The 144,179-nt window shown below is 43.2% G+C and overlaps 4 protein-coding genes and 1 long non-coding RNA gene across 7 annotated transcripts in view; 2 read left to right on the top strand and 3 right to left on the bottom strand.

Moving 5' to 3' along the window:
* The window catches only part of klhl20 (kelch-like family member 20), a 17,205-nt gene extending 8,283 nt beyond the window's left edge, over positions 1 to 8,922 (bottom strand). Inside the window, exon 1 of the mRNA XM_017472193.3 lies at positions 8,773 to 8,922. The gene's annotated coding sequence lies outside the window, so the exon portion shown is untranslated. The remainder of the gene's footprint in view (positions 1 to 8,772) is intronic.
* A 31,029-nt stretch (positions 8,923 to 39,951) lies between these two features.
* Positions 39,952 to 72,468, top strand: eif2b3 (eukaryotic translation initiation factor 2B, subunit 3 gamma). Its single transcript, XM_017472231.3, has 12 exons — positions 39,952 to 40,223; positions 40,510 to 40,666; positions 47,299 to 47,456; positions 53,030 to 53,189; positions 57,064 to 57,175; positions 63,592 to 63,681; positions 64,826 to 64,953; positions 65,960 to 66,150; positions 66,477 to 66,539; positions 66,682 to 66,830; positions 69,773 to 69,876; positions 72,295 to 72,468. The coding sequence occupies exons 2-12, from the start codon at positions 40,513 to 40,515 to the stop codon at positions 72,345 to 72,347; spliced, it is 1,362 nt and encodes a 453-aa protein (XP_017327720.1). The 5' UTR covers positions 39,952 to 40,223; positions 40,510 to 40,512; the 3' UTR covers positions 72,348 to 72,468.
* Positions 72,469 to 79,336: 6,868 nt separating this feature from the next.
* On the top strand, positions 79,337 to 104,954 carry ptch2 (patched 2). 2 transcript variants are annotated; one of them, XM_017472230.3, is made up of 22 exons: positions 79,337 to 79,988; positions 81,352 to 81,544; positions 90,038 to 90,227; positions 90,345 to 90,414; positions 90,518 to 90,609; positions 92,783 to 92,978; positions 93,069 to 93,190; positions 93,587 to 93,734; positions 94,250 to 94,381; positions 94,541 to 94,696; positions 94,798 to 94,890; positions 95,061 to 95,186; positions 95,917 to 96,035; positions 96,200 to 96,951; positions 97,794 to 97,936; positions 98,043 to 98,223; positions 98,328 to 98,608; positions 99,272 to 99,409; positions 99,525 to 99,667; positions 103,607 to 103,997; positions 104,090 to 104,615; positions 104,756 to 104,954. In XM_017472230.3, the coding sequence occupies exons 1-22, from the start codon at positions 79,773 to 79,775 to the stop codon at positions 104,788 to 104,790; spliced, it is 4,443 nt and encodes a 1,480-aa protein (XP_017327719.2). In that variant the 5' UTR covers positions 79,337 to 79,772; the 3' UTR covers positions 104,791 to 104,954. The 2 variants fall into 2 exon arrangements, with proteins under 2 accessions (XP_017327719.2, XP_047012564.2); XM_047156608.2 differs by lacking the exon at positions 79,337 to 79,988 and adding an exon at positions 80,015 to 81,178 and having other exon boundaries at positions 104,756 to 104,953.
* Positions 104,955 to 118,512: 13,558 nt separating this feature from the next.
* Positions 118,513 to 131,390, bottom strand: kif2c (kinesin family member 2C). 2 transcript variants are annotated; one of them, XM_053681271.1, is made up of 22 exons: positions 131,046 to 131,390; positions 130,561 to 130,655; positions 130,317 to 130,439; positions 127,842 to 127,890; positions 127,713 to 127,745; positions 124,808 to 124,936; positions 123,897 to 124,010; positions 123,646 to 123,743; positions 123,475 to 123,570; positions 123,278 to 123,332; positions 122,891 to 123,053; positions 122,247 to 122,337; positions 122,094 to 122,157; positions 121,914 to 121,999; positions 121,066 to 121,208; positions 120,622 to 120,826; positions 120,245 to 120,355; positions 119,619 to 119,686; positions 119,375 to 119,469; positions 119,147 to 119,217; positions 118,887 to 118,980; positions 118,513 to 118,758 (listed from the first exon to the last, which is right to left on the bottom strand). In XM_053681271.1, exons 1-22 carry the CDS (start codon positions 131,104 to 131,106, stop codon positions 118,694 to 118,696), a joined length of 2,109 nt encoding a protein of 702 aa, XP_053537246.1. In that variant the 5' UTR covers positions 131,107 to 131,390; the 3' UTR covers positions 118,513 to 118,693. The 2 variants fall into 2 exon arrangements, 1 of the variants encoding a protein (XP_053537246.1); XR_008396656.1 differs by lacking the exon at positions 127,713 to 127,745 and having other exon boundaries at positions 119,147 to 119,469; positions 131,046 to 131,388.
* An 8,987-nt stretch (positions 131,391 to 140,377) lies between these two features.
* LOC108268338 (uncharacterized) overlaps positions 140,378 to 144,179 on the bottom strand; it is a 10,777-nt gene continuing 6,975 nt past the window's right edge. Inside the window, exon 2 of the long non-coding RNA XR_001813295.3 lies at positions 140,378 to 143,788. This is a non-coding gene — a long non-coding RNA (uncharacterized LOC108268338). The remainder of the gene's footprint in view (positions 143,789 to 144,179) is intronic.

Genomic DNA, 144,179 nt, shown 5'->3' with positions numbered 1-144,179 from the left:
AACAATGTGGAGTCGACTCCAGAATTATTGGCACTTTTGGTAAAGGTGGGTTTTAAAAAAAAAAAAAAAAGCTACGGGGGAAAGAAAAAACAAACAAACAAAAAAACAACAACATGTGCTTAATTATTAATAATAATAAAAAGAGAACCAACTTTATTTTCCCCACTTTATTATTTAATCTACAGCTAACAAGGAGCTTAGTAGCTGACAATCTTAAGAGTTCCGTTTCGTACAATACAGCCAGGTCCATAAGTATTTGTACAGCGACCGTTTTTGTCATCTTGCCTCTGTACACCAGCACGGCGGATCTGAAGCGAAGTAATCGAGATGTGATTGGAGTGTAGACTTCGACGGTTAATGCAACGTTCAGGAATTACAGCCATTTTGACATGAATTTAACTTTGCAGGGAAAACGCTTGAGCAGTATTTCAGTTTATATAGTTTAGACTTTCATCTTTCCGTCTTCCTACGAGATCGTCCTATGGTATAAAAAGTATCGACATAATCGCACAGCCCTATCCGTGACTGTGATATCGATGTTTTAGGGCTAACAGAATAAAGGATATTGCTTTTTTTAATGAGTAGGCTGGGCAACATGCTGAGAGTGTCCAAATATGTTTTTTCCAGATACACGTCAGAATTATCAACATGGATGCAAGACTGAGTCCAAATCAGTAGATTTCTACAGTACGTTTATCAAATTCATACAACACACACCCTCTCTTGAGTTCTGGAGAGCGGTATAGAACGAGTCGGTGATCAGGAGGTGAAATTGGCCCAAATCTGCGGTCATTGTGCAATGTAAAAAAGCTGGCTGTGCTTTAATTCGTTCCTTGTTTCCTGTCTGATCAAGCCAGGTCTCGGTTAACGACGGACGTTTTGTTGGCCAGCTGATCATTTTATAGCACATACACGAGCATCATAATTCGGAGGTGAAAAGACTTACAATATTTTTTACACGAGCACCACAATGACATTTTTTGGAGTTTAACGTCCGTTTGATTTTCTACCCATTGTACCATCTTGCCTGGGAAAAGAGGAGAAGGATAACAATCCTGACCATCAGTTGTAATACTATCCAGACCTGCAGAGGGAGCCATTATAACTGCATACGGAGAGATGCCTGGAGGAGACTGGGACACAGGGATAATGGTTTATAGGTCTGTCGTGCACATGCAATTGAACTATTAAAAAAATATTTGCCGACAGCGTGGATGGAAGACACCTCTTCTAACAAGTGCAGGGCGTTTCCAGAACCAGTGAAAATCATTCGATTAAAAAAAAACAAACCCAAAACACACACACTGTAATTGTAGCCAGGAATGAAGACCGAGTAGTTTGCTAAAAAGCTCACACCCACAATCTAGTGCGAGACTTTAACCAGATCTTTCCCACATTTCTCTAGAGGTGCAAACAGAACTATAACAAAAATCCCCTTTTAGATGTGCGCCCTCCACACATCTAACCCACCCAAAACACCCTCCCTGACAGTAAGGGTAGAGGGACACCCAGTCGCAGCCATGTTGGACTCGGGTAGCACGGTGACCCTGGCCAGACCAATAATGCTGCCAAAAAGAAGCATCAGGAAAGGAACCGTAACAGTGACACGTGTACGTGGAGATGCACGTGGAGTCCCTGCGGCCGAGGTACACGAGACTATGGTTTTAGTCCCAAGTTTACATTTCTAAAAATCCACACTTTGTGGATTTTATTTTAAATAAATGAAAAAAAAAAAAAATATGGTACTGAAAGTCCCGCCCCCCTTAAAAAAATTCATAAATAAATCGGCTAATCGATTATGAAAAAATCGTTAGTCGCAGCCCTAGTTTCAACATGAATAGAAGTGGACGAACACCGGCTCTCAGACGCTTTCGGTATGAAGCGGCATTGACAGGTTCTAACGGAAACACGAGTCACGATTTATTTTGCCAGAGATTTAATTCAAGCGTGTTTAATAACTGGACAGAACAATATCGAGTAGTGATGGAACGAAGAGCCGAAGAGAAAAAAAATCCGGATGGAAAATGCCTTCATAAAATGCACAGCTTTACAAAATAGTTCACACACCTGTGATGCGTCTCTTCGAAGCCCATCTCACACACCGCCTCCTCTTCAGAAAATCTAAGCATGAATAGCGATACAGATTCAGAAGAACCTCAAATACAATAAACGAAACAGATCAAATCCGAACGATATTGACCTTACGAGCGGTGTAGAAACCTGTAACTCGGACGACGTTCACACGGACAGCAGTAATCTAATTACTGACCTTGTTCTGAATAAGACAATATTCTGATTAAGGCGTTTACATGTCTGTAATGCAACTAAAACTGGAATACTCCAACGTCTTAACTCCATTTGTGTTTAATTCGATCCTATAAATAAGAACTGCGTAGGAGTTCGGCTCTCTGGCTGGTGTCGAGTTCCCGAATAAAACGCCGACACGTGTTCTGTGTCCGTAGGACGTAAAGGGAAGTCTCCCTACAACTCGAACATTTCCCCAAAAAAAATCTCTGCCGCAAAACCAAATCCAGTCCTTAAGTCATGCAGAATTTCCGATGTGGCTTAGGACACAGTACGACTCGCAGTAATCCATAAAAATAAACAAACCTTCACAGCGGAGCAGAAAGCTGGAGGCTTATTTATTTTTTTTTTTTTATTCTGTCCAAAACGGACAAAAGACAGACAAGGTGGAATTTTACCAGAAAGCTGGAAGATGAAAATAGTTCCGTAGGCCCATGCTATTTGTTTTTAAAGTGATTTTCAAACCAGATTACACCGCTTAATGCAATTTGTATGAAAGATTTGGGGGAAATGTGCCAAAGGTTTTGGCAAACTGAATATAACTGCAATATAAATATAATAGAATATAAATATAAGTAGGGAAGGGTGTTCACTTAACGTTGAAGTGAAGCGCTGAAATGATGCTGGTGTATTTCACTTTGGTTAATGGGTTCCTACGTTACCCACAACCCTACGCGACTACCTGCTGGTGGTAGTGGCAGTGAGATTTAGCCCTCACTTCTTCGCTCTAGAGCGATGCGGCGGTGCTTTAAACTCGTTAGTCTGTCCAGCTCAGTGATCGCCATCACGCTCAACATCTCGTACGGTGGAGCAAAACATCACTGCAGAACCGCGAGAGAGAAAGTGCTCAGAGGCTAACAGTGACGGCGGTAACACTTCTGTTTGAAATCACTAACGGGTTTTTTTCTTCCTCATTAACTGCCATTATAACTGTACAAAGTAGTGTGTAATATCCCGGGATGGGTATCGTTAAGGTTTTAATGGTGTTACTACCCTTACCAATACCGCTTATCGATCGTGTATCGGCCATACATACCGATGTATATTTTTCACGCTAACGGCGATCGGCCGATAGTTTAAAAACATGCGATGATCAGGGCCATTTATATCCTGTCAATCAAAAGAGGGCGGGAAAACACATGGGTTTGGTTATATTATATATTATATATTTCCAGTTTGATGCTCAGTGATGAAGTAGAAATGCTTGTGTGTGTGCAGAGTGAATGTGAGACGAACAGGAGGTTTTTAGAATTCAGTCAATGTTAATATGAATTAATAACTTTCAATAAGTTAATAATCTTACTTTAATCTTCAGAATTGAGTTCATGTGTTCATGTTCATTAGAGTAATGTGTTAATGTTTATGAGACCAGTTACTGTGAAACAACTTGCTGAAATGGAGAGAATAAAGATTTTATTCGCATTTCTTTCAGAATTGTGGAATTAATTATTATTCATTTAAAAGAAGGTATAACAGGCAGAGGTATCGGCCGATATCAGCTGAACAATCGGTATCGCCGTGAACAACATGACTTTCAGCATGACTTTAACGAGCAAAAACACGTTGGAACGATGTTGGACATAAACATGGTTTCGATTACATGAACTGCGATAGTGACGTTTAAAGTTCGTTCTCCACTCGTAGAAAACTCCTTCAGGTCAAATCAAGCGCTCCCTAAACGTACAGACCGTCACCATAGAGCGGCGCAGGGATGACGTCGTTTTGTAACGCCAAAACCCGGAAACGAGTTAGCATTTTAGCGCTCGCGCTGCCAGCTTTGCTTCGGGTTTCAGAGCGGGAAATCGTGACACTAACATGTTACTAAACGGGACTACAGACGTTGTCGGGGACATTAAACGTCATCACGTCGAACAGGAAAGACTCTTTGCAGATAAACTGGTTCAGGTCTGCTGTGCACAATTTCCCCCCAAAAACAAAACCTGGATGAAGATTCACCCACAGAGTAAATCCGTGTTATGGAAAAGGTTTTTAAATAAAGTTTGGAGAAGTTGTGGGAAGCCCGGTGATGGTGATGTTGAAGTGGAGCGACCGTGGTGTAGATCGTTTATAGCGTACGGTTAGCTGTTTAGTTCTGGCGATTGTATTTAGGCTTCAAACTTCATAAAAGTTGTTAATTTGTGAAAACGATCTTGATGGACAAAACGTGTTGGTATTGTAAACTTTGTTGCTCACAGGCTTTTGGATTATTGCAAAAAAATAAGTTCTGTGTGAAAATCCTATTGGGTTTTTGTGGAGGAAACCGATGTGATGATAACTTCCGGGTTCCGGTGCAGAGTGACGTCGTCCCTGCACCGCTGTACTGGGTGATCTGTCTGCGTCTCTCCTCCTGCAAACACTGTTATTGACTTTTCGGCATTCGCCTGAATTGTTTTCATTTGGTTGCATAGTGTTATATTTGATGCATATTTTCATTTGGTTGATGGTATTTATATTTTTACTCATCCTATATTTTGGGTATAATTTTATTTATATTTTGCTTCTACGAGATGATGCACTTTAAGGACCAGTCTAATTTGATGTTAAGATTTGTACATTAGCAGGAGTGTAGCACGACATGGAGGTGAAAGCAGCGGTCTGTTTATTTAAATGTGAAAGTGAAATAAAAATATGTCGTCCCTGAAATCAATGAATAATCCTGATAAATCATCGTGATCTCACTATTGATCAAAATAATCGTGATTATCATTTTGACCGTAATCGTGCAGCCTTATTTTACTCTATTCGAACTGCACACTTTGAAAAGTATGAGTCATACACTTTGCATAGATCATCGAGAGAGAGAGAGAAGACAAACACGACCTGAGCCAACAACAGACAAGTATGTGTGGTCCAAATGCACTGCACAGCTGCTTCAATTACCAAATGTCAACACATTTTTCAGCACAAGTGCCAACTGCATCTGAGCAAGCACCGGATCTCCTGATCTGCAGCACGGGTGTTTTGACAAGCTATTTAAAAAAGACGAAAAAGCTGTTTGCACATACCTCACCACCTCAATCCAATTATCACTCATCAATGTGCAAAACATTGAATCTGTATCCACGGTGTTTCTGCCACAAATGTGATTTTACACAATAAACAAATCGATGAGCTGCGAGATCACGGCGCAGACGATCTGAATCTCCCAGATGGATTTCCCAGCCACTGCTCAAAAGAATTTGAGGTATTTAACGTATTGTAAAACCTGACAGGATCACGCAGATAGTCGGCTTGGCTGCTGTGAGGATGCGCGTATCCACAGAGTATTACGCAGGGCTTGACGATGAGCATCGTCATGTGGTCGCCCTTCGGACAAGTAAGCGTGTGGTTTCGATTGGGGTGTAAATGCAATTATTTAGAAGCGATATACTCTCATCTGTGGTTCATCAGCTCATAACGCCTTACTCGAGTCAACTTACACTGGGTAGCGATGTAGCTAGCTAGCCACCTCTCGCCTAGCGTACGACACCTACCAACCACAGAGGGTGAAGACCAGCACATGCTTCCTCTGAGACGCATGAATGTTGGTCTCCATCGCGTGGCATCTTCGGTCACCGTGTCATCAGGCGAACTCTGTGCGACCAAGTCTGTGATTGGTTGCTGCAAATGAAAAGCGCCCGAGCTGATTCATTCCGGCTGTGCATCCGAAATCGCGTACCGTCGCAGTACATACCGCATTCGATTCAGCACCTACTGCTCGGCCGTTGATACGGTTACATACTCATCAGTATACAGTCATGTGAAAACCCCAATGGAAATTGTTGGCTTTTTTGGACATATTTGGACACGCAAACATTTGATCCTCTTTGAAACAGTGCCTATTAATACAGTTGATAGACTATCAACTGACATAAAATCGACATTTTGTAGTAATTTTCACAATTTAAATGAACAAAAAAAGGTCAGTCACACAGACATCCATAAAATTTGGATCAGGACTTCAAGATCGGGTTCCAGTGATTAGAACCTGCTGAGGGAGTGCAGGTGGATCGTGTCTTATTTATACCCCTCTCATATCTAGTGTCTGGTGTTCCCTTTGTTAGTGAGGTGTGTGGTGTCATCATGTCAAGATCTAAAGAGCTCTGTAAGGCCTTCAGAAAAAAAGGTTGTGGATGCCTGTGAGTCTGGCGAGGGATTTAAAAACATCTCCCAAATGATCTGAAATACATCATTCCACTGTCAGGAAAACCACCTACAAATGTTGCACATTTCAAACTGCCGATCTCTCCAGGACTGTCCGTCCCGGCAAATCCAGCACGAGAGCAGACCGTCCGATGCAAAAAGAAGCATCCCAGAACCTCAAAATTTCATCACAGGATCTGCTAGTAAGTCCTGCAACCGTTGGTGTCAAAGTGCACGCTTCGAGAACCTGAAAGAGGTTGCACAAATTTGACCTACATGGGTGGGGAATGTGCCAGGAAAAAGCCTTTCTTTCTGAAGAAGAACATCAGAGTAAGACTACACTTTGCCAATGAGCATACAGGAAAAGACCAGGCCTTTTGGAATAATGTGTTTAGGACAGCCGAATCAAAGATAGAGCTGTTTGGTCACAGTAACAGCGGACATGTTTGGCGGTGACCAAAGACAGCTTTTCAGGAGAAGCACCTCATACCGACTGTGAAGCACGGTGGAGGAAATGTTATGGTTCAGGGTTGCTTCGCTGCATCAGGGACTGGACAGCTTGCATTCATTGATTCAACTATAAAATTCTGCATCATATCAAAGAGTGCTTGAAGATGATGTGAAAGTTGAACCGAAGGTGAAGCTTTCAAGAGGATCCTAAACACACTAGTAGATCCACCAAGGAATATCTCAAAATAAGATTGTTACGGAATGACCGAGTCAAAGCCCAGATTTGAATCCCATTGAAATGTGTGTACGGGCAGTACATGCAAGAAAACCCTCAAACATCTCGCAACTGAAAGAATATTGCATGGAAGAGCGGTCAAAAATTCCAGCCAACCTGGTGGACAATTACACAAAACGCCTGCAAGAACTTATTTCTGCTGAAGCGGGCAATACTAGCTTCTTAGACCACGCGTGTACTTACTTTTTCCACACGAGATCACAGGTATTGATATTTCTGTTGAATAAACGATTGGAAAAGCTCATTTTCCTTGTGGGTTTGTTCAAGTATATCAACTCTATTAACAAGCGCTTTCAAAGATGATCAAATGCTCGCTTGTCCAAATATATCAAAAAAGCCAACACTTTCCACGGGGTGTACTTACTCTTTCACACGACCGCAAGTGTGTATCCAGACGTGCTACTTCCACCATGCTGGTACCGTCATGTGACCTACAACTTAATTCGGACGGCTCTTCCGCCGAGGCCAGCTCTCCCGTCGCCTTACGGGACGGCAACGTGTCCATCGGTTCCCTACTGTAATGCACCATCGGGGTACTCCTCACGTCCCGCCGTACGGTAGTGTAGTAGAGATATTCGCATCAAGCCAGTATACCGATTCACGTCCTAGGGTGCTGACCGAAACGCACCTAAACACGACGAGCAGTGCGAATCATCTTCCTGCACTCACTGATACTGCCTTTATGTTTGAACAGTGCCACCTGCAGTACAGGAGCCGCTTGTGGTGGTGCTTTCGCAGACCTGATATTAAAATCAGAAAAAAACGTCATACAAAAAGAAGTGTGCCTCTAACAATATTGTTTTATTTTTTATTTTTTTAAATGCTGTGTCATTTAACTTCATTACATGCACACTAATCACTGCCACACCGAGAGATTCAGCATACAACACCGATGTGATATTGAGGGACTATATTTCAAGGCGTCCAATTGAAGCTGCCCGAGCGCGCGCACACACACACACACACAGCTGTCATCGTGTGCGCGCGCGCTTAAAAATAGCGAGGAAATACCGCGAGACGTCTCGTGAAGCCTCAACTCCGAGCACCCTTAGCGTACTAAAGAGTATGAACCGAGCCCTGCGGGATGTACCGTACTTACACACTAATGAGTGCGGTAGTATGTGTGAACCAATCTGTGTCGGAATGTCCATGGAAACGCACGTTTTAGCCCGTTTATAGTCGAATACGTTTGACAACACTTCTAACGAGTTAGAGAATGTTAATTCAATTAGCAGACAGAGTATCTTTAAAAAGAAAAAAAAAAAAAGAAAAAAAAGCTAGTAGTGTGGTGGGAAGTTCAAAATCTGAAAACACTGCTAGTAAAACAGGGCTGATAAAAACAAAAACGTTAACGTGTTTCGTACAAAAATATATATATGTCAAAGGAAAATAAACTATCTGGAATGTTTGTGTGTCGAATGTGCGAGTCTTTCACAGTGCTCTGTTACTGAGCTTAATGCAAGCTAACGCCAGCGTAGCTAACTGCTAGCTAGTTGGTAGCTGACTAGCAAACAACCAGGTATGCTGTCATTTGTAGCTCGAACGTGAGGCGTACAAACAAAGGTGGTATGTAAATAAACCTCCTTCTTTCTTTTCTTTACCTTATTTGTCCATTCAAGCGGTCCAGAGTGCTCTTTAAGTCGTCTCAAGAGAGAGAATTTGGATCCAAACCTGAAGCGAGTAATACCGTAATGACGCCAAGCGTGCGGCAGAATACCAAACGGCTCACTGCAGGATAAAGAGTGCACTATATAGGACGCGGTCGTTGATGTTTCATACACTCTGTAGGGTGCCTAGGTAGGGAGGTGCTGGCTATTTAAGATTCAATTTGTGAACCGCGTGACGTTAGCTGAGTTTCCGAAATGGCCACCGGAAATATTAGATTTCAAAATAAGGGCGAGTGAAACGGTAATATATGAGTTTGCTGCACAACAGAGAAAAGCTAAGAGATTAATCAGTTTTTGAAGCAAATAAATGAAGCAATTCATTTATTATTATTTTTAAATAGAAATTTTTGCTGTAGTCTGAACACATTTGGGTTTGAGAGCAAAAGATGAATAGGAGAAGAGAGTTTAGGATTTCAGCTTTTATTTCCTGGTGTTTATATGTAGACGTGTTAAGCGACATAGAAGATAGCACATTGTGTATCAGACCACCCAAATTGTAGGTGAGCAAAAAAATAACGGAATACGTGACTGATCGGTGTTTCTCGTTACCCAGGTGTGTCCCGTTAGATTGAATGTTTAAACAGTAAACAGCTCTGAACATCTGCTCTTGGTTTTAGCCTTCAACATGAAGCTAAAACCAACATAAACCAACATGAAGTTCAGAGAGCTGTCTATGGGAGAAAAGCAAGCAGCGCTGAGAATAGAAGGGAAATCAATCAGAGGCCTTGCAGAAACATTGGGCATAGTCAATACAACAATTTGGAGTGTCCTGAGAAAGATAGAAACCACACTGGTGTCATAAGCAACAGACACCGAATGGGTCGGCCAAAGAAAACAACAACAACAACAACAGCTGATGACAGAAACATTGTGAGAGCTGTGAAGAAAAACCCCAAAACAACAGTCAGTGACATCACCAACATCCTCCGTAGGGAAGGGGTGAAGGTCTCACAAGCCACCGTCCGAAGACTACTTTGATGGCAGAATTATAGAGGCCATAGCACAAGCTGCAAACCGCTCACTCATCAGCAGTAAGATTCAGAAGGTCAGATTGGAAATCGCAAAGAAATACAGAGACACGAAAGATCTGGAAACAAGATTAACCAATACCAATGTGATGGAAAGGCCAAAGTGTGGAGAAGGAAAAGATCTGCTTATGATCCAAAACATACAAGCTCATCTGTGAGACATGGTGGAGGTAGTGTCATGGCTTGGGCTTGCTTCTAGAACATTCTCACTAATCTTTATTGATGATGGAACTCATGATGGTAGCAGCAGAATGAATTCAGAAGTTTACAGGAACATTTTGTCTGCTAGTTTACCGAGAAATGCATCCGAATGAATCAGGAGGAACTTTATCATGTAGCCAGTATCAACAAAGATACTGTTAATGTTGCTCTTTTTTATGCTTTCAACTAAACTTTTCACAATTAACCCAGGAATGCAAATCAGTGATATATTATAACGTTATAAGATCTTCTACAATTTGAAATATTTATATTTAGAGGCCCTATGCTTGTATGGTTATGCTATTATTTTCCCAAGGAAATCAAAGTCACTGCTTTTCCAACCACTACTTTCCTGGACTTAAGCCTGCTCTGCTTTTAATTTGTAGACCACATTTCATTCGGTTTGTTTTGTAGTTCAGCCAGAACTCTGCCCAAGAAGCTGTCGTTTTTCTTTAATCAACATAATATTCATAACACCCTAAACTTCAGTGAAGTTTGTGAGATGCTGCGGTCACACTGCATCTGATAATATGAAACCACGTACAGTATTAGTGCTATAAATTCTTCCTGTGCCTTTATCCTTAAGGGCGACTTCATCAAGCCACACACTGCTTCCAGACACATCTGTTCCCGGTGTTTGAGCTGTTGCACTGGTATGGACAACTGCAGAAAAATAATTATTTTGAAATAAACAATGATCTATAGTCATTTCATTAGGCTAGACTAATGAAATCTAGCACCTAAAGTGCGCTAGATCTCTATGGGAAACCCCTTACAAGTTCTGTGTAGAACAACAGGCAGCTTTTCGGGGGGAAAAAAAGCTTAGCATAAACCCGCTTCAGGAAGTGTGTTTGTTTTTTTTAAACATTTGATTGTCTAAAGCTTAAATGAAATGATTTATATAAATAAGCATGAATACACCCTGAATGGGATGCTAGTGCATCACAGGGTACCTTACACACACACACACACACACACACACACACACACACAGGCATAGCCAATCCACTTACTGCCATGTGGGAGGTGGGAGAAAACCAGTAAACACACATGGACCCACATGGATACAGGGAGAATATGAGAAACTCCACACAGACAGTAACGAACCTGAGACCCTTGAGCTGTGAAGAGGAAACACTACCCACTTGGTCACACACTCACATTTGCAATCAAAATTATTTGACCCCCATTTCAAATCAGGTTTATTCAAAAAAAAAAAAAAAAAAAACGGATTTTCAGCTGTTTTCAATGAACAGATCAAACAAAAGCGATTGAAATAGTTAAACACAACGAATGCTACAAGTGTTTCCCCAAATTCAACCGAAAATGCAACTTATAATGACTTCTCCAGTTTCAAAATTATTCACCCCCCTGATTAGAATCCCTCACAACAGCACAAATATGTAAAACAGGTGTTGTCTCAAGCACACCTGATCCACAAATAATCAAGGGCTTCATTAGTTGCAGCAGGTGTGCTTGAGCTGGAACACATGAAATGGCTAGGGGTAGAAATGTATGAAATACTTGGACAGGGCAGAAAAAGGAAGCTATCAACGGCTGCAAACAGATTTCTGAGAAGGAAAGTTGTGAGAAACCCTCGAATGACGGCAAAAGATCTGCAGAAAGACTCGGTGTAACAGGCACTGAGGTTTCATTGAGTACAGTATGGCGTGTACTAAACGCAGAAGGTTTCCATGCCAGAACTCCAAGACGTTCACCGCTATTGACCCAAAAGCACAAGAAATGTCGCTCAAAATCATATAAATAAGCCACGTTTTGGGATTCTGTTCTGTGGAGCGATGAAACAAAACTGGAACTTTTCAGCACGATGGATCAGCGGTACGTCTGGAGGAAGGAGAATGAAGAAAGAACACTCTGTCCACAGTCGAGCATGGTGGTGGCTCGGTGATGCTCTGCGGCTGTTTTGCATCCTCTGGCACTGGAAACCTGCAGCGTGTGGAAGGCGAGATGGATTCATTGAAGTATCAGGAAATCCTAGGAGGAAACATCACACCGTCTGTGAGGAAGCTGAAGCTTGAGCATTGTTGGACCTTCCAACAGGACAACAATCCCAAGCGTACCTCAAATTCCACCAAGGCTTGGCTGCAGAAGAAGTCCTGGAAGATTCTACAGGGCCATCACAGTCACCTGACTTGAACCCCATAGAAAATCTCTGGTGGGATGTGAAGAAGACGGTTGCAGCACGCAAACCCAAGAATATTACTGACCTGGAGGCCGGTGCTCATGAGGAATGGGCTAAGTTTCCTCAGGAACACTGCCAGAAGCTCTGCATCTCATTTGCAGCAGGTCATAACAGCAAAAGGAGCTCTACTGTGTACTAAAGATGCTCGCCATGAAGGGGGTGAATAATTTTGAAACTGGAGAAGTCATTATAAGTTGCATTTTCAGTTGAATTTGGGGAAACCGCTTGAAGAAACCATTTCAATTGCTTTTGTTTGATTTGTTCACTGCATACAGCTGGAAATCTGGAAATTTTGACAATAAACCTGATTTTCACCGGGGGTTGAATAATTTTGCAACTGTATTTATTTATTTATTTACTTGTTGGTTGTTTGTTTGTTTAACGCTTCAAGCTTTGAGAGTTTATTGTCACAGTAAAGCAGGCAGATACACTATACAATGGAATCCTTATTCTGCATTCGTTCTAATAAACCATGAATACTGTACATAAGAAATATATTACAAGTACTAATGTGAGGTAGGTAGGCTGTAACGCAATAATAAGACAATGGCATAATGAAAGAGACACTAAGTATCCATCCTTCCATTATTCATACCACTTCTCCTACACAGTGTCGGAGGTGGGAGCCTGGAGCCTATTCCAGGGAACTTGAGATACAAGGTGGGGAACACCCTGGACCGGGTGCCCGGACAAAACCTCCAAGGCACAGGGAGAACATGCAAGCTCTGCACACACAGGGCTGAGGCATGATTTGAACCCCCAACCCCAGAGGTGTGAGGTAAACGTGCTAACAACCAACCCACCGTGCCCTCACCCCATATTAGGTATCAGAGTGTAGGGACTTGGGTCCAGCCCCATATTTGTGCTGGTGGGAGCAAAAAAACTGTGGATAAAAACTGTTCCTTATCCATCTGGTTCTTGTACTAATAGTACACACTACTATAGCACCTACCTCATGGTAGGACTGAAAACACGCTGTGTTGGGGTTGGTTCTGTTCATGATGATATTATGGACGCTCCTGGTGTTCTTTAATGTCCTCCCGTGATGGGTAGGCGGCTGCTGCGATGGTCTGAACAGTTCTAACCACTTGCTGAAGAGCCTTGTGGACCTGAGTGGAGCAGCTTCCAATCCAGACTGTGATGCTGCTGGTGCGAATAGAAGAATAAAAATTTTGGTTGACATGCCAAAATTTCATTTAGTCTTCTCAGAAAGTACAGACGCAGCCCGGACATCCTTATTAGAGGTGTTGTGGGACCAGGCGAGATCTTCGCGGATGTGACCACCAAGGAATTTGAAGGTGTTCACCCTCTCTATCACTGTCTCACCTACTGTATGTGCATCGGTGTGTGCTGTTCTATCCTCTTTCACAGGTCAACAGTCATCTACTTGGTTTTGTTGACATTTAGGAAGAGATTGTTGTTTTGTCTTGTCGCCGCCAGTGATCAGTCCAAAATAACCTGTTTACACTCTTACCATCAGGTAAACTTTCAAGGGGTGTAAATCAAGAGCCACATGGCTAAAGAAACGTTTTTATCCATCAGGCTTGTCATCAGAGCTGGCTGATGTCTTTGTAGACATATACAACCTGTTCCTCGTACAAGCTTAATTACCCGCCTGCCTCAAGACAACCATCATCATGCCCCTCCCAAAGAAGAGCCTTAATGACTATAGACTGGTTACACTGACTCCAATTGTGATGAAGGATTTTGAAAGGCTAGTCATGACTCATATTCATAGGAACATACCGGACACTCTAGACCAGTGGTCACCAACCCCGTTGCTGGAGATCTACCTTCTTGAATACTTTATCTCCAACCATAATCACGCCCACCTGACCATCTAATCATTGCGTTAAGAAGTTCTTGATCAATTAAAACAGGTGCATTAGATTTTGGTTGGAGCTGAAACGCACAGGAGGGGGGCACGGTGGCTTAGTGGTTAGCACATCTGCCTCATGTCTCTGTGGTTGGGGGGTCGAATCCCACCTCTGTCCTGTGTGCACGGAGCTTGCAGGTTCTCCCCATGCTTTGGGGGTTTCCTCCCCCAGTCCAAAGACATGCATTGTAGGCTGATTGTGATTGTGCCCTGCAATGGCACCCTGTCCAGGGTGTCCCTTGCCTTGTGCCCTGACCCCCCTGGGATAGGCTCCATCCCCCCCCCCCCCCCCCTACCCTTTGTAGGATAAGCAATAAAGAAAATGGATGGATGCATGAAACTTTCAGGAAGGTAGATCTCTGGTGACCATTGCTCTCGGCCCTCTCCAGTTTGCTTATCGCCCGACATGCTCTCAACACTGAAATGCACACAGTTCTCTCATACCTAGACCACAAGGACAGCTGTATGTGAGAATTTATTGTTTATTGAATGCAACTCAGCAATCAATACAGTCAATCAATCCACACTGGATTCACACTCTTCACTCTTATTCTGACCCCCACCCTCGGTAACTGGCTCCTGGACTTTCTAACACGCAGACCTCAGTGTGTCAGAATTGGCAACCGCATCTCCAGCATATGGCGTATAAGCATAGAGACCCCCCAGGACTGTGTATTAAGTCCTATGCTGTTATTAAGTCCAATGCTCTGATGAGCAGGCTCTTAGCACATGCCCATAGATCTTATTTGGACCAAGTGCTTTTTCATGGGTTTATTATTCTCAGAGACTTGCTTACATTTGCAGATGAGATCATTAATCGAGGGTTCCTCATTTATTTAATAGCTCAGCGAGTGTATGCCTATTAGCCTTCTTTGCAAATTCACAGTGCATTAGTGTGTTGAGATTTCACAATCATCTTCATTTGGGGGTTTTTGTGACTGATTTAAAACATTTGTAAGATGTGAATTTGGTCATATGTTTATGTCTGTTTTATAAGGTAAACATTTACTCACTCACTGACAGTATCGTCTTTATCGTAGTCATGGTGAATCCCGGAGGACACTGGGCACACGGTGGGAGAATTCACATGCCAGTTTCAGTTTCTTAAATCCTCCAGTAATATGTCCCAGTTTTCTTTTTGTTTTGACTTGTGTTGAAAAGAGTGTTGATGGAAATTATTCTGGTGCAGTACGTTTCGTAGGACTGCTGGCTTCTCTGTTTTGGTCTGGACTATGACTATCCAGGACTTGAGGTGGGAACACAACATGGATGGGATACCAGTCCATTGCAGGGGTCCATACCATGCACACACACACATTCATCCATACCTAAGACAATTTAGTGTAGCCAATTCACCTTCTAGAATGTGTTTGGAGGTGGGAGGAAACCAGAGAACCTGGAGGAAACCGAGAGAACATGTGACACTCCGCACAGAGAGGAACAGGATTGAACCAGGGACCCTGGTACCTGTTGCGCCACCATGTGACCCAACAGTGACTCATCATGAGTAAAATTCATAGGCACATTATATGCTTATTTACAATGGACATAATTCAAAGTCACATGATATTTATTCTCCCCCAAAAGGATGAACCTTTGATGTTTACCAACAACGAGGTAGCTTTCACTTAAAAAAGAACTTGAACTTGTGGCTTTTGAAAAAAAAAATCTTCTTTTGGTTCTAATAGTATAATAATTATGTTTTATTAATTGTTATGTAATGTAATAATCAGTTGATTATGTGTATGCTAGGAGTCTGGCAACCCTGAGCTTTATTCAGTGGTCTTTAACCAGTCCTTTTTTAACCTAATTACTAATAGGACGTGTCAATACACCGCCCTGTATGCCATGCGAATAAAAAAATCCTTTCAGACTTATAAATATACTCGTACACACACACACACAAAAAAAAAAAAATCGTCGAAATTAAAAGCCTTGTTAGAGATTAATCATAAAGCGGTTGGGAATACGGTCAGCTATTATTATAGCAAGACGTGGAAAAAGAGTGCGAAAAGCAAGCCGGCGAGTATTTTAATACTTGGTTGTTTGCTCTGCATGAAACATGTTACTGCTGACACGTACTTTGCTGGGCTTTTCTGTTTTCTTTGTACTCTGTATCATTTCTTTGTGGTTGTGTCTGTGTGTGCAGGCGTGCCTGTGTGAATGTGAATAACACTCTTATAGGCCTGTATTCTTCCATCCCTCAATGGAATGTTTACAGAGCGGTTTACGAGCTCAGCCATGCCTGTTCTCCGTCTCTCTCTCTCACTCGCTCTCTCTCTCTCCCTCTCTCTGTCTTGGCTCCTGGGCCTCTTGTAAAGATATCTTATTCAGCCCTTTTGTGGAATGTTGGAGTGTGTGAGTGTGTATGCGGTTGGTGGCCCCCGTGCTGCACTATAGGAGCCATTTCAGACGCAGTCATAGGGGAAACAGCAGCACACCACCGAGGGAAACAAACCCGCCATGCCTGCGGCTCAGATCACCCAAGTACCCTCGCTAGATATCGGTATTTCATTTCCGCAAACGCATCAACATTTTCCGCTTCGTCTTGACTTGTTTTGTAGATTTCAATACCTTCAAGCAATATTTTATATTAACAGTGGGATCAGAAAGACAGATTAGGTTTATATTCATGTATGTCGTCATTTCTAGACAGAAATGCGCAGACTATTTCATGAACGATGACCCGTTTAGAAGCTCAGATGTACTGTATAGAGGTATAAAAGCACGATTTACTGTACTGTGCTCTACAAAACGAGCACAAGCGAGCAGGGAGCGTGGAAAGCCTCCTCCTCAGTGCCCACTCGGGCTTTGTAGTGCTGCCAGCGCACCAGTCTTGTGTTGTTTTGGAGTGGGGGCACGTGGTGGGGGTTAGACTGTAAACTCCAGACTGAAATATTCCCTCACGGCCACATGCATGCATGCAAACACAGAGGCGTGTGTGTACACATTCGGAGGCAGCTGAGCCGAAACATGTCAACACGGCCACATAGCCTCTGCTTTGATCTCGTTCTGACCCACGACGACGTGCCCACGCAAACACCACCCACGCAAACCCACGTCACTATACACACACCGTGCTCGTTGGAAAGTCTGCTCAGGTTCATATCTGAAGCTGTGTGTGTGTGTGTGTGTGTGTGTTTTTTGTAAACTTTACCCCCCCCACACACACACACACCAACTCCACCCCCCCCCCCCCCCCCCCCTCCTGGGAAAACAGCGACAACAAATTAGCCTTCTTTTATGTCACGGACCAAGGACGACACTTGGACAGGCCCGAAATTGTCCTCGCGGGTTCCCATGAACCTCTCTAACCTTCCCCTTTCAGTGCCGAAGGAAGCAGCCATTGTGCCAGCACCTGTTTCTGTGGAAATTGGTAAAATGATGGCTTTGTTAGGCATCGCCCAGGCAACCAGGAGAAAGGGGAAGGGGGGAAAGGAGGAGGTGGAGGTAGAGGGGACAGAGGAGGGGTTTGGGGCCATGTGCTGGACTTTAAGAGTCCATGCCAAGGGTTGGGAGATAAAGAGGTGGGCCTTGCTGTTCGAGCAGGGAATTGTGGGATTGCAGCGTGATTTTCCATCAATTCAATCGATTATCGGACGTCTCCTTGCCTGCCGTTATTATTTCATCTTGGATTAAGACCCTCTGTACGAATGCTAGTCAAGCGTGAGTCACAAAGAAATTAGAAAGATAAGATAACACCTTTTCTTCATCTTTTCTCTTCGATGGCACGTTTTTCTACCACTCAAATGCACAGACATGCAAGAGGTTCCGCCAGATATCGAGACATACAGGTCACTGAGTTTTGATAGAATTGATTATGACCAGCTCTGAACACTCATGCGTGAGGATTAGTGTTACTGCTCCGGAGCCCCTGTCTGTTCTGTGGATCCGCTGTGAAGTTCTGAGACTCCCAGCAGATGGCAATCATTTATCAGTAGTGGCAGAGCTGCGCCGGCTTACATGAGGATTCATCCAGCTTAGAGCTTCCCTCCGCGCAGGACACGTAGCGCTGACGAGTGTCCCGTGGATAGTCACTGGATGACAATTTTGCTTTCGAATTTGTATTGCAGCAGTTTTGTTTCAGGCCTGCCGTATTATTATCTAGAGCGGGAAAACGGACGATGAATAACAATTACGCCATTGACATCGCTCGTACACATCCAAAATAGCAATCCACGAGGATTAATATCAGAGAGGACACCATGGAAGTCGTTAAAGAGTATACTCAAGTGATCAAGATCTCATACTACATCCTGTCGGATGTAAATATTCCATAAGTATATCGTGGTTGATGTGGCTAAAATATTCAGACTGAAATTTATTACCAAACAACTGAAACCAACATTCACTGTGCCCCGGAGCTCTGTACATCGTGATGCTTTAAATGTCTTCACTTGATCACATTAAAACTCAATTTTAACGAATTCCGTTTCAAAATCTGCCGTGTAGATTGACAGTAAAGCCTTTCTAGTGTACAAATTTCAACTCCATTCCTCACAGCTGCAGCATCCCTGGTTCGAGCCTAACATTGGTTTACTGCATGTTCTCACCCACATCTGCATGGGTTTCCTCCAGGTTCTCCAGCTTCCTCCCAGCTCCCAAAACATACCAGTAGGTAGAACGGCTATGCATGGTGCGCTTCCATGCAGGGCGTGTCCTTACCTCACACCCAGTGTTCCCAGGATAGAGTTAGAGAATAGCCATCCGTCTTCTATACCGCATAGGGGAACCTGGAGCCTATCCCAGGGACCATCGGGATGCTCACAAGGCGGGGCACACCCTGGACAGGGTGCCAATCTATCGCACACACTCACACACCCATTCACACACTACGGACACTTTGGACACGCCAATCAGCCTACCGTGCATGTCTTTGGACTGGCGGAGGAAACCGGAGTACCCGGAGGAAACCCCTGCGGCACAGGGAGAACATGCACACAGGCAGCGGCGGGAATCGAACCCCCAGTCCTTGAGCTGTGAGGCCGTGCTAACCGCTAAGCCACCGTGTTATGTTATGTTATGTAATGTTATGAAGAAAAGCGATGACATGTTCAACAGAATAACAGAGCAGAATAATAGCACATTTATATTAATAAGATACAGATACAGAAGTACAGTGTGGGTAAAGTCCCTACCACTTCTCCTGCTATATGTAGATATATCTTTGTGAGCTGACGATAAGGATGGAGTCCTCACTTGTGTCATTTGAAACAGCGATGTCTGTGAAATCACAGCGCAGTCAGCAGAAACGGGACTGCTTAAAAACATAAACTGCCGTCGCTCCTCGGACTTGCGGGAAGCACTCAGTAGCCTACAGTATATTTGAGCTGTATGAAAAAATACCAATAAAGACATAGCTCGCGGAAAAATAACAAAGATCTCGGTTCTGTCCCAAAGGCTAGAAGTCAGGTTGTTTTAGTGTTATTACGACTATGTCAGCCATTTTAAGCAGCATCCCATATACTAGAATACATACAGTATAGTCATGATAGTCATGATCTTACCGTGTTCGTACCGTGTGGTTTTATTTAGGATCGAATTAGGCATGCTTCGTGGTGAGTTAATAGCGAAATTCGCGTACGCCGATACTCAGTCCCCAGTCGTAGCCATGGACTTAAGTAGTAAGCGTAGAAGAAAAATGCTTGGTCAGCTTATCCTTTAAACATTGGACTCATTTCCTTTTACAGCACAAGCACAAAGAATTGACAAAATATTATGTTATGAGATTATTCTAATGACATTATTAAACAGCAAATAAAACGGGTGATAATGTAGACTACATCCCGGGCAAGTATGATGATTTCATGACCTCCTTTTTAATATCTCATAGCTTCATCAAGGTGCACGCAATGACCCGGAGGCCCACGTTCGAAAAGAAAACGCAGGACGATGAGACGCGCCGAATCGAGGGCTAATCACGAGGGTGGAAAGCATGTCGTTAAATTAAAGTGATCATTACAACGAGGAGTATTCACATAGAAAGATCTTGGCTCTGGACTTGGCTCCTCTTAGATGACTGAATATCAATGCTTGCTATCTTCTCATTCATAATATCATTGGGTTTGCTTTTGTTTGTGCGTAGACAATGTGGAAAATCTCAGATGTCTCGACTCAAGAAAAATATTAAACTTATTCATAAGTTACTAATTCATACTATTAACTTATCATCATTAACTATTTATTTACTATTTAATTAATACTATTAACTTATCATCATTAACTATTTATTTACTATTTAATTAATACTATTAACTTATTATCATTAACTATTTATTTACTATTTATTATTTACTATTTAATTAATACTATTAACTTATTATTATTAACTATTTATTTACTATTTGATTAATGCTATTAACTTATTCATAAGTTACTAATTAATACTATTAACTTATTATCATTAACTATTTATTTACTATTTATTATTTACTATTTAATTAATACTATTAACTTATCATCATTAACTATTTATTTACTATTTATTATTTACTATTTAATTAATACTATTAACTTATTCATAAGTTACTAATTAATACTTAACTATTTATTTACTATATATTATTTACTATTTAATTAATACTATTAACTTATTATTATTAACTATTTATTTACTATTTATTATTTAATATTTATTATTTACTATTTAATTAATACTATTAACTTATTCATAAGTTACTAATACTTAACTATTTATTTACTATATATTATTTACTATTTAATTAATACTATTAACTTATTATTATTAACTATTTATTTACTATTTATTATTTACTATTTAATTAATACTATTAACTTATTATTATTAACTATTTATTTACTATTTATTATTTACTATTTAATTAATACTATTAACTTATTCATAAGTTACTAATTAATACTTAACTATTTATTTACTATATATTATTTACTATTTAATTAATACTATTAACTTATTATTATTAACTATTTATTTACTATTTATTATTTACTATTTAATTAATACTATTAACTTATTCATAAGTTACTAATTAATACTTAACTATTTATTTACTATATATTATTTACTATTTAATTAATACTATTAACTTATTATTATTAACTATTTATTTACTATTTATTATTTACTATTTAATTAATACTATTAACTTATTATTATTAACTATTTATTTACTATTTATTATTTACTATTTGATTAATGCTATTAACTTATTCATAAGTTACTAATTAATACTATTAACTTATTATTATTAACTATTTATTTACTATTTAATTAATACTATTAACTTATTCATAAGTTACTAATTAATACTATTAACTTATCATCATTAACTATTTATTTACTATTTATTATTTACTATTTAATTAATACTATTAACTTATTCATAAGTTACTAATTCATACTATTAACTATTTATTTACTATTTATTATTTACTATTTAATTAATACTATTAACTTATTATTATTAACTATTTATTTACTATTTATTATTTACTATTTAATTAATACTATTAACTTATTATTATTAACTATTTATTTACTATTTATTATTTACTATTTGATTAATGCTATTAACTTATTCATAAGTTACTAATTAATACTATTAACTTATTATTATTATTAACTATTTATTTAGTATTTAATTAATACTATTAACTTATTATTATTTACTATTTATTTACTATTTATTATTTACTATTTGATTAATACTATTAACTTATTATTATTAACTATTTATTATTACTTATTCATAAGTTACAAATTAACACTAATTCATAATCGATTTATCAACTTAAATTCTGAGGTAATTCGTTTCCTCAAATGCTCTGGAGTGAAATGAACTTATCCGGTTTTTACAGTGAGGTTCCTTGATTTTTTTGGGGAACTCTGAATATGACCCACAATGCACTACAAGCAAACTGCGAAGAAAAAAAAAAAAAAAAAAATTCGCATTACTTCCAAACAATCCGTTAGTGTTCGCTAAACCGAACGTGGTGATTCATTTACTTATTAAATAAAAGACGTTTAGCTATTAAAATGTTAGCTATTAGATGTTTTACAGTGATGCAAAACGTAAATAATAATAATAATAATAATAATAATAATAATAATGTTCTCTTTTCTACTGCCTCTTCGTGGTGCGAAATCTGTACACGTTATCTCGAAACCTATGTTTGTTTAAGTTTATTATTGAATTATTTTTATAATTGCTACTTCTTAGAAGCCTAAAGTATCGTTTTTTCCCCCTATCAGAGACTAGCGTTTGAATTCCTCGTAGAATTCATGTCAAATAGACAGGAAGTCCTTTGTTCGGTTTTCCAAAACGAATGTATTTGGAAGAAGAACGGCAGCCTGCTAGTTAACAAGTACAGTTCGTGTAACGTGAACAAGCATTAGCACGTGTTACTGCTGTCGAGAGAGACCCGCATATCCCTTACAGCACTGAAGAAGGTGTACAATCAGCTCCTAGTCATCACAAAACTCTCATGGACTGATGAACCGATGTTCATGCTGGCAGACATATTAACAGCTATGCTAGCTTTACTCCTAGGTTGAGAAATCGGTGCTGTCAGAAACGTCCTAAAACGTCCATATTGAAACGACCAGCTTTTGTTTTTCGAGCGGTTCGGGACAGTGGTAGCTCGGCTGGAAATTTGCGCATCCCCGAGCAACTATTGACCCGTAGGTCCTCAGCTGGATTTGTCTGGATTGGATTGTAAGATTTAAGTCGCTTTGAATAAAAGCATCTGCTATATACATTTAATGTCAGAAAAGTAAACAGATCGTCTCTTTTGCAATAAAATAGCTGCTGTGTTACGTGGGAGCTGGCCTTGCTTGGGACTCGAGTGTGCGGTGTGGTCTTTTGGGCTAATGAAGGAAACAACACACTGGGCATCTCAGAGAGCAGCTACAGGGTGGTCTTTCATTGTGGCATGGGCGCGGGAACAGAGCCAGGGAGAAACCAGGAGTTGGTTAGCGTGTAGGCGAGAGAGAGAGAGAGAGACTGGCACACAAGATGTTGTTTAGTATACGAAGCCCAGACTGGCATAAAGGTACTCCACTGTGAAAAGTATGTCAGTCTGTTTGAAACATATTCAGGATATTTCAATAAATATACCGAGAGACAGATTGGTTCTTTTCTGTTATACAGCCCAGTATCGTGGCACTTTCAGTATACCCCACCGTAGTTTTACGCAGAATTATTATGGAAAATGTATCCCTTTAAGCTCTCTTTTGAAGTACATGGCAACGTAAAACGTGTTTATATTATGCGTTATTGTACTTCGTTACTACACTTACTGTAAGTCTTATTTTGGTATATTTATACTTTATTTGAAGGCGAATACTTCTTATTGGTAACGCTTTACAAGGACAGGACATGAATAATCACGCACTGATTTTAGCCGAGTTAACGCTGACTTAAATATGAACTAAAGCAGTGTATGACGTCGTCTTCGGACTTTATAGGTCATTTTCTGTTAAGAAGCGAATTTCCATATCGTGCAGCATCACCTAAATAACAGCGAACCCCTGAAATAAAGTTGTATTTCTGTTGGTATAGTACACTGTTACACTATTTGATTTGTTTTACTATAACTGCTATAGTGTGTGTGTGTGTGTGGTTTCCTCCCCCAGTCTAAAGACACGTGCTGTCGGGTGATTGGCGTGTCCAGATTGTCGTAGTGTGTGTGATTGTGCCCTGTAATGGGTTGGCACTCTGTCCATGGTGTTCCCCACCTTGATCCCTGGGGTAGGTGTGTGTGTGTGTGTGTGTGTGTGTGTGTGTGTGTGTGTGTGTGTGTGTGTGTTACTTCCATATTGCAAATCCACCTCAGCAGGAACTGTATGGATGATGGTAGGCTTTTGAAAGCTACTAAAAATGTCTTCACCAACGTAACACGTGATATTTATCCCTTATGTGTGAGATCGTAGCTTTCTCAGACAGACGGAGAGAGAGAGAGAGAGAGAGAGAGCATCTGGAGTAGTCTTTTCCCTCCCTGTTTCTGTGAATTACTTCTGCACAGGAGGGGAATATTGTCCCAGGGAGTGGAGTAAAAGATGGATCCAGCTGTGCACACAATCTCTAACACACACACACACACACACACTTGCACATTTGGGAGGCATGCCATACACGGGCATTCACATTGCACACTACGGCACATACATAAAGATGCTCAGAGTGATTAAGGCCTTTAGACACACACAGCTATGCACGCAAGCACACACACACACACACACACACACGCACACACACCACATGTGGTGTGCAAAGGGGCTAGTTAAGCATGATTTATCTCCACTTGGAGATTCACATGATGGCTCCGGTTCAACCGATTTCCCAGAGCAAGCGGAAGCGGCTACCAGCCGTATCAGGCAGGAATCCTAATCCCTAAGCCCTCTTCGGTGAGAAGCCACATGAACTAGGGAAGAACCGAAAGAAATCCACTAATCCTCTACATCCATGTCCTACTCATCGTCCAGGTATTTTGAACTAGTCTCAACCCGACCACCAGGAGGCGCAGCACAAACAGGAAATCACGAAGACTCGACGGAACACCACGACCGCTGAAACGTCTGCACTGCGAGGATTCGTGTCTAATTAGTGTTGCTGGAAAGAGAGCCATTTTAAGAAACTCCCAGATCCCAGCACTCAGAATCCGTCCGAACGTGGTTTCATGGCTAAGCAAATGTTTATTATTATAACGCAATACGGACAAACGTCACAGAGAAACCTGTTTATTTTTTAAGATATTATTATTATTATTATTTATTTGTCTAAAACGACTATTTTCAACGTATTACCACTTATTAGGGTCAAACGAACGGTCGCGATAAGTATTGAACAGTCTTGCGTTTCCGTGTCAGAAGTGTTTACACCGCGGCGATGACGCATCCGGGTTCTATCCGGAAGGTGATGAGCTATTTCTTTCTCGAACGGCGGCTCTGAGAGCAGTGCCAGCGCTCTCCTAATGATCTCTACAGCAGTTTCTAAAACAACAGCTAATTCACTGGGACTTTCATGGCGGTCGCCCCAAATGATCTCGATCGAACGAATACACAGATGCTGCTGTTTAACAAAGCAAAACCAGGAAGCGATCACAGACGCGGTGAGGTTTTCTCCTCGTATCGCTCATACGCATAACCATGCATCAATTAGCCGGAATGAACACTCCCTTAACTATGAACGAATCACGAGCTCACCTTAACGATGTCTCATGAATTCGTTACGCGGATAACGACCACCTTAAGATATAGAAATGAGTACGGTTTTATTCACGTTTAACGCACTAACGACTTTTATTTGTACTTGATATCGAACAGCTTGAATGCAGAACGGTAGGACGCGTCCACGTTGTCTTCCCCAGGTGTGTATACAAATCGCACCGTCTCCTTTCGAACTGCTTTGCTTCGTCGCTTTCTCTCGTGAGCATTATCTGTTAGCTTGGAGGATGATAAGAAATCGTCTCTCCAGCGTAAGCTTTCAGGAAACCCCTATTTTTAAAAAAAAAATTAATAAAGTCCTCTTAATACGTCCGATTGTTTCCACACGTTTTATGATGCGTGCAGTTTACAGTCTCGGAGGAAATGCTCGATATTTTCTTCGCGGCTACCTGGCTAACTGACCGTGCGGAATAAATCTTTATTACTGATATATCTCCAGCTGAGATCGTAGCGTCGATACATATACCACGGGAGCACAAATCAACCGCGGCGACGCCTCGGATACTCCGTTTTCTCTCCTATACCCTAGCCGACCGTTTGAAATATTCCGAAGACGCACTGAGAGAGGGGAAACAAAACAAAACACACGGTGTTGAGCTTTTCAGCAGATGGATCCTTATTGTAAGAGAACACTTCGAAATGGAACCTCATTTCGTAATATCGTCTTCATAATAGGAAAGGCCGCCGGGTCCGCCGAGGTCCCGGACGTTTTTCGTTAAACGCCGTACATATAAATATATTATCAGGATTTATGGCGTTGTGGATTTAATGTCACTTTTGGGATAGAAGTAAACTTCAGACTACACACAGCTGCACGCACAGACACAGACACAGGCGCGCCGCAGCGCACGCAGGTAAACGGAGCATGCACAAAGACACACACCTTTACACGACGTCGCCCGCTTACTAGGCGCTGACAGGACCACACATATATCCGCATACAAACCGGCTGGAATGCTATAAACATTTATTTCAGCAGCGACCTACATGGTTCCGTTTCAAACAGTCCTGGAGAAACGTGGTCTACCTGAGCACAATAATAAACACAGAACGCCTGGATTCACACTAGAGAAAACACACACATATTTCTGGGGGGTCTGGGTCATGGCGTGCGGACGGAGGGTTCGAGACGCACGAGGGATTTCAGGTTCCACGTGCTATGAATGAGCAGTATTGAAACACGAATGAACGCCAACCCGGGGTTTGATGCATCATGTTGCGCTGTATGTAAACATAATGCATTTTTATTGTTTATTGCAAACTGGTGTTACAAAATTGTATCAAGAGGCCAGATTCCTCTCAACTCTAACTGTTTGTCACACTTTTAAGGTTTTCATCCGACTCACAATTGGATTTACAGGTGTGTTACCGAAAGATCGTCTTACGGGATCTGGATTCGTGTGTGTGTGTGATTGAAAATGAATATTTGCACTCTCACCCCATGAAAGTTCCACGAGAAACCACAAATGTTTTACGCCTTGTAAGCAGTTGTTACAAATTTCCAAATGTATTTTATTTAAAAAAAAAAACAAAACAAAAAAAAAAACATATATATAAAAATAAATAATCGCCCAACTCGTAATCCACTTGCATTCCTATATTTAAAACACAATCCAATCCATACCAGGTTTTATTTTTGCGCACAGACCTATTGTGTGCATGTTAGTGTCACTCGCTCATCATAGGTCAAAGTAAAAATTTTACATAAATAAATAAATAAATAAATAAATAAATAAAACACCTTTAAAAAAATTTTTTTTTACACCTTTTACCTTTCACTAGAGTATCATTCAGGCATCCTTTTTTTTTAAAAAAAATCTAGTAAGCATTAAATATGTAGATTTAAAAATAAATAAATAAATTATATATATATATATATATATATATATATATATATATATATATACTTTAATATATTTAATGCTTACTGTATAAAAAAGTAAAAATAAAAATAAATAAATATTATATATATATATATATATATATATAAATGAAAATAATTTTATTTATATATATATATATATGGACATAATGAGGAAATTGGGAATAAGTAGTGTCGGGATCAGTAAGTAGTAGGACGGTGTACTGTTCCTGTTATGGTGTCCCGGTCTAGACAGGAAATGTGCTCACCCGTGTCCAGACATTAGCCATCTTCAAAACCGTATCTAAAACATTGTCGTCCTCTCGGCGCGTTCCGTTAAATCCGTACGCTACGCCCGGCCCTCGGGTCAGTTTCCCTGGTTCGGAGTTATTTTTTTGATTTCGATACGCGCGTGTGTGTCTTCGTGTGTGAGATGTGCTACATCTAGAAGCATGCCTTTTTACGAAAGATGTAAAAACAGCCAGCATTTTTACACGATAGGAAAATGTATTTTTCGGTGTCAGTTAAAACAACAATGTCTGTAAACGTAAACGAGAAAACGACGTGGCGTGCCGCAACGCCGGGTTCGGAAGCCGATCGGGATGTGAAGAGAGCAAACTTGACTTTGATCTTTTATTTTTTTGTTGTTTGGGGGGCGGGGTTTGCAGCTTTGGATTCCACTCTATTCAGTATTCATAGACCTAATAACATTTGAAAGCTGATCGAGGATAAGAAATGCGTCAAGCGCTGACGTGAGACAGACTCCACACTGTAAAGCGAGAGGTCAAAAAATAAAACATAAAATAAAAAGCATTTACGAATGAGTTTTCTGCTCACACTCCTAATTAAATACGAAATTAGGCATAGGGAGATAAGTGTTAGGTGGAGAGTTAAAGACGAGAGTCAAGACGTGAGTCAGTCTGGGCCCTGCCTTCATTAGCCTACTAAACGCAAGTGTGGTTTGTGTGTGTGCTGGAAGTGTGCGTCTGTGTGTGGCGAGTGGTCCCACCCATGTTTGTTCTGCCAGCAGTCTGCTCTTGCTGTGAAGTCAGACCTCACACAGCGCTCAGCTCCTCTGAGCCTCCACGCTCACACTGAGATCAGCATCCGCCGAACACCGGCTTCGCGTGTTAACCCTCACGTTCTGTTCACTAGTTAGCGATAGATGTCCCGTTGTAACCTCACATTAGACGGAGTCGGTCCGAGTCGAGCGTGATTTCAAAAATGTCTGTCTTCTTGATCCGAGTGCAAGAAAACGTTACGTGGAACCTCACGACAAAACTCTGGATCGTACTTTAGGAGATAAATAAATAAATAAACTTTGAACGGAACAAGAACTTTCTGAGCTGGTGGTCTGGGATCGGCTTGGGTTTGTCCATATACTCGTCATTTGACACGATCTCGCACTCGGACCCGCAGATCGGACAAACGCTCGTGGTCAGAGGGGGTAAAAATCACAGCAATCCGTTACTCGCGACGTCGAAGTGAAATATCTCGAAACGACTCCTCGGGGAAAAGCCTCGAACGTTAGCTAGCACGCTAACACCGCTATCGATACGAATGAGTTTTAATGCTAAAGTGTACATGACAGTAGGTTGATTACGATCGTGGTTACTAGGGCCTCATTGTGTTCGATTTGTTTCGATTGGTTGGAGGGAAGAAGTGCGGACAGCAACAGATTTAATTAACTACAATAACAAAGTAATGATTTCCGTCATTATAACCCCATCTGCTTGTGATTTCAGTGACAAAAAATGCATGGCAAAAGCATTTTGGTCCGTTTACGAAGATATATGCTAGTACAATCACCGCAGTACTGTAATTACTGTAGGACTGGACATCATTCAGGATGTCCTCGGTGCTTTAAGTACTCTTTCCTCTCTGAGAAATGAATGAAGCACCACAACATGTTACTTCCTGTTGGTTTGTTTGGTCATTTTTCCCAACCAGGGGTGAAAATCAGACGCCACCGCTACTGTTAGGAGTCCAGCAAGTGGTGACGCCGGTTGTACAGCCGTTAGTGACACTAGAACAGGTCAGCTTGATTGATCGAGTAAGATTCGGATCGCACACCAAGCGCCGATGCTAAAGCCACACGAGTATACCGTGAGTGAGGTTTGGCACCGACTCTGCGAGCTATTCCGTTCCTTGTCGACCGGGGATAAATCAAATCTTTATAAATCTGTTTAAGGATTTTTACATTTCCTCTTTTGGCCCAAAGCCTGGATTTCGGTCACTGTACTAGGCGGACCAGGGCCAGCTGGAAGGCACTAGGACCTCAGGGACTGACATAAGTCCTATCGCTACGAATAAAGATACACACACTCATCCTTCAGAGGTAGAAAACGTTGTCTTCGAAGGTTGTAGTGAAAGAAAGTTGGGTTGTTGTTGTTTTTTGTAGGCCTACAGGTAGTACACATCAGCATCCAGATAATTAATAAGAGCGTGGTAGAGATGGGTGCTCAAGGACAGACTCCCCACAGAGACAGACAGAGTGAGAGTGAGACAGACAGAAAGACAACACGAGGTTTTTTCTGTAGCAGTGAGGGGTCTGTGTGTGGTTAGGAGACCTCACAGTCAGATGGGTTTGGGGCAAATATTCAGCGCAGACACACACAAAGATCACAAGAACCAACCAGTGCGTGTGCGTGTGTGTGTGCGTGTGTGTGTGGCATATCCATTTTTGTGCACTCCTGTGGCTTATCCTCCAGAATTCTCCAAAACACACTTTAGTCTCAGCAGTAAAACATACCGACGTTCACACCTGTAGGCCGTACGGATGTTCCTACCGAACTAAACGAGTCGGGTATTCATGCTTAAACGCGAATGTGTGCCAGGAATTAGCACGTAGCACTCGCAGAAGGGTATTTCAGCTGGAATGGGTGCAACTTTCTTGTTTAGGCGATATAATAAAAACAAAAAAAGAAGAAGAAGAAGAAGAAAAAAAAAAAAGAAACCACAACATAACTCCCATTTTCCACTCTCGCGGCCATGTTTAGACAGATTTGTACTCAAACACCAGATACTACCTCCGGGCCTTTTTCCTCTCGCTCTACCATCTCTTCTATTTCATTATCCAATTTCGGGCCCAATGTGCCCAGTTGAATCTCTGCCACCCTGCAAGTTATGGCAATCATTAACCAGAGGAGAGATGAGGCGAGCCAGGCCGAGCGTGTGAAGAGGTTTTCAGAAGCGCATACACAGAGCGCACGGCATCCTGTCCGAGCGCGAAAAGGGTCTGCTAGTCCGCCTTTACGAGGCCACGAGCGAGGTTTACGAACTGTCACCCTGCAAAGCCCGTGTTTAAAGCTACAGCACAGTAAATGGGGAACTCTCGGAGCGGTTATCGCAAATTACAAATCTCGAGGGGGCACGTACGGCCTCTGCCCCCAAACGTCGACGCCGACGGAGTCTGTAAAGCGTTTCAGCTGGCTGACAAACGCTACTGGACCAAGACTGTCTCTCAACTCGCGCTGTAATTTGTGTTAGTGAGAGAGAGAGAAAAAAAGCCTTGGTTGTGAGAAAACGTTGCGAGGAGTACATTTTTACTGCTGGGAACTCTGCGAGATACATGAGCAGGGGTGTAGCTTTCATTTTTAGAAGCGTCGAAAAGGGTTAGGCGCTTCTAGGCCTCACAAGTCGCCTGCCAGGCATCTGTTCTTATGTGTATTGTAAATCAAACGCAAGAAAAATTGGCATGGATTATGATAGAATAGAGTAGGCCAATCTGTCTTTGTTTTCGCATCTTAAATGGAGCGGAGAAAGGCAGGAAAATGAAAAATATTATGCATTGTTTAAGAATTCGTGCGATCTAGCTTGATGGAGCAACAAAATACTACAACATGTTCACTTCCCGGGAACTGAAGGGACCTGGGACTGGAAGACATTGCTCCAGATTGATTGGAAATGAAAAAACAACAAAATACTACAACATGTTCACTTCCTGGGAACTGAAGGGACCTGGAACCGGAAGCTCCAGAATGATTGGAAATGAAAAAACAACACCCCAGTCTCAATTTAGTTGCAAGCGATGATCTTTAGGGGTCCAAGCACCGCTACAGTTACTTCGCCAATTACTTACAGTACTAGCAAATGATCCCGAATATCACAATTTCGCCTCATGTGGATATTATATAACTGCAGTATGATGATGGTTGTCTATAAGCTCTTCATCTTCACTGTCCACTCCATCCTGGTCCGGGTCACAGTGCCTATCCTGGGAGTATTTGTCGTGAGGCAGGGATCCACCCTGCATGCGAATCCAATTACCAATACAATTACTTCAATCTTTTCATTCCTGCTCAATAGGTTCATCACTAAACATTTTAAAATTATAAACAACGTTATATAAGTCATCTTTATTGTGATAGCACACGACCTGTTAAAGCCTTCTCAGAACTCAGTACTAATAGCAAAGGGCCATCCTGCCTAACTATGACAATGTGTACTGGATATCAGTGTAGTAGAGTAGTGTAGACATCATTTATAATAATGCTATTTCTATCATCTGGATTATGACATCATAGGCCGAGCCAAAATATCGATTCCCCCATCGTATCCGCATCCCAAACTGGACTGTGAATGGCCACTAGTCGCACGAACACATACAGTTGAGGTCATGAGTTTACAACCGCCGTGTAGAATCTGCAAAATGTTGATCATTAAAAAAAATAATAATAAAAGGGGTCGTGAAAATTGTATCCGCGGGTTATTTGAATTTTCCACCGACGCTCAAGAAGGCGACACGCTACACTAAGAGCCCGGGGGGTGAAAACTTTTGAACAGGACGATCGGTGTAATTTGTTATTATTTAGTTGCTTTTTTTTTCTCATTTAGTCCAGCCTTTCAGAACTTACATAAGATATTTCCATTTAACAGAAGAGAAGACAAAATAATAACAATTCCCACTACATAAAAAAACTAAATACATTATGACGCCTCTTACTTTATATATATATATATATAAACTTTGCAGATTTTGCAAGCGTATTGTAAACGTATGACCTCAACTCTATGTACAGTATATAAACATAGTAAGAGTTTAAAAAAAAAAAATACCCTAATAAGAATGACCTCTTATTCATTAGAATCAAACTCTAATGACACGTAATGTCTACATCCACGCTGCGAATACATTCCAGACCTTTTCTATACGTTGTACAAATTGTCTTGGAAAGTACGCATTGTGACATTGTGTAGTGCGAATCAGTGAACAATTAGATCATTCCTCTTTAAAAACTCTTTTACAGTCCTCTTTGCAGCTGGCAGATCATAAAACCTGTTGTATGAGACACACACACACACACACACAGTGCTCTCTCTAAGACATTCAAATACCCACAACGTTTGTGTGCTTATGGCTATGTGAACGTCGATGGGCCATAAAAACAAAACTGTAATTGCTTGATTCATAAAACTCGCTCATAAATACCTTCCCATCCGTAGAGAGACAGTTATTTAGCACTATTAACCTACGAGTCTCTTCTCCATCATGACCTGACGACACCGGACGCCTTCTCCGTTACCTGGTTTTGCTATCTAGGACATTTCTACACAGACGGAGCGGTTGTGTGGTCGTGATTTACGCCTCTTTACCACTTGCTAATAGCACTGCGAATTTGTACTCTTGCAGCTCGGCCTTCATGTCAGTGAGAACTCGCCGGGGGAGACCTGCCTTAATGGAAACCATGTGCTAAAACCCAGCTCAATTCCTTTTCCTTTCTCCTCCGTGTAGGCGGAAACGTATCCTCTCTTCCTTCTCCTTCATTTTTTTTTTTTTAGAAAATCTATCCTCTGGTGTAGACGCCGCTAAATGGCGGTACTCGTCCTGATTCTAACCTGTCAGTAAATGAAGACATTTCAAAAGAACGGTTTCGTTCCAGAGAGTGTAAATAGATGGGCGCATCTCGGGAGTTATATAGCCAATGACTGGCTGATTCCATGATGTACATTCGCAAACATGCGTGGGAACTAAACGTAAAGGACGTTTTAAACGTGGGTAAAGTTTCTTTCGTGACAACCTATGTGCATAGTTCACGTCAATAGCGTTGATACGATTCATAAGAACTAGAGCTGCACAGATACTGAATCCGTCAGCCGATACCGATAACCGATTATTCAGAGCGATATCGGCCGATACCGATACCGATACCGATCGTTCTGCCTTTTATACCTTCTTTTAAATGAATGATAATTAATTCCACAATTCTGAAAGAAATGCAAATAAAATCTTTATTCTCTCCATGTCAGCAAGTTGTTTCACAGTAACCGGTCTCATAAACATTAACACATTACTCTAATGAACATGAACACATGAACTCGATTCTGAAGATTAAAGTAAGATTATTAACTTATTGAATGTTATTAATTCATATTAATTCTAAAAACCTCACAATAGCCGTCAGCGTGAAAAATAGCCTTTATCGGGCGACACATCGGCGCGTCTCTGATAAGAACCCGTTTAGAAAACAGGTTCCAGCCCACCTTGAAATATAATCATTAAAACGCGTCATGCTTTTTTTTTTCTTTCGGATTATCATGCGGATCCATTTGTGATCTCATCCTTGAAACCTCCTTTCCCATGACTCATTTCTCACAGGCGACGTGCGTTTCACTTTTAACATCCACTCAACCATGTTAGATGAACGCCGTTCGACGGGAAATCGCATCGTCCGGCCCTCTTGAAGACCGTGGGAAGGAAAACACGTGTTGTGATGTTGACTGTGATGTGGACACGAAATGTTCTTGTTACTCGATAAGCCAAATGATATGAATAAAAATGCAGTGAGTAGTTAGAACGCCCTTCATGTCCTCGTATCATTGCGTTTTTGTGTATCGGTTGATCCTATACGAGAATCATAACCCTGATACGTTACACATTTAAAAGGAAAATTCCAGTGAAGAAACCATGTAAAAATAAGACATTGTAGCCTGAGGAGGTGAAGCATGTGTTTTCATATATTTAATGTTGATAAATGGTATATACTTTTTGATACCTGACAATGCGACTACATGGGATGCCTTAGCCACTGAGAATATGCTTTAGCTGGCATGCATTATGAAAGGAACTATCGATAAGTCTTAAGATATCGGATTTGATCATCTGTAGCATTTGGGACGTACCTTAAAATGGCTGCCGCTCTAGTAAACCTCTAATTAGACGATATTTCTAGCATTGAGGACATAGCTGATGTCTGCAGAGCCATGTAAATGCCAGATATCATTTTCCATTCTCAGATAAAGTAAGAAGGAGTGTTTTGAGACATAGGAGGGCGCGTAGTCCTGCAGAGCTCAGTGTGTTTATCTATGTCACAGTCTATCAGCGGCTGACCGTGAATAAGGAAGGGGAGATGGGGAGGGGGTGGGGGGTGTTTTTGTTTCCACGGCCCCCTCTCTTTTTCTGTTTCCCTCATACACACACACACACACACACAAACAAGCCACACGAAGCATGTTGTGCTCTCGGCGGTCAGAGGCCTCCTTGTGGGTGGTCTGGCCCCGGCGCATGTTTATGATCTAAAACCGACCTAATCCTGGTGGCTTGTTTAAGGGAATTGAGAATGATTTATAAGAGCTGCTTGGGCCAAGGCATAGGAAATCAGAAGGAAATCGAGCCCTGTGGTAGCCGTGTGACTTACTGCGGCTCCATCCGTCCATCTCGCTTTTCTGTTCTCCTTCATGACAGTTCCACTGGCTTCCTTTCAATCCCATGGCTTTAGTGAATTTGTTACGGGTGCACTGGTCCGCATTTGCATAATTAGAATCATATTTCCGGCTAGATCGGAGCAGTGGGAGGTTCGGTGATGTCGAGCAAGAAGGATTAGAAACTTGGAGGTGCTGGTGACGGAGAAAATTGTGAGTTGAAATGCCAATGAGCAAGTCCCCTTGTCCAAACATTTCTTTGGACCTTAGACTATACAAATCCATCCATCCATCCATCTGTTTTCTATACTGCATATCCTAGATAGGATTGACGGGAGCCTGGATCCTATCCCAGGGAGCTCGGGGCACAAGGTAAGGGACACTCTGGACGGGGTGCCAACACATCGCAAGGCACGATTTCACACGCACTATGGACAATTTGGAAACGCGAATCAGCCTACAGCGCGTGTCTTTGGACTGGGGGAGGAAACCGGAGTACACGGAGGAAACCCCTAAAGCACGGGGAGAACACGCAAACTCCGTGCACACAGGGCCGAGCCGGCGATCCAACCCCCGACCCTGGAGACAAGATCATCCTTATTCTACAAGCTGAAATACATTTGAAAACTAATATGTGTGTGTGCGTGCAGCAAGACCCACCGCATGGGCCTTTTTCAGAAACACTGATTTAAAATTACAGACTACCGCAAAAGACCTGCACAACCCGCCATGTTAGCGGATCTCTTTCGAGACTGGGGTTCATATTCCAGCACCTGGACCACATTTCCTCCCTTCTCCCCCCACCGCATGTCGTCATTAAAGAGAATCAACGGGAGCTTGTGTCTCTGGTTCCTCCTGAGCCCTGCAGTGCACGCTGTGGCCATGGGGTTAGTGTTGTAAAAGAGCAGCTAATCAGTGCAGAAGTGTCAGTGGCATGCGCTGACATTTATGATGGCCCTGCTTTAAATCACAATCCACCTTTTAATGGCCAGAAATGATGCCACCAGCTTGTAAATAAAGACGAACCGGAGGATATTACAATGCTAGAAAGTTTCTTATTGCACGGTTGCAAAGATGACGGTTGCCAGAACCTCAGGGCCTCACACAAGTCTTAGAACAAGCCCGGGTCCATTTTTATCGAACGCGGCTTTTTTATTCTCCTTTTTCATTCCTTCGCATTCATTTCCTCACCGAGGTATCTTTCTGCTTTGTATATGTTTCACATTTTCGGAAGGAGTCTCTAGTATCAGTGCTTTTCTAGCAGCTGCTATTTAAAAACATTTTTTTGTCTAAACCACTGTGCGTCCTGGATAAAAAAGTAAGGTGCATAATTCTTTAAGAAACAATCAAAATTGTTGTAGTCATTTTAAAACGTAAAAAAAAATAACTGACCTACCTCCAGGGGTCGCTGGTTTGAATACTGCCTTCACCCTGTGAGTGCGCGAAGCTTGCATGTTCTCCAAAGACATGCGCTGTAGGCTGATTAGCGTCTCCAAATTGTCCGTAATGGGTGAATGTGTGTGTGATTGTGCCCTGCGATGGGTTGGCACCACGTCCAGGGCGTCCCCCGCCTTCCCTGGGATAGACTCCAGGCTCCCCTGAGACCCTGTGTAGGATAAACGGTACGGAAAATGGATTCATAATAATAATAATAATAATAATAATAATAATAAAAAGAACCCCTAATAAAACTGGTCTATAGAAATGTAACTACAACTTCATTAAAAATGCCAGGATTCATGTTTCCCTCAATTATTGTAAGTTGCCCTGAAGCAGCAGAGCATCCCCACACCATCACACGTCCTCCACCATGCTGGACCGTAGGTATGATGGTCTTTTTGTGGAATTCGGTGTTTGGTTTCAGCCAGATGTAACGGGACTCCCGTCTTCCAAACAGTTCCACTTTCCACTCATCAGTCCACAGAACGTTCTCCCAAAAGGTTTGAGGATCATCAAGGTGTGTCTTGGTGAAATTCAGACGAGTCTTAATGTTGTTCTGGGTTAGCAGTGGTTTTCACTTCACCACTCTTCCATGGAGCCGTTTTCCCCCAGTGTCTTTCTGATAGTGGAGACATGAACAGTGACCTTTATTGATGCAAGAGAGGCCTGTAGGTCCTGTGATGATGTCCTTGGCTCTTCTGTGACTTCCTGGATGAGTCGTCGCTGTGCTCTTGGAGGAAGTTTGGAAGGTCGGACACTTCGGGAAGGTTCACTACTGTGCAGAGTTTTTCCATTTGGAGATAACGGCTCTCGCTGTGGTTCTTTGGAGTCCCAGAGCCTTTGAAATAGCTTTGTAACCCTTCCCAGACTGACGTATTTCAATCACCTTCTTCCTCATCATTTCTGGAATTTCTTTCAACTTTTTTACAGTGCTGGGTAAGACCTTTTTACAAGGGGGGGGAGGGGGGTACATTTTCTCACAGGCCCAGTTGGTATCGGATGAATTTTTTTTTGCTTCAGTAAATAACATTATCATTTAAAAACCTGTACTGTGTGTTCACTCGGGTCGCCTTTGTTTTATCTGTTTTCATTTCTGAAACAAAATTCAGTATGACATGTACACGAAAACAGAAGACATCTGGATACTCAATCAGAAGTACTTTTTCACAGCACTGTACATCGCCACATGCTCCCGCCTTGAAATATTATTAACATTAGCCAACACCGGTCACAGATAAACACAGTTTCAGACTCTCAATCTGCACTGTCAGAGATTTAACATTAGCCAAACCTGCCACAATAACCCCAACACTCAAGACTTAGTTCATCACCAACCAGATCCTGACTACATCCTTAGGGATCTAACCTGCTAATTGTTTCCAATTATCCGCTTACTCGTTTGGGTTTGGTCCAAAGCCGTACAGCGTATTCTGCCTCGCCTCCAACGGAACTCATATGTAGCTTTCGTCACATTTCTATTTTAAGGCTGATTCTAATGAAACGGTGCAATGATGTGTCTTACGGAGGCGGTGGTAACTCAGAGCCAAGGCTACTCAGATGAATAAACATTACAGACGTTCACATCCGATTTCTGGTAGCAAAAAAGCTGAAAATTCGAACGTTTGCTATAACCTATATACTTTAGCCTTGCAGAACTATAGATAGCATCGTGTATATTTTCTGTTCAGACTAGTATATCACACTGTTTATTGTTTTTGGCTTGTAGACATACGCTCTGTTTGTAAAGACATACACCCAGCAGGCCGCCGCACCCGTACCCGTAAACCCCTGGTGTGAGTTTTAATCTGATGCACGTCGTCAACATCATTTACCATCATTACCTTCGCACGGTTAAATGGAAAGGAAATGTGTGTGTTAAGCCGGGTATAACATGTAAACGATAGCCGCGCTGGTTTTTTCCTCTGCGCCCGCTTACGATTATTAAACGTGATTCTGCCGGTGAAATGTCCTCGGGCGACTCGTAATGGGCGCAGTGTGTTCGGTAAACTGTGGTTGCGACATCGTTGCAGGATTTTCCGGGTGGTCTGAAACGACTCTCGGCGCTAACACACTGTTTTGTCTGTTCAAAGGAAGGAATGTCAAGGTGACCGAATAAACCTTTAGAAAGGCTGCTTTTCAGAACGCGTGTTCGGCGTGTTGTGGAAACACACACGGAGGTACGTGTTTGCACAACATATTGGACGGAGAATCTAAATACTTTTCAGATTCTTCATAATCTCTAGTCACTATCTTTTGACTTAATCTTTCAGTGTGGCTTAACGTCTTTTACAAAGCGGGTGCGGCAGCCTGCCCTGTTATTCCAGGGTTCCCTCTGCAGGCAGCGACCAACGAAGCTCATCTCCCGTCCAGAGAAAACAAAGCCGAGCCACATTCCCAGAGTTCAATTTGCTGTTACATTGGAGGGCTGTGGATTGGGGTTTGAGCCATGTCTGTTGACTGAAGGAGAGCTGTGTGAACGGTGATGTGCAGCGGTGGAGACGTTTCTCCCGCACTACCTAAAATTTGCAGTAAAGTGGAGTACAGGGAGCATTTTCTTTTTTTGGCACAAAAACCCGAGCTAAAATGTCATGATAAACGATCATTAGAAAAAAAAAAAAAAAAGGCTACATAAATGGTTTCCTCTGCGACATCATAAGTTTCAGAAACTTTCCCCCATGCTTAGTTTACCCGTGTATGTTCTTAAAGAAATTAAAGATGAGCTGTCATCATTATCATCATCTTTTTTTTTTTCTCTGCTCCTTAATGTGACTAACGATAACCGCAACAACAACAACAACAATTTGTTGTTTGCCTTTCCTCAATCCATTTAATTTCCATCTGATTTTATTTGTATTTCTATTTCTTTTGGCTTATTTCCTTTTATTTCTTTTACTGCTTTTAATTTTTTTTTATTCATTCTTACTTTTGATTTTATTTATTTATTTATTTATTTTGTATCTACTGTATATGTTCTCTGCAAAGCACTTTTGTAAACATCGCTTTGAAAGGCGCTATCTATATATATATATATATATATATATATATATATATATATATATATATATATATATATATATATCAAACTTTACTTACTTGCAATTGAATTGAATTGAATATTTGAATTATATTATATGCAAAACAGGTTCTGTGTAGAACTGTGTAGAACACCTGATTTGCATATCTGTGCTGTTGTGAGGGATTCTATTCGGGGGGTCATTTTAAGACTGGAGAAATCATTATAAGTTGCATTTTCAGTTGAATTCGGGGGAAACCACTTGAACTATTCCAGTTGCTTTTGTTTGATTTGTTCGTGAACGTCTGTGAACCTGATTTGCGATGGCGGTTGAGTCGTTTTGATTGCACCTGTACATATACACACACATTATTGTTGTTACTACTACCACTAGTAATAATAATAATAATAATAATAATAATAATAATAATAATAATAATAATACTTTTTTATTTGTTTTTATATTTAAAAAAGTTTGTTTATTATTATTGTTATTTTTTAAATAATAATACAACAATAATGTGTTAAATATTCGTATATTTTATTAAGACACTATAACATTACAGTATAGCAGCAGTAGCACTGGAACCTTTTTTTTTTTTTTTTGGATCTAGGAACGAAAGTTCCTGGTTGAAGTTTCCCTCCGGACATTTCAAAATAACGGCACGGGTGTCATCATGTTAGCTATTTGGCTAGCTAGTGAGATTTACTGAAGCTGGAAATAAATAAATAAATAAATAAAAATTCCTTTCAGTTAGTATAGAGCCTCGGACGTTTTGCTGGATATTTCCTAAACATTCGGTGACTACCTCTCCGGGACTGTTTCATTCCAGTCGTGGAGTTATTCATTCCGGTCGGAGCTGGTCCTGCATGCTAACAGCGCTGTAGCTTGCATGCGCTACTGCTTACTGGACAGGTAACAGTAAGTTAGCCGGCTAGCACGCGGCTGTTAGTGTAATGTATTGTGTTATAAATGACCTAAGCCGAATAATCGACGTTAGCCTGCTAAGTTGAATGTTTGTGCTGCTGTAATTGAATGCGTGCTGAGTTTCTTGGGTATATGACACGTGATGATGTCACGTTAGGAAAGGACTGAATGTTGTGACGTTATGTCTACTCATCAACGTAAACAAACGGTCTCACTTAACCTTCTGTTGATTTGATCGAAGTGAACGAAGTGTGTATGCTCTCTTGTATGGCAGTTGATGAAGATGGAGCTGCAGGCGGTGCTGATGGCTGCAGGTGGTGGGTCCCGCATGATGGACCTCACGTATAACACCCCTAAACCTTTACTGCCTGTGGGCAACAAGCCGCTCATCTGGTACCCACTCAGCCTGTTGGAGAGAGCCGGATTCGAAGGTAAACAGACCTGCACCATCGCTCCACGTTATATCGAATTACTAGTGTGTCTTCGAATCATGGCCTTCCACCTTCCTGCGGAGCCCTCAGAATTGCTTCGGCATCTTGGAAGTCCGCTATAAAAAAAGGTCGGAGACGCCCGAGTTAGAGAAAGGAAAACATTAGAGTCCACACGGGCTATAAACGGACTACGTCACGGTCGCCCGACTTCAACGTCACCGTCGCCGAGCTTCCCACAAACGTTTCCAAACTTTATTTAAAATTTAGGGTGAAGTGATGCCATCTTCAACGATCATTTTTTTTTTTTTGGACCTGTCGTCTTTCTTGTCTTGTATTTGTCCAATTAAATGCTCTCTATAACATCTGGGGGCAGTGGTGGCTTAGCGGTTCTGATCAGAAGGTCGGGGGTTCAAGCATCAGCGCTGCCAAGCTGCCACTGTTGGGCCCTTGAGCAAGGCCCTTAACCCTCTCTACTCCAGGGGGCGCTGTATCATGTCTGACCCCAACTTCCTAACATGCTGGGGTATGCGAAGAACAGAATTTCACTGTGCGTATGTATATGTGATTAATAAAGGGTTATTCCCTCCCCTAAAGGAGGTGATAGAGAGTATTTTTTAACTTTTTAAAAGACTTTGGAAGACTTTTTGCTAAAAAGTGCTCACCTCTGCAAAGTATGGAGAATTTTGAGACACCCCGTAGTCTTTATTTTGAAGTAAAGCAGAAACGAAACGAATCCCGGGCGCAGCCTTGTCGGCTGATTAGAAACGAGCGGGCTCAGATAAACCTATTTATGATTGATCTGGTGGCGTAATTGTACATTTTTTCAAGGATTTATCATGTTTGCAGGTGAACTTTAAGGTGTCAAATAGAGAGCCCTTCGGGATACGGTATCTCTGAAGTGTCTGTATGTAATATCCCGACCAAATAGATCAATAAATGTCCTGTTAACTTAAAACTTTAGTAGATTTGAACTGTTATGAATAGTTCTGATGCTTCTTATTTCAAATCAAATCAATGGCCCCGAGCAAACGGATACAAGAGAGGACTTGCTGTGCTCTCGAACAAATCTTCCCAGCAGCATAGAACTGAGCGAGAACATAATCAGTGGAAAATAATTTCATTTGACTTTAAACCAGTGGTTATAAATCTGTAAACGCTTAAGCTGTTCTAACAAAGGGATGTGTGTGTGTGTGTGTGACTGGGGATTGTAATTATAATATTCGACACGTAGAAATAACAGACATGAAAAATAGTTTTTATGGGTTCTTGGTAATAAATGAGCCTGACAGTGCAGATAGTTGGGGGGGTGCGAGCGAGGGGAGTATACAGGAGCAACAAGTGAAAGATCTTTCACGATGCCTTAGCCAATCATCGTTGCCGTTTATTAAATGGAGGCAGTGCTGACAGAATAGACAAGGACAATATATAAGGAATGTTTATAGAACACCCACCATGTGAAGTCAAATATTTGGTCTGTAATTTTAAAAGTCATTGCCTTAGGATGTATAGTGTGGCGCTTGATGTATAGTATTAGACAGTTTAAGCAGCCCACACACTGTTATCATTTCACCGGCATCCCGAAGTGAGTGGCGTACAAGTTTACACCCGTATATGTTCACAGAGGTCGTACGGTGCCGATCGGGCGCCGCGCTAAAGTCGGAACAGAAACGTTTACCTCACGCGTCTGATTTTAACGGCTGCTTTTGATTACCACCGGCCGTATCGAGTATCACAATCGAGTTACGCGCACTCGGTTAGCGCTGAAATCGTGCAGCATTCGGACCCGAGTACAAGACTTACGGTACTGGAGTGTGCTCCTAAAAACAGACGCTCGCTTAAGGTACACGTGATCGTATCTCCGACGGATAAAATTACGAACGACGCTTACTTAAAGTTACACAGACTGACTCATCTGTACGTCTAGCACCAGGTCAGCTTATCATTCAAATCATAGACGTGACCTACTCAAGATCCCTTTCCAGAACCTTCACACGAACTGCCCTTCAGCGGTGGAATGAACTTCCGCTTCAGAAAACAGCTGCAGGCCCACCTCTTACACGAACACGTCACTAACCCCTAAAACGCCGACCCCCACATCACAACCTTACACTAGAACTCGCACCTCTACTCCGTGCACTTTGCTTCTCTAGAAAGCAATTCTAAAGCTTGCATGGTAGCATAAAAGCATCTGCTAAATGAATCAATGTCAATGTAAATAAACGTTTCCTTTAAAGGAGAACACATCGATTTAACCGATTTAGCATTAAATTGTTATTATATGAATTATTACAATACGTTAATGATCTATTCTAGTAATTCAACTCAACAAAACAAAACATCACATTACATTCATGATAAAATGCCCTGACTCCCATGCACACGTTACATGGATTTAGCATCTCATGGCTGCGTTTGAGTTGTAAGTACGATCTAGCTCATCATGCAAAAAAACAAACAAAAAAAAGGGATGTACTGGATCAAGTGCTATTTTAGAAATAACCATGCCGAAAGCCATTTTGTTCAGTTAAACCAAATTTGCGGTGCGTGACGTGATAATTATTGCTAGGAATATTCACGTGGCAACATGCCAGACTTCTGTTTCGATGTTTGGCGAATTCGCGTGTATGTGCAGTCGTGTACGTCTTTCTTTTCTTTTTTTAATTTGGTAAATTGTCGCTTGATCTTGTGTCGAAAGGAGGTCTATCTAGACACTGCTGAAAAACCCCCTCCCGTGACACTCAAGAAAAATCGAGCAAACGCCCATCATGATGCGATCGCGCCGCTCAGGAAATGCGCTCGAGGACGTGCGTGAACCGATCCGGAGTACGAATAACTTTCTCCACACTTCAACTTAAGTCGCGGACTACGGATACGACTTTAACAGCTACGGTCCGAACGCGCCATTAAATTCTGTAATGACTACCCTGAATGTCAAGGTGCTGTATTACTCGTATAAACTTAGGATTATTTTCGTAATCGATTAGTTGGGCGATTATTATTATTATTATTATTATTATTATTATTTTGATTAATCGGATGGGGGCGGGGCAAACTTTCAGTTCCATTTTTTTCCCCGTTTATTTAAAATAAAATCCACAAACTGAGTGTTACAAATATAAACGTCAGACTAAAACTTTATACATCTGTTTGTCTAACTATATAAGACTTTAAAGAACCAAACACACACACCAGAATATATATTATTCATTTAGAACTGTAGTTTAATTAAGAGCTTTTTGTGCATCTATAAAAAATACAGCATAAATACTTCTATATAAAATAAACAGTAAAGTGAAGAACGTTAGTGTCGGTGATTCTGGGTATCTAACGTGCGTATGACGTCATGCGCCGTCGACTAGGAAGCGGCTTATCTGTCTGGTTAGTAAAAATAATAAACACTAGTGTTCTATTTGAGATGATATTACCTATGGGAGTGTAGCTGGAAAGAAACGGAAGCATGCGAGTAACCCAGTGAGGATGGCGGGTTTATCGGTGTGGTCAGACCAGGATTGAGGTACTGTATTTGGGCAAGTTTGAAAGTGCTATGCGTGGTGCAAACCTAACACACACCATACCTCAATTAACACCATCCCAACAGTGAAATATGGTGGTGGTGGCATCGTACTCTGGGGATGCTTTGCATGCTTAGTTCCTGGGCTTATTGGTAGAATTGAAGGGAGAATGTACGCAGCAAATATACCGTGGTTGGGGGGGTATTTCAAGAGGACCTGCTTCAGTATTTAAAAGAAACCAAAACAACTGGGAGAGACGTCACCTTTCTGCAGGACCGTGGTCCCAAACACAACGCCAAAGGAGTGGTTAAAAACGAAAAGGTTCTACAGTGGTCACGTGAACGGCTGAATCCCGTTGCTAATCTGTGACACCGTTTGAAAATCGCAGTCCGAAAACCGTCCAGTCCGCCTGAAGAACGTGGGGCAAATCTGACCGGACGGATGTGCTAAGCTGATAGGAACTTACCCCAGCAGAATTGTGTAAGTAGTAGGCTGATTTGCAATTTGGAGTAAATCATTTCCCACCTTGTGACATTCAACACGAGAACATGGATGCGTCTTGAAAAAGCTACTGGTGCCGTTCTACTAGTGAACTTCTTCAAACCTTCACGCAACCTCTTGGACTGAAATCGCAGTACTGCAACTAGAGCGGACGTTAGTGAGTAGCTTAGCAACAAGCTCGCCAGCTAACGTTTGTGCTAACTCTAATGTTGATGGTTACCTTCTCAAAAAAAACAGTGACTATAGAGTTCACCATGTTCTGAGTCTGTATTTAAACTGATCTAAAACCAATACTGCCATGAAGTCATTTTAGAGAAGAGAAGAGAAGCGGACTTTACGCTATACGGTACACAGTGTGTCCGGCCATGTCGATTTAACGTCTGTGAACGAGGAAGGAGCAAGTTTACGAGTTGAAATTTCAAGTTCAGGCAGTTTTTAACAGGTATATGTGGTTAAAGCGCGGATTTCAGCAATGGTTGGGTCTACCAAGTACTAGTCTGAAGTACTAGTCAGACTACATGTGCTGTAATCTGATTGGCATCTGTGGTGTGTGAATCGTGTTGGCACCCCGTCCAACGGGGGATGTTCCCCGCCTCGTGCCCCGATTTCCCTGGGATAGGCTCCAAGCATCCATATGGATGGATATTTACTGATAGGGTTGTCTCGAATGCAAATACCGGTTTAAATATCTATTAGAAAACGAACTGTTTCGAAAAGGAGAAAAAAAAAAAAAAAAGAGTATCAGATCCTAATGGTTCACTCTGGAAATAAACTGTTATGTTGACTCAGTCACTCAAACCTTCAAGAATTTCCTGATTTAATGTAGTATTGGAGAGCGCCTGCACCAGGGGGAGTTATGAAGAAAGTGATACCGGAGCGGAGAGGAGCACCTGGTTATTCTCTGACTGACACTGACTCTCTTGATACCATTGTGCGATGATCCAGACCCCACTGCCTGACCCAGTTATACGTGAACTGACCCGGAATGTTCAGCTGTTCGTTCTGTTTAATTCTCCAACATATCGAGATTCCTCCCCGAGTTACTGTTCAGTAATGCTTTAATTGCCGAATAGAAAGAAACTGCAGTCTAGGGGGGGAAAACCCCTACCATGTTTTTAAAGCCAAGTAGGGATAAGGAGGCATACATGCTTGCGGACTGAGCTTTATGGTATTAATGATAATTAAATGTTTATTCTTTACACCTAGCTGATATTGACTAATCCTGCCGGTATGAAGTTTGTGGCCGTGGCTTTCTGCCTGGCCGGCAGCACAGTGTGTACCTTTATTTGTAGCACAGTATGCCCTGTTAACAGCCAACATCCCGGCCAGCGAGAGCCCGCATTCGCTTTTACGAAGTCCGGACTACAGAGTGTAAGCAACTTTGCAAGAAAATGTTTGTGTGTTTTAAGCAGGATTCTAGGAAAGGCTTTTCCAGTTGGCCCCGGCGCAGGGGCTTTTTGGCAAGTCTTTAACAATGAAGGTATTTAAAATGTGTCCAGCTCTGCCTCTGTCTCCACGCGTTCTGTACTTAAAGCGTAAACTCGCGCTCTACAAAACGGTCAACTTTCAGTGCTGTAAAAATTCGCCTCGCTTGTATCGCTCTTGGGATTATCTTTGTGAAATATCCTTGGACTTTTGGGATGCTCTAAATGAAATAGATAGGACATGCATACTCGTGTTCCAGGACATGACTGAAGCAAGAACAGTGCACACTAGGCATGAGTTTGCACCCCTCTGTTGAATCCAGTGAAGGAAGGTGTGAACATGGAAAGTGGGGACTTTCAGCAGTCCTTCTAATGCAACTGCAGAAATCATAATAATAAGAATTATAGTAATAGTAATAATAAATTGAGGTGTTTTTTTTTTTTTTTAGTAGTTTGTGTGTTTAGATTTTATGTTTTATTTATAAGTCAAATAGGTGCAGTACTGGGTAACTGCCTAAGCAGCTCGCAACCATAATGTCGCGAAAGAAAATATTATAAAATCCAATTTTTTTTTTTTTCCTTCAAGAGAACCAAAATTACTGAAGACATGATTCCGGTCCCTCCGGGATTTCTCGATTTCGCGAGCGCAGAAACCCAACACAAATATCGAGCGAACTCCAGATTATTCGGAGGAGCGTGCGATTTTTAACGTCAGAATCGCCGGCGGGTCCGGGCCGAGACGCGTCGTCGTGGCGACGTCACGGCGTTCGGCCAGAACCCTCTTCGATTCGAACACGAGCACAGCCGAAAGGTCCAGTTCACCTGCAAACATCACCGCGAAACAATTTCGCGCAAATTGTAATCTCGCCATTTCACGCAGGAAAAAAAATTCGCAGGCCGCAGAAAAATCGAGCAGCGATCACGAAAAATCTTGTACGGACTATGATTCCGACACTTGGGGCCGTGCTGAATACGGAAGCTCGAGCGTAAGTTCAAATGAAACTTCCAGCACTTTCTCCCGGCCGGGAGTGTTGCTTTTCTCCGATTCCGGTTACGTTTAATCAAATCGGCCACCGATTTATTCGCTTCTTTGATTTATAAATCGATTTCAGCGGCGAATCCCTGTCTGTACATTTAGAGAACGCTTTGTGGTTGTGCTTCAGGTGTTTAATCCTTAATGTTGTCCCTGCCTCAGAGGTCATAGTGATCACCACGAAAGAAGTGCAGAAGGCCCTGAGTGCGGAGCAGCGAGTGAAGCTGGACGTGAAGATGAAGCTGGACGTGGTGTGTATCCAGGAGGACGTGGATATGGGGACCGCTGACGCCCTACGACACATTCAGCAGAAGATCAAGGCAAGAGTTTCACAGTGACCGCGCTCATACGAACAATGCATTACACGTGTGAGGGATAAAACACTTCAGTGTGACGCCGTCACGACCCTGAAGGAGATCGTGCTCCTATAGCAGCGTGCGCTGAAGTGTTTTGTTCCTTTACGCCATTCTTTATTAAACGGCGAAACGTTTATGCTTTTGATCTGTTTAGTTACATGTTGTGGAACATCTGCGAAACAGATTAGTTCCTGTTTTTTCTCAGCCTTGAAGTTAATAAGACAGGGAGGTGGGGGGGGTGGAGTTTATGTTGCAGAGAAACCGTAAAACGCCCTCCGTCCCGAAGAGCTTCCAGTGGGAGAAGACATAACGGGGCAGCTTTGTGTCTAACCGTTTCAACGTGAACACGTTAGATAAACATGTCCTCACGGAGACCTTCACCATCTCAGCATAGGGAGTGCAGAGGGATTACTCGGTCTCCCGTTCACGTGGAGTATCTGCCGTACACGTCCCTGCGTAATGCAGCGTATACGTGTTGGCGTAGTAGAGCAAGTGTGTTAATGTAAACCTGCGATTTGTCTTCCAGTCAGCAGTGCTGTCAGAGCGGCTGTAATACGCAGTTCATCAACACCTTATACACACGCACACACAGTATCTCACAAAAGTGAGTGCACCCCTCACATTTGTGTAAATATTTGATGATATCTTGTCATGTGACAACACTGAAGAAATGACACTTTGCTACAATGTAGTGAGTGTACAGCTTGTGTAACAGTGTAAACTTGCTGTCCCCTCAAAATAACTCAACACACAGCCATTAATGTCTAAACCACTGGCAACAAAAGTGAGTACACCCCTAAGTGAAAATGTCAAATCTTTAGACACGTTCAATCTTTTTTTTATTTCATTAAATTTTTTCCACATTTTAGATTAATAATAAAGTCATGAAATCTCTGGAGTAACACAAGTGGAACTATGGGAATTATGTTGTGATAAAAAAATATTTTAAAAAATCCCAAATATATCAAAACAATTGAATATTTTATCATCTTCAAAGTAGATGAAAAAGTAGATTTTTTTTTTTTTTTTTTTGCCTAGGATTTCCCGAAATGTATTCTTGGCGTTTTCTCGATCGATTTCTCGAGGAATTTCCCTCGAGATGATTTTTAGACAGTATTAGAGGAGTTCACACCGCCGCCAGACTCTTATCCCCTGCTTTTCGGAAAATACCCCCCCCCGAGTCGTCCGTATAAAAAACATTCCGGCCTCCAAACTTTTGAGCGGTCGTACATGTATACATGTCAACAGTACGTCGAAAGACATAACGTGTGTACATTTGGAGTGAATATTATGCGCCGGGAGTGTACGAGTATATAAATTTCCCCTCAGTGTATTTGGAAAATATGTCAAGCCTGAGGAACTGCGTACACGCCTGAAGTGCACGCTCGGTAGAGAACCCGGTCAGAAAGCCGGATCCTGGCTCAGATCCCCGGCGTTATGGCTGTTCATTCTTTCTGCCGTTCGGTCGGTTTCTCCAGAGTAGCCCGAGTCCGATCTGATACGCTGTTCTGTTTGATTTTGTCTAAATCAGGCAAGACATCACAGCGCTAGTATATAAAAAGTGCTTTTTGTTGGAAGGTATGCTTTCAGCAGAACCGGGTCCAGTAATGCACCAGTGTTGATGTTTAGTAAGTGTGTTGAAGGTTTAGCCAGATGTAGCCCTTAACGATCTCTTATCTCTACGCTCGGGCTTTAGGCTTTGGGAGGGAAAACAGTGTACAGGCGGTGTGTGTGTGTGTGTGTGTGTGGCCTCACCTAGCTACCACGTGACATGCGTACCTCTGTTAACTCATTGATCCATGACTTCAGGTCACCTGCCGCAAACCGTTTTTTTCAGGACCGTCCCGAATCCCAGACCTGACGTCCACACGTGTGACGGTTTCCACGTGAACAGACGGGGACAGGTGTCGGATTTACAGTCATGTGTTGCTAGTTATTAGGGAGTCAGAACGTGTCGCCGCATATATTTCTGTGCTTTTTGTCACGCCGGGCTCACGATAATAACATCCATATCATTCACAGCCCATCTTGTGTATACGTGCGTCCTAAGGTCCATTTCATTCCTCGTCCGTGCATGAGAACGTGGGATTTTGAGGGAGGGATGGTAAAAACATGTGCCTCCTCACAGGAGATTAACTCCGCCATAATAAACCCTGATGCACTGGAAAGGGAACGTTCCAGAGGAGGGCCTGCTCTAGCACGCTAGCCCGCGCAGATGCGTTTATCGCTAATCCCGGGGAGAAAAACGAGAGATTAAATGCATTGAGCGGCGGAGGCGTCCACTGCACGAACAGTCCGCTGAGTGTTGAGAGACGGCAGCTGGCAGCGGGGGCTTCAAATCCCTGTTTATTACATGGACAATACACCTAGCGTTCTCATCCTCCCTTAGCAAACAAACGCGCGTATAACGGTGGAATCCGACAGCGGCGCCGTTAAAGCGCTCTTTCATTACCCAGTGTTTGGGCTCATAGTGACGCCTTAAGTCAATGTTTAGGCAGAAACGGAATCGTCTTGTCTTACGCAGAATTCTGCCAGGTCTTGTCAGGAATGGGGCTAGAGGTTCATGTCATACACACGATGCGTGTCGAGAAACGCACCCCAGACGACTACAAAAGCTTTGAAGTCGACGTCGATGCGCAACGTGTTCTAATAAAGCTGTCCATCCATCCGTCGCCTAGCCGAGAGTAGTCTAAAAGTGTCGCCGATCTGGCGTGCTGTAAACCAGGACCGACCAGGCGTGCGATCCCGGCGTTACGCGATAAACCGTCGCACGGCTCATCACCGCTAGTTCCGGTACCAAAAGCTGTTCATGTTTTAGAACACCTTCTGTTGTACCGCAGACCGAACAGAACCTAACGAGATCTTTCCGCTCGCCCTCACGATTAAGGGTAAAACATATTAAGTGTAAAACATACATTTTCGTGCCCTTTTGGATTCGATTAGATGTGTGAGATTTACACGTTTTTGAGTATTTCGAATGAGCTCATTGAAGCAAGTGTGCCAAAACTTTGACGTGTGTCGAGTGGAGGAAAGGCCCACGTTCACGGGGTACTCGTAATGCTGCGTTCTCTTAACCGGGGATGTGGCGAACACTGTTCCGCGGTCAGGAGCTCTGGAACGGTTCTATCGTTCAGCGTTCCAGTACCGCGTGCAGCGCGTCCCCTCGGAAGCCGCTTGCGTCCCGGGTGAAAGGTTAAAAGACGTGAGCCGAGATCTGGATCTCCGCGGTGTTTCGAACGCTGCGATATTTTGAAAGGTTGAAATCGCAAGCAGGGACGCTTATATTCCAGTACCGATCAAATGATGATTTATGTTCCGAGGTATTTGTTTATTTTTCGAAGTCATTTTTACTCGCACGAGTTACGGCGAGTCGAAAACATGATTATTTTTTCTGTCTCTGTTTTACTCGGCGTGGCCTCCTTCACTTGTGCTGCGCTCCTCTTTCTCCACCCTCTTCCTCCCTCTCTCCTCTCCTTCTGGGTGGTCTCACCTGGCAGCACCCCGGGGGTGGGGGGTGTCAGTCAGGCAGAACTACAGCAGTGTGTGGGTGGCCTGACCTCCTACCCCCTCTTTCCTCTCCTCTCTTCTACCCATCCCCCTCTCTCCGCTTCCCTCACTGTTTTCCGCGTCTCACAGCGGTGTTCTGAGTCTGAACGGTTCTAGTCTCGGAGACCTGCTGCCTTGCGTCCCCACGACCAGGACGCTGCACGCTTGCACGTCCACCCTGCAGCGCGTGGGACACAGGCTCCCTCGGGCATCCGGCCAGTTGTCGTGTCCCGAGCTAAAAAAACAAAAATAGTAGTACAGCTCTGCCGTGTTCGTGTCGAGCGGTCGGTTCTGCGTGACACTGATTGAGTGGACTCGCATTTGTTGCGTGTCGGGGGCGGCGGATGCGATCGTATGTCCTGCATTCTTTCACGTGCGCATTTCCCCCCAGTCTTTCAGCATATCGCAATTGTTGCATAAATACTTCTCAAACCGTAATTAGTTTTGACTCGTGTGTTCGTTCCGTCCTTTACCTCTACCTCGTGCTCCGTCACTCGGCGCACACATCCTGTCCCGAACGGCCAGGACGTTTCCTCTGCTCGTCAGAATCGGTTCTGATAAGGGAACGCACACAGCTATATATGACTACAAAGCGAAAAAGCCAACGTATGATCAATATGCATTCCCACGCGGTGGTTCAAATTGCACTGGGGTTCTAAAAGACGTGCCCTGAATAGTTTGTTGTTTTGTATATGTGTATATGCTGCCGCAGTGCTGTAGCTGTTTAGTAGCAGACTCCAAATAGTCAGGCTTCTGTCCATCTTTATCTGTTGAGCATGTGTCCTCGGGTCGGCCGTGTGCCCAGAGGGAGAGGGGAAAGAGAGGAGGGAGAGAACCGGAGCTGGAGCGTCACGGCAGGGCCTCCCCAATGAGGCATGCAGCTCTCGCAGAGCCAGGCGCTGTCTTACAGGCCCCCTTTTCTTTTTTTTTTTCGACCACTCGTGCTCCGCAGTTTATTTATCCACAGGCTCGAGATGGGCAGACCAGATGGGAACCAGACAACTTAAACAGAAACAATGGCAAAGGCGAGCAGGATTTATCGCCGGGTTCCCCTCCACGCCTGCGCTCGCTCACACACACGTACAGACCTGCGCGCACAGATGAAGGCTAGGCCAGAGCGAAAGTGTTTACGGAGGCAGCTCGACCCCCGGCTCCCACGTCATCCGCGCCGTCGCGTTATAAACCCGACTTTTGTTGTGACTGTCGTCAAGAGAAATACAGGGGGGGGGCTTTTCGTACAGCGAGGAGTCTTTATGAAGCGTCAGAACTGGCGTGGAAGGATTTGGAGCTGCGGTTTGCTCTTCATGTATGCTATATGAAATGGTCTTGAAGTGCTTAACTGCACGGCATAACGTGTACCTGAGTTTTGGAGCATAGTAGTGTCTGAAGACATCTTTCACTACATGACGAATGACTCTGATCATGTCTCATCCAGATCTCTTTAATGCGCTCCGCTAAAACGAGGCCTACGTCAGGTAAACGCCTCTCGTACAGATAAAATGGAAGTCGTTGGGAGTGATGGACCGGGATACGACAGTTACTCTCAACCCTTGGAACACATCTCCGGATGTTTTCTGTTCTGAACCCCTGGACATGACGGGTCTTGTAGGTCTGGATAGTACAAGCTGGTCTGTGCAGGTTTTCCATCGACCAAGCCAGGATATTTTATAGTATACCGGTTCTCCACTCCAGTCCTGTGGACACACTGTCACAATGACGACGTTCACACGGACGGCAGTAATCTAACTACTGACCTTATTCTGAATAACACGTATCATATTCCGATTAAGGTGTTTACGTGAGTCGCTTTAGAACACTCCTGTCATGTTCAGGTTTTACGTGTTCTAGAACATAGATGGATTAATTTCTAGTTTTATCTGAAAACATGACCACTCATTGTACCTCAGGTTGCGTTTCATCAACAGCTAAAATTACAATCCCGTAACACTCTCTCACACACACACATCCACAACGCTGCGGTTTGCTTTCAGACGGACATCCTGGTGGTGAGCTGTGACCTGATCACGGACGTGGCTCTGCACGAGGTGGTGGATCTTTTCCGAGCCCACAATGCCACGCTTTCCATGCTCATGAGCAAAGTGCACGAGTTCACAGAGACCGTCCCCGGGCAGAAAGGAAAGAAGAAAGCAGGTACTGTTACTCATGCCATGCCGTACAGGCTATTAAGTTTTTTCTAATATTCCCTTTCATGTAGTGTGTGTTAAAGCTGTTTGTGAATGTAAAAAAAAAAAGTCTGCAAAGTTTCAAAAATCGAAACGTCAAGCGTGATCGACTCCCTGAAGAAGGAACCGATTCTGAACAGCTGAATCGATTCGATAGTGATTCCAGACTTTACTTCCTGTACTAACCTACGTAGGTTTGTAACAAAAAAAAAACAACCTTGGTCTGGACCGACGGTCTTCATCGGCTGCTCGCCGACAGCGGTAGACCAATCACAACAGATTGGGACGTCTGACCGATCAGAGCAGAGTACGCTCTCTGAAAGGAGTTTAGAATGAATCGTATAGAACGGATCACTGAACGAGTCGTTTGGAGGGACACTGGAGGGAGAAGAGGTAACGCTGCAGTTAAATTAAGAGCACGTTAAAGTGTGTTTTGATCTCGGATGCGTGTAAATCCATCGTATGAGGGTTTAAAACTATAATAGGTGCGCTTCAAAGGCTGACAGAGGAAAGAAAGAAAAAAAGTATGAATCATTTTGGGAGCCATTTTGTGAAAGTGTTCATTTCCCCAAAGTGTGGGGATTTTTGGGACACCCTGTATATACTGATTTCAGGGAGCCAGTCAGGTCACAACCTTTAACAGTCGGAAAGATCGACGTGCATATTTCTGTCCGGTTGCTGAAATTGAGTCGAATTGAATGAAAACAGAAGTGTAAAAATAAATAAAAAAGCATCAGGCTAGTAGGTTGCTCGTCTGAACCTAGCTCACCACACCCAATCCAGCGCATGAATGGCTTGATGATTAACCAGTGATGGGTGAAAAATCAACACCCTGTTGGGTCAATAGATCTGAAACCAACCTGTGTGGTAAAAGTGTGGAGACGAAATCATTTTCAACCCCTACAGGCAGATCGTCTCATGGCAAGATCGACATGGCAGGAGCATTGTACACTCGAATCCCTCTTTATTGTTTATTTCTTGCCCTCCATTGAAGGTTTGATTATCACTGAATATCATCAAATATTCAGAATCTGTAGTCTAAATCAAAAACTCTTTTATTGGCAATAAAATGAACCGAATCAAACGGTATAATGAACATAACACACAATATCTGCAGGTACCACGGCACCTCCTGGGTTTAATACGGTACCCCGAGGATTTAAAACAGTACCAAAACGGCACCTCCTGGGTTTAATACGGTACCTCGCGGATTTAAAACAGTACCAAAACGGCACCTCCTGGGTTTAATACGGTACCCCGAGGATTTAAAACAGTACCAAAACGGCACCTCCTGGGTTTAATACGGTACCCCGAGGATTTAAAACAGTACCAAAACGGCACCTCCTGGGTTTAATACGGTACCCCGAGGATTTAAAACAGTACCAAAACGGCACCTCCTGGGTTTAATACGGTACCCCGAGGATTTAAAACAGTACCAAAACGGCACCTCCTGGGTTTAATACGGTACCCCGAGGATTTAAAACAGTACCAAAACGGCACCTCCTGGGTTTAATACGGTACCTCGAGGATTTAAAACAGTACCAAAACGGTACCTCCTGGGTTTAATACGGTACCCCGAGGATTTAAAACGGTACCAAAACGGCACCTCCTGGGTTTAATACGGTACCTCGAGGATTTAAAACAGTACCAAAACGGTACCTCCTGGGTTTAATACGGTACCTCGAGGATTTAAAACAGTACCAAAACGGCACCTCCTGGGTTTAATACGGTACCTCGAGGATTTAAAACAGTACCTCCTGGGTTTAATACGGTACCCCGAGGATTTAAAACAGTACCAAAACGGTACCTCCTGGGTTTAATACGGTACCTCGAGGATTTAAAACAGTACCTCCTGGGTTTAATACAGTACCCCGAGGATTTAAAACAGTACCAAAACGGTACCTCCTGGGTTTAATACGGTACCTCCAGGATTTAAAAAGGTACCAAAACGGTACCTCCTGGGTTTAATACGGTACCTCCAGGATTTAAAACAGTACCAAAACGGTACCTCCTGGGTTTAATACGGTACCTCGAGGATTTAAAACAGTACCAAAACGGTACCTCCTGGGTTTAATACGGTACCTTGCGGATTTAAAACAGTACCAAAACGGTACCTCCTGGGTTTAATACGGTACCTCGAGGATTTAAAACAGTACCAAAACGGTACCTCCTGGGTTTAATACGGTACCTCGAGGATTTAAAACAGTACCAAAACGGTACCTCCTGGGTTTAATACGGTACCTTGCGGATTTAAAACAGTACCAAAACGGTACCTCCTGGGTTTAATACGGTACCTCGAGGATTTAAAACAGTACCAAAACGGTATCCAGGATTTAAAACGGTACCTCCTGGATTTAAAACAGTACCAAAACGGTACCTCCTGGATTTAAAACAGTACCAAAACGGTACCTCCTGGATTTAAAACGGTACCTCCTGGATTTAAAACGGTACCTCCTGGATTTAAAACAGTACCAAAACGGTACCTCCTGGATTTAAAACGGTACCTCCTGGATTTAAAACGGTACCTCCTGGATTTAAAACGGTACCTCCTGGATTTAAAACGGTACCTCCTGGATTTAAAACGGTACTTACTGGATTTAAAACGGTACCTCCAGGATTTAAAACGGTACCTCCAGGATTTAAAACGGTACCTCCAGGATTTAAAACGGTACCTCCTGGATTTAAAACGGTACCTCCTGGATTTAAAACGGTACCAAAATGGTACCTCCAGGATTTAAAACAGTACCAAAACGGTACCTCCTGGATTTAATACGGTACCTCCTACATTTAAAACAGTACCTCCAGGATTTAAAACGGTACCAAAACAGTACCTCCAGGATTGAAAACAGTACCAAAACGGTACCTCCAGGATTTAAAACGGTACCTCCTGGATTTAAAACGGTACCAAAACGGTACCTCCTGGATTGAAAACAGTACCAAAACGGTATCTCCAGGATTTAAAACGGTACCTCCAGGATTTAAAACAGTACCAAAACGGTACCTCCTGGATTGAAAACAGTACCAAAACGGTATCTCCAGGATTTAAAACGGTACCTCCAGGATTTAAAACGGTACCTCCTGGATTTAAAACGGTACCACAACAGTACCTCCTGGATTGAAAACAGTACCAAAACGGTACCTCCTGGATTTAAAACAGTACCAAAACAGTACCTCCTGGATTTAAAACAGTACCTCCTGGATTTAAAACGGTACCACAACAGTTCCCGGATTTAAAACTGCGGTCCGGATTGAGGTTGGAGTTCATTCCACCACTGAGGAACAGTTAGTGTGACGGTTCTGGAAAGGGGCCTTGAGTCACGCTGAGTGGGATCTACTAAGCGTCGGTCGTTAATCGATCGCAGATCGCGAGAGGGAACGTGGGGCTTCAGGAGAGAGTTGAGGTAGGGGGCGCTGTTCCAGACAGGGTCTTGTAGGTGAGCATCCAGCATCAGTTTGATACGGGCCGCTACAGGAAGCCAGTGGATTGAGATGAAGAGGGGTGTGACATGGTTCTCTTGGGCTGGTTGAAGACGTGAGACGTGCTGCTGTATTGCGAGTCATCTGAAGGGGTGTGATGGAGCGGGCCGGGCGCGCCGGGAGTAGCGCGTTGCAGCAGTCCAGCTGTGTACGAACGGTGTGTAAATATAAATAGCTACAAGCAGTAAAAGCATCTGTTGGTCAAAAGGTTTTTAGTCTGTGATCTCCATCAGCCTTCATCGTCGTACACGTGTAGTGTAGATGCTAGGATTATATACGCCTCTCGAATCAGTGCTGGCACAGCATCTCAATACACCAGATCACTGGAGTGTATACTGACCGAGTGTGTTGTTGTGCCGCGTCAGGAGAGCAGCGGGACTTTGTGGGAGTGGACGTCACGGGGAAGCGGCTCCTCTTCATGGCTAACGAAGCGGACCTGGAAGAAGGCCTCGTCATCAGGAAGGCCATCATGCGCAAGTAAGTGCCAGTGGAGTTCTCCGAGTTCTCACATTCCCCTCGTTCCTATAGTGTCCCATTCGCAGGGACGCGCGTGGTGGACGCCGATCATAATCCAAGCCTCGTTTTCTGGATTTTGCGTTCGTTTCTGCGAAATCCCGAAAAACCTCGAATATTTCAATTAACCTGAGATGGTCTGGGCAATCATAATATGATGATAATTCAGCCGAGACCAGTGTTGCCTTCTGTACAAAATATTAGAGGTTTTTATTATTATTATTATTATTATTATTTGTGCCGTCTTTAAAAGGAAAGCACGGAAGCGAAGACGTCTTAAAGTCTTAGCGCGAGAAACGGACATTAACGTTAACCCGAGGAGTATTTTAAACGAGTGTTTATCCACGGCGCTTTCCGCAGCAGGGGAGAGTATAGACTGTTGCTTTTCGACCGCACTAAAAGGTCCACTGTTGAGTGCGGGGAGAATTCTACCACCTACGGCACCCGTAACACCGATAAGCAGTCACAGCGGACCCGCGGTGTTTTTGCAGGAGCTGACGCGGGGGTGCGGAACAAAACCCGGGCATCACAGGACTCTGACCCTGTGTTTGTGTGGGACGGCTAATAAAAACAAGAGGCCTCCTCGCTCGGCTGCTGGCCCTTCACAAGAGCTGCCTGTTAAGCAGGCCTCATCGGGGGCCACCCTTCCACCGTCCCTCCCTCCCTCCCTCGCCCACTCTAAAGTCTCTCCTTTTCTTCCCTCTTTTCTTCGAGCGAGCGTTCCGTCTGCGGGTCCGAAGGAGAGCTGACGACTCTCGGAAAAAAGCAGAGCCCCACTCATCTCACGGACACGTGAATGTTTGGTTTACAAAGCTCTTTCTCTGTCGCGTTTCGGCCGAGCTGCTCCGCGTACAGCTTTCGGAACGGAAACCCTTCCAAACGGATACCGGGGCTCGTACGCATTGTACAGTGCGCTCACTTCCTTGCGGTTAATACACGAAGGTACGTCGTGTGAGCCAGCTCAGTCCTGAATTAAGATAATCTGATCATCAGATCTCCCGTATTAATAGATTCCTCGACGCGATAAAGCCACGTGCCGTTTGATGAGCTTGACTACTCGCCAAGAGGAAGGAAAAAAAACCCGCCGGGGTTTATTGCTTTGTCATCAGTTGTCAATAAGTCGCTTAGTTTTCTGCACCGCTGTTTGGGCTGAGCGTCGGATTAACTGACCAGAGAGCTGTTCCCTATACGCCTCCCCCCCAACCCGACGCCCAAAATTACAACGTATGCACAGCACGTGTACTTTTAACCGACTCGGCTTTTTCTGAAAGAAACCCATGATGGTAATTTAATAATAATAATAATAATACTATTTATTTATTTATTTATTTATTTATTTACATTTTTACGGCATCCAGAGCGACTTACATGTATACATCTGAGCAGTTGAGGGTTAAGGGCCTCGCTCAAGGGCCCCAACAGTGACCGCTTTGCAGTGCTGGGATTTGAACTCCGATCAGTCGTCCAACGTCTTAACCACTGAGCTACCCCTTCCGCAGTAATAATAATAATAATAATAATAATAATAATAATCGGACCGAACATATGATCGGATCGGATCGCAAGGGATCTCTGCTTAGACCGTACGTGACGGTAGGTCACATGACTATAACGCGTACGCTTTACCTGTCCTAGGAACCCAATAATCGACCCGAAACCCCCTGCTTTGTCCCTTCTCCGTCATCCGTATTTCATTGTCCTGCGTTTCGGACAGTTCACTTTGGTTTTAGACTGAACCGTGCTCACCGCTTATTGGGGTGTCTTTATACTGAAGAATCAGCGCTGAGCTACTTCCTGCTCCCACAGGATCTTCACCAACATGTCAGTCTGGACAGGATACGCTGTATATCACCTTGAGTTATTTCTCCGGGTCATTTAATAGAAGGTCGAACACGGTGTAGTCTCTCCAGACGTTTGAGAGGTGCAGGCTGTAAAAACGGACTGAGACGATGGGGTTCAAACTTACTGTCCTTTTTTTTTTTTTTTTTTTTTGTATGAAGAGGACAGGTAAAAAGCACATAGCATGCTATCAGGCCCATCTGACCTGAGGAGTCATATAACTACACCTACGTAGTACGCTGTTAATCAGTTATCCTCTTCTACGTTAGTCTTGTGTAGTCCCGCACGTGCTGAGCCCCCGAAGCCCGAGAACACGCCGCACACGTGCGGTTAATTGACCCCTGAATTGATTTGACGGTTTGAGAATGTCTACGAGATTCCTCTCGTCTACACCCTCGCTTTGCTTTCCGCCACAAATTGATGACAGTTGAGAAGTAAGTCTCTCTCGCTCTCTCTCTCACGCCTCCTGTGTGAGTGCGTGTGCGCTCGCTCCAGAACTCGGAGCGCGAATGTTTTTTTTTTTTAACATTTCCCAACCTGTCCGTCATGCCCGCAGGTTCTCCGGCTCTTCCTCACGAGCGGTTGCGCTCCGCGATGCTCATGAGCTCATCACGCCGCGACGCTACTCGAGCAAGACTTGAGAAAGACGTTAAAGCCATTAGCGCGAGTCAGCTGCCAGCCCCGAGGCTTCTCCTGCCACTTCTGTCGCATCTGGACAGAGCAGAGAGGAAACGCAGGGGCTGGTGAGGATTGCGTCACTGGTCTGAAGCATTACAAACAGCTCCAGAGCAGGGGCTACTCCGACAGTTACTGTGAGACTATAATAAGAAGCGAGCTCGGTAAGAATTACGGTAAATGGTCTGCTCGTAAAGCGCTTTTTAACCTCAGCGGCTCCAAAGCGCTTTACACTGGTTCTCATTCACACACACACCGATGGTAGCCGAGCTGCCGTGCAAGGCGCTAGCGTGCCATCGGGAGCGACTCGGGGTTCAGTGTCTCGCACAAGGACACTTCGGCATGTGGAGTCACGCGGGCCGGGAATCGAACCGCCGACCCTACGATTAGCGTACAACCCGCCAAACCCTGTATCTGGGAGTTCCTAATAAAAGCTAGGTGTATATATTTGTTCAATAAAATACATTTATGCTTGAAGTGCAGGCCTTCGTGTTTTGATGGCGTAGACGCTCGCCGGACAAAACGGCTGAAAGAAATCATTCCTATTTATTTATTTATTTTATACAGATATGTCGGTTGTTTTCACACCTGGTTCTTTTGCTACAATTCATACCGTCTTCAGGTGCGTCCGTGTCGATGCGCACAAGGCAGCGGGAATCCGTCTGCGTGTAACGCGATCGTATGGTTCATAAGGAGTCTGTTGGTGGAGATGGCGACGGTGGGAGATGGGATGGGAGCAGTGGTGGCTCGGTGGTTCAAGGATCTGGGTTATCAAGATCCTTAATCCTCAGACGCTCAGATGTATAAATGAGAAAGGTTCAGAGCTCCGAACGCACTTAAATCGCACCTCTCACTCTAACACCGTACCGACTCGTTTTCTTTCCCCACACCCTCCGCCCGATCTCCGCTCCGCCGGCCCCCGGGTGCCGGAGCCGTGTCGCCACACGCCGGAAGCTTGGCGTAAATCAGCGTCGTGCTCTTTAATCCCTTCCTCCGGCTCTGCATAATCTCCACCTAGCTTAAACGACACCACGTTAGCACGCGTGGGAGCCGCACACACTGGGACCAGATGTGGCCGTGAGCACAGGCACACGCACACACACACACACACGGTGTATAAATCACTGCTTTTCAGGAAGGGCCCCTCCCTTCTAACTAGTACAACTGTTGTGTTATCATAGTGTACATTCTCTTACACACTGATTTATGTGTGTGGATCTGTTTTCCGGTTCAGCGTGAGTAAACAGAGCCATGTTTGTGACACTGGCTTTTATTAAACTCCTGGAGATGCTTTTCATATGCTCTCTCTCTCTCTCGCTCGCTCGCTCTCTCGCTTCATAAATGTCACGTTGAGAGGAGCGAGGCGCAGCACACTGACGCACACACACACACCTACATATAACCTCAGCTTCTTGTACTCGCACAACCAGCTCTCTGTGTCTGAGGAACTTTACACCTTCACCTTATTCCTGCTCTGATATTCGCTAATAGGTGGACGTTTAGAAAGCGAGTGGCTCTGCTCATGGATAAAGGGATCATATTGTTTTTCCCCGCCCCCAGACTCTTTACATCTCTCTCTGCAGAAAATCTACAGCTTGTCCATTTAAAATAAACGGTCACAAACATACCATCGCTTTAATGGGTTTTTTGTTTGTTTGTTCGTTTTTTTCTTTCATGTTAATAATTAATGTTGTTTTTTATTTTTCCGGTCACCCGGTTTTATCGTACGAAGGAACAAGTACTTACAAGTAAAAGGTGCTAGAAAGAAAAGTCGTCTTCTTCATTTGGTAACATCATCTAATCTAGTGCTCCGTTCCAGACATGGGGGTTTCATGTCACAGTGCAGCAGTTCACACCTGCATCTGGCTCTGAACGTCTGTTTGCAGATCAGATACCCGTCATCTTGGCCGATGATCATACTCCGATATCCAAAACGCTCCCGAAGGGCCTGTTCGCCGAGTTTTTGGCACCCGGACGTCGTGCGAGAACCTCGGGTGGACTCGGAGTAAAAACGTTTCCGCGCGATTCCGGACTTGGACCCGAGTCCGATTTTCTTGCGCAATACCGACTCCAGTAACAGTGTCTGACATTCTGTCTTCACCATAAAACGTCATGCTGAAATTTACGTTCTGGGCTGTAAATACGCTCGGGAAGTACGGAATGCCGTCCGAGTCCGACGTTAAATCCGTAAAGCAACCGTTACATGCGTCGTCCTTTTAAAGGCAACGGACATGTGAATCGTTTCATTAATCCGAGACATCGAGGATCTCAAGGAGTGAGATTTTTCATCGATTAAAATCTGTGAGCAAAGCTGACGAAAGTATCCACACGTTGGTTTGTTTTTTTGTTTCTGTTTTTTTTTTTTTTTACAGGAGAGCACGTCGAATTCAGTGTCACAAACGACTCGTTCAGTGATCCGTTTTAAATGATTCGTTCTAAACTCCTCCTTTCAGAGAGCATACTCTGCTCTGATTGGTCTACCGCTCTCAGCGAGCGGCCGATGAAGACCAGAGGCGGGGCTTTTTGTTACAAACCTACGTAGGTTAGTACAGGAAGTAAAGTCTGGAATCATTAACGAATCGATTCAGCTGTTCAGAATCGGTTCCTTCTTTTGGGAGTCGATAACTCCGTTTGTCGTGCGCTTTGATTGTTGAAACTCTGCAGACTTTTGACATTCACAAACAGCTCGATAACACACTATGTGCGGGGTGATATTAGAAAAAGCCTACTAGGTGCACTTTAAGTGATTCATTTTAAGAGTCAGTTTAAATGAACATTTTCTGGGAGGCTTATGAAATACATTTTAAGGTGAATATTTTGTGATGTTATTTACAGCATTAGTCTGTCGAGCTTCATTTTTGAATTCCGCAGCAGTCGCTGCTTCACGTTGGCCCTGACCTCAACCGCACCGAACACCTCTGGGACGAATCACAACGCAGGCTCGCGCCCCAGACGTCAGTACCTGACCTCGCTAAGGCTCTCGTGGCCGAACAGGAACAAATCCCCACAGCCACGCTTCGAAATCTAGTGGAAAGCCTTCCCAGAAGAGTGGAGGTCATTTATAGCAGCAAAGGGAGGACCAACTCCAGATTAATTAACGGCCATGGTTTTAACGCTAACGTCGTCAAATTTGACCCGCCGACTTGCCTCGTGATGCCGTTTGTGTTCCGGGTCGGCCGTCGTTACGAGTCACCGTATCCTTCAGGCGGCCATTTCGTGAGGCCTTGTTCCGGGGCTCTAAACTCTCCAGGAACGTCTTCGTCTCAGCAGCAGGCTGTAAAAAAATAAATAAAATAAAAAAGCCTGGGGGGTCTGCGTGAGCAAGGGGCAGCAGCGCGACGTCAGCCTGGACCGCTCCTCCAAACCGGCTTCGTTGCAGGACTCAATTTTAAGCGACGGCGGACGTTCGTGTAGTGTTCGTGGACAATACGCAGATGCAACAGTGCTCCTTTCATGTCACCTCCCAGGTTTTTTCTCTCTCTCGTCTCCCTCCACTGCCTTTATTTTTGGGGCCTGTTAAGCCCGTACCCTCATACGCTACCTCAAAGAGACCAATTAAGAGTGGAAGCGAAAGGAAAATGAAAGGCCATGTGCAGCGTAAAGACGAGTTCTGCCGCCTAATTATACCGTATCCGACCCAAGCTGGGAGGAAGACGGAGCCAGCCGAATGTTTCCGTTCAAGTCGACCACACGAGACCCAGTGCGGCGTTTTAACGCCAGCACGGCCTCCCAGATTCGCACAGATTTTCGGATCGTTAGATTTTATTTGCACACTTTAGCGGCGGTTGTTTTCCTGTAATGTTTTCACCCGAATCTCAGTCTCTTCTCGCCCACTCTCTCTTTCTCTCTCTCTCTCTCTCTCTCAGACATCCCAGGATGCACATCAAGACAGGCCTCCTGGACGCCCACCTGTACTGCTTTAAGAGATCTGTGGTTGACTTTTTAGTCGACAACAAGTAAGTCTGGGGAATTTCCCACCGTGAATTATGACCTTTGACGCCTCTTTTGGCTTGTTTACGCGACTCCGCCCTCACTCTTAACGGTTATTACAAAGGAAGTTCGAAGGAATGCGGGTGGAAACGCGACTGTTAGAAAAACTTGAATTTCACAGCGTTATCGAACAAACATCGCGTGTGTGTGTGTGTGTTAGCCGTCTCTGAGCTGGTTAAGCCTTCCTGTGAGGTGTTAAGCACATTTACAACACCCCACCTGAGCGCGTTATTGGTAGCGAGAGCTCTAAGAGACTGGAATAAACGTGTTGAGCACAAGGTGGGCACACGTATTGGCTTTTTCCAACAGGCTAAAGAAATAATCAGGCGTCTTTCGGGGTACCCTTCATCTCCGTCAGTCCTCCGTTCACGATCCAGTGCGACGCTTCTCCGAAACTCCTAAATATCGTTTCAAATAATATGCCGTCATCATCCATCCTGGTTCCTCCAGCTCCGCTTTTCTCTCATCAAACCAGGCTGACTTTTCCCCCCTCTTTTGCTTTGTTTGGTATCATTTCCCTCCCTCTCTCTCTCTCTCTCTCCTTGCATGTCTCTCGCTCTCATTCACTCTCGAGGCACAGAGTAGCGAAGGAGCGAAGCGGACAGAGTAACTGTTGTTTCTCTCACGGCATTCAGATGGAAATGCTAATCTTGGCCGAAAGAAAAAAAAAAAAAGGAACCGAAGCGTGAGGGTGCGTGCGGCGAGCCTGAGGAGGAGCGATGGTTAGGGACCCGCTGAAACTCGGCCCCAGGCTTACAGGGTGCTTTTTACAATCCGTGCTCCATCCTGATCCCTTTAAACCTGCGAGATGCCCACGAACTAGAATCCACACTGCGGCGACATAGTCGTCCTCTTCTGTCTCCCATTGTGCCTTTTGTTTGAACCTTTTCTAAGAACGAAGAAAAGATTCCTCAAATAGTCGTCGTCTATTCAGACCCGGAGCAGTGCATCGATATGATGAATGCCGCAGGCAGGATATAGATCTAAGCCCTTTCAAAATTATTCATTTATTTCCCGCAATCATGAAATAACTGCTCGATTTGTTATCTGTATTTGGTAAAAGCGGCGTCGTACTTTTTCTGAACGTTGAGACGAATTGTTCGGCCCCAGGTCCATCTCTTCGCTGCGGGGGGAGCTGGTGCCGTATCTGGTGCGGAAGCAGTTCACGAAAGACCCCCAGACGGACGACAAGCAGACAGAGGAGAATCAGAAGAAAAAAGATGCCAGCTCGTCCCTAGGTAAACTTCTGTCATATACAGTGGATATAAAATATATAATAAAAAGTTTACACACCCCTGTTGAAATTTTCTGATGTAAAAAAAACAAAGCCAAGATGCATGTGCACACTCTCTTATAAAGAGTCACGTGTAAAAGTGATTATCATACGCCTGTCGTCAATGAAGTGACTCTGATTAATAAGGATCAGTTGTTTCGTCCAACACGCTGAAGCCACGAAGCACGTCCAAAATCTCATCTCTGGAACGGTATCGCTCAGGAGGAGGGGTCCAAAAGGAATTCCGTTTACACGAAACCACAGAATACCGTGACGGTCGTCTTGAAGAAGTGGAGCACCACGGTGACGTCACCGAGAACACGGACGTCTTTCAGGGAAGCCGCCGAGAGCAATGTTAAAGATGCTGCGGGAAATTCTGGAACGTACCGGTCACTCACTTGAGACAGCGATGACTCGGCGGAAAAGAAAAACAAACAAACAAACAAACAAAAAAAACGACAAACACCCACCAAAATTTTTCCAAAGCGTACATAAAATCACCCCATAAAAAAACCCTGATCTATGATCTGCTGGGACCAAGGTAGATGTTCGGATTTGGGCACAATTCTAAAAGACACGCTGATCATAGAAACAACACTGTACCCGTGGTGAAGCATGGTGGTGGCAGCATCATGCTATGCTATGCTGTGCTATGCTATGGGGCTGCGTCTTTTCAGCTAGGACTGGCGCTCTAGTCAGTATAGAGGGAATCATGGATAGCTCCAAGTACTAAACTGTTTTGGCACGACACCTGCGGGCCTCTGTTCGACATCTGAAGATGAAAAAAATGTCTCCTTCCAGCAGCATAACCTCCCAAAGGCTCTGCACACGAGACCCTCTTGCAAGTCTTTTTGTCAGGAACGAAAGAAGCATATAATATGTATATTTTTCAATAAGTCTATTAATACGTAAGGTGATTTCTTGTACATGTAATGAGACCCTATGAATCCTAAAAAAAAACTGTCCCGCAGAGATCTTGAGCTCCTCCAAAGACGACGGGCTTCTGGAGCTGGCGCGCGATCGCTCCTGCTGGAACGACCATCGCGGCGACATGAGCGAGGCGTACCACGGCGGAAAGCTCCGTTGCTACGTGCACGTCATGGAGGACGGCGTGTGTTACCGCGTCAACACGCTGGCCGCGTACGTGGAGGCCAACCGCGTGGTGAGTGTGCAAGCGAAGCTGATGTGTCCACGCGTACTGAAATGAACCGTGACGTGATCTTACACGTGCGCTAGTAGCGTGCGACGTTATTCACTCTGCATTGAATCGTAAAAAAGGAGCCGGATTTCATCTTTAGTATTCCTTCACTTTTATTGTACATCGTAACTTATAGTAAATGAGCTGAGTAATAAGCACCACTCGCAAGGAAGCTACATAAACTGGTCATGAATCAGGTCGTGTTATGTTGCATGGTGATATTCTATATCTTTCTATATTTTCATGGGAACTTCTGGCGCTCTCCTAACAAACATCTCCGTGTTTCTCAGGCTCCCAAACTGGTCGAAGAGCCTCCGGTTCACCCGTCTGCTGCCGTGTCTGAGAGAAGTCTCGTGAGTTCGTTGTATGCACGTTAAATGCATGTTATTGTGAAGTGGGGGGGTCGTGGATCACCGTGTCCGCACGTCTGTGTCGGTGATGTTTAGAAGGTTCTGTGCAACACGATAGGTATACTAGTCGTGCTATCTTTCTAAGGTCGGAGGTGACAGCATCATCGGCGCGTTCAGCCAGATAGCGGACAAAACATCCATCAAACGCTCGACCATCGGCGCGTCCACCACGGTCAAGGAGAAAGTCAAGATAACGAACTCCATCATCATGAACGGTGTCACTATCGAAGAAGGGTAGGTGCTCCTTTCCTTAAGCTCTTTATTATTTTATTATTTTTGTAAAAGGAGATCCTTCTCGCCATTGTTTACACTCGTGTACTTGTTCTATCATTTCTACACTATCAGCTTACGCTGGCCCCTGTACGGCGGCAGATAAGATTCAGACAAACATTTCACCGTTCACACCGTGAAGCGTAGATGTTTATTCGACACTTTAACGTGCAAGGAGAGGTTTACGCGACGTTTCGGAAGGAGTCTCCGGTGTCGGCGCTTTGTGACCGGTTCGAAAGCGGTTCGACACACGTCCGGCGCTGGGGAGTCGAGACGGAGGACGGCTTGAGAAGAAACAGAAACGTGCGTCGTCGAACCGTCGAGGGGGCTCGCTGAGCCCGAACAGGCCAGAAGAGTGATGAACGTCGGTGTAACGACTGCCAGAGAGACGAGCGCATCACAGTGCAGGTTACTCGACAGGGGGAAAAGAAGAAAAAAATAAAAGACACGTTCTTGCGAAACATCCTGAAGAGAGCTTGTAGGATCGCACTAGCGACTGAACGACTTGAAGGTTTCTCGTGGGGGTTTTTTTTTTTGAGAGTGAGAGTGAAACAAGTGCGTTTTTGTCCAAATCCGAGGAAAGAGCTTTTTGGAGGGGTACCCAAAAAAAAAAAATCCCCAAGTGCGGTTTTACCCCTTTGAGCAGGCGAGGTTGGTTGATTCACATCCGAATTAGAGCTCTCATGAAAGCGATGGGTGAAAGAAATGAAAAAGAGAGCGAGAGAGAGAGAGAGAGAGAGAGAGAGGAACAGCAATTCTTTCAGATTGATTAAAAAATGTAAGAGGGGATTAGCAATGTTAAAGAAGGCACTTGCATTTTCGGTCTCTTTGTTTGCATGGAGGAGTGGTTGTTTACAAAGCTCTGGGGGCTTTGGGCTAGGAAAGGGGGGTATGGAGCAAGGGATGAGAGGGCTGGAGGGCAAAGGAGAGAGGGAGGGGGTCACCGTGAGGAGGAACCACAGTGTCAGTAATTAGTGGTGTTTCAGCACTGCTTCTTTGGTGGTCTCTCTGGTTAATTCTCCAATCCTTGTAATCTCTCATCACTACCAAACCTCCGCCTTCCTCTCTCTACACCTCCTTTTATATATATATATATATATATATATGTGTGTGTGTGTGTGTGTGTTTCTTTCTCTAAGACTCTACTTCCTCTCTTTCTTTATCATACACACCTTAATTGAATATAAACCAATATAAGCTGTGTGTGTGATACCCTCAAGTCGGTAACACCGACGTACTGAGGACGCACACCACCCAAATGATATCTGGTCCTGTCGCGGTGGTCCCTTTCACAGGGTAGAAGGTTCCTAGACGAGAACGGCTTCCACTCGGAAGATTTCCACTTCCTGAAACGCCAGGCACGGCCGACGGGACGCATGAGCGCGCCTTCCGTCCCGCGACACCTCGAACAGCCTGCGCAGGTCACGTGCGTTTACATCGGTGGTCGGCGATAGACAGCACTGGTCGGGGAGGGGGTGGCGGCGGCGCTGTTGTTTTTAATACGCGTGCTAATGGGTGCGTATGGGGAATAAAAGAAACTGGCAGAAAACAGGGCAGGATCGGGTTTCCCCTGCAGGGGGAGGGCGGCAGCGTCCGGGCGCACAAAGGACAAGACCCTCAGCTGTGCAATTAGTGCAAAGACATGAAAGTGTAAGACTGGTGTGTTCCTGAAATCTATTCCTGCACCCGAGAGCGCCAGAGAAGAAAGCCAGGCTCGGCTCAGTCCAACATCAAACTGTGCAAATACGATTTTATGGTGCCAAAGCGAGCCTAGGAAAATATTATTCTTCGTGCGGTGTAAACAGGGAGCAGCTTAGAGCGCTGTTGTATGTATGTGTGTGTGTGTGTGTGTGTGGTGTTGTGTGCACGTGCACGTGTCATGGCACGAACATTTTAAAGCACTGTCCGGTAAACACTAAACCGACTTGTAACTCATCTACAAACATCTGACGTCGTGGTGACGACGCGCATTACCGCGGCAACAGACTCCATACGCGAATTGAAGGATTACTAATGCAGGGGGGAAATGCAGGGGGGGGTGTGCGAAAGTTTTTGCCCCCTCGCTTGTTTCTTCGTCGTTGTTTTGTAACGGCCAGAAAATGAAATATTTCAGTTTTAAAAACCCGGGGCGTATCCTGCAACGTGACGTCAACCGTAGATAGATAGATAGATAGATAGATAGATAGATAGATAGATAGATAAGCCAGAACTGACAGTTGGAAATAGTTGGAACCAAAATCAGGAAGTCCAGGTTTGGCCATGAGATTTCTCCAGCTCTCCAGACATGATCTGCGGAAGGCGGCGTACGACTGGCAGAGTCGGAACAGATGTGCGAAGGAATCGGCAAAGACGGGGTGGATCACACGGAGCCGAATGTCCGAACTGAAGAGATCCGCAAATTCGAAACGGTGCCAAAGAGACTGGAGGCGTTTATAAAGACAAACTGTGATTCAGCGTGCGAGAAAATATTCCAGACAGATCAGATGGTGGTAAACTTTTTTTTTTTTTTTGCTCCGGAATTATTTGCCCTCATCCTCGTTGACCATATATGCATACGTTTATATATATATATATATATATATATATATATATATATATATATCTAGTATACAGTCCGTTCGCACATGAGATATGAGATCTGCATGTCCTATGTTACTCTGGGTATGTGCCTCTGAAAGGGGAAAATGTGGCTGATAGAACTGTAATACGGTTGTAATGACTAATTTACATATGCATAGCCAGACACTTAATTAATCACGTACAAACAAATTACAGCAGCAACGAGTCAATGAACGTGTCTGACTCATGGAGGGAGTGTGTATGTGTGCGTGTGTGTGTGTGTGTGTGTGTGTGAACTCGCACGGTGTGAAACTGATACCAAGCTCTATTAATATCCTGTCCTCCAGGTGCAACATTCAAGGCAGTGTGATCTGTAACAACGCCACGATCGGACGAGGTGCTGACATTAAATACTGTCTGGTGGGAAGCGGCCAGCGCATCGAGCCAGAGGGTGAGCACATGCACTGTTTTACACCAAACACACACACACACACACATCAAGTCAGGCCTTTGTGTTTGTTTCTGTGTGCTCTTGCACAGTCGTGCCTGCCTTTTTCAGCTTCTGTGTGTGTGTCTCTTTATATGTGTGTGTGTGTGTGGCTTGTCTGTTAATCTGTTTCAATAGTGCATTAAAACTTAAGCTTGTGTGAACAATTGCGCTTTATTTTTTAATATTGTTAATCCCCTCAGTGTTGGATCATACTGTGAGGTTTGTGTGTGTGTGTGTGTGTGTGTGTGTGTGTGAGAGAGTGTGAGTGTGTGTGGCTCCAGGCTGTTGTATTGCGGGTGGTCTGCACTCGCTCTCCAGCCTCTCCATCAATGACTGTGCCTAAGGCGGCCTTAAGATGTCCAGAGGCTTCCTGGCCTAATTGACTGAACAACAGGGTGTTGCTGCCTCAGCAACCCCCCACCTCCACCTCACACACACACACACACACACACACACACACACACACACACACAATCCCCCCCCCCCCCCCCTCTCCAAAACATTTCTCCACCCCCCACCACGCTTTCCTTTTCCCTAGTCATTTGTGAGCTGGACCCGATTAGTCAGCCATAACCTCCTAAAAGACAGGGGCTTATTGAAGTGCTCCCAGAAATCCCAAATTACAAGCTAGACCCCTGTACTTCCCGAAGCATGGGCGCGTACACACGCAAGCAGCACACACTGCTTAAAGCACAGCGAGCGACCACAATTCAGAGTTATCCCAGAGAAACCAAGAGCAGAGTTAATTCAGCCTGTTTAAAAAAAATAATAATAAAAAATGTCATCGTTACATTTAATAAGCACCGGGCGTGACGCCCGGCCCTCCATAACGCCGTTAAAATAGAAATGCTTTCATTTCAAAGTAAAGGAACCAAACCATGAAAGTGGCAAATTGTCATGTTTTGTGACGTGCCTAAACTCCTGCATTAAAACATCCTGTCTGTTAGTGCGGACGTCACGTCACGTCACGTCAGAACTCCCAAGGACAGTCCTGTAAACGTTCACACCGCTGCGCATACGACGCCATCTCGCACCTGTACTTCTCTTGAAGTTCGCCCGCGTGGCTGAGATTTCTCCATTATGACGGACGTGATAGAGCTTTTTCCCCCTCACCACCTGTGCCCTCGGCGTTAACACGGCCAGCGGGCTTATCGTTCCAGTGAGCCGACCTAACTAGCTGTTGAGTGATACGAGCACTCTAGAAGACTGCATTGGAGCTCGACTACGGTGGTCTCATGCAGTCATTGTCCATTAGCTTCACACGTCGATCCGACAGCTCGCACACGCACTCTTATTCAGCCCGTCTCTGCACTATTTAACCCTGTTAGCATGGTGTTAGCCGAAAAGGAGCTCAACAAGACCCTTGAAAAGGTCTTTGCATCCTACGCCTGGGAAGTTCATTACAGGTTATTTGTCCTCTCGCGCAATAAAAAAAAAAAAAAAGAGCTCAGCGTGCGAGACCACCTGGGCGCTCCGGGACTTCCCGTCAGGTGTTCGAGCCCAGGCTGATGATGACGCTACTCTATTCCCGTCTTTCTCACAGCCTCGGATGTCCATCATCGCACGCTCTGTTCGTCTTTGAACGGCAAAAAAGAAACAAACAAACCCAAACATGTCTTTGTACAGATTCCTTCTCACTAAAACGCATTCTTCATATGCGACGTGAAAAATCGACCTCGCCAAGGTTTAGCTTAGACTCGTTCTCAATAAAAGGATATCGACCTTCCACGTGTTTATCAGCCCGGATGACACGTATTTATAAACAGGGGCCTCGTCTGTCAGGCCAGGTCCATTTCCTCAGTCGGTACACGGAGGAACGGAGATAAACTTTGGAGGCGTACGCATAGACAGCCAAAGACATGTTTTGCTCTTTGTGATTGAAAACATCGGGAGACGCCGGCTAGAGTCAACAGTTTCAGACCGCCTAAACGAGAGACCCTCCAAAACAGACTTTTTATACCCGTATTTGCACGCCTGTCCTCGGCAGCGGTATAAATCTACTCTCGTGCTAGTTAGCGATCTTGACGTGGTTTTACGCGACCGACACACGGGTAGACGCCGACGCCAGGGGCGTCCGATCTTATCCGGAAAGGGCCGGTGGGTGTGTGGGTGCAGGTTTTCGTTCCAACCACACCTGATTCTATCGAAAGCCGAGATCGACTGATTAAACGGGTGTGAACCGGGCGTGGCTCCTGCTCGATCGGGATGAAAACCTGCACCCACACACACCGGCGCGTTCCGGAGAAGATCGGACACCCCCGATCTAGGCAGTGGTGGAGGCTAATATTTGCCATCAGCGCTGAGATCGATCTCTTCAAGACACGGATAGCCAGGTGCCTTCAAGCTCTTTCTGAACACTCACGTTCTGTTTCTTTTCAGCCGAAAGGACCAACGACGTCATCGTCGGATCGGATCAGCTCATGGAGATCTAGAACCAGGGGGAAGACCGCTCATAAGCATGACAAGATGGTCACCAAAGAAGCTTCCTCTTGGACACCTCGAATTTTTTTTTTTTTACCGATGTCCAAATAAACATGGAGTTATTTATCTCAACTGACTGTGTCGTTATTATTATTATTATTATTTCCCCCTTCTTTTTCACTGTAATGTCACGAGGTTCTGTGTTTCTTCGACCTTTGTGTACGAGTGTTATTAAACTGTGGTTCCTTTCCTGAACATCGTGTAAAGAGCATCCTGACGGTACTATACGACTTGCCTCGCGTCCATGTGAAATGTTTTTTAAATCCATGTACTTATTCTGTCCAAAAGGTGGTTCGGGCGTGTTTTCGTCGACCCCGTTAGACATGGTCTACCTTACAGGGTGCTGGTGGGAGGCGATGTACCGGTGATTGTAGAGGTGTAGGTTCTCCAGCTGTCCGCTTTGACCACCATGAGTGAGCGACTACATGCCCTGCTGTCAGAAGAAACGGGTAAGCACAATAGGGTTAACTTTATTTGTACACAAAAAGGCAGAGCACTGGACCACCCAGCGAGAACATAACGGCTAATCGTCTCCTCCTCCCCCGAGACGACACCACCCCCACCCCGGGGACTCGGAAGACGCAATAAAGGACCGGTCTTAAAGATTTTTTCTCTCTTTACTGTCAGCGATTTATGACATTCCATTGCAGCTCTTAAATTACAGGCTGGAGGTTAGGCGCTCAGTCACGGAGGGCGATGAGCCTCTGGAAGAGTCTCCGTGATGATTTATCGTGGCGCGCTCCGTCTCTGCGCCAAACCGAGTCATTTAGTGTCACTAATGAAATGATCATGAGTTCTCCGTCTTCGCCTCCCCGCTCTTAGTAGTTTTTCTTTTTTGGACATGCTGGAATAATCCCCCCCCCCCTTGACTTTCGAAATCCATAAACTAATGTGTGTAGTTATGAGGATATTCCGTGCGTTCTGTCCTCCCTTTTGACTCGGGCTCGAGACCTTCAGCGGTTCATCACGTGGCCAAGCCGCGGTAGTAGGACTCGTGGGTTTTTGGGGTGTTTTTTTTTTTTTTGCTGAGAGTTTAATTTATTTGCCCTGCCGAGTTAAGATTATTGGCCTTTAAAGCTTTATCAAGTAGCAGCCAAAAAAAAATCAGGATGTCAAAATTCCGCTCGAATCCACGGTCGCGTTTCCGGGATCTAAATGTGCGTGTGTAATGTGTGCTTAATCAGAAGCCGTGCCCTTTGCCCTCTGTCCACATCGCCCGTGACCAGACCTCCAGGCCGTGCTCACGAGGCAGTGCACGGGTCATTTTGGGAGAAGGTTTGTATATTTATGCAGAGCCTCCTGGAACCCCAAGAGTCGCAACAGCTCAACTGGGATCCGAGCCCACCGGAGCCGTGTTCAGTGTCAGTCCCCACCCTCCGGGGCCGAACCTGACACATGCTTGTGTTTTCCAGCGCCCGGGTTCAGATGTCAGCCGACAGATCGTACATCAGGCCCGACTTGCTTACTGTCTCTGGGTAGCTTCCAAACCCGCGCTCGTTTGTCGGGACGGCAAGAAACGAAGGGACAGAATCCACTAGAATCCGAGATCCCGGACTGGGCTTTAACAAAGCACGTCGGGTTTCTGGGAAAGAACTCGAACTTGTTTGTGAGAAAACCGACGCGTCGGCTGCGGATCTCTTCTGCAGGTGTTCAGAATGCAGATGCTAACACATTAGTGGCTAAACGGGTGTGAATCGCCGTCGTGCGTTGGCACTTGTGAACGGCCATAAATCACTGAGAGTGACATCATTTGAACGTGGAAGAGGTCCAGATTCCTCTGCCAGCCAAGTCATAGTGAAGTCCTGGCTATAAGATGGGAGGAATGGCTGAGTAAATGACAGGACTGAGTCCTGTATGGGACCCTGTGTGTGGTGGTGTGTGTGTGTGTGTGTCTGGTTAGAGGGCGTGGGGGGTGCTAGTCTTCAGGACCGAGCGCGGTGCCGGGTGTGAGCCTGCCTCGGCCACCCAAGTGGCAGAAAAACTGCATGTTTGTTGCTGACCCCTACACACACACAACACATCCTCAATTTGTCTTGTGTGTTCTCGAGGCCCAAACGAATTTCCTCTCTTTTCCGTGGCCACCTTTTGAGACGCGAGCCTCCCTTTAAATCACACTCACCTCCACCACACACACACACACACACACACACGCGCGCGCTTTACAATGAGTACTTTCTCACTGCAGAACAAAGCCAGTGCGCAGGCTGTGCGGCCTGTGAACGCGTATAACCCCGAAGACGCACGACGCAGTGCGCAGCTTTGCAGTGAACACACAGGCCACGGTGCAATGATCCTAACGACATTTACAGCTCTTGGGTTGGGGTGGTGATTTAATCACGTTAAGGCATCGAGATCAGGAGATATAATGCAGATCTAACGGGCTCGACTGATCCGAATTAGCGCTGTTATTTCAGTGACGTCATAAAACTAAACATGAATCAATTTCTGCTTTGTTAGCTCATGACGTCGCAACCCTGTCTCGACACCTTTTGTCGGATCACCTGAGAAGTCTCTCTCGCTCCTCTTTCATGCTCAGTGTGCACACATTTTGATATTCCTCTAAAGAAACCAGGGAAACAAAGCGCTCTGATTTCTCGCCACCTGCTAACTCTGCTCTCAACAATACCACTGTTAAAGGACCACAAACAAAGACGCCTCGAGAAAAGTTTTGGGGGGTGGGGTGATGTTGGGGGGGGGGGGTTTATTCATTACTATGACAAAAGAGACAGAAATATATTATCATAATTAATCTTATCTGTGGCTGTGGGTGGCGAGTCTTTCCCCATTTTGCGACTGATGGGCCTTCACAATGCCAACATGTACACATCAGTGTGTCACAATGCAGGTTGGGGCCTAAGAATATTTTAAGCTTTGTAAACATTCACTAAACAAGTCCTGCGTGTTAGCAAGAGCCCGGCGTCACCCCGTGCCTTTTTAACCAGGGAAAATAGCCTGCTTCTGCCTTGGCGGATACAAATGTGGCTTCTCTTTTCTAAGGTACTGCGTGGGCAGAATGGCTAATCTCGATAGAAATGTATAGAAAAGCATGCGTGATGCTCACGGCATGAGTCCGGAAAGAAATCTCCGTCACAGTGTTTTATTGGTGATTAATCGGAATCGAATTAAACGTTAAAAACTGCTAAAAAAGATTATTCGGGTCAAAGGGTAAAGATCTGGAGGATTCCTCAACAGGCGTGCATTGATGTATCTCACTGATACACACACACACACACATATATATATATATATCCACTTTAGGCTATGAAACATGTACATTTTAGTTCCTGCCACATTCAATCAGCCATGTTGGCTGACCACGTTCCCCCTACGAAGGTCAAGAAGTGACCTCATTCTGAGAATTTCCAAGTTCTCTCATTCTGTCTTCGTTTTCAGCGACAACTCACATTGAAAGTCCAACACTGCGACCCAAATTACTGGGGTCCTTAAAGTCCTTGATGTTCTCGTGCTGTTACTATAGATGGTAGTTAAGCACGTTTGCTAATCCTATGCTTAAAAATGAACGGATTACATGTAGAAACAAACCTGTGACTCGTATAAGAGCACAATGCAGCCAGGAACCTTTTGCGAAAATGTCTGCAGTTCATCCGAGAGTTCTGAGAGCTGCATGGCACCACGGTCATGGAATCAGGACCGACGTGCATTTGGTCTGTGTTCTTCGCTTTTCTTACTTCTTTTGTACGTTAACCTTTAACCTCTTAAGAATACCTGTTCAAACCGAACATTCCTGTCATTGTGACAGCTACTTCTTTTATTACTAATCTCCCAGAATTCTCTTTGTATCAGTCAGTAGTTTTAACTCCTGAACCAAAGAGCGGGGGATGGGGCCTTTCGCTAAGGTGAGTGATGGGACGTTAGTTGCGTCAGGTGGTTAATATATAGACCGCACTCTTAAAAATAAGTAAATAAATAAATAAAGGTTCCAATTAGAACCGAAAAGGGTTGCCATGCCATAGGAGAACCCTTTTAAGTTGCACGAAGAACCTTTTACTCTCGAGTTCTTTAGAGAACCGGAGACCTACCCAGAAATGGTGCGACAAGGAACCATGTTATCATATGAGTTCGTGCTTTGAGGAACCAAAGCATGGTTGCCAGGAGAACCTTTTCCAGTCCCACAAAGAACCACATAGGGTTCACTTTTAACCTCGAAGAACCACTAGACTGCTTTGAAGAAGCTATGACGAACCGTTAAGAACTTCTTTCATCTCCAAAGAACCCCCCTATACAATGAAAAATAGTCCTCGACACCTTAAACACCTTACATTTAAGTTTGCAGATGTTAAATCTGTTATCGTTCAAAGTCTTAATATTCTGGCCAATGAAAAGAATGGAGAGTAGCTAGCTGCTATTACTGTTAGCATTAACTAGCGGTGTTAACAGAAATAAGGCGCATGGCTCTGGCTGTTTACGGTTTGGGGGGGTTTGCATCATGGTAGCTTTCTGGAGAGCGCATGGTCATCTCCCGAGTTTATTTATCCAAGGCCTGCAGACGTCAGGCCGGACCTCCCTCAGTTTGTTAGCCTTAAAGGGGCCCTGACCGCACGGAGCAATTCCTCGCATTCCACATGAGCCCTCATCGAATAAAAAAAAAACAAAAAAACACTGGAGTTGTCTTTCTCGCCATTGCTGGAGCAAACACACATGCTTCATAACCCTGTACGAGTGTGTGTTATATTATTTCATGCATGTGATTGACACCCACCTCCCCTCCTGCTGCCTACAGTTCCAGCACCATCTGGTGTGGTACGAAATCGGCAAATAAGATTTGAGTTAAATGACTGAAATAAGCTTTATTCTTCTTTTTTTTTATATATATAAATACATGACATCAAGTGTGTAGTAGATTAAGCTATAGTAGCTGGTCATTTACTTGTAATTGTAAATGATACATGTTTCTTAGGTTCTGACAGAGAATCCTTGCCCTTTAATATCTAAAACTGATACAGTGATTCCTAGCTGAAATCACTGCTAGGCCCATGGCTATGGGTGATGCAATCCCACGGCATACCTCGCCTTTAGTCTGAGCAAACATGCTCACCTCTCCCATCTCAACCCATCACCCCTGGATCTCCAGATAGGCCTCATACTAGCACATTGGGAGGGGGGGAGTAAAGGAGACTGTTATCTGTGTTATCACTTAACTCAAAAGAGGAATTCATGGTTAAATTCATTATCATTTCTCTTCACTGAACATGAATGGTGAGATTACTCCAGTCCTGGGACTGAACAAGAGGCCTGATTGGACTGTACACATGACTAAGTTTTTCCCTAGACATTTCTAAATCAGTAGAGTTTTATCATTTCATCACAAATGACAACTTGTGCACAAGGGTGGGGCTTTTACAATACCAGAACTCCCAGGTCTGGCAACCATAATTAAGATGATTGTTACCACTACATTATATACAGCACCGCACTGGGTCTGATTTATATCTATACCGCAATGTACTAGTTTGAATGAAAACTAAACCTGCACAAATTTTCAAGATACAAATAATAATGTTCTTAAAATATTATAATGATATACGATATATAATGATTTCTATCCCTGGATAATATACTACATATGAGCTAAGAAAGGTTTTGGTTTAGACTGAGTAAGTCACAGAAACATTCCCCATAAGTGTGTGTTTTTTTTATTTATTTATTTTTAGTTATGAGTTCACTTACTCTTTTACAACTTATTCATTTAAAAACAAAGTATAAATAGAACACTTTATATTACTGAGGACCGGCTGCTCGTGGATGGTTTTGATTCGGATATATGGTTAAATGTTCTAAAGGGGTTCTACTTGGAAGGTTTTCTTCAAAGGAAACCTGTATTTTGTAGAGTTACATAGATTCTGTGAGCGACAACGTGAAAAACCCCCAACTGAGGTGTCAAATTATACGTTAAAAATACAAACAAATGCATGTATGAGGTTTTTTTTTCATGGCTGACTTGATGGGATTTAATGCTTAATAATAGGAATAATAATAATAATAATAACAACAATGCTGGTGCTGTTTATTTATTAATACAATTCCATTTGATTTGTGTAGCGCTTTTAACAGTGGACATTGTCTCAAAGCAGCGTTACAGAAACATATGAACACAGGATAGAGGTTTTAAGTGTGTTTTAGGAATTTATCCCTAATGAGCGAGACGGTGGAGACGGTGGTGAGGGGAAAAACTCCCTGAGATGATCTGAGGAAGAAACCTTGAGAGGAACCGGACTCAGAACGGAACCCGTAATCATCTGGGTCACGACGGATAGTGTGAGAGTAAAGGAAAGTTCATGATGGTTTTAACCTGAAGTCTAAATAGATCATGTCTGTTACAGCACTTGATCTTTGTGACCGTCACACCACAGAGATAAGAGGAGGAGGGGGGGGGACAATGGTCCAGTTATGTTTTAAAAGTTAAGCTTCCCCAGGTAACTAAAACTACACAAGATGTATAAGTGATTGTAAAAAAAAAAAATAAACATACAACCCTACTGACAAGCATTCATACTCAAATTGTACCCCCCTTCCCTCCCTCCCTCCTCCAAGTCACAGAAACATGCCCAATTATTCTCCAGTTATAATAAAGAGGTGCTCGATTAAACCTCATGTAGGCTTGTGTTTTCCAGGACTTTATTGCTAGTGTTGAATTATTTATTAGTTAATATGAGTAATCATGTTGATGCTGTTTAATTCTTTAATGTGTAAAGTCTGACATAGTTTGAACTGTCAGACCGGAGATATAAGAGACAAGAAGAAAAAACTCAGTCCTTCTTATCAATAGTGTGATTGCGCGTGAACTCCCAGTGCTGCTGCTGGATTACTGAAAGAGCCCCCCCCCCTCTCCCTCTCTCTCTCTCTCTCTCTCTCTCTCTCTCTCTCTCTCTCCCCCTCTCTCTCCCTCCCTCTCCCCCGCCTCTGGGTGTTTTGGAGGGCTCTGCCTGGGTGGTCTCTCCCTCTCTCCCTCTCTCTCCGCTCCGGCGAGCTGTTGCTTAGCAGCTAATAATAGGCGATGTTTGCAAAGTAATTTGCCTCTTCCTTCGGCCAATGAGAACCAGAGCGCTCCTCCATCAAAACCAAAGCGCTTTTTTTTCCAGGCTCAGCCGAGAGGCTTGCCTTCCTCCAAATGTTCAAGTGCTGCGAGAGCGCGGCCAGACTCGCCGGAAAGAGCCGCACGCACCGCACCGCACTCTCTCTCTCTCTCTCTCTCTCTCTCTCTCTCTCTCTCTGTTCTGATTGAGGACAGCGCGTCCAGACCGAATGAAGACCGAAGGATCTACACGGATTCGAGCCCATAATGTTGGCATGGTGCTGGAGGAGCTCGGCTCAGCGGAACACTAGCACGCAGAGATCTCCGGACCCGTGCGCGGCGGATGCGCTCGATCTTGCCCACGGATTACTGCGGCGCTTCTGGTTCATTTTGTTCGCCTCTTCGACGACCCGTTCGGACTATGGCCTCGGCTCCCAGAGTGGCGGGGGCCGACGGGTTTGGAGTTTTACCCCCGAGCTACACGCGCTCCGGTAACCCGGACCTCACCCGCAGACCCAGCTACTGCCACGCCGCTTTTGCGCTCAAACACATCTCTAAGGTGACCGAAAACTTCCTCCACTGGAGTGTTTTCCTTTCCTTTCCAGTTTCTTGTTACCGCGTGGGAAATTCCACGCGTCTCTAGCCGTGTCTTTGCGCTGCTCAGACCCGAGAAGACACGGACTAAACGCGAACGCGCTCCCAGGACGCACGCTGAAGTAACGCGGACCGGCTGCGACTGCCCTGCGTATTTCTTCCTGTGTGTTTGTTTTTGTTTTGCGATCCATGAATGAGAGTAAGCCTCCATTCATTTGCAGGCAGATGTGCGCGTCTAGGCTTTGAGCGAGCACTTTGGGTATAGGAGAGATTCCATTTCGAACCAGAGGGTTGTTGGTCACTGACAAAGTAGAGCTTTCATGTCGATCTAGTGTCAGAACTCATATCCATCAGCAAGCCAGGCTCAAATACTGGAGTGAAGATACATGCGACTTGTTACAGTGTGTCCAGGAAGCATCACGAATATCAGAAAGTCTTCCTAAGACTGATGGAAAGATATTACAGCTGTCCCAGATTCCACTGGTAACGCTTCACGACTCGGAATCTTTTCTACACTCCATCCAGGAAAGCCATGACAGACATCTCCTCCTTACCTTACTGTGAAATATCATCCGACTTAGTTATCGTGTTTCCACAGAGAACAGAGATGTCTGTGTTTAATATAAACGAAGAGTGGAAGAAGAAAAGAGAGAGAAGATAAACAAGACTCGAATGTACACGCTGCTTTTCCGAAACTGTTTGAAGAAACGCGATACCCAGTGAAGGTCGCTCCGACAGAGCGTGTGCTGTGCATGTGCACGTGCATGTGTGTGGTCCACATCAAGCTGTGACGTTCGAATTGCTTGGCACGTGAAACTGGAGAGTTCAGAATCACCGTTTCCGTTTCCGAGAAGCCAAAGAGTCGTGCAGGCGCTCGCTGATTACTGGCCGGTCTGTGCGAGGTGGTCCGGTCAGGTCGAGCCTTCTTCAGTGTGTGCCATGCTTCCATAACACCGTGTTGTATTCACTGGGCAGTTCGAGTCAGCGTTCCAGTTAAAGAGTTATGCAATAGCGTTTAGCTCATGGCCGGCTTTCAGACCGCTCGGTTTGGACTCATGAGCCTGAACATAGGCCTGCGCTTACTGTTGAGAGTGAACTACCTATAGAAACAAAGCAGGGAAGTCCCATTTGTGAGGAGCACGATATGGACGCACAGTTAGTAGAAAATAAAGTAGAAAGCTGTTTTTGTTTGGGGTGGAGGGGGGGGGGGGGGGGGTCAGATCTACACGCTCTGCGTGTCCGAGTTGACAGATCCGGGCTTCGTGTGGCATTGCTGTGAATCTGAAATAAGTGTCTATGGACTGATGTGTTCCTCTCTTGTGTCACAGGGGAAGGCTGCGGGTCAGAAAGCTCCGCTGTGGCTCCGGGCAAGGTTCCAGGCTCTCCTCTTTACTCTGGGTTGCCATATTCAGCGACACTGTGGAAAAGTGCTTTTTATCGGACTCCTCGTGTTCGGAGCATTCTCAGTCGGCCTGCGAGTGGCCGCCATCGAGACAGACATCGAACAGCTATGGGTGGAAGGTGAGTCCATGCTTTTGGCCTTTTGTGTGTGTGTGTGTGTGGGGTTTTTTTTTTTTTTGGCTGGGATGTTTGGGGATTGTATCCGTGAGCCAAATGAACTTGTTTGTGAGTGTTACATTTTGGTGTCAAGTCGTGGGGGGTCTAGGAAAAGAGAAAGACAGCACCATCTGACCATGCACACCAGTCCTTTTGCTTCCCAGCCTGTTATTCTTGGAGACGCATCCCTGTTTTAATGCTCTACAAACAAACTGACAGACAGCAGGGTACTGAAAAGTACATTACGCTTCTAGCTGTACAGTTCTTGGGAGTTTTATTTATTTATTTATTTCTTCTTCCACCAGCAGTAGCTAGGTCTTTGAACACGGGCTGTGGGCTCAGGAATTCCATATCTCCTGTCACGCACAAGCAGTGTTCTATTTTTTTCCTTTCTTCTTCTTCTTCTTTTCCTCGCGCATGCAAGCCTTCTCTTGTTCTCTCCGCATCAGGCAGTATTGTTTGCCTTTTGCGCCGTGTATTTATTTCTTTCTTCTTTTTTTTTTTTTTCCTCCTTCCTCATTTGACGTCTTTTCTGCACGCCTCACTTATCTCTGCGTTTTTTCGGGCATCTTTATTTGGTCTTCACACTGCCAAATTCCTCCTAAGCCCCCTAGGCTTTCGCAGTGGTGCTGATCCCCTGCACAGATGGGCTGTGTGAATTGTTAGCCATCTTGGAGGCACTGACCCTTCCCCCCCTCCGGCTCTCTGTGTGGTCCTTAACTATTCTTGGATTCCGTTCAACAATAAAGGCACCCTTTTCCTCTAGCGACAGGGGGAGAAAAAAAGAATGAATACAGCTGAAGTTTACCCACCTGTTACACACATATGGACGTAAACACATACACTGACACATGGAGTCGCCATAACCATATCATAAATCTAGATCTAGTAACCAGTTAGTGTGAGATTCTGTGACGTCCAGGGATGTCCTTGTCTAGCCGGTTTACGTATACGGTGTGCTGCCCGGTACATATTGTGACTGTTTGTTTATTATTATTATTATTATTATTATTTTTCTATTACTGCAATACTAGTTTCACAGTGCTTCTTTCAGTAAACATCTGAACATACCTGCTGCCTCTTGGATGTTCTGCCAAGCCAGAAATCACATCCCTATCCTAGTGAGGGCAGAATATACTCTAGTGAACTGATTTAACTGTAGGTTTTGTTATTATTATTATTATTATTATTATTATTATTATTATTATTATTATTATTATTATTCTGCCATGTGCACTCATTGAATTAAAACAGGAATCTCATATATATTTATTCACACACGTGTATATATATATGTGTGTATATATATATATATATATATATATATATATATATATATATATATATATATATATCTTCTTTTCTTTTTTTTATCGTCTACTGAGTGACGTACGCGGGTCATGCAGAGGGAGTTGTCAAGGTTTGTCACAAAATTAGAGCACCTATGGGAAGCAGACATGAAGCACAAGGCGCACAGAGAGAGGTGCAGACGCTGTAAAAAAAAAAGGGCGCTGTGCCTTTAAGAGGCAGGGCCCATGTTACTAAAGTTTCTGCTTGCGTTGTTTCCCCCAATAGCCCATTGACAAAGCTGCTCACCACTGAATGGAGAGTAAGTGGTTTGGTAACAAGGAGAGGTTAGTTCTCTCTCTCTCTCTCTCACACACACACACACACACACACACACACAAAAGTCATACGGACAAAGGAAAGGCATTTTTAATGAATCGTGTGATAGTACTGTCTGCATGTGTTTCTTTTTAAAGTTTTGACCTGCTGTAGGACACAAAGCGGACACATGAGGTTCACTCTCACATCCAGGGTTTTACTCGGTAAGCGCCCTAGACTAACTATACATGCAGAGTGAGAGTGCTGTTCTTAAAAGTAAGTAAAAGTAAGAACGTAAAAGGGAAAGACATTTGTCCAGTTGTGCGTATATATAAGGCTGTCACAGCTGCACCCTCACCCCAACCTCTGCTCCACACCCAAATGTCATTCTGGCCACCAGGACCACCCGGGCATCTGCGATTGCTTCCGCCTTCCCTAAAATGATGTGCAGAGAGCAATCGCAGAAGGCCAGGGAGTTTGGTAGACCCAAGAAGTCTGTGTGTGCGGCGTTTTTGTCTTTCACTCCCTCCCTGTCCCTCACATATGCTTTGAGCCTACTGTCTCTTTCCTCCTGCAGTGTAAATGACGAAGGAGAGAAGAAACAGACTCGTAAGGGACGTGTCCGATTCAGTACTACGAAGCGTCAGTCACTACAGCGTGTTTATTTACACTTTTCATTCAGCTGTGGGTTTGTTATTGCAGGAATTATTTAAATAAATAAAATGTGGTATCATTAACATCTGCTGTGCGAATGTAAATCTCTTTTTTAAACAGATTTTGTAAAATGAAAGAAAAAAATAAATAATGAAAAAATAGTCTGCCTTGGTTAAAGAGGGCTGAGGTCATTGCTGGAAGCTTGGGAAAGTGTGAGCTGGTCCCCATTGTCAGTAAGAAGAAAAGAGGGGTAATAAAGTAGAATGTGGGGTGAAGGGTTGGGGGCAGGGGCGAGCAGTGTTTTATCAGAGCTATCTTTAAATTTGCTACACTTTGGAATGTTAGCACCATGTGTGTAGTCGTTTCAGAGGATAATTTGTCAGGAGAACGGAGCACGAGTCGTTTCGCCCTGACTCTGAGGTGGCCACCATCTTGTTTCAATCATATAGCGACCCATGAGAGAATGTAAGTCTGTTTCTCTTTCTGAAAGAAGGATAAACAGCAGCTTGTTATTGACAAGCCATACCATTGCGGTGGGTTGGGAAGACCAGAGAGTATTCACGCGCAGTCACATGACTAACGGAAAGCTCTCGGAAGGAATGAAATGGTCAATACATGAAACCTACAAAAATGTCGACTGGATTAAAAGGACAGCACCGTTTGTTAAACAGAAAAAGATGTTTGTGTACCCGTGCGCAAGCCGGGTTAATTCATCTCATCTGTCTTGACACAGTTTTGGTGCGCTTGACAGACATGGGCAACACAGGCAAGCTGTGCAAACATTATGGGAAAAAAAAAGAGAGAGAGAGAGAGGAGAGCAATGCTTTCTGGGTAGCAAGCTTGGCTGAGATTTTTCAAGTCACCACACACTGAGGAAGAGCACGTATGGTGGGAGAACAAACATCTACACATTAGCGTGAACGACCTTTACACCAGAGGGAAGCATGTAAGATGAGCAAGTAAGATGCTCTGTAGTCTGAAACATCGTCTCACAAGAAAAAAAAAAACTGAATAAATGCAACAAGTAGACATTATAGTCATCTAGTGGCTGCTTTGAGAGGACGAACACTCTATGAAGCATTATTGGACGTGAATGGCAAATCACAGCGGACCAGCTACGTAAATAAACACGTACTGCAGAAACTCGGACCTCACCAGTCGAAAGAACAAACAAGGCCAGAGTCAACCTGGGTCAGTTGAAAATGTTTATTTCAGCCCACCCCCTTCTATTTCCCAACCCCCTACACACATCCACGACAACCAAGACTCCCAGCCCTCGTTCCCCAAGAACAGTTGAATACTCAATTCAGCAGGCCTCCCTTTTCCCTAGTACTGCTCTGCTAGTCACTTTCAAAGCAAAGAGCTAGCCCAGAGCTTTCCCTTCAAGTCTCTGACCACAATCAGCGATACATCAATGACGAAATACAACGATTTGAGATAATCTGAAGGAGCAAAAAGGCTGTATGGTCAGTGACATTGTGTCTGTATATATATTTATATATATATATGTGCTTGGTTGGTTTATTTTAATGATATTCTTGCTGTACCTGTGCGTTCTATGTGCTCTATAAATTCCCACATTAAAGTACGCTGCTCATAAGCTGTCCATTTGGTGTGTAGACAATATAGAGAGTTATTATTATTATTATTATTATTATTATTATTAAAAGAAAAAAAACTAATCTCCAAATTTGTTTGTTTCCCCTCTTTGGTTAGAAGGTAAAGCGAATATATATATATATATATATATATATATATATATATATAAAATTCTTTGAACTTGAGAAGAATAAAAAATGGCTCTTGGGCTCAGTAAATTCACTTCCAGTCTGAATAAGACCAGCAATGTGGAAAAATTTTGCTTTTCAGCATGGGATGAATGTATGTTTCAACTACACATTAAGCTGCATTAGCAGCCACTGGAGTGCCTAATGTGGGCATTTTTCCACAGCAGCCAACACTAGGGATGATTAGCATAATTAGTACAGGCTTGGCTATACATATGGAAATGGCCAGGGCCTAAATGCCAGCACTAGTGGAAATTTATGTCAATGCTAACAGAAGCATCAGGTTTGAATAGATGGTAACAGGAGCTTAGATTTTATAATCTGTCCTTTTGGTTCTATTTTATTCATTAAAAAAAAAATAATAATAATTTGATCAAACTGTTATTTAAGAACAAACCCGTAGTGAACGAAACGCTTGACAGGAACACCCTTGACATAAGCAGTGTTTCTTTAGGTAAAGGGAAATCCATCCCTCTCTTTTCTTACACATTGTTTCAGCTGCCTGGGAAAAAGTCTCGATCCATTTGTTTTTGTTGAGTGGGTTTCTCTCTTTAGTTTTTCACTGTTTGTTGGGAAACATATAAAAAAAAAAAAAAAAAAAAAAAAAAAAGGGCTGGAAATGAGAGTGACAAAGACGTGCACTGAATCTCCCCATGCCCTTGCCTCAGCTCCGGGTGAGCCAGAGGTGGAGCCGTCTCCATCTTGCCCAGGGGCGGTAGAGACAGCACAAATGCTCCTTCAGGGATGTCCCATTCATGGTGTCCGTGCTTGAGAGTCGCACTCGAGCTGCAGCTTCTAAAACCATTTGTACTTTGGCCAAAATCTACCCTTTTGTTACTATAGTGTGCCTTCAGGAAGAGAAGCAAAGAGGCTGGAATGGATAAGATGACTCAATGGCAACGAGTGTAGATGGCAAACAGACTTGGTTTGTGCTCGGTGGTTTTATAAGCTCGGTGTATGCGTTTTGTAGTCGCTGGCACTCGGTTGTGTATTAGTATTCTAGTTTTTACTTGGGTGGCAGAACCAGGTAAAAATGTCTCTTTCAGCACTCTTCCTTGTGGGACTTCCTCCAAATCAGCATGGGTCTTTTCAGTGGCCTCCTAATCCCACTAATCTGGTCCACAACACTTTGAAGGTGGCCTGGTATAATGGAGTGAGGACTCGGTGCCAGCAACTCCACACTACAGCACCACTTGCAACTGTTACACACACACACACACACACACACACACACACTAGAAGCCACTTAGAATGATCCTGGAGTGAAATTCTTTTCATACTGTCCTGGTTATGTTTTGCATCAAAAGTCACATAATTTGTTATTTATGTCTAAACATTTTTAGTGGTTTACTTACGCTGTTTATAATTTAAAAAACCCCCAAACATTATGATAGTTTGAAACATTACACTAGCATGAACTAGCACGTTCGTGTCATGCCTGGCGTCCCGCTATAACGTGGTAAGATTCAGTGTATCACTAGCTGGGTGGTCGTATAGGCTGAAATGGGTGTGTAGGAGAATGCTGCTAACAGGGTCCAGCAAAGGGCTGACCCATGGAGGAAGAGTGCTTCGTGTCCAAGCTTAAAATGTCAATTCCCAGACTGCCTGTAAGAAACGCTGTCCTAGAGATTACGACGGGGATATTGTTTTAGAATTCGTTTTTTTTTTTTTTTTTTTCATCTACAGGGGAGAAAATGTGGGGGCAGTAGATAAGCAAATGATTAGTTTACAAGATATTGAGGTTAGTTTGTTTTTCTGGTGGGGAGCGGTGGTCGGACCCTCCTGGTGGATAATTGGCCTGTGGTGGTGATGTCACTCCCAGGGCTGTGAAAAATGATGGAGGAAACAAAATAGGTGCTCAGCTTAAGAGAGAGAGAGAGAGAGAGAGGCTGCTGATTGGATCGATACATATCGGCCTTTTATAGTATGTTAATAGCGTTTAATTTTTTTTTTTACTGCTTTAAATGAACTTTCTGGCTGTTAAAGGTCTGTATAGTCCTACCTTAAGGCTGAAGGATTTGTACCGGTGTTTTAGGTAGACCCCTTTACAGCAGAGCCCTGAAAACGGCACTTTTTGAGCGCGAGCACTCAAAACCTCTCCATTCTCAAATACGCGTTCTAGCTCCTGTGCCCATTTCCTCCCATTCCCTGCGGCTGTATTTCTGGCTGTGAAAGTATTTGCGCTCCTGTCTCTTTAAGCGCACAGCAGTGGTGGGTGGAAAGAGAGAGAGAGAGAGAGAGAGAGACAGAGAAAGAGACCAGAGCAGAGTGGAGCAGAGCTCCCATCTGGAGACTGGCTGAGCAACAGCTCTCACTCGGCCCTCTATCTGGGTGGTCCAGATGGGAGGAACCAGACACAAATAGCTATAATTTACTTCAGGAGCCCCTGTAATTACAGGCCCAAGGACTGCAGCTCAATTCCTGCAGATGTCTGAATGCATTAAATGTGAACATGGCATCAGAGCAGCAAGACGAAAAATTTAAATCGAATAAAAATGAAGTTTTGCTGAAGGGATCAGTACATGGAAAGTACTACGGGAAAACGTTCGAAGCGGTGTAGACCTATCGCAGGAGAACTTCCAGTGGCAGTCAGTGAACAGGATACTGAATGTTTGTGTGCATGTAATCAATCTGTTTACAGCCATGATAGATACAATCCCCGCTGTGTGTACAATAGCTTGCATTTTGTATGACTGCGCTGCATTTTTACCGACTCTGTACATTACCCCAGTAAGACATGGTCATGCAAGTTAAATGGACATTCTTATAGTCACTTACATCTGCTTGTAAGGCAGAATAAGCAAGACGTTTAGTAATTTACCCAAGCCTGAGCGATATGCGGGAGGAAAAACATAGCTTGTCGGCCAGTCACTGCAGGCTTGTCATCATGTACTGGGATGTGGAAAGGCATACAGACAGGCTCTGATCTGGGCCACTGTGTTTCATGAGGAGTTGGCACGGCCGTTGCTCCCCCATGCACTCTTTTCACCACTGTATTCGTTAATTTGGGGGTTGGACTCTAGATCTCCCTCTACTCCCTTTTGATGTCTTTCGTTTCAGCTCTGCGTACCACATGAACAGTGTTTTGTTTTTTTTTTCTTGCCTGTCCTTTCTTTCTTCTAGTCCTCCAGATAGGTTCAACCATCGACTTTTGTTCTCCGAACCCTTAGCTCAGACCCACATACATTCATACACCCTGGTTCTACGAAACCGTAGTTCTGCAAGGGTATGCCTGCATTCAAACCGGAACACTATCCAGTTCATTTATCTCGGTGGCGTTTTCTGTTCATGGGTCAGCTTTGGAATAAAGGGCTAGTCATGGAGTGTGAAGTGGACATAAAGATCTCTAGGCCTGAGGATCGGGCCCTTGTACCAGCAGCCAGATCCTAGGTTAGACATCGTATCGACGTTAGCATTTAGCATATCTATACATCCAGATTAATTGATGGCCACTTTGTGTCTCCCATGAGGTGTTAAGAACGCACACCGTCGCTCAATGTGAAGAATGTATTAGCGGTAGTACTAACACCTTTCATAGATTCTAGAACCATTTTTTGAAGTATAAATATCAATCCCCTGCTGTGACTTAGATTCATTTCGCCTATTTATACCCACTGCCTGATATCTGGAGAATCCTTTTGCATACCATTATATTCTTTTTCTTCTTTTGTCTCTCTTTTGACTGTTTAATGGAAAAATTGTGAACGTTTGAGAGGCGGGGGACAAACAGCTAATACTGAATCCGAGCTGTCAACTGGCACTATTTGAAATCTTCGTTCATTTCTGCTTTTAAGAAGTCTTTTGTGCACATTAGTACATTTTGTGATCTTTTGTTTAAGCCTCTGAAATGCGGGTTGACTTAGACGCGAGTGTTGGGGAAGATGAGGCCAGGAGTTGTTCTTTAGCCAGGCTACTCAGGCTTAGTGTGTCCTTTGAATAGTGAGGTGGTAAGGTTGGCTGAGAACTAGGCACTGGCTAGCCTGTACATTCCAGCCTCACACAGTTTGGGAGAATTTACAAGGGATTTTAGGCAAAGCCCTGTCTTCCTAGCTTTGGTGGGACAGCGTTAGTGTTGTCATATACTTTACACAGCTCTGGCTTTCTTTTCTTTTCTTGTCTCATGTGACCCTCACATCTGTTTCTGGGATTGAACTGAATCGAATATAATCTAGCATCATTAACCTTAAAAGAGCTTGTGTGTAGATTTATACCTGATTTATTATTTTTTGTTTGTTTATGCAATGCATAAACATTTATGGAATGAACAGAATGGCATGGGGGGGGCGGGGGTACAGGGAATAAAAACAAGCGAACCTAACATGATTGTCTATTTGTCTGTAGTTGTGAATATCCACCAATTGATTGATTTGTAGTCTCAACGTTCCTCTCTTTCACTCTTCTGCTCTTTTAGCTGGCAGTAGGGTGAGCAGGGAATTGCGCTACACAAAGGAGAAGCAAGGAGAAGAGGCAGTGTTCACCTCACAGATGCTCATCCAGACACCCAAACAGGAAGGAACCAATATTCTTACCCAGGAAGCTTTGTTGCTCCACCTGGAGGCAGCTGCGTCTGCCAGCAAAGTCCAGGTGTCTCTTTATGGAAAGTGAGTCCAACCTCAAGAGCGATTGTAGGATATTTTGTTTAAGAATGACAGAACCTGAGATTCTGCAACAATAGGGGCGTAATTTTAACATATAACTATTCAAATTTCTTTCCACAGATCCTGGGATCTTAACAAAATCTGCTTCAAATCTGGAGTCCCAATTATAGAAAATGTCATGATTGAGAGGGTATGTTACTCTTATGATGTGTATACATTATCACTGTAATATATAATCACTTGCTATATTGATGAATATTTATTTGACAGAAATGGCTCTGTTTTCGTTTTAGATGATTGACAAGCTTTTTCCCTGCATGATCGTGACCCCACTAGACTGCTTCTGGGAGGGCTCCAAACTGCAGGGAGGCTCAGCCTACTTACCGTAAGTATGACCCTCTTATCTGACGCACACACTTTTACATACTGACACGTACGAGCCGCGCATAGCATATCGTAGTTCATGCAGCTAAAGTTTACCTCAGACGGCTGGACTGGGCATACTTGACCTCCCTGGATGTTAACAAGAGCCCCCCCTTCCCAGGCAACCCTGGCAGTGACAAACTCCAACATCAAGCTCCAAGCAAAAGCTCCGTTTAGGTTGTTGATAAGCTGGGGCTTGCTTCTATCATCACCTGGACTTGTGCTGTCATCGGAGTTGTGACAGGGCTCCTAACGTTTTTTCTTCACCCATCCGGCTATCAAAGCCAAGCAACAGAAGCCCTCATGGATAGTGGACAGAGGGAGGAACAGAAGAGATGGCTGCTGCTGGGTGGGTAGGAGGCGGGGGTGGGTATCTAGGCGGGTGGAGGGGGTGGTGGTGGTGGGGGGGGGGTATGCTTTTGGTCAAACAATGGTAAGCATTCTCTGGGTTTACGACTGAGTGTCCATCAGTTAGGGGGCCCCAGCTTTGTCAGCACTGGGTAACACTGTGCATTCTCATGGTAATCGCTCGGGTTCTGAGCTGTAAGTTGTCCAACAAATAAAATGGGCATTATTCAAGTCTTGGACCCAGAGAGAGAGAGAGAAGCATGCAAGAAATTTACAGCAAACTTTGATCTATGCACCTATTCCTCCAAGTTATCAAGTTAAAGGTTGGATATGAAGAATTTGTACTGCACTTGCTTTGGTCAGTTTTTATTGATATCTGTAGCTTTAGAAATAAAAATGTTTAACCACATGATGCAGGGATGTACATGCAATAGATGGACATGTGTTTTTGCCATCTTCAGTTCACTCAAGGGGCCTTTGCAAATTTTAGAGCTCCAACCACTGCCTCTAAATTTTAGGGCTTAGTGTTTTCTTTCTTTCTTTTTTTTTTTTTTCCTCTTTACCAAACAAATTATTTTCTCCTTCCCTCAGTCTTTCAGCATGTGTGCGTGGAGCTAGGGGTGAAGCTAATGTCTTTTCTTGCTTTCACGTCAGTAAATTTGAGGGTTCTTAAAAGCAGAGTGAGCAGAGAGAGAGCGAGAGAGAGAGAGAGAGAGAGAGAGAGAAAGAGAGAGAGAGGAAAAACTTGACAGAACAAAGAGCAGCAATCTATGGAAAAACAAAAGGACCTAGGCCAGTTCACTCAAGCAAAAAATAGGAGATAAAGGAGCCTCTCTTTGCAGGCAGGAGCGAAGGCGCTTGGTATGTGGGAATGGGAGAGGCGCAGCTTTATTCGAAGCTACTCTTCATGAGTTATTGGAGATTGGGCCCAGTGTTAGGACACTATTCCCTCTCTCTCTCTCCCCTCTGCAGCCAACACTGGACACTCTGAAAGACCCCCCACTCTCCTTGGCGCATATATCAACCTGAGTTTGCGTTATTTTAATGGATATAAACAGAAGGCTGAGAATATCACTTTCTCCCAGTAATTCTCACTTGCTTCATCTTGATCGCTTTTACAGCCTTGACCACTGGCACAGTGATAAGATTAACTGCAACTCTGCATAAAGTTGCTCTTTTTTTGTTCACTTTCACCCAAGTAAGAAAAATTCGGAAGGAAGAAATCCATTTTTTGGCACACTTTTTCCCACAGTCGCCATGACGAGATGCTTCCTCATTCGCTAAACATGGACCTTGAAATATAGCCTTCAGACATCTCAATACAGCATAATGCTTGCCCATTATTTCAGATGTAGATTCGAGTGGGGCTCTTTGGTATTGAGTGGGAGGCTGTGGATTAGTCTTTAGCCAGAGAACCGGCAAGCATCGGTTTTGCGCTATAGAATGGGTTAGTGGAGAGCTCGACCCACCGCGACTGCTCCTGGCACCTTATCAAGATGTTTGGGAGGCAGAGGTAATTGTTATGACTCTATGTACAGGGGTTAAGATACTGGAGTCCATGGCCTGCCAGCGCTTTATGCCCTGTCCGTGTAATAGGATAATAAACGCTACTTTATGCTGTGGCTGTGGCCCAAATGAAACCAGCAAGAATCTAGTGCTGTCCAGCCTAGAGACCAGGCGCTAGTGAATGGTGATGATGGGAAGGACGAGGAGGGGTGGCACTGGAGCTGTGTTTTCAGATATCCACGTGTTTATATTATTCCGTGCATGTTGTCCGTCTTCTCCAGGGGGATGCCTGACATTCAGTGGATGAATCTGGACCCTCTGAAGCTCATGGAGGAATTGAGCCAGTTCACCTCATTAGAAGGTTTCAAGGAGATGCTGGACAAGGCTCAAGTAGGCCATGCCTACATGAACCGACCATGTCTTGATCCCAATGACCCAGACTGCCCAGTCAGTGCCCCCAACAAGGACCTGCGGCAGGTGGGCATAGACCGTTTATGATAAATGCCATGAATGCGATGTAGGTGTTTAGGTGTTTAAATAAAATGCGTTCAATTCTATCCTGTTCAGAGTCCAGATATTGCTGTGGAACTACAGGGTGGCTGCCATGGTTTCTCAAAGAAGTTCATGCACTGGCAAGAGGAGCTGATCCTGGGCGAACGGAAGAAGAACTCTCAGGGTTTTTTGCAGAGGTGAGAGACGACAAGGCAGGCTCTGCGTACAGAGAGGAATCTCTCTCGATTTCTGAGAACCCATTGTTTGAGAGGGTTGATTCTCAGTCTGAATCCAGCATAGAATAGAACTATTAATGGACATGCATATACACTAAACAGACAGGATAAAACAGTATTGCAGACAAAAAGTGATCTCATTATTAACTGTCAATATGTAACAGAGAACATATCAATAGAAACGAAGCAAAATAAACCTTGACTAATTTAATATTTAAATACGGTCATCCATGTAACTTCATTTGTATAAATAAAAGGCTTTGGCTTGGCGTAGTGACAAACTCGGGACTCATCCCCAGCCCCTTGTCTCCCCAGTCTTGTGTGTGGCTCACCCACCTGTTCCTTTTCCTCTTGCAGTGCCGAGGCTTTGCAGACCATGTTTCTCCTCATGAGCCCCAAGCAGCTATATGAACACTTTAAGGATGACTATGAGATCCATGACATCAACTGGAATGAGGATAAGGCCACTGCCATCCTGGAGTCCTGGCAGAGAAAGTTTGTTGAGGTATTTTTCTGTCCCAGTGCCCTTAAAATAATAGATGAGCATGTCTGGATCTCTGGATCTACCTGACATAGAGATCAGGGCAGGGGTGGGTATATATATATATATATAAAAGTATATATAAAAGTTGCAGAGCACTGTAGAAACAAAGTGCTGGGCGTATTTAGTTCCCCTTCAGGTTGTTGGCTCTTCAGAGAACTGATAGAGTAGCCTGAAGGGTAATCTCATCTGATAAATCTGGCCCTGGCATTTGTGCTCATTATTCCATGCTTTTAAAACATCCTCTGAGCTCATATGATGATGTTTGTGTATTATTAGCATTTAAAACATGAGGTGAACTGCTTGGAAAGTCATTTTAAATGTCACTATGTAAGCGACGAGATGATATGAGATGCAAACATAGACATCTATGGTGTAGTGGTATACTATATATCGCAATAGTAACATTTTCTTATCTGCTTGCTTAACTGGCTCTATTAGTCGTTTCTCATTATTTGTGCTCATGGTTCTGTTACTAGGTGGTCCACGGAAGCATTCCCCAGAACTCCTCGTCTAACGTCCACGCTTTTTCTACCACTACGCTCAATGACATTATGAAGTCCTTCTCCGATGTCAGCGTCATCAGGGTAGCAGGAGGTTACCTGCTCATGGTAAACGAGTAGTTACAACCACTGTTACTATAAAGATGCTAAATAAATAGTATTTCATATGCACCTAAAATGCCATTTTGTGTGTGAAGCTGTTGCATAACCCAATGGTTTTTGTGTGTGTGTGTGTGTGTGTGTGTGTGTGTGTTTATGTGGGTGTAGCTGGCCTATGCATGTGTGACCATGCTCCGCTGGGACTGCGCTAAGAGTCAGGGGGCAGTGGGGCTGGCTGGAGTGTTGCTAGTGGCTCTGTCTGTAGCTGCAGGTTTAGGGTTATGCTCTCTGCTGGGGTTGTCTTTCAACGCTGCCACTACACAGGTACACACACACACACACACAGAACATGCTTAGCACTGATTTTCACTGTGTATTATTTTTTTTAGACAGATTCTAAGAGACAATTGTGTAATCCTCCACAGGTGCTGCCATTTTTGGCGCTGGGCATAGGGGTGGATGACATGTTCCTTCTGGCTCATTCTTTCACTGAGACTGGCTCCAACATCCCCTTCAAGGCATGCATGAGGCTCTCTTATACTCTAACCACAACCCTGCTGTGTCACTGATTCTAAAATATATTATAAATATATGTTTATTTTTGTTTATTATGCTGCTGCGTGTACACTGTGTGTTTACTCTGTGCTCTTTGTTCCCTTTGTGTGTGTGTGTGTGTGTGTGTGTGTAGGATAGGACTGGTGACTGTCTCAGAAGGACTGGCACAAGTGTGGCTCTTACCTCTATTAATAACATGATCGCCTTCTTCATGGCAGCCCTAGTGCCCATTCCTGCCCTACGGGCGTTCTCGTTGCAGGTATAGATAAGACTGTGAGTGTGCATGTGTGTATGAATTTGTGATTTGTGATGGCTATTCAGTAGGCTGGCAGGAACAGTAGCACTCAATAAAGGGTAGGCATAATAAATAAGGGACTGCTCTTGTTAGTTTTTTTTTTTGCCATCCCTCTTTTCTCTCGCCCTATGTTTATGGCTGCTCCCCCTCTGTCTACCTAAAACGAAGCCTGTCTCTCAGGTTCTTATACAGACTCGGGGAGAGAGATAGAGAAGAAAGAGTAATAGGATGAGTGAATACACAGTATATCACCAAGCTGTCAACCCACATTTCTCTGATCTCTCGAAGCAAGCACTGGGTGGTCCTGCTCTTTAGTGATATGGAGTATAATGTCTGCCCCAGGCAGGCAGGTTTATGTGTGTGTGTGTATGTGTATGGAGGGTGGGGTGGGGTTGGGGCAGTTTGGCGTGGGGGGGGTGGGGTGGTAATTCTGCTCAGGATAGTCGTATCCTTGGGAGTCCGCTTTCACTAGCTTGTTGACTATGTTTGGAGAGGAAGGAGGGGGTAAAGCAGTTTGATTTAGGATGCATATTTTACTTTCCAGGATTCAATCGCAAAGCACTAAAACAGTAAGGGTTCTTGAATGCGAAGAGTGTTTTTTATCAAGTTGAGACAGCAGCTGTGGAGTTGGGTGCTATAAATGAAAGCTCTGGGCCTTTCTTCTAATCTCTCTTGTACTTTTTGCTGTCTCCAGGCCGCTATCGTGGTGGTATTTAACTTTGCTATGGTCCTGCTCATCTTCCCTGCGATTCTGAGTCTGGATTTGCATAGACGCAAGGACAAAAGACTGGACATCCTTTGTTGCTTCTACAGGTAGCCATCACAGACTGCAGTATACCTCAGAATACCCTGGTTAATACTGACTAATTCGGTTCTGTCAGTCAGTTACACTGATGTATTTGAAGATGTCTTCTTACTTAATGTTAAACCTTAAAGGGTCACACTCCAATGTTGTTTATGTATCCACCTCTGCACAGCCCGTGTTCCTCTCGAGTAATCCAAATCCAGAGTCAGGAGTTCTCTGATGCCAATGATAACCACACTCACCCTCATGGCCCAGCCACTCCTACTTTTGCTGGTTCCACAATCACCACCAGCACCCACATCACCACCACGGTGCAGGCTTTCACCCAGTGTGATGCTGCTGGTCAGCACATTGTCACCATTCTGCCCCCAACATCTCAGATCTCCACCAGCCCTCCCTCTGTGGTGCTGTCACCCCCAGACCCCAGACCAGCTGCTGACCCTTACGGCTCCCAGCTATTCATGCCCTCCAGCTCCACCCGGGACCTGCTAGCCCAAGCCGAGGAACCTCGACTAGGACGTGAGTGCGTGCCTCTGCCCTTTTTACAGTGGAACCTGCCCCGCTTTGCCCGAGAGAAGTATGCGCCGCTGCTGCTTAAGCCTGAGACGAAGACAGTGGTGGTGGTGGTATTTGTGGCACTGCTCAGTCTTAGCCTCTACGGTACCACCATGGTCCACGATGGCCTCTACTTGACAGATATTGTGCCCAGGGACACGAAAGAGTACAATTTCATTTCGGCCCAGTTCAAGTACTTCTCTTTCTACAACATGTACTTGGTCACAATGGACGGCTTTGACTATGCCCACTCTCAACGTGAGCTGCTGCAACTTCATAATGCGTTCAACTCGGTCAAGTACATTGTGAGAGACAGTAATCAAAAACTGCCCCGTATGTGGCTCCACTACTTCCAGGACTGGCTCCGAGGTAAGAGCTCATCTCATTGCGGGTATCATTTGGGCACATACAGAAAAGGCTTTGTGGGGAGGAAAGTTAATGAACTATATATGTTATGATTTAAAGGCACAAATATACTTGCCTGAAGATTAGTGTGTTGGGACTATAGTTGTTATTTGAATGAATGATCTGTCCAGTTTTGGACTGGGTATTTCAGCTCACATGAAAGTGAAATTCTGCTAGACCGCAGGTAAGGGAAAGAGTTCAGTGAGGGTTCAAGCCTGTCTGTCATTTTTTCCCCTCCCACTTTGGCCTTAGGGAGGAAGATCAAGAAGGGTCAGAGGTTATCTCTGCCTGCTTATGACCGCTCCATCTGGCTGTAGACCAGAAAAAGGAGAGTCAACTGGAAGGAGAACGTAGAGCCGGTTTAGAATGAAAAGAAGAAATGTATTTTGAAAGGCAGTGGAAACTGGAGGCAGTTCAAAGGGTCTTTCTCTCTCCACTGCCTGTCCCCCCTATGCCGTTTCCTTTTTTGTGTGGAGATCTCTGTAATTAAAGAATGTCTGAGGAAACTGTTTATCGGCTGTTGCCAGACTTTGTAATTTGAAGGGCATGAAAGGCTCTCGTTGGTTGGTTTATTCAGCTCCCACACACTCTCCAATTTGGGAAGTGGGGGAATTTTATTTAACATGTCTGTGTCTATGGTATTAACTAATCTAATTCCCTTGAGAAAGTCACTTTGTTTAATGTTTGTACAGTACAGTACAGTACAGTAATTTAATGTTTCTATTGAATCATCTATGTTGGACGATGTTGGACACGCATCAGTTGTTGTTTAAATGCAAGCTAACATAACGCTTTCTTGTTAATAGGACTCCAAGCTGCATTTGATTCTGACTGGGAAGCAGGCAGGATCACCTATGACAGTTACCGCAATGGTACTGAGGATGGAGCATTAGCTTACAAACTCATCATTCAAACTGGCTCTAAGAAAGAGCCATTCAATTACAGCCAGGTCTGTGTAAAATGTGATTTTCAACATTAGATTGTTTACGCATTTGTCTCGTGACTCAGTTAAGGTGCAGAGGACGATATTCATTCAAGACTTGTTTCTCTCTTAGCTGACGTCTCGCCGCCTGGTAGATAATGATGGTCTGATCCCCCAAGAGGTCTTCTACATCTACCTGACTGTGTGGGTCAGTAATGATCCACTGGGCTACGCTGCATCACAGGCCAATTTCTATCCCCACCCTCATGAGTGGATACACGACAAATATGATACCACTGGAGAGAACCTACGTAGTAAGTCTTCTCCTTAAACTCTTTCTCACTTCGCTTTATCTGCAGGAACCGTTCTATATCCGTGCACACGTTATGTGTCTTAATGCCTTGTCTTTTCCTCCCAGTCCCAGCTGCTGAGCCTCTGGAGTTTGCCCAGTTCCCCTTCTACCTGAATGGTCTTCGGCAGGCTTCAGACTTCATTGAGGCCATCGAGAGCGTGCGCTCCATCTGTGAAGAATTTATGCGCAAAGGCATCCCAAACTACCCCAATGGATACCCGTTCCTTTTCTGGGAACAATACATTGGCCTGCGCCACTGGTTCCTGCTGTCTGTCAGTGTGGTGCTGGCCTGCACCTTCCTGGTGTGTGCCGTCCTGCTGCTCAACCCCTGGACAGCAGGCATTATTGTGAGTCTACATTCCCCCTTCCCCTGCTTGTGCCTACAGGAAGAGCTTTGGTAGCTTAGAAAGTTAGCATAGGGTGAGCTCAAATCCCAACTGTGCCACAGCCGTCCATGGCCACGAGTCCAAGAGAACACAACTGTCCATGCTTTCTGGCAAGGATGCATGGAATTACTTTCTTCCCTATCTGTCGATCAGAACAACACTAAATAATGGGCATCAAATATTCAAATAACACTGTCACACAGAAGTCTTCTCTGAGGAGGGCAGGTTATCCAGAGGGATCTAACACACATATCATAGCACACACACCCACAACACCTCACCTCACAAAATTTTATATTTTAATCGGAGCTTTAAGTTTTACAGAAACGGACTGGTAAAGCTCTCCTAATAACGTTTACCTCAAACTGTCTTTGTCCAGATATTTGGGGGCTGGACAGATCTGTCCATTTGTGACCTTTTTCTGCTAAACCAATCAGTCAGTGCTGGGTTTGCGATGGGGTCGTTTTGAGGTGGGGGGGGGGGGGGGGGGGGGGGGGTGGCTGTAAGTTTAATGACTGGGAAACATTCCACACAAGGTGGTAGGGCTTCTTCCCAGCAGCGGATTGCTGAAGATAGGTGGTACGCTGCAGAGTTAATAAGACTGTGACTTCTTTTCTTCCTCAGGTTTTTATCTTGGCTATGATGACAGTAGAGCTGTTTGGCATTATGGGCCTGATCGGTATCAAGTTGAGTGCCATCCCTGTGGTTATCCTTATTGCTTCTGTTGGCATTGGAGTGGAGTTCACTGTGCATGTTGCACTGGTAAGCGAGAAAACATTAGCATTCAGAATTTAGCCACAAGGCTCAGAGTTTAAATTCTAGATAAGAAAGCAAGATGTACACAGTGGCTCTTAACTGTTTCACTCCATCTTCACAGGGCTTCCTGACGGCCATTGGGGACAAAAACACGCGCTCAGGTGTGGCTCTAGAGCACATGTTTGCACCTGTGATGGACGGTGCCGTCTCCACTCTACTTGGAGTGCTCATGCTGGCTGGCTCTGAGTTTGACTTCATTATGAGGTGAGTGAGTGACAGTCTTACACATGCTACTGACTATACAATCCCTGCCTTAAGCTTTTGAGATTTATGAAGATTGAGAGAGTTATGAAGGTTTCTTGTTGTGTTTCCTTTTTTTTTAATTTATTTTTTTAAGACTATTATAAGTTCAGGTTTTTATCTAAGCTAAGAGTTTTAGGGATTTTTGTCATAAGGCAAAGAAACAGACGTTGTGTTGCTGTTCAGGGTTAGACGAGGGACCAGTGTGTAGGTGGCCATGTCTCACTCCTCAGCTGGCCTCGTCACTCTTGCTCCAGAAGTTCAGGCCACCTTTACCATGCCTTATTGTTGCTTCATCACAAGAACAAATGTAGAAAACATCAAGGGTGTGTAACAGCTGCTCGTAAACACGTAAATACACACTGGGTGGTGACACACACACACATTCTCAACCCTTTTCTTGGGGAGTACGTCAAATGTCCAATCATCCGGTTGAGAGCGTCTGTACGTAAAGAGGCCACCACATAAGAGAGATGTTTGCCCAGTCCACCAATGGGTTCAATTGGTCAGGAATGCCTCAACCAATCAAAAAGCCTCAGAGCACTGCCTCTGGCCTGCTATTTTCCCTGTCTTACTTAAATGTCTGGCTAAAAAAAAGAGCAAATAGCAGTGTTTTTCTGCTGAATCTGGGCTCTGCTAGATCCTTACCACAACCTTGAGAGCAGCCTCAAACAGACCCACAACATAAAAATGGCTTAGTTAGAGAAGAGAGTAGAACAGAGAAGAAGTACATTGAAAGAAAAAGAAAAAAAAAAATCTAAATACCCCCAGGGTGGCTTCTTGGCACCACAACTACTCAGACATTCTCCACGAGTTTGAATGAAGTCAGATGGTGAAAGGAATTTTTTTTCCTTTTTTCCTCTTTACCCTAAAGATTGAGACAAAGCTGCATAAAGAGTAGGTGGAGAGGAGGAAGAACAGTGTAGTCTGGTTGTTTGGGAAAGTAGAATGAGTTAGGGAGGGGGTTGGGGTAGTTGGAGGAAACCATTTGGAGGGTGCAGTGTGCCAGCATTGGGGCATTCACGCTGGGAGGTCCTGTTTAGATGTAGGGAGAGAGAAAGGGTGGAGGAGAGACAGCACGAGTAAGCAGGCCCTCTAGCTGGGGAGTAGCATAAATACGGTCCTGTAAACATCTCCTGGCGGTGGGACACTGAATAAACACCAGAACAAGCTCAGCGGCCCCTCTCAGAAGGAGCCACCCCTTCCAACCCCTGACTCGGAATGGAAAAGATTACAGTTTATATAAACAACAGAATTCCTAACACTATGTCTACTCTGGAGGTCTAACCCAAGTGGGGCCCATGGATGGTTTCTCACTTTTTTTTTTTTCCTTCCTTTTTTCGCTTTTTCTTCCTCTTTTTTTTCAGCTTTAATAAATTACCCTCAACCTTCAGAATGTTGACTTAGTGAAATAAACAATTATCTTTTTCTAGTCCCCCCCCCCCCCCCCCCCATGTATACAGGAAAGAATGCCTCTCACAAACAAAAGGTGGACTCCAGTAAAGCCTGAAACACGTTCAAACTTCTAAACAGCTCGAGTGTTTTCATGGAATATTACAAGCATTTTGAAAATATTAATGGCCTTACTCCTAGGACATTTCCCACAAATGCTTATCCTCATGAGAATCCATGTATCTGACCTGACAGGTTCATGGAATTGCAGCATGAGTGCAAGATACCTGGTCCCATTCACACCTGGCGTTAACGTGCATCCTAGGTGATCAGATCACAAGTGAACAGCGTTGAGTTCAGATGTGAACGCCGTCAAATGCGTCTCAAAGACGCACTGCGATCCGATCACTCGATCCACATTCTGAGGCCTGGGTGTATTGTATATGACCACATGTATATAACACTTGATGTATATAACGTTTGTAGTGTGGACGCAAACGCGTCTCGATGCATCCCAGGCAGCAATGATGGACAAAACGATCGACAGTGTCATTGCCCTAGTCGGAAAAGGTCATCGTCGCAAGACTGTTTGGAAATCGCTCTGAACGATAGCGCTCTCTGTCACTAGGCTAATTGATAACGACGATGCTATAACAGCAGTGAAAAAAGCAGCTGCTTTTCATAGCGTCACTCGTCGGGTCATCTCTCATTCAGACCACCAAGACACATGAAATATAATTCGCGGGACATTTCTGAAAGACTGACTTAATAAATGTGCATTTCTCCAGTATGAAATCTGAAAGCACGCTCGTAATGCTAGGTGCGTATGGCTATGCATCTCGGCTGTCCGCTTGTGACCCGATCACCCGGGATGCATGTTAGTGCCAGGTGTGAACACAAAGCTAGCTGCAAACAAAAAAAAGGTTCGCACTTGTGAAGAAAGCTTCAGCTTTTTTTAATTAGGCAGGCATGAGTGAGGGAGGTCGAAGGAGGCAGGACTGGGTAGGTAGAGACAATGAGAGCACATTTCCTCCTATATTTTGGGAGGAAAGATCCCATGCTTTAGCTCTGTCTTGGTGTTTAATATGAGGTAATTACAGTTCTGTTCATCTGAAGGTATGATATACTGTTATAAACACAAATGAAATAAATAAAAGATCAATGCGATAAAAGCCAAAATAAAGATTTAGTGGGGCGATGGCTGTCTGGCCTTGTAATCTTTCTAAAAGAGTGGCTTGTTTATTGGCTTGAGCGTCCTTATCTAGCCAAGATAAACCTATTAACTTATTAGACGAGACAGGTCAGTGGACAGCAGCTTCCACTCTACAAGTTGAACGCTCCTGGCAGATGTTCTAGTAGTGAACTTGTTTAGTCCGGTCCTGTTGGGTGTCGGATTGTTAAAGGGAACACTTTAAAGTCCCAGAATTCACATCCTTATTTTTCCAGACTCTTGTACCTCCAGATATCTGAACCACAGCTAGAAGAGTTGCATTGTCTATGTATGTTTGAGCTTTTAAGTGAAGCACTCTCTAATTTTCGCACGCTCTCTTTCTTGTGGTGAGGGGCGAGCCTTCCTTTGGTGCCATGAGCTGAAAGCCAGAGACGCAAATTCTTGGATCTCTGCAGCCCATTATGACTGCCTCTCCATTGGCACGCCAGCCAGGGCACACAGCACAATGACAGCAGCTCTACTTAGAGCTTCATTCAACCTGCCTAGAGCTACCTAGAGAGGCTTTATACCTCACCACCTCCAAACATGCTACATGCTACTGGGCCATGCTGCTTGGCTTTCAGGGACAGGGGATGGTTTGGTGACCACTGGAACTGTATACTTTGACCTTTGGCTCTTGGGCTTATTGTTTTATTGGCTGACCTTGTACAGAGGAGGCCTGTGCTGGTGTGGTATGACCATAGGACGAAGCAGGATTAGAGATATAAGGGTTGTTGGCCTGCCCAGCATGAATACAGAGCTGATGTATCTTGTTCAAGGTGAAATGAGATCTCAGTGAGATGGGATATTAAGTTGTTGAGAGAAAAATTACATTAGCAGGAGCAGTTTGGTGAAACAGAGGGACTTAAAAAAAGAGTATGCTACAAGAGAGAGAGAGAGAGAGAGAGAGAGAGAGAGAGAGAGCAAGCTTTTTGGAACGAGGTGAGTGTTTCTGACGTGTAGAATCCGCTCACTAATGTAAACACACTTATTCAGGAAGTGCCAGTGCAGTGGTGATAGATGAGGGTTCCCAGAGGGAGCAAAAGAGAGTGCTTGCGCCAAAGATGGAGCATAGATGGAATTCTGTCCAGCTTTGTCAGTTTGCCAGGAGAGAAGACATGGCAAGAGGAAATGGTGGAAGGAGAAGTTAGAGGGCAGCAACATAGAAAGTAGAACCCACTGTTTTAATTTCAATAGCGACGTGGCAATAGCGACACCGTGTCACCTTTAAGTTGCACATGTTCATTTTTGGTGTGCTTTTGTTAAGTAAAATGTGTATCCCACTTTTGTTTCCTCCAAAGGTACTTTTTTGCAGTGCTGGCCATTTTGACATTGTTGGGAATTCTAAACGGCTTGGTATTGCTGCCTGTTCTGCTATCAATTATGGGCCCTCCAGCCGAAGTCATTCTTGCCAATAATGCCAGCGGGCTCTCCAGTCCCTCACCTGAGCCCACGCCCCGGATTATGAACAACCATGGCTACTATGCTGGGCACATCCCCAGAGCACCACGACAGGCCTTCACTGAGGTGTCAGACTCTGAGTATTACTCTGAAACAACCAACACATCTGGGATTGGTGATGAGGACTACAAGCACTGTGACAGAAATGCGTACATAACCACACCTACGCACCCGCCGACTTCCCACATACTGCTGGAGGCCAGCAAGAACCCATCTTTTCCGAAGCTCACAGTAAGTTTCGAATACTGGATAAAGTTGATGAAGTGATAACACTCTGCTTGTTAGTTGTGATCACTAAGCGTGTATTGTATTCTATTTCCTAGGTGGTAAAACCTTATAATGAAATTTTATCTGGAACGAGCCCAAAAGATCCACCCAGCGAGGCAGCCCAGAATACAGTCAATTCCATCAGTTCACAGATCACACAGTGGGATGGCAAGCCGGAGTACCAGGGACATGCTAGGCGACACCCTTTACCCAATGACAGTGCGTATTCTCATGGGAGGACTACTCACTGTGGTCCCAGGCTACAGCAAGGCAGAGGGCCAGAGCAGAACAGGACTAATGGTCTGCCCCATGGTGGCAATACACTGCAGCAGCCAAGCAACACTGTCACCATGGTTACGGCTACTGCCTCAGTAACCGTGTCAGTGCACCCTAATCTGCCAGGGTCATATCAGGGTACCATGCACGAGGTCTTTGAGGATAGCGTGTCAGACTCTTTTGAGAACTCTGAGAGGACTTCACAGACTTACGGGAGAGCTAATCAGCCTTCCAAGAGAGACTCTTTGCAACTACAAGATCTGGAATCCCTAGATAACAACCAGCATCAAGCTAAACAGGGTCTAGGTAAGGTAACAAACCTTTGGTACAACCTTTTGCATTTCAAGCGATATCAAGTCATACTGTCTATTTAATATTTAAGTAACAGTGGCATGTAGAGCCATACAAAAACTGATCAGAGGTTCTCTGTTCTGTGTGTGTTACAGGTGGTACATGGACCCAAACAGCCAAAGATTGCTAGACAGCATACATCGTCACCCACACAATCCCACAAACTCTTTTTTTTTTTTTTTTTTTGTGTCTGGAATCTATCTCTGGCTGTTTTGGGAGGTCCCTATGCTCTGTCTTTCTGAACTGTACATAAACCTCACAGATAAGAGGATTTATTTTTTAAAATATATTAAAATTATACATTTTATATATATATATATATATATATATATATATATATATATATATATATATATATATATATATATATATATATATAGACATAAATATATATAATGTGTGTGTGTGTTTTTAAAAATACTAAAAGAGGGGAAAACTATTTAAAAGAGTACTGTATCACTTGTGTATTCTCTTATGTAAGAGTCGGATATATAAGAGGATTCATAGGCTTTGTTTCCTCTTTTGTAAAGATTAAGAAATGTGCTATATGTAAAAATTCAGAGAGGTTAAATATTAGCTTATTGAAAAATGAAAGGTCAGTGTTCTTTTTTTTGCTGCTATACATCATATATGATGAGATGATTTGCCTTGAAAATACACAGTACCCCCCTCTCCTTGATGTAAGCTGTAACTTTACATTAACCTGTTCTTACACTGCGAACGTCTTCAGCTTGTTCCCAGATTCCATTTCCATTTATATTTGGCCAACCACGTCTATTCAGTGTGACTTAGAAGAGAGACAGAATCCAGTAGTATTTGAGCAGTTGAGGCTTACGGGCCGTGCTCAAAAGCCCCGATAGTGGATGTCTAGCAGTGTTGGGATTTTAACTCACACCCTTACAGTCCCTAACACAGAACTTTAACCGCTGAGCTAGCACTGCACTGTGTTCCCTGACGGTGTCTTGTCTTTGATTGCACTGTAACATGTAGAAACTTAAAGATGTCCGATCCATTTTTCTCGCAAGTAATTCATTTCTTTGAAATATTTCTCCCCTTTGATTTGACCTTTACAGCAACCATACCATTGTGCCTTTGTTATTTTACATACGATTGGAAACTATATGTTCTGTGCTAATTTTACAGTGATGAAAAATGACATTCTTCTATGGTCCTAAATGTGACCCCCCCAAAGTTTCCTCCACCTGTTGGTACATTATAGTTCTCACTGCTGTGTGCTTCAGGACTATGCGGTATATGGGAGGTATTTTGAATTCATGTGACTTTTTTTTTATTTTTTATTTTATTCCAGTCAATACACTTGAATACTTTAAAAAGAGGCAGCAAGATAGAGATTTCTTTCTAAGTATAATTAGCTATACGGTGAGTAAGTCTGACATTCGTTACAGTGCTTCTGCTGAACGTATGAGAAATATAGCAGGTCAGTTATATGGTCAGTATTGAACGACCATTTTTCCCAATGTCACTCAGAAAGGGAATTTAATTTAAGGACAAAGGGAGGTCAGTTTTTTTTTTTTGGTGGTGGGGGGTGTGGGGGGTTGGCCAGCTTTAGAGGTAATACATAGCTGAAGTTCTGTGCAATGGTGGATTTGGTCGCTCTCCTGCAGGCTTCTCCAGCTAGGCCAGCGTATCACTCATAGAGCTCATTCGAGCCAGTATTTCTTCTTTTCTGTCTCTTGGATGTTGAGTTTTTCAACACTGGTCACAACACTGCCAGGTTAAACCCAGGGAAACATTAGATTTAAGTGGCAGCTTTGTTTCTTCGTTGCGACAGAGCTAGAAACAGGACGATATGTAGCTACTGAATCTAAAAGACAACACAAACAAACAACGTAACACAAAGTCAAGCAAGCGATCCACAGTATACATGTGCACGAAGCACATGCAAGGCGAGATAGCAGAAAGGAAAGACTAGGGGATGGGGGTCCTGTACTTCTATTTGAAATGTATGTCATGCCATATGAATTATTTATATAAAAAAAAGTTTTATTTTTGTAGTGTGTACAGATGTTAGTCACTAGACTGATGTTATATTTTTAAAGAGTAAATATATTATAAATGCACGTATATATATATATATATATATATATATATATATATATATATATATATATATATATATATATATATATATATATATATATATAATTATATCTATTTGTTGCTTTTTTGGGGGAGGGGGGTGTAAAATTGGTTGGAGTGGAGGTTTTCAGTTTTTTTTGGTTGTTGTTGTTGTTGTTGTTTTTTTTTTTTTAATTGCTGTTAGATGAGAAGAAACTCTGTTTGGGAATATGAAGGAGGGGTGTGTGGTTGTCACTGTCCACCTTGTGTAGATGTCCTTGCCTTTCTTCTTCATCTAAAGATTTGAACAATATGTATTTGTTGTCTAAAACACTGACTTCAGAAATCCATGTGCAAGAAGAAAAAAAAAACAAAAAAAAAAAACAAACAAAAACAAAACACAACCTTTATGTGACCATCATTTCCCTTCACCCTTAATAAGAATTCAACTAACAAAATAAATGTTACAAATCAACTGGAAGGTGGTTCTGTTGTCTTTTTCTTTTTCGGAGACCTTGTCGACTCTTGTATGATACGCGTCACTGGAATAGATGCACGTTAAAAGATTACGATACTGAGGTACCGCTCGTTTCGGGCTCGACAGGATGTGTTTGTGTGTGCTTGGCATGGCTGAGGTGGTTTTAAGGGGGGAAAAAGCTTCTCAGGTGCAGTGGGGGATGGAAGGGTGTAACAACCTGGCTTCATATTTCCTGTTTGATTGTTATGAGTGCCGAGGCGAGAGTCCCGTTTGCACCGAGCCCACCTATGCAGATGAAAGGCGTGCACTGTAAATTCCTCCACCTCCCACAAACACTGCCTCACATGTCTGAATCTGATACCTCTCTGGCTTTTCAAGCTACTGTCGTAGTCCTGCACTTTGTACGCTCCAAATGACATCATATACTTTGGCGTAAATTTAAGCGGATCCTAAGTTACGTTCTCGTCTGATCACGTAAGTCATCAGACACAGATCAGAATAAGACGACATTCTTTGAGACGATTTCTTTAAGCAACCCGAAAGGTTCCCTAGAGATCTGTTTGTGTTTGAGCTTGACGACACATATTTGTGAAACAAAGGGAAGTATAACGAGCTTCCTTTCGACCGTTTGATAGCACAGTGCTGTTCAGTGCTTGGATTTGATTGGTCAGAAGGTGGTCAGAACTTCCCGTAACAACACGGTTCTGAGAGTATTTCCAGCTGCAAAGTTTATATTAATTCACTTGACTGAGAGCGATTAAAACACTCATACGGTGCGATATTTCTGTGTGGGTTTGTTTAGTTGGCGTTTTTGAACGGAACTCTAAAGTGTCTGTAACAGTCTGAGGTGAAGGCGTAATCGGCGGGGGGTTGGGAGGGGGTGGGCGGGTTAGACATGGGAAGGCCTTCAGGACAGAGGACTTTGTGGTTTCTCAGTAACATGACAGGCTGAATTTTGGCCTTCGAGCGAGAGGGTTGGTGAAGGAATGTTTAGAGCGGTTTAGAGTTTTAGAATGTGGACGTTTCATAACATTAAACGGATCTATAATGGATAAAAATTACATCATCATTCTTTAATTTGTAATCAGTTTTTTTCTTTTTTAAAAAAAAAAATCTTTGTTGGTAAATTGTTGTGGTATAAGAGGAACAAAACACTTCTGTATGCGCTGTTATTGGAAAATAATTAACTATGGGTTGGCATCACACCACCGCATTATTGTTTAGTTTTTACATTTATGAGAATTGTTTATTTGTTACTCGAACGTTCGCTTTATATTCAAAATTCTATTTGAAATTTCAAGTCGATACTGCCTATAGAAGGGGCCTCAAGAATATCATAACACGCGAAAGAAATCTACGGGGATATTTTAATGTAGGAAGTCTAGAGCTGCAGCACGTAAACATCGGGCGCACAGTCGGAGTTTTTTTTATTTCTAGCTCTCAGTTTGTGGAGGTTATGTTAAGTAAATGATAACGAAATAAACGATTCATCAAAAAAAAAAATAGTCAGTAGATTGATCGATTATGTAAACAATCGTTAGTTGCAGCCCTAACGTATTGGGAAAGAACCGTTTTTCTGTATATATTTAGAGTAGATTATTCATTTATGTCAAAAGTGAAATTTTCTATGGAATTGACATGTTCAGTTTTAAATTCAGTTCAAAATTTAAATCGTAGCACTGTCGAATAAAGGGAGATGTATGTATATTATATATATATTTTTCTCCCTGTGCATTTGAACCTTAAAGATGGCAGCTCTTGGTGACTTGGACGTGAAATTTGGCTTCAGCAAGTTCTCTATAGGTCTCATGAGAATCGCGCTTATCAGGCAAGATTAGGCTTGAGATTGGAAAAGACAGGAAGTGAGCGTAGCAGATGTGTGGGTGTCAGTCTGAGGGAGGTGAGTGAGTTTGTATATATATGTGTGTGTGTGTGTAAATTGGGCTGGTGGAAATGTTTAGGGAAAAAAAAACAGAGTGTTAGAAAATGAAGCATAGCATCTGGCACCCACTGAAAGATGGTCGAAATAGCTTAAATGCACGGGCAGCTGGCATCTTTAACAATTGATCACTGCATGTAGGTGGCAGGGGCAAAGCAAAGCAAGTGCTAAAGAAAGAGGTGAGCATGGCGGGGGGAGGAAGACGAAATCAGCGCAAGATCAAAAGAGTCAACACATGATCTGTTGGGCTTCTTGGGTGGTCAGGAAGACGAGTGGCTCCGGTTGCTTAAATGGGGTTAAGTTGGGTGGATTAGTGAAAAAGGCACGTGTTTTTTCCTCGGACCCGACCGGGTTCGAGAAGTTTTTACAGTTAGTCCATGGAGCATTGGTTTTCGTCATGAAAGTTTTATTGTTCCGCGTATACGTGTTGTAGGGTTATAGTGTTTCTGTGGTTTGTGTTGCAACGTGCTCTTTTTGGACGATGTCTGCAAGACCACGAAACTAAGCCGAAGTGGATATCCGACGATTGCGTAACGAAATGCGGTCTCCAGAAAAATGGCTCTGGATCTGTGCGAATGGCCACAGTGATGATGGAGTAGTTCTTCTGAGCTGCATAGTTCAGTTCTGAGCTATACCATCCAAGGATCCTGATCACAATCCATCCACCAATCGATATTTATACAACTTGCTTCAAACTAACACATGTGTTTGTTAAAAATCTCTCATCGCTCCTCCTCTTGAGCAGGAACAGTATGAATTCGCAGACAGGCCCCTTGCCGCGTAAACATGTTTAAATAAACAGGAACCCACGGAATGCCTGGTTAATTGATTCATTCTGGCCCTGTGTTGTTAGCAGAAGGGCCCGAATGTGCGCCTGTAACGCAAACCCAGTGTTTAGAAGTGGTATGCTTGGTGAAGACAATAATGGCTCAAATGCCAGTCATGTTGGGGTTCTGCTTTGGACCTTTTCATGGGGCTGCTGCCTACAAATTGTGCGCCACAGCAGCTCACTGCACACAGCGGAGTCGGAGTTCTAAAACCAAACGGGTAATAATCATAAGGTGGTGTGCACTCTATGGCGCTCTGGTTTAAAAGTATTCTTTTTTTTCCAGATTATAATTAAACACATGCAAGTGGTAATAAAACGTAATGAAGGGAGAGAGGAGACTGGCAAAGCTGTTTCATGTGGCCAAGCGCAACATGTTGAGGGGCGTTGAGAGCGGGGCCACATGTGTCCTCGGGTGCTCTGGGTTTCAATTTCTGCCCATATATGGGAGCGGGAAGCCGTGTACAAATGCAAACTCAGGACTGTGATGTTGTATGCTACAATATGGAGGTGCCATGGTAATGGAAGTGGGAAGAATTATGTCTCATATTGCAGTCTGGTACTGATTTGAGACCCTGATCACTGCTGTTATTAAGCAACCTTGCAAAACAGGTCATGCGTGGTGTATAATGACAATTAACCACCAGGTGGTGCTATTCAGGCTACTCAGTTATACAATGATGAGTGTTATTACATACCAGGATTATTGGTTAAAGATTGGTGATGGTTCATAACCTTTACCTGATTCTGAAAGTATGAGTGAATAAGAACCCTTATTTTATTTTTATTTTTTTTTAAAAACTAACTTTCTGAGTTGACACCTAGGCCAAATTCCACTAGTCATACATCAACATTGGACAAAAGTGAGACACGGGACAAATGTGTTGACGTTCATAAATCAGTTATCGACTTCAAACAATAGCATAGACCTGAAAGTGTCCATATCCACTTTTGGGGGTGATAATTATATTTCGAAAACGTTTAGAACGGTAATGAACCTGCCTGGAAAAGGATGCAAGTGTGTTTTGTTCCTTGCACAGTGAGGAGAACGGTTAGAACAGCAAATATTTCCCCAAGGATCACAGTTGGAGATTTGCAGAAGGTAGCAGCATTTTGAGGTCACCAAGTCTCCAAATCTTTAATTAAACACAAACTCCATGCCAATAAACGATTTGGAAGGCGTGCCAGAAGAAAGCGTTTTCTTTCATCTAACCACAAACGTAAGGAGCTGGAGCTCACTAGACACTACTGCGAATGATTAGAACCAGGTTCTATGCGCAGATTAGACGACAACAGAGCTGTTTGGCAACAAACACACAAGATGGGTTTGGCATGAAAAGAAGAATGGTTATAAAGAAAAGAACCACTGTTCACTAGCATGGAGGATCTCTGAACTTGTGGGCTCAGGGTTTCCTCCAAAGGTCCTGGAAATCCTGTTAGGATACATGGCATCATGCACTCCATGTGTCTTCATCTGCCAAAGGAGCTACAACAGGTCCATGGTTGGATAGTCTGTCAGGACAGCGATCCAAATCATATGTCCAAATCCACAGAATTGAGATTTTGACGTGTCTATTCCTGTCCCCTGGCCTCAAAACAATTGAAAACCGTTGGGATAAGCTGAAGAGAAAGAAGCACAGTGGAGGACGGAGAACCCTGGAGGACCTGGAGAGATTCAGGAGTGTTTATATTTCTTGCTCTGTTTTATCATCTAGAATTATAGGAGAGTGCTGCTATGTTGGCAAAGTCTTAAAAATTCATGGGTGCCACTAATTCTGACACACAGTTTTATTGAACAAAAAATGATTTCAGTTTAAGATTTGATTAAAGGTTAGATTTTTTTTTTGGTTTTTGTATCATTACTTCAATCTTGTTCAAGGACACATTTTTCTCATACATTTAAGGCATGCTCAATCTGTCTAACTGGGACTCACATGAAACAGGAAGTGACCCAATATTCAAAACACAATGGCTTTCATCACCAAAATCCAATCACCATTGCAGAATAAGTCAAACACCCCATTTCCATATATATATATATATATATATATATATATATATATATATATATATATAAATGTGTGCGTGTCCTGATCAGCCCTCAACTGACACACTAAGGGTCCAGTGGGCCTCTTGTCTGAACACTAGGGGGTTCAGGTCCTGCCCAAGAAGACACAGATGGATTTCCTATTAACCACTTTTAAGATACATTGAGGGAATACCCTATCAAGTCGAGCAAGCTGTATTTTTGTGTTTTGAGCATGACAAGTAGCATGAGCAAAAAAACAGTAAGCGTGGACATCCCATGCACTGACTCGGTGAATGAAAATGAACCTGGCTCAATGTACTCAGCCCATGCCAGGCCAAATAAAGGCAGTCTGCGTCAGACGTCCTACAAATAGCACTGAAAACTGGCCATTCGTTTGTCTGTTTAATGAACCACTGCCTCGGTGAGTCGCTGTGGTTGCACACCTGTGTTGACAAGTGTGCTGTCCATTCAGAGTTTTAGAAATGGTCATAAACAGTGCTGCCCGACAGGCAGGAGTGCTGCCAATGTCTGCTACATATCAACCGCATGTAACACCCAACACTGCCAAATGTGGGGCGCACCCCATTCCTTCGCACAAAACAGCTCAAAAGAGAATACAGTAGATGAATTCATTCACACTAAAAGCATTTTACACTCAGATATATGAATGTGGTATAAAAATAAAAAATAAAAAGACAAGCAAACTAAATATTTGCAAAATATTCACTTTTCAGTCTGAAGTTTTGGTCTGTTTCTGTTCCTTTCATGTTAAGGCCAAGTAATTAAGGGCTGTAGGATGCTGGTTACATTTTTCAGATGTGCCAGGAGTTCAAATATATATATATATAAAATTGTGACTATGACTTCCCAGAAGCCCTGCATTGACACAGTTTCACTGCCCCCTAATGGCTAGAGGTGTGTGTTACATACATGGAAATTCATTGAAGAAACACAAATGGTTGTTATTGAAATAGGACGTCATATTTGTCATGTTTTCATTGGTTTATTGGGTTGGTCATTCTGGAATAGGTATTTGAATAACGCCTTTGTATCCGATTCTTCTACATTCATCTCATCATCCAGGACACTTTAAAACACACTTACAGAACCCCTGATCAGAGCACATTTCATAACCCATATCCAGGTACAGTAAATGGAAAAATGAACGGTATTCTTCCAAAGCTTCTGCTCACGCTTCACTCTTCTTTCCATATTGGTTGGCTTAAAGAGAAAGGAATTAGGCAAGATTTACAGTGATGTTTGAACGTTTCCAGAAGTGATAGGGATAAAACTACGCAAATCAATAAGTGATAAGGACTAACTCAGAATATCTCAAAGCTTTACACGTACTAAATATGTACCTAGAGTAGTGCTCGTTTTGGGTAAAGTTTGTTAACCCTTTAGAATATTCTATATATCTGCATAAATATGATCCAAAACATCAACAGATTTTCACAAATGTCCTGAAAGTAGATCAAGAGAACCCAGTTAAACAAATGAGACAAAAATATTACACGTGGTCATTTATTTACTGAGGGAAATGATCCAATATTACATATCTGTGAGTGGCAAAAGTATGTGAACCTTTGCTTTCAGTATCTGGTGTGACCCTCTTGTGCAGCAATAACTGCAACTAAACATTAGTGTTGATCCGTCCTGCACATCGGCTCGGAGGAGTTTTATCCCGTTCCTCAGCTCCTGAGCTCAATTTTGAGTGTCATGGCAAATGCTGTGAATACTTATGTACATGTGCTTTTTTTATTTTTAATAAATTTGCAAAGATTTCAAAGAAACTTCTATCACGTGGTCATTACGGGGTATTGTTTGTAGAATGTTGAGGAAAATAATGAATTTAATCCATTTTGGAATAAGGCTGTAACAGAACAAAATGTGGAGAAAGTGAAGAGCCGTAAACACTTTCCGGATGCACTGTATATAGACTACTATACGGTACCACAGACCATCCGCCCTGTTTTTTGTTGCCATTTTCGAGGTTTGTGAATTCATTGGGTTAAAGCAGGGGTTCCCAAACTTTTCCAGGCAAGGTCCCCCAAATGGCAATAAAATTGACCGAGGTCTGCCTTTTGCAAGATGTCTTTAAAACACAATAAAGATACAGACTTCTGTATTATTATTCTGTATTATAACTTCTTTTTATTAATAATTACATCTTTACATTACATCAGGAATTGATTGTGTGTGTGTGTGTGTGTGTGTGTGTGTGTGTGTGTGTGTGTGTGTGTGTGGTTGTCTGAGAGTGAAAAAGAGAAAACATACTAGTGGGAGGGATGGGCTTGGTGGCTCTGACCAAATTGTTGATGCCCCCTGGTGGCTCCTGAGGGGGGATATTTAATCACTTAAAAAGACTGATTTGGGAAATCACCCATCACTACTGTAGGGGGGGGGGGGGGGGGGGGGGATCAAATAAGGCAGGAAAGAAGGAGGCTATGAAGGAGGGAAAGGGAACGTGCACAAAGAATAAAAGAAAACAGAGGTTGCTGTGCTCGGTCGGACTCGCTGGGTGGTTCTGTCTGTTTATTTAGTCTCCGAAGGTGATGGGAACCGAGCAGCAGCCACTGCCAGTTCTCTCAGAGCCGAGAAAAATATTCATGTGGACAGACGGAATCCAGGGAGAGAGGAGAGTCAAACAAAGCTGGGGGCCAAGAGCCACACGAATACTCAGGGCTCACATGAATCACGTTACTAGGGCGAGAAACTGCTAGAGAATCTGCCCCTGCCTTTTTAGTATCTGCCTGTGCATCCAGGTCATGAAACAATATGACTTGAGATCAAATATGAGAACCTACCATAATTCCTGCTACTTACAGGAAAAGCCGTTTGGCGTCCAGAAGCTAATAAAACTGAACACGACATGTTTTACACAGTAGTTTCCCGCCCTGTTCGTAGATGTAGCTGTGCGCTAATGCCGCATTCAATTAATATCTAGTCTACCTTGCTGCACACCTGTGCTCTCCTGCTGTTCCGAGTCCAGCTCCATTTTCCCTGTATTGCTTTTCCAGTTGTTAACACATTTGACGACGTAGCTCCCGTTTTTGATGTTAGCTACAAGCTAACACTAGTTATAACCACGCTGTGGTCATCGCTTCTACAGTACACTAACAAATCACAGGGACTTGTATGGAAGATGTTTGACATTTAGGGAAGGAGTCTTCAGTGTCGGCACTTCATAATATGCAAAACTGTTACATTCAATTTGTTAAATCTTGTTCCTGATATATCGTTAAGAACATTCTTCAGAAAGGAAGGAAGCTATTGAAGAAAACATTTCAGAGATTGATATCTACCTTGCTGTGACCCTGCCCTTATTTGTATGGGTTTTTGCACCACTGCTATGAGGATGACACTCAACTCATGCTCTCCTTTCCTCCCTCAGGCACTCATATTTCTGCTCAGATCTCAGCATGTCAGGCAGACATCTCATCATGGATGGCAGTTCATCAGCTGAATCTGAACTGCTGTTCATCCCAGGTGATTCATCCCCATGTCAGGATCTTGTATTATTCCTGGACAACTCTCAGGTCTCACCATCTGTCACTCCATGCAACCTTGGGGTAAGCATGGACAAAATCAACTAACCTTTTTCTTCTCACGCTGCTAAACGGACACTCATGCCGATTTCTCCTTTACAAAATCGTAAGAATCATTCAGTTGGAAGATTTACAAAAATGCTTGTTCAGTCCCTTGTCATTTAGACTACTACAACTCACACCTGTCAGGTCCGTCTCTGTGTGCTATTCGACCTCTGCGACTGATCCAGAATGCATCTGCATGACTTGTTTTCAACCGTCCCAGGTTCAACATTACCCCGTTGCTACACTCCCTCCACTGGCTACCTGTAGCTACCACCATCAGATTTAAACACCTCATGCATCCTACAAAGGAAAAATGGACCAGCACCCACCTACCTTTAAGAACTTATCACACCCTGCACTGCACCATGTTACCTCAGGTGAACATTTTGGAAGACACCCTTATCCAGGGCAACCTACATCCATCGCATTGATACAACGGAGCAATTGAGGCTTAAGGGCCTTGCCCCAAGGGCCCAACAGTGGTAGTGGCACTGCTGGGGCTTGAACCCCTGACCATCTAACCTTCTGATCAGTAACGCAGAGCCTTTAACCACTGAGCCACCACTGCCCATCCATATAAATCCTACAAACACATTAGGTGATATGGATGATATGATATTAGGTGGCAGAGGCATAAAATAAAATCAAAAAGAAATCCAAATTAATCCAAAATAAAGAAGCGAAAATAGCATTCGTCTTCAGTAGGCCCTTTATCCTGGACAGATCTGCAACGTAACGCGGTAATCTGTCCAGCTAGACAAGCATTAGCAACTTTCTAGTTAGCAGTGCCAACAGTGTGTCAGATTATGTGACAAAAGGGGCAAGTGGGGAAGTTGCCTTACGCCCAGGCAGGAGCTCAAGGGAAGCAGCCACATGGAGTAGTCAGACTCCCTGCAGTCAGAATCACACAGCTCAACTTACTCATGAAGCAGATTAGCTAACATGTTAACAAATTCATCTTCCAGACCGCTAGTCCGACACAGGGTCACTCAGGAGCCTATCCCAGGGAAATCTGTGCACAAGGTGGGGGGAGACCCTGGATGGGGTACGAACCAATCGCAGGGCACAAATCACACGCATTACGAACAATCTTGGAATCTAAAGCGCTTGTCCGGTAGAAGTACCCGGGGCGAACCCCTGAAGCACAGGGACAACATGCAAACTTCACCCATGCAGGGTGGAGGTGGGATTCAAACCCCCAACCCCAGAGGTGTGACGCAAATGTGCTAACCATTAAACCACCGTGCCGTTAAACTCAAACTAGGACGACACATGCTGTGCCACACGGTTCTCACAGAGACATCTTGTAAGAAGGAGGGGGAAAAAAAATAAACGAAAAACCCTCAAAGAAATAACTAAGATTTGAATTTGTGGTTTAACTTATGTAGTCATTACTAAAACCATTTATGATTTAAATCACATTTCCACTTATTTATTAGTACATTAATATCCATTTACAATATCCTAGAATTTTTAAATACTTTCAGTTGGACACTTATCCTAAATGCCAAAACTACTAAGAAAAACTAGAATATGAATAAATATATATATATATATTTATTTTATAAGTCATTCACTTGCACATTGCCAATACAGTTACTGTACCTAGTAGTCTACATTCTCCTCTGTGGTGCCTTAAGAATCTGAAATTAGGAATAAAGCCTTCAAAAATCACAAGATAACTGAATGACCAAACAGGAAGCACAGTTAACTGATCAACAGTCCATTATAGCACAAAATAAATAGTGTAGAGATGATGTTTTTCAGTCAGCAAACCTACACTGAAACCAGTACCGAGTCCCCAAATCTTCTGATGACCGGATTTAGACTAAACAGTAATCACACAAGCCTGAGTTCTGCTTACATCATATGACCACCAAGGAACCAGCACTGATTTGCACAGGATGAATGTAAAGGAACTATTGTGTCCATTTTTAGCGTTGCAATAACATAGGGAAAAATCAGCAGTGTGGACTTTGAATATGGTTTGGAGAAGTGGGTCTGTATTTTAGGGGAATGGGTTTGTGGAATGCCACCCAGAGAGTAGGGTAGAGTGTGTGTGTGTGTGTGTGTGTGTGTGTGTGTGTGTGTGTGTGTGTGTGTGTGTGTTCAGGGGGATGGGGGGAGATGTTCTAGCAAAAGAAGCGGTTGGATCGGAGGGCCGCACACAGACATGGGGCCACCCAGTTTCAGGCTTGGTTTGTTTATTTTTATCCTTGGGGGGGGGGACGGTTCAGAGAGAGCTGTTTAGTGGGTCTTTGATTTGTTGTGTAGTCTTTTGCTTGCAGGGAATGTGTAAACTTTGCTTGAAACTTGTAAATTGGAATTGTATGTGTTAAGGGTCAAAGAAGAAGGTGGCCCTAGAGGACCTGATGAGATGTGCTGGGGGTGTGGGGTGGGTTCCCCCGAGTCACTTTGACGTCATCAGGGCACAATGTAGCTTTGAGGTGAATTACTTCAATATAACCAAACTAAGATTCAGAAGTGATGGACAAATTCCAGGACACATTGTAGCATAACATCAGTTGTCTGGGCATGAGGAGTCAATGTCAAACCACAGAGGATTTAAAAAAAAAAAAAAAAAATGCTTGTAAAGTCAGACGCCAGACAATATTATTACAACGCGATCAGCACTAATACAATCATTTACCCTGATAACTTTTACAATAAAATACAGCGTTCAAACCACATTAATACTTGAATTAAGGAACCGTAAAGCGTGCTTAAAGTTTCCATAAAAACTAGGCACCACAAAAACATTGACAGGAACATTAAAATGTATGCTGGCTCTACAACCCCCCCCCCTCCCCCCACCACCACCATTTTCAACTCTTATATAAATTTTAAGCATATAAAGTTACGCATTGATTAGAACAGCGTTGTGAAGAAGCAAAGTTAAACTGTTAAAACCGGTCATAGGTAAACATTTATTCAGTGAATAAGAAGGTTGATAATACGAGAACACGACACGTATAAACATCCAAACAAACTGGAATTAAACCAAAAGAGAGAACATGCTGAACACAGGACATTAGCAGTCAGCATCAGAACCAAATTATTTGATTTGGTTTTTCCACCCCATTTGCAGGTCATGCCAGATTGGGTGACTTGGCTTTTAGCACCTCAACAGCTGATCGCAGAGCATGGAAAGTTCCTACATTATATTTAAGAGAGAGAGACAACACATCTTTAATATATATATGACAGGACTGGGTGGTTTTTTTTTTTTAAACAATTTTTTCCTCATTTCTTTTAGAAATTGACTCAGTTTGAGGAACAAACCTTGAATTCTCTCCATGTATGCGTCGATCTCCGGTAGACCGCTCACAAGGTCATATGACGGGTGCTCCATCGCTCGGGCAATTTCGTTGGCACCCTGAAAGACGGGCACATAGACAAACGAGAGTGACGAGTCGTTTCACACACCACTCCAGAGGCATACGGTGCGTTACAAAACAGCTGGGTGAATTCAGCAGCAAGTCTATCGGAATTCACAAGATTAAGATGTTTGAGCACCGTGTACGCGGTGGGATACTACACACCTGCAGAACTTCATAGAACTTCTCCTCCAGCTCAGAGACCTGGGCCATGACTTCAAGTTCAGCAGGAATACCTTCCTGAATGGTAAGTGGTCAGAAACAAAACGTGAATAAAAGTCATGTTTTACTCAAAAAGCGCACATGATTTCAGACATAAGGGCTTTTCTAGAAGTTTATCTGAAAGATGTGAACGCCTCTACTCTGTACACGTGAGGCTCTGCAAAGCTTCACTCGCCTCCTCTAAGAAACTGCTGCCCTCCTCGGACTCCTCTGTCAGCTTAGTGTTCGGCGCAGCTCCCTTAGACAATCCATTCAACTCTTTCACCCTACCAGTAAGAGACAGAAACAAGTGTGATGCCGAGCCTTGCCACTAGAGGGACATTTAAGACACAAATTGTGTGCAACAGAAGCAAAGGAATTTGATGCCCCTTTACTTTAAAATACGCTTACTGAAGAAAGCGGGCATGTACTGTACCTGTCTGCATAACGCAGCGTGTTCAGAGTGTAATCACAAGAGGTCATACCAGGTGAGATCATAGCAATCTGGAAGGCACGACGATAATTAATTAATCGTGGTCCTCTGGGAATATCCCACTTTAATGAATAAAACCGTTGCTGCTGCAGCAACTACAGAGATATTACTCCGTGACGAGAGAAACATTCTGGTCTGTAACCATGCTTTATATTAACATATATTATTTAATACACTGAAATTCAGCTGACACCAAGTGACACCTTAAACATAGGCAAAATTAAGAAACGAGGCTGAAAAGTGTGTTAGAATATTTTCCACACGGGGTGGAAACTTCTGCGGACTTCTTTTAGTCACGGATTAAATCAACAGTCGATGCGGGTGTCTTTGGTTAACACTTTTGGCTAACAAATGCCGATTAAAGCGCATGTTCACATAATTTCCTACTTTAGCATTAGCCATGATTTATGAATGCTGAATTGGATCTTTTATTCATGTCGGCTAAAGCAGAAGGTTATAAGACCTTAATGTAAAGCACGGATTTTTAAAGCACTGCAGATAGTCGGATTCTTTTGGCTTTACAGGGCTCGACTAGTCATCTTCGTTGCGTACAAGCCAGCTTGAATTACCATGCAGGTTCTGGAGTTCTCGCCTATGAAGGAGTCTCGGAGCACCTGGGTGAGCTTACTCATCCGGAAAGGGATGTGTTCACTGTTCTGCCCCAGGGATCGGATGCATTCCTGCGGAAATCAGATGCATTCACAGGACATTGGTAGAATGCAAAAAATTATGCCAATAATAGCGACTGGCTCGCTCTACCAGGCATAGTCAGATTTGAATGGGGGGGGGGGGGGGGGGGGGGTTTAAAAAATGAAGACACAGCAATCATTGGTACATTCTGCAAAGGCATCACAATTCATACGCAAGTATCAATAATTCAATACATTTATTCATAGTACTTTCCGTTACAGTGCCTAGATGAGTCTACTAGAAAACCATACAGTACCTTCAGTGCTAGAAGACTGCGATTGATCTCGGCGGTCTCAATCATAGTCTGCCGGTCATTGCTGCTGACATCTGTGCCCCGCTCGTTCCCTGCCAGGTCCACCAGAGAGAACTTACCATGAAGCAGCTTGTGCCGCCTCAAGATAACCTGCAGGATGGCATGGGAACGGGACGAGTTGGCGTTGGCAAACGTCTGGCCAGATGTTCTAGAACAGGGGTGAAAACAGTCAAGAGCACATTGTTCAAGGTATACACGAATATGACTTGATTCAGAAACCCCTAATGTTGATAGGGGCGTGTTCCATCCTCAGACAGCACTTCACATTATTAACTGCGGTCCTGTTGGAACGAGTGACCAGGTAAAAGTCCAGGCTGAGACGCAGGAACATGATGCTTTTTAGTCGATCGCTAGCATTCTGCACTACGTGTGTGAAAAAAAGTGTACCTGCATGCACTCCCCTTCTCAATCATCTTTATAACATCTTCAACAGACGAGACAGGCATTTCCTGAAGGCCAACGACCTGCACCTGCTGGTTTTCATCCTCTAGCACGCGCAGTTTTGCCTTCTTATTCAGCAAGTCAAAGACCTGGAAACATAAGAAGTTCAACAGCTTTTATTCCCCCCCAGCTAAAGGGCACTGGTGGTTTAGCACTTAAAGCCTTATAATAAAAAAAATTAAAAAAAAAAAAAAAAAGCAAAATAGATACATTCTAAAACAAAACCCTAGTGAATTCACCACAGATCTATCCAACAACTATTCCTAATATTCTAACAGGGATGATGTTAATCAGACATGCTAATATCCAAGACTCCTAACTTACTATCAGCAGTCAAACAGAGCTAAAGACAATGTTGCATAGAGGGAGCTCTTAATCTTCAGTCCTAATATGTATGAACCTACCGAATTAGCACCGTTGGCAGGAATGCATAGCGCTTATAAAAGCTGTGTCTTGGGACACATGACAATCTACACAAGATTAAGCTGGCCCACTTTACAGCCAAAGGGCAGAAAGTCCATTGAAACAACCAGTTATTCATATACATTGCTGTACCCACAAGCCAAACATTAACCTTTGTTAGAAATAAATCACCGAGTCAAGGTTCAAGCCTCAGCACTCCATGAAAAGGTTTACATTGGGAACCACCCATGCTGTCCTTCGGCTAGCAAGACAGCAACAACTTGGTGGGACTGGGGGATAAAACGAGCTGTACGTTCACATAAAACACACAAACAAATTAAACTTGCTTGCTTGAAAGGTCATTCCATGTACCGAATCCCGTTTACACACACCTTGCCATTGTAGATCTCAAAAAAGGTCACGTATGGGCACAGGTCAGCATATCTCTTCTGCTGCAGAAGGGTAAACACATCCTGTGCTGTAAGGTGTGTAGACAAATGAACAGAAAAATTAGCTCGCTGGAAAACAAATTTGTATTAGTATGTGAGGAGAGTTAAACATTTACAAGTCACCTGCCAAGGCATAGATTCCTTTAGAGCTGTTTTGAGCCTTTCCTGAGAAGTCTCCGCCCATCGTCTATAAAGCGTAAGGGGCAGGAAATGAATGAGGATTTCTCCTTCATACATACGTCGAGGTATATTTAACAAGACTGAAGGTATACCTACATGCGTCTTTCCACTCCCAGTTTGACCATATGCAAAGCATGTTGCCCTTCCACCCTCAAAAATAGTCTTAACCAGAGGCCTGGCAGTGAACCTGAAATAGAATAAAAAAAATAAAAAATAAATAAATAAAAAAGGCCAATTAGAAATGTATAAACATTTAACAATCGCAATTAGCAATGGCCTCAACTGGATGGTGGAACAGGAACAAGTAATTAGGGGATTTTCATATATCTGAAACACATCCTGCTACATAATGTGATGGAACATACGGTACACAACATATTCATAGCCATTGCCAGTGGTCAGCCATTTCTGGCCTACTTTAGAAAAAACAGCAGTAAGCAGACGCAGTTAATCTATGATAACCCACCTTCCAAACAGATACCGGCAAAGGTAAAATGAAATGAAATCTCAGCTAGGTTAATATTCCAAGGAGACATGTGCAACAAAGCGTTACCTAGAGCAAATCTTTTAAAACTGGGCACAAATTAAAAAAATCTCCAGAATTTCAGTTTCAGAACAATTTTTTTTTTGTATTTAATGACCTCTGTGTGTAGACCCCACTTTCAACCAGTATCACAACCTTGTAATTAGGTGGAGTTTGCATCGCTCGAACCCATAACCGCAGACAAAACACAGTCTACCTGTAAACCAAGTCGTTGCTGGCATCTTCGTCAAACGAGTAATCAAAGTGGAAGGGCTGGTTGTCAAGGTACTTGGTGAGATCGACTTTCTGCTTGGGTTCATGGAACAGGAGGACTCCGTTTCCAGGGATCGTCACCACGTCAATCTCTTTCTTAGCCATTTCTGAACAAAATCAAAAAACACCACCATAGTCACCACAGGGGGAAGGACGGTACACCTCATCCAAAATAAAAAAAAATAATAATCATTTTAAGTGATTTAAATGGTATTGCCCTTTCATGCGATTAATCAAAGAAGGGGGAAAAAAATGGCTGATTAATTGATTATGAAAATCTTTCATCGCAGCCCTAATAGATACTCTTTGAGAAACCAGTTTAGCTTTGTACCTTTTTTATTTAGTGGCCGCTTGCGAACACACACACAGATTCTGTGAAGCTCAACCTTAAACACACAAACGCAATCAAGATTTAATAAGTATTCACTAATTACAATGAAAACAAAACATGAACGCACTGACGGGTGTTTTTTTTTTATTTTTTATAGCGGATGCCATTTTGACCGCATACCCTCCTCATCGACTTACAGGATCGCTCAAAGACAGCGGAACTTTCTCTACAGTCTCCCGATACTCTTCGATCATCAGGTAAAACTGCTTGTTGGGACGATTCAGATCTCCGAACTAAGGAGAAACGGAAACATGAGGAGACGGCAGTGCTTCCTATAAAACATTCCGCTTTTCAGATATACTACATACCTTTCCTTTCTTGGTCTGGGCTTCCGGGTTTTTAGTCGACACGGACAGCCTTTTGGTTGTCGTTTTATGTACTTCTGGAACTCGTGAAAGGCGAGGGTCTAAAATAAAACCAGAGGATATTACTAACGCGAATGATTTGAAAACCGCTTTGAATGAAGCTGTAGTTAACTCCTGCAGAACAAATTTGCTCTAAGCTAGTATAAACATATCCCGTGGAATTCAAACGTGCACACAGTGCACGCTTCACTTACTTGCAGTGGGTGCAGGAGCACACTTTGAGGCCTCACTTTCTGACACGGCTTCAATAGCAGGTAGAAGAGGAGAAGGGGGTTTAGAAAGTTGTTTTCTCGTATAACTTGGTAACCCTGTTCGCAATGGAAAAAAAAAAAAAATTATATATATATATATATATATGAGAGAGAGTGTTATGGAAATCCGCATAAATACAGATCATTTCCAAATTTCCACAAAAGATTTGACAGTTGCACGTTGCTTTCAACGACTTAAAGGATTGAATGTTTTAACAACTTTAAGTATTAATAAAGTCCACAATTTTATACTGCCACAGGAAGAGTGTATAGCTGTAGTGTTAGCGCACACCATGCATGCGCTACACGATGTGCGTGGCCAAAAATGTGACTCTCGCCTTAACTATTACCCTGGTAGTATTACTAGCTGTTACTAAATGGCTGAGGAATGCAAAAAGGGGTCACCTTTTTCTCCTTTCAAGCATGCCACATTTAAATTTAAAAAGTGTACATGCTATTTTACTCTTTTAATCCTGACACAATGTACCAATGTAGGAGCTCAGGAATAAAAAAAATATATATATATAATTTTTTTTTTTAAAGGAGAAATTTCTACTTCCATCCACTTCTGCTAGTCACTTAATCAACATCAAGTGACTCAGTAGAAGAAAATCAGTCAATAAAACAAACACGAAAATAAGCTGAACCGTTTACGAAGTGTGGATCCAAAATTATGTTTTAAAAAAAAGTGATCTATATAAAAATATATATGTAGGCTGGTCAAGGGTTGGGGGTCCCAGAAAATTAATACTGTCCATTTAGGGTCCTTTGGTTTGGCCAAAAAATTTGGGAGCGTTTGCTGCAGGACTAAGCATAAAGGTTCTGTGGCGTTAAAACGGATAATGTGCGCCGACCTGAAGATCTAGGAATAGTGGATGAGGGCTGCTCCTGACTGGGAGCATCATCAGCAGGAGTCAAGCTAGTGGATGGAACGGTTGGTGGTCGAAACAGACACGTCTGGCGAGTGGTCATCCTTCTGGGGACTGGAAGGCAAGTTAAACTACTCAGTGAAGGAGAAATGATTAAAAAACAACAACAACAACAACAACAACAACATAGGAGTAGATTTGATAAAGTAATCACTGCATTTGCTGTAGCAGCCAATGCTGAAACATCATTATTGTGGCTAATCAGTGCAGTGAATTTCACCGATATGAAAGGGGACTACGCCACACCCTTTTGTGCTGCAAGGTCATGTGCTGATATCACATCTGCCAAAATAATGACAACTGTTCATTTACTATTCAAACTTTTTATTTGTATAATATCTGAACTTGCTTACCATATGCAAGTAGTATCCAGTGGTTATAAAAGTACATTCAGTGACACTAAGCTCATTTGAAGAAAACAGACTTATAAAAATAAAATGCAATACAACGCATCTACAAGTTTTAAATAAATAAATAAATAAATAAATAAAATTAAAAAAAAACCCTGATCAGTATTCATGCTCATGATTGCTTTATTGAATAAAGCAATCATGATCACTTTAGCCATGATCATAGAATCTCTCACTCTTGTTAGCATGTTAACTAACTAGCTTGGTTTTTATTTCCATTTCTAGTCGCGCGTTTTATTGACTACTCTACCCTCATCTGATTGGCTGAAGCTCTGCTGTTCTTTTGTCATTATACACACAAAAAAAAAAAAACCTTTCTCCTAGTTTCATATAGATTGAACTGACACGTATTGTAGGTGCCTCGTACGATACCGAGTGTTGTATCGCAGCATCACATTATCAGCACATGTCTTTTGTGAAGAAGAGGGAGGATACGCTCCCAAAAGATTAGCCTAACCCAGAAGTTCTCAACCTTTTATGGCCATTGGTCTCATGCAAACACACACTGCTGCACACTACGGCCTGAATAAAAACAGACCATTTGCTGTTTAGGCCATGGACATACACAGCATAATACAGATTATTGTACTTTGTGGATATTTAACAGAGATATATATAAATATATATATACACACACACACACACACACACACACACACACTCACACTGAAGAAATGACACTTTGCTACAATGTAAAGTAGTGAGTGTACAGCTTGTGTAACAGTGTAAATTTGCCGTCCCCTCAAAATAACTCAACACACAGCCATTAATGTCTAAACTGCTGGCTACAAAAGTGAGTACACCCCTAAGTGAAAATGTCCAAGTTGGACCCAAAGTGTCGATATTTTGTGTGGCCACCATTATTTTCCAGCACTGCCTTAACCCTCTTGGACATGGAGGTCACCAGAGCTTCACAGGTTCCACTGGAGTCCTCTTCCACTCCTCCATGACGACATCACGGAGCTGGTGGATGTTAGAGACCTTGTGCTAGTCCACCTTCCGTTTGAGGATGCCCCACAGATGCTCAATAGGGTTTAGTCCATCACCTTCTTTAGCAATGCAGTGGTCGTCTTGGAGGTGTGTTTGGGGTTGTAATTATGCTGGAATACTGCGGCCCAGTCTCCGAAGGGAGGGGATCATGCTCTGCTTCAGTATGTCACAGTACATGTTGGCATTCGTAGTTCCCTCAATGAACTGTAGCTCCCCAGTGCCGGCAGCACTCATGCAGCCCCAGACCATGACACTCCCACCACCATGCTTGACTGTAGGCAAGACACACTTGTCTTTGTACTCCTCACCTGGTTGCCGCCACACACGCTTGACACCATCTGAATCAAATAAGTTTATCTTGGTCTCATCAGACCACAGGACATGGTTCCAGTAATCTATGTCCTTAGTCTGCTTGTCTTCAGCAAACTGTTTGTGGGCTTTCTTGTGCATCATCTTTAGAAGAGGCTTCCTTCTGGGACGACAGCCATGCAGACCAATTTGATGCAGTGTGCGGTGTATGGTCTGAGCATTGACAGGCTGAACCCCCACCCCTTCAACCTCTGCAGCAATGCTGGCAGCACTCATACGTCTATTTCCCAAACACAACCTCTGGATATGACGCTGAGCACGTGCACTCAACTTCTTTGGTCGACCATGGCGAGGACTGTTCTGAGTGGAACCTGTCCTGTTAAACCGCTGTATGGTCTTGGCCACTGTGCTGCAGCTCAGTGTCAGGGTCTTGGCAATCTTCTTATAGCCTAGGCCATCTTTATGTAGAGCAACAATTCTTTTTTTCAGATCCTCAGAGAGTTCTTTGCCATGAGGTGCCATGTTGAACTTCCAGTGACCAGTTTGAGGGAGTGTGAGAGCGATGACACCAAATTTAACACACCTGCTCCCCATTCACACCTGAGACCTTGTAACACTAACAAGTCACATGACACCGGGGAGGGAAAATGGCTAATTGGGCCCAATTTGGACATTTTCACTTAGGGGTGTACTCACTTTTGTTGCCAGCGGGTTAGACATTAATGGCTGTGTGTTGAGTTATTTTGAGGGGACAGCACATTTACACTGTTACACAAGCTGTACACTCACTACTTTACATTGTAGCAAAGTGTCATTTCTTCAGTGTTGTCACATGACAAGATATCATCAACTATTTACACAAATGTGAGGGGTGTACTCACTTTTGTGAGATACTGTATAATAATATATTATATATATATATATATATATATATATATATATATATAAACAATTATAAATTATTATATATCCAGATCAATGGTTGGCTAAAACAAAACAAAACTGTGATCGCAAGGTTGAGAACCTATGGCATTAGCATTTAGATCAGATTTCGATTTTTGAAGCCCCATCAGGGAGAGTGCAAAGGACAGAAAAGGATGAAACATGCACTGTATGCAAACCTGGTTCCTCAGAGGGACCAGCTGGAGGGGCCACTTCAAACAGGAAACACACATTAACATTATACAGCTCCGTATGAAGAAAGCAATGTCTGAAAAATTCCCTCGGAATTCAATCAAAAGGTCACTTACACTCTGAAGGGGCAGGTATCTTTGACACCTTCGTAGGGTGCTCCGATTTCTGAAAAAAAAACGTGAAACAGGCATGCGATTACCAGTGACAAGGCCACCTACATTAGTCCGTCCCTCCGGGATGTCGTGATTTTGCGATCGCAGAAACCAACGCAGAATCAAGCAAGCTCCGCAATATTCTGAGGAGTAATATTAATTACAATATCAACCATGTACCTAATCCCAAATTGTTCCAAATGTCCAGAGCAAAAATGGCAGTTCTTGACCAGTCCCTGCACCAAAATTCAGCTCAAATTATTCACACAACTGCCATTTAAAACACACATTTAACAATGAAATGAAACATGGTCAGAAAAATGGCAGTTCTACTGATTAATTCTAATTGCTTTTGTAGCCATTCGCTCGCACAGTAGTAAAAATCTTTACCGTATGATCTCCTACCACTTCACCTACGCTAGTCTCACACGCATTCACTACAGAGTCTGGTACGTTTCATTCAAAGAAGTAGCCATGAAACTCCACAGAAAACAAAACTCTAATAACTTCTAAAGACTTTTGATTTGGTGGACCTTTTTCAGTTTAGCGACTAGGTTTTGCTCGGAAAATCTCATTGCGTTGCGGTGTAAAAGTCCCACTGAAATCCGTCCACACGAGTACGCATTTAACGAAGCACAGAGATCCAGTCCGATTGCAACTTTCAACATGAATGTTGCGGACAGAAAATTGTACAGTATCTATTGGGACTACCTGCACCCAAAAATGATACAAGGCCTGATTCTGCTCATCTCTCACTGACTAGCTGGTTACACCTGCATCTTTAAAGTCCAATCAGAGTCCAATGCACCCAGAAAAGCATCAGTCAAATGCACACATGCACCCTATCCAGTATCCTCGACCCATGTCTAAAACCAACCCGCAACGTTTTATAATATACGTTGATAGGCATTTTGTTTAAAAGAAAAACAGAGACACCTTACAATAACCTGGTTGCATAAGTGTGCACACTAACACTTTGTTGTTGTCTTTTTTTGGGTACCAGCTTGGCACATCTTGAGTTAGTCATTTTATTTCACTCTTCCTTGCTAAAATTGAGAGCGGATCTCCAGTACACCGCCCGCTTCAAGCCATTCCACAGGTTTTTGATAGGATTCAGAGCCGGGTTCTGACTGGGCCTTTCCAAAACCTTGATCTTCTGAAGCCCTACCTTTGTTGACGTTCCTTTTTGGGAGTATGTGCTGTGGGCTGCTGGAAGACATTCATCTGCAGGTGTTTAACATGTTTCATGCCAAAACAGATTGGTATTTGGAGCCATCCATGATCCCTTTCCATCTTGACTAGAGCTCCAGAACCAGATGAAAAGAATGAAGCTGCCATCACCATGCTTCACCAGGCGTATATGATTAGTGGTGATGTTTCTTTTGGAGTTGTGCCCAAAAAGTTCTACCATGGTCTCATCAGACCAGAACACATTTGGCCACACGGTTCTAGCAAAAGTGACCGGTACGTGCGAGATTTTCCAACAGCTCCTTTAACGTTGCTGTAGGCCTCTTGATGGCCTCCCTGAAGTTTTCGTCTTCTCGTTTTGACAGTTTTGGAGAGACAACCTGTTCTTCGTAACGCCACGGTCATACCACATTGTCTCTACTTATTGATGATGGCCTTCACCGTGTTCCATAGTACATCTAATATTTTGGAAATTCTTCTGTACCCCTCTCCTGATCGATACCTTTCAACATTAAGATTTCGTACATGCTTTGTAAGCCCTTTGCAGACCAAAGCTTTTTTCCATTCTTAAATCACAATTAAAGTCAAAGGGTCATCGTGTTTTTGCAATAGCAGGACCGAAATTGTGGAACAATTCTCCGGTATCTCTAAGAATCATTTCGTCAATGAAATGTGGGCTGTGGGCTTGTACATTTTTATAATATGTTGCATTTATTCGTAGTTGGGTGAAAAAGAAGAATGGTCAACGAGTGTTGCTTTTATTGTGCTCTATAAAATACACCCCTCTTCATCTCCCTCCACTGGCTTCCTGTAGCCGCACGGATCGAATTCAAGGCTTTGATGCTTGACGTACAAGACCTTGTCTGGAACAGCACAGCCCTATCTCAACTCTCTCCTGAAGGCTTCCGTTCCCTCACGCAATCTGCGATCGGTTAACGACCAACGCTTAGTAATACCTACTCAAGGCCCCTTTCCAGAACCTTCACACTAACTGTTCCTCAGTGGTGGAATGAACTTCCAACCTCAATCCGGACCGCAGAATCTGTCACTATCTTCAAAAGACAGCTAAAGACCCTGGCTAAACAGCTAAACTTACTCTGGATCTTACACCTCTACTCTGCATCACTAAAACGCAATTAAAAGATCTTGTACGGTAGCACTACTTGTATTGTTCTCCGCTTGATAGATTGCTTGTATGTCAGTCAAAATCGGGTTTATCAGCAAAGGGATAGGATCACCTACACAACTCACCTTCTCTGCTTTAGGTGCCCGTGCAGGGTTCAGGGCTGGCGCAGAGGAAGGTCCTGCTTGATTCGATGACTGCAGGTATTCAACCAGGTCCGCATTGAGACGACAGATCTCACTCAGGTCAATCTAGTGGACACAGAACCACCAAGTGAGGACCACAAGCACAGCTTTTCTCATACGAATACCCCCACACACACACACCAAAGAGCAGAGAAGACGTGACTTAAGCTGATGTCTTTTTGCAAACCTCTTTTCCTTTATTCACTTCTTTCTCGTTCCACTCCACATGCACAGTCGACTTGGTAGTATTGACTGTTTTCACTGTTGCGTTGTGAACTCTTCCTGTACACAAACACAACACAGCAATCTCACCTTAACACTACACACACACCTTCACCTGTGACTCAGCTATAGCAAAAAGTCCTAAAGAATACTTTTATTATATCTCAGTGTGAAAATGCAGGATCAGGGTGTGTATCAGGCCTCGAAATAAACTTTTAATTTTCCTACTATATATATATATATATATATATATATATATATATATATATATATATATATATATATATAGTAGTATTTCTACCTAACTGCTGAGATTATATATCAACTCTGCAGTCTAGCACTCAGCAGCCCGGACCAATTACACTGTAACACTAGGTGTGATAGCAACGTAAAAACTTTAGCTAGCTTAGCTGCTAACTGTATATTTCATTGAATAAACACTCCTCTTACCGTCACTGCGGCTAATTTTAACAGCGAGTCCAACGAGAAGCGTCACAGTTGCTGGGTCCATCTTTCCCCCCTTATTTAATATAAACTCAAGCTTTTTAAAAATAATAAATAAACCACAATCCGTCGGCCAGCGCTAAACAACACGCACGTTACAAAAAAACAACAACTTCTCAACCGCCAAGCTTTCAAAATACGTCAGCGGAAGTTGTTCATCTAACCGGAAGTACGAAGGAGGAGTAACGAGCTGCAGCCTAATTCTTATTAAAGCTGCTGTATGAGTCAAGCTGCAGGCAATTTAAGTTGTGTGAACATGCAGGACCAGGATGTGTAGCAGGGCTTGAAATAAACTTGTCTTTTTCTCTTTTTTTCCTTTAAAAAGTTAGGAGCACCCGCAAAAATGAAAGAGCACCACGACTACCATTAATCATCTTCTTTTATTAAAAGAAGTCGTAGTTTTGTCAAAACTTTACACCACGCCATGCTGTCCTCCCCACTGACATGAAGAACTGAGAGCATGAGTTTAAACTGTACATTCACGCCTTTCATTTGTATCTTTCATGTGTTTCACTTCATAAAAATAAATAACATGGATTACATGAGGTGATGAATTTCAGCAAGCAATACTCTGTTGTTGTTTTTTTTTTTTGTAACGTACTGTCTGACGTTCGTTCATGTTTGTTTATTTATTTATTTTTTGATGAAACCTGTATTTAAGACCAGGAGATGATCCAGCTACTCGTTTTGAGTCAGCAGAACACGCCATAAAGAGCGTTTAATGGTTGAATTTCGAGATTATAAATAAATAAATAAATAAATAAATAAACACACGGTGGCTTGGTGGTTACGACGTTCGCCTCACACCTCCAGGGTCGGGGGTTCGATTCCCACCGTGGCCCTGTGTGTGCGGAGTTTGCATGTTCTCCCCGTGTTGCGGAGGTTTCCTCCGGGTACTCCGGTTTCCTCCCCCAGTCCAAACACATGCATGGTAGGCTGATTGGCGTGTCCGTAGTGTATGAATGGGTGTGTGATTTTGCCCTATCAGGGTGATTTTGCCCTATCACCCTGTCCAGGGTGTACCCCACCTTGTGCCCGATGCTCCCTGGGATAGGCTCCAGGTTCCCCGTGACCCTCAAAAAGATAAGCGGTATAGAAGATGGATGGATGGATGGAACATGCACAATTGGGAAGCCGAGACTTTCTTCACAAACAGCTGAATATGAATTCCGACTTCTAAATGGTAGAATGCATTGCATACACAGGAAGAATAGTGTGAATAAGGTCCGCGCGCGACGCAGAATAAGATGCTGCACTCATCAGGATCATAATAACGAGTCATATTGCAAAGGTCTTTAGGCACTGCAAACAATCCCATTGTTGGATCATATCGTGTAGGTCCTCCTTGCGTCACCAAAACAGTTCTGACCCGTGGACGCATGGACGCCACAAGACCTCTGAAGGTGTGCTGTGGTATCTGGCAGCAGATCCTTTAAGTCCTGTACGTTGTGAGGTCGGGGCCTCCATGGATCGGACTTGTTTGTCCAGGACATCCCAGAGACGCTCGATCGGATTTAGATCTGGGGAATTTGGAGTCCGAGTCAACACCTTGAACTCTATCATGTTCCTCAAACCATTCCTGATCATTTTTTGCAGTGTGGCAGGACGCATTATCCTGCTGAAAGAGGACACTGCTATTAGGGAACACCGTTGCCATGAAGTGGTTGTACTTGGTCAGCAACAATGTTTAGGTAGGTTGTACGGGTCATAGTAACATTCACATGAATGCCAGGACCCAAGGTTTCCCAGCAGAACTTTGCCCAGAGCATCACACTACCTCCACCAGCTTGCCTTCTTCCCATAGTGCATCCTGGTCTCATCTCTTCCTCAGGTAAGCGATGCACACACACACACACACGGCTGTCCACATGATGTAAAAGATTCATCAGACCAGGCTACCGTCTTCTATTGCTCCATGGTCCAGTTCTGATGCTCACGTACCCATTGTAGGTGTTTTCGGTGGTGTACAAGGGTCACCCTGAGCACTCTGACTGCTCTGCAGCTACGCAGCAAGCTGTGATGCACTCTGTGTTCTGACACCTTTCTATCCTAGCCAGCATAAACTTTTTCAGCAATCTGTGCTAGAGGATCTCTTCTGTGGGATGGGACCAGACAGGCTATCCTTCCCTCCTTATGAAGCCTTAATCTTAAGCCAAAACCTTCATTTTCCTCTGTCTTGATTATTGGGGTCAGCTTCCTCTAGAGATTTGGGGTCGATTTCAATTGAACCTCTACAGTATAGTGTATAAATAGTTACATGTGTACAGTATATTTTAAGAGGTGGTGATTGTAATTATGTACAATGCAGAGTTATATATATATATATATATATATATATATATATATATATATATATATATATATATATATATATATATATATATATATATATGTATACTTATGAAATTGAGGTATGGTTTGGTGTAACTGCATGGTGAGACAGGGGTTTAGGGATCTGAACTTTGTCTCCCATAATGCATTTGTGTATTTCTTCTCTCTCGCTCTTGCTCTGGCAGCTGTGCGTGTGAGACTGCCAGGATGGAGTGTGTAATTTTGTCTCCATAATAACAATAAATCTGCTCATACAAGGCACACATAGCCATTTTTTTCTTCTTCCTTACATGCGTGCTTGGTTTGTTTTCAGAAATGTGTCACACGTCATTGTGCAAGGCTGTAAACAGGTCCTTGCTTACTATTTTATCATCACCTCAGTGTTTTCTGTGTCGTTCAAACCGAAAAGGCCAAACTTGCAGGGTTTGCAACAGTGTTAGCAGAATTATAAATTAGATAAACCAAACATATTGTACAAATAGAGGACATAGACAAATAATGACTGAGATCACTCTACCTCCCAATACAATCTGTAAGGCTTGTGCTAAACAAGGAGAAAGTGCCTCAAGTGACTTGCATGATGTTTTCTAAAGCTGTAGTTCAATAAATGGCCACTAGGTGGAATCCTTACACTACACCATACACAACCAAAACAAGTCTATGTCTATCTTGTAGAGTATATGCTGGGTTTCCAGGTAATTACTGAAGCATATATATTTTATACCCACTTTTGGTTCTGTTAAACATAATAAAACTTGGTGCAGTTGATGACTATTTCAAATATGTCTCAGCACATCTTGTTTGTTCAGTCTTCTGTACATCTTAACCAGCGAATCTCCGTTTGAACTTTTTTCTCTTGCAAATCTGTTATTGTTCCTGATCAGATCAGGGAACTGCCATAACATACAGGACGAAAAGCTTGAGTCAGATTTGATTCTGATTTGATCAGTCATCTGCGTGTGTGTGTGTTAGCATATGACATAAATAGTCGGAAAACCCTTTGACATGAAAGCAAATATCTGGTAGAGAACCGATGACTATCAGAGATGGACTGTGCTGAGAAACGGAAAGAGGCTTCAGAATAGACATCTGGTTGTCGAGATGAGGAGACAGATGAATAAGAAGCTCTTACTGAGAAAATATATCCCCTGATCAGATTTTCCCCAGGCTTTCCCCCCATTTTTAAGCAAAACCTGAATGAGAACTAACAAAATAGTTGATCTTGAGGAATCAGTGTTCCAGTTTGGGGTCTCAGCAATGTAACTATTTGTCCTCAATTCTCTTTTTCTTCTGCAGGAAGAAAGTATGGCTTGCATGCCGATTCCAGATGACTGTTTTCATCCCTGACAAGGAATTATACAGTATTATATACAATACATAATTGGTGGAATGGCTGCAGATCAGCAGTGCTCTTGTGTAAATGTATCATGTGAACATTATTTATATTTTGTGTACGCCTCTCTCTCTCTCTCTCTCTCTCTCTCTCTCTCTCTCTCTCTCTCTCTCTCTCCTTAACCTGTCTGTAATAGTGACTAATAGCAGTCAACTAGAAAAGGTTCACAGCAAGGCTTCGGTGTAAAAGCCGGAGTCATTTGGGGGTTTCTACTTACTCTTTTGGGATGAAAATGATGTAACTTTAAAATGCAAGTGTGTCATCTGATTATTATACCTCATCAACCCCTGTCCTCCCCTTTCTGACCAGAGTGTGCATGCTACGTAGCATAATTACCCACTTCTTCTCTCTCTCTCTCTCTCTCTCTCTCTCTCTCTCTCTCTCTCTCTCTCACACACACACACATATGGATACACACTTAATGACTCCTGGATTTGATTAGAGGCACTCTGATGGTAGTAATGCTGTTGCTGTCACGGAAAGTATCGTTCATAGACACTGTGCTGTTATGTGTCTCTTTGAAGGACTTTCTTGCTGTATTGACTGGTTTAAAAACTATTGAATTCTTGAATTTATATACTTTATAATAATTATAAAGTGCGTGTGTGTTTATTTAGATATACTATGAGGAATGCTATTCTGCAGATATGTTATTCATATTGTATTCAGATCATACTGTATTCAGAGCATTGTACGGTACTGTAATTTACCTTTATGGTAAAAACCGCACGTCATTATATCAATTATATCATTGTTTCCAATTGTATACAATTATGTCATTGTATTAATAGTTCCCTGAAATATTACGTCGAATCCTTAGCTACACGGCCTCATACAGAGTCGTGTATTGGCGTACTTGCGAAGTCCAAGTCGACTTTTTCATTTAATAGTTAGGTCGATCGGGCGCTTATACCTGTTGACGAACAGATGCCGATGTTGTTAAAGAATAAAGCCGCATGTGCTTTAGTGTCTGTTTGTTGAACTGGAATTGTCGGAGCAGCCAAACCTTTAAGAGATTGGCGCTAAGCAAAAGCCACCACGGTTTTTGTGTTCGACGAAAAAAAAAAAGAAGAAGAAGAAAACAAAGCGTCGCTCGAACAGGCTCTGATCACGAACTGTAGACATATGAACACAAACGCTCTTCGACTGCCTGCGTGAATCCAATAAGGTAATGCATCCTAATCTTGTGTTAGCTCCCTTTTATGACTATGAAAGACCACGTTTGTTACGTTTTTTTTTTTCTTCTTCCCCAAATCCTTTTCATTGACAAAGGTTGAAAAAGAGGGCCTTTTAAGTGGCAACGAAGCCCACAGAAGTGCTGGAAGAAAGCACACAGAGACAGCTTGAATGTATTCCTGCTTTTAGAGATTATAGGGATAAACGCTCTGCTGTCACTGCACATGCCATAAAGGAAGATATCTCTTGTTGAAATGCTGCACGTTAACTGGAAGAAATCCTGTTCTAACGAATTCAAAAACCTAAAGGCAGGCAGGCGAGTAAGAAGAAGGACTGCGGCTGGTGAGACAGCCTATTAAAGAAGTGTATCATTTCATATTCTTACTACGGAACTTCCCTCTGCGCTTACTGTCTCATTTGCATTATTCAGACAGAACGTCTTTAGTTACTTTGCAAAGAAGAAATGAGCGGAGATCTGCTCCAAAACAAATATAACTATCAGTACTGATGCATTATACTGTATGTAGCCCTATTCTGGCCAATAAGCATTACTCTTCCCATATAGTGCTCTTCTTGCTGGTAAAAAAAGACATATGTAAAACTGTAGACACGGGAGAAATGGAAGGAAAAACCAACCTAAAGTATGCATGTGCCTAGGTGTAGTCACCCTGGAAGAGACTACTCTCATCAGGATTTAGAAATGTTTCATTAGATGGGAAGGGTGATCAGTCAGAATAACTTTGTATTGATTTGCCGTGAACCGTCCCGCGAAAGGTGACACAAACCATGCACGCTCGAGCGCACACTGTCATTAAAGCGAAAAGGGGGACAAAGCAAATACTAAGAAACTCTGAAATTCACTCAAGTTATATTACTGTTGTGAATAATATCATTTGTAATGAAAATGTTTAAAAGATTAGCAAAATAGAAGCATTTTCACTAGGGGACTCAGACCTTTGGACCCCTATGTGTGTGTGTGTGTGTGTGTGTGTGTGTGTGTGTGTGTGTGTAACAGCCATTGTAAAGATGGAGTAAAGTGGATTATCATCTATAACATTTTCATCGCGTGTTTGTGTGTACAGCGCCCTCCATTAATATTGGCTCCCTTGGTAAATATGAGCAAAGGAAGCTTTGAGAAAAATGTCTTTATTGTATAAAGTTTTGATCTTTTGTTAAAAAAATTCACAAAAATACTCTGCGGTCATGGATATCAAACAATTGCAAACACAACACAGGTTTTATCCCAAAATGATCTTTGTTAAGTATGGGTGTGCAACAATAATTGGCACCCTTTTAGTCAGTACTTTGTACTACCTCGCTTTGCCAAGATAACAGCTCTGAGTCTTCTCCTATAACGCTGATGAGGTTGGAGGATACATGGCGAGGGATCTGCGAGCGTTCCTCCACACAGAATCTCTCCAGATCCTTCACATTTCGAGGTCCACGCTGGTGGACTCTCCTCTTCAGTTCACTCCACAGGTTCTCTATGGGGTTCGGGTCAGGGGACTGGGAGGGTCATGGCAGGACCTTGATTTTGTGGTCAGTAAATCATTTCTGTGTTGATTTTGATGATGTTTTGGATCATCGTCCTGCTGGAAGATCCGACCACGGCCCGTTTGAATCTTTCTGGCAGAGACAGTCAGGTTTTCATTTAATATCTGTTGATATTTGATAGAGTCCATGATGCCATGTATCCTAACAAAATGTCCAGGTCCTCTGGCAGAAGAACAGCCCAAAACATTAAAGATCCTCCTCCATATTTAACCGTGGGCATGAGGGACTTTTCCATACGGCTCCCTCTCTGTGTGCTCCAAAACCACCTCTGTGTTTATTACCAAAAAGCTCTATTTTGGTTTATATATATATATATATATATATATATATATATATATATATATATATATGTATATGTATGTATTGTAGATGATACACCAATTTGATCTTCAGTAAGCTTTAGTTAGTGCTCTACGAATAGTTACTGAGCAAACCCTGCAATAATTTAGCGTTGTATCATGCCAGTACAATAATGAACATACATACAGTAGGTTTAGTTTTACTCTGTACTGGGAACTCTATCTTCATTTGCTGTTCTGGCTATTGATTTATGCTGCAGGAGACAAACTATACAATTCCCTGCCTTCCTGCACCTTTCATATAACCTTCGCAGGAGTTAGAGGTCTGCTGGTGTGTGTAGTGCTGTATCCTATATGGTTCTGCAATGGTGACCATTTAAGCAGTTAATTGACCATTATGGACGATGACATGCTCTGGTTTTGAATTCCGTGTAGAGAAAATACTGTCCGAGTTTGTAACCAGTAGTCATGAGAAGAAGTGAATGTTCAAGTCAAGCCAAGTTAACCCATTAACCCCTTAATGTCATGGCTGCTTATAGAGATATTTATATTAAAGCATATCAGTCAATAGGGAAATGTATGTAGCTATTAGCGTGACTTGCAAATGGAACCTGAGAGTTCTACTTATTCAATTTGATCAAATTCATGCCATTGCTTCTTTCTTTGTTCTCACTGTCCACCTACTCTAAGCTCCTAAGGCGATGAGTGCATGTGGATCTCTCTGGAACGAGAGTTGTGTAGGCTACAAAATGCTGTTTGTCTTTTATTTCCTATCAGCTGCCCACTGATGGCAAAAGTGCCATCAGCAAAATTCTCACTACACTATAAAATGGAGAATGGAGTACTTTATTCTTCAATGCTTTGTTAAGGATTATGCATATTAAATAGTTGTGCATATTGCCAACAGCGCAGAAATATTTTGATCTTGCCTAAGCAGTCAGTAATATTTGGCATCTATAATTGCATTTACCCTGCTTCGGCGTACCAGCTCTTGGGAAGTGTCTTGGCCCAATTTAAGTGGTGTTTGACTTTTCCTTTTTAATTGTCAGCCAAGCCAAATTCTCTTTCAAAAGGGAAATAATGTCACAAGAAAGGAATTAAAAATCTGTGCGTGAGATGAAATTAATTAATCCCTTCCAGCCTTCTTTTGGACAGGTATTAGGTAAACTGTTCTTTTTTAAAAAATTTTTTTTAAAAATTCTGTTCATTAGACATTATTGGCAACTAAGCTACTTAGTGTCAAACAAGTAAACTACGAAATAAATAACCACATGTACATACGGTGGAGTCCAATACTCTGAGACCTCACTGAAAATCTGGGATTAATTTAAATTTTTTTTTTTTTTTTTTTTACATTTAAAAATGGAAATAAACAGATGGTTTTCGAATTTTTAAATATTTAAAACAAAGAAAGTAAAAGCTCAATATTTATTTTTATTTAATATTCAAGATTCTGCACTATTTCTATATCCCTATTTAAATGTAAGCAAATCTGTGATATTGACCACGTTAACTACTTTGTACAAGAAGTCTTCACTCTTTAGCTCCGCTACTGAGGCATGTGTTCAGATGACACGCTGATGGATTTTCTCTAAAAATGGATCAGAATGTTTGCACAAAATCACGGAGTCCATGCCATGTCCACTATCGTTAAAGCAAAAAAGGGGGCGGAGCAAACACTAAGAAGTTTTGTTTACGGTTCAGTCGTTTACGTTATTGTCAGTAATATAATTCGTAATGAAAACCGTTGCATTAACTTAGAACAGAATGCGAAACGGAAACGTTTTCACCAGCGGTCTTAGCTTTTCGGACACCACCGTACGTGTGTTTACGCGTACGGTACATATGGTGCTTCAAGTTTCTCAAGTTTCATTTGACTGTATATTATTGCTGTTTTGAGGGAATTAGGGCTATTAATCATGATTAATGTTCTCCCTGAATCTCAGACCACCTGCAAGTGGTGGGAACGAAAAGACTGAGAAGACATACACTCTTAGAACGTTTGGAATCCAAAAGATTCTTTGGTTGTCCCTCTGGGGAAAGCCTTTAAGGTTCAGCGTAAAACCGTCTCCCTATCCGAAAGGGTTCCGGTAGACGCTACAAATCCTCAATTATCTAATGTACACCCTTGAAATACCATTTGAAGAGTGTAGCAGGCACGTCAAGCTCTTCAGTATGTACCGTGTTTTGTTTTTTTACGCTCCTATAGAACTGTAATCAACATCTTTCTACTAAACTCTAAAGTCAGTTTGTATTACGATACGTTTCTTCATCTCATTGAGAAAATGAGCCCCTCACCCATATTGGAGTCTTATTCGCATGAGAAAAGCTGGCTATAAATTATCCAAAATGTGACAGTAAGGATTACCCATAAAGCCTGGAGGAGCCTTGCAGTCGCACAAAACACTACCTGCTAGGAGACAAAACATTCCTTGTCAGCCTATTAATAATATATTGCTGAGGAGAAGGAAAGAGGATAGAATTACTCAGTGTCTATAAATATCTATAAACCAAGAAAACAAAGATTTTTTTTTAAGAACATCTTTTTAATTTTTTTTATGTACACAGTAAGAAAAACACATTTCCTTCATTAGCTGTAAATAAAGGGCATGATGGTGTGTCTGGGATGAACAAATTTGACAGTTTATTTGCTGAATGAAAACATATGTTGAAAATGACTCGGCTTGAAACCCGCCTGGAAAAGCTCTGCTTCCGTAATCTGCTTAAAGCCCAAACAGCAGCCTTCCTCCCTTGCTCTTATGCCCCAGATTGTTGATTGAAGTGCGCAGAGGAGGATGCTGGGATATCTGGCATCAGCTTGGTGCAGTAAGGGGCCTAACTCCGGTTCCTGCTGAACTGAGCCAGTGCGTGCTTTACCAACTGTTATCAGCTCAGTAGGCACAGGAGGTTGAGCCCAGTCCTCCTTTTTCCTGCTAATCAAACAACCATCGACAGCTTGTCCTTACGGATAAGAATCGGACACAATCCGATTCATACCCATTTCATTATTTATTCACAATCCTAAGATACATCTCTTCACACTGTACCGGATATGTCTTAGAGTTCCCTGTCAAAGTGGAAGAAAAAAAAAAGATATCCATGGCTGTATCATGTATTAGACGTTGTTGACGTTTCTCATCATATAAGCTGGGGGTTGTACCTTGCACTTGAATCCAAACATGTTTGGATTTTCAATCATGCTGCTTGACGTACACATCCACGACAGCTGTTTTTATTATGGTCCCTTATATGTCGTTATAGTGAATGAAACGGTTCTTACCGGCTAAAAGTAAATCTGTTTGAACAATTCTTTCAAGATAATATAATACGTTGGCCTTCTTTCATGGTTTTGTAAAAGACTTGTCTACTCAATGCATCGCGATACGTAGAGCCTTTTCATATGAACGGGTGCCATACAGATGTCCCTGTCAAAACACATGTTGGGGGTGTATGAATTGTTTGAAACGGTTCTTGATGTGGCTTTTTGTGTCGCTGAGTTCATCTTCTCTTCTGTAAACAGAGACCTGGCTTTACACATGAAAGTGTTCAAGCCTATACTATGTTTGAACGATCATTTATTTGCCTGTGAGGACTTGAGAGACGTGTCCGAGCCTGTATGGTCTCTATATATTATTCAGCACGTGCGTATCCCTACGGAGAAGAACATACTTAATCAGATCCGCCGGCCGAGAGATGAAAGCTGGCACCTCACGCCTGTGTTTGTAAAAACAAAATCCAGTCTCCTGACCGTTTGTATAGAACTGATCATTCAAATATGACAAGAAAAGCTTACCTTAGGTCAGTGCGCTTTCCTCTTGGAGTCTGTATACGCATGGTGCCTGGATTAGCGCCTTCCAGCCATTCTGAGAGTTAGCCTCAGAGGAGCGGAACTTAGCCACTGTGAACACGGCCTTTTCCTGGATCTGTTCACAAAGCAAGCCAAGTCCTGCACCTCACGAAACATCACAGAGTGACGCTTAGCATTTAAACGCCACCTTATCGGAGCCAGGCGTTCTTCTCGTGAGTTCATGTGCTCGGGTAAAGTCTTCTTTTTCAAGCTTTTGCTCATGTTTTTCCGCTTTCTACCACACTATAACCCGGAGATCGTAGATGTCGGTCACTGGCACAGTCTGAATTGGGAAAGTGGCCATTTCAGCTTGTTTCCACATGTATACACATTATTACATTTTAACGATGAGTGGTTCCTGGGGTAATTCTTCCACAACGGAGGTCACCGGGGGAAAATATCAACCAATCAATCTATGGTGAAATGAGATGGTTAAAAAAATAAAAAAGTGCACCAAAGTATCGCAGTAATTTAATTTTTTTTTTTTTTTTACAAGACCAATAAAATATCCCATTCAACACTAGCCCTGCAACATTCCTCCCCCAAATTATACTAACTCTTTGTCTTAAACCTTCTAGACAGAATCAGAACCATATCCATATGCCTAATGAAGCCGTTAACAAATTATTATTTATTTTTTTCGACATACACTTATGCATCAAAGAATATGATGGTGATAATTCCAATTCTTTCCACATGTAGGTTTCAAAGACCACCTCGAGTACAGAAGCCGCAGTCTTTTTTATACTGTGATCCCACATACGTCTGCATGGCACCAAGGTCCCGTATCCTGTTCCAATTCATAAAACCACAGTCGTCATTTGGAGACTGAGTGTTTACGCTCTGAAATAAATGAAAGCCATTTCGTGTTCTGTTTGGAACCTAGGTTTTCTGTATGTTCAGAAATTTTCAGCCTTCCTCAGTTATCATTTATTCTTATTCAGGCTTCGTGGCAGACAGGGGCATCTTTCGAGCCTCTGAGATTTGGCTTCGGGAGATTACTGAGGCAAGGATCGACGGCCGTGTACAGAGAATGAGATGCAGGGTAAACGTAAATATGGCAGAGGACATATCAGAGGACATGTGTAGCCTTTAGTCGTCGAAGCAAGTGGCCTGCAGCTGGTTGGAAATCCCTGGCAATGTGATTTTCTGATTTAGTCCCAAATCACTCTGCCAGGAATCCCTCCAGCTGCCCCAGTGAGGAGAGAGTGAGAGGAAAAAGACTTGGCGGCAGTTGTTCACACACTAGGTTTGGTCAGTCATCACCCATTAATTTTACACACACACACACACTAAACCATACTAATGCAATGTCATACAGTTTCATCTTGCACATTTTACTCACAGGACTCATTTGCCTTGGCTCACCTGCGAAAACACTCGCTCAATAGCGCCTTAGTGCCTTGTGTTTGCGTGACCTTCTGACAGTTTGGGGAGGTGTGTGTACAGTACGTGTGTCCGCGTACTCGACGTTCACCTCACCATCGGGCATTCTCAGCGGTGACGAGAGAAGTCCTTTCACGTCCCAGGTTATTAGCAGCTTTGGAAATGTTTGTCACTCATGTGATAATAATTGTCCCTGAACCTTACATTTTAACTAAAGCATACAACGGACATGTACACGGCAACGGATAAGATAATGCGACGGATCTGCTCCAAAACATTTCATCTCATTATTTCAACATGGAGTAGCTCACTAGAATAATGCACAGTAATCATGTCTGGAGGTAGCCATTGCCTTGTGCATGTGGAGATGTTTAGATGTAGTTGTCTCTCATCAGCATAGCCGTAGCCAGTGTGTAATTGTGTTATGGGCCATATTAAGAGCCTGGAGGATGCTCCAGTCTAAAGCAAATGCTAATGGCTGGGGTTTTTTTTTTTCTTTCCGCCCCTCCTTTGAAATACTCTAAAGCAAAGCATGTTCCTCTGTCTGGACCAAAGGGTTTTTAATATTGCACAGTAGACAAAAACATTGCAACAGCCTTACTTTCCCAAATGACACATAAGCTCACTTTTCTTCAAAGTCCACTCCCAATAAGTAGCTCTCCAGATCTTTTCACCAGATGTTCTCTGACAACATGGACCAGACCTGAAAAGGTGAGAGAAAAAAAAAAAATCAACACTTTCATTCTATTTGAACATGGTAAAAACATTCTTTTTTATTATTTTCTTCGCAAATAATTGGATGACGTCTCGGAACGGTGCCGTCTAGATAGTTTTTAAAAGCCGAATAAGATTACTGAGACGGAAAGCACGGCGAACTTCCACCTTTAGTTAAACAGTCGGACAAGGCAGAATCCTTCAAAAACGACTTCATCGTAGATAACGGCCCTCACACTGCAGATATACACTATATCCTAAGAAGATATTGGGAAAGCTGGGAAGTTACCTTCTCATTAGCAACAGAAATCACTTATTGCGGTGTATAAAATTAAAAACGACTATGCTAGCAGGATAGAAGATTAAATAATATTACGTTG

The sequence above is a fragment of the Ictalurus punctatus genome, chromosome 7, assembly GCF_001660625.3.
Source record: "Ictalurus punctatus breed USDA103 chromosome 7, Coco_2.0, whole genome shotgun sequence".
Classification (NCBI taxonomy): Eukaryota; Metazoa; Chordata; class Actinopteri; order Siluriformes; family Ictaluridae; genus Ictalurus; species Ictalurus punctatus.
This window is presented reverse-complemented; position numbering and strand designations above follow the sequence as displayed.

Coding starts and splice junctions, on each gene's coding strand:
- eif2b3 (XM_017472231.3), top strand. CDS start 40,513: ATGAAGATGGAGCTGCAGGCGGTGCTGATGGCTGCAGGTGGTGGGTCC. Junction 63,682..64,825: donor GACTTTTTAGTCGACAACAA/GTAAGTCTGGGG, acceptor GTTCGGCCCCAG/GTCCATCTCTTCGCTGCGGG. Junction 66,540..66,681: donor CCGTGTCTGAGAGAAGTCTC/GTGAGTTCGTTG, acceptor TATCTTTCTAAG/GTCGGAGGTGACAGCATCAT.
- ptch2 (XM_017472230.3), top strand. CDS start 79,773: ATGCGCTCGATCTTGCCCACGGATTACTGCGGCGCTTCTGGTTCATTT. Junction 79,989..81,351: donor CGCTCAAACACATCTCTAAG/GTGACCGAAAAC, acceptor CTTGTGTCACAG/GGGAAGGCTGCGGGTCAGAA. Junction 93,735..94,249: donor GGCAGAGAAAGTTTGTTGAG/GTATTTTTCTGT, acceptor TTCTGTTACTAG/GTGGTCCACGGAAGCATTCC.
- kif2c (XM_053681271.1), bottom strand. CDS start 131,106: ATGGACCCAGCAACTGTGACGCTTCTCGTTGGACTCGCTGTTAAAATT. Junction 123,744..123,896: donor TGCTCCTGCACCCACTGCAA/GTAAGTGAAGCG, acceptor GTTTTATTTTAG/ACCCTCGCCTTTCACGAGTT. Junction 122,000..122,093: donor AGGAATCTATGCCTTGGCAG/GTGACTTGTAAA, acceptor CACACCTTACAG/CACAGGATGTGTTTACCCTT.